The sequence below is a fragment of the Pseudoliparis swirei genome, chromosome 8, assembly GCF_029220125.1.
Source record: "Pseudoliparis swirei isolate HS2019 ecotype Mariana Trench chromosome 8, NWPU_hadal_v1, whole genome shotgun sequence".
NCBI classification, from domain to species: Eukaryota; Metazoa; Chordata; class Actinopteri; order Perciformes; family Liparidae; genus Pseudoliparis; species Pseudoliparis swirei.
This window is the reverse complement of record NC_079395.1, coordinates 16881064-17025242: the sequence shown is the minus strand read 5'-3', so window position 1 is coordinate 17025242 and position 144179 is coordinate 16881064. Positions and strand designations below refer to the sequence as shown.

Sequence of the window (144179 nt, the reverse complement as noted above, 5' to 3'; positions counted from 1 at the left end):
ATCAAACACGCAGTCAAACAAGCCTGTCTGTGGCAAGCCATTAGGCCCAGGTGAAGTGGCTGATGGGTAACAACTCTGTCTGCCTCGCATCCCTCACATGCAGCTCAGTGCGGAGCGGGACTGGATGAGGCCTCGGAGAAAAACTTCTTAAAGTCATCGAGCGAGCCGAGCGTCTCGACTAGCTCACCTCCGAGCCCGGTGACCGCGCTGTGGCTTCTTATTCCTTGAAGTTTCTGCTTAGCGTAACACTACTGCTTGAATTGTACATATCAATCACATTCGAGGGGTGAAGAAAAGGATTGGAGTAATGTGGCATGTGCGCGTGAAGGCAAGTCTCCTGCAGTATCGCCCACGCCTCGTCTTAGAGACGCCCCCCCCCGATGGCCACGCGGATATCGCACCGGTACGGACTTAAACAGCCGGACTGGGTATCGTGACAATGGGTATTGGAGACCGATATTTGAATAAAAGAGAGTTCAGTATAATTAAGCAATGTATTTATTTGTTACATTTACCACCAGATAGCCCAGAACACAGTTATCGCTACGGGGGCTGAAGAAGTCAAGTCAGTGCATCAGTAGCCACAGTCAACAATATGATCCAATTATGACTTGAGTAACTAGGAGTGTGGTGGATGGACATCGTAGAACTACATTTGGACAATCAGCTTTCTCCATAAAGGTCTCTCAACTCGAACCAACTGTAATCAAATTAACTTTACACCAACGGTTAATTGCTGGCTTAAAGCTGACCGTAGACGTATACATTTAGAGAACATTGTCCAGTAAATAACTGGATTTAATGGCTATATGTGCAGTGTATTGTGATTGTGTGACCATAGAAAGCTGTTTATTTTAATGAAAACTGTAATTAACAACATATTTATACCCCCTGTGCAGCACTTCAGTTTCGTGCCCAGTTTTAGAAGGACGTTGAAGTCCATCGTCTCGATCGCATGGGATGAAAAGAAATCTGTTCAAATAAATGTAAAAAGGCAAACTGAAGGACAAAGTACTGGCGTGAAACAATTTTAATGCCATAAGGCTATTTACCTGAGGTATCTATCAGCAGGCAAAAAGGAAAACCTTGTCACTCACATTAAAAAGCAGGCTAACATTACCCCCCGTCGCCGTGCGCATCAAGGAAAGATGATGCATGACTGATGAAACTCTTGCAAAATGACTTTCAAGAGCACGACGGCGAGCCGACGGAGAGCAGCTCTAACTCGGCCGAGCAGAGGGCCCTTCACTGCAGACGAGCTCACTCTTTGCTTTCAGGGCAACTCCACTTAAAAACTCAATTATTCAGTCGGTTTTTGAAGAAGAAAAAAGAGAAGCGTTCGCTTTTTAAGTTCGAGACGGGACAGGCCGTTCAAAAGAGGCCACAAAACATGGCGTCCGTAACAATCAAAGAACGGTTACAGGGTTGCCCGTTACTGGACCAAGAAGTTTGCCAAAGGAGTGCAGCTTCAAAGAGTCGTGGCACAACGGAACAATCCCCTGGTGGTCTGGACTCAGAGCCCACGGGAATCACTTCGAAAGGTATATCTATTATCCTCGAGCTCCAAAACTGTTTTTACTGAAGGAATATTCAGATCTTCTTGTTTTCTTGGCGACCATGTGACACTCGAGTGTATGGCGGATCCCTTTGAAACATGGCGGCAGTGTACCAGCATTTCAGGATCCTTTCTAGGATAGGCATGCTGATGAAAAGGGTCTGAGAAAGCCCTCTCCTACTCACTGAGCATTGTGGGTTGTTTGAACGTCTTCGACCAATGGAAATCATCAAAGGCAGTTCTTGACCTCCCTCTATATTTCATCTGATCAATAGCACGCAACACATTGCATTGAAATCTATTCTCTCTGCTATAGTTGACTAGCCTGAAAAAAGAAAGCAAACAGAAAACAGTTTTTTTCTGTAAACAGGAATTGAGCACAATGTATTCTCTTAGGTTAAACACTGTCGGCATCTGTCAATGTGCATCAATACAATAATAATACATTTAACCGACTAGTATTTCCGGTAAAGACGAGTGAGGGTAGCAATGTATGACGAATGTATGTAATGCAATTGAGCACGTCCCTACAAAATTAAATGTAACTAGTGGATAGAAAAGCATGTAGCCTACGGCACATATTTGGTCATTTCATCATTTTGCCTCAGCATATCATATAAATAAAAAAATAGCACATATGTGAAGATTTTAAAAAAAAAATATATATATATATGCTATCCTCAAAAGTACATTCGCCCCGAGTACATATCAGATTCTATAAACCTCACGGCTATTCGATTCAAACGCAGTCCTCTTTAATAATTCACCGGTGAATATAGTCCATGTTGTGTTTCTCCACTGTGGTGGTACACAGCGCTGTGAGAAATGTACTTGCGATGCATCAGCTTAACGCCGCTCGGTTGCATCATAGCAGTGTTTACAGCTTGTCTGGCCGTGTGGCCCCAGATAAGTGGGGAGAGGAGTATTTCTACTTTTCCCCCTCGCTGCGACAGAAATCCCCGCTCAGGGAGAGAAAAGAAGCTCCGCTTAGGACGAATCGATAACCAGCTCGCACCAAAGTAAAATGGATGGCGCGTGTGACCCGCTGAACCTGTTGGAACAAAAAGTCATCGGACCATTACCGGAGCATTCGTGCGAGATGCTCGCAACGGCAGGGAGAGCGAGGACGGACCTCGGAGAGCAGTCGGCTGGGCACGCCGCGGACTCAAATGCCAAGAAGACGTTGCAGGTTGCACTGTTCATCGCGCCAGTTGGTCGTGTGCAAAGATAAATACACTTTCAATTATAAGGCAATTGGATTGAAAAAGCCATCTCAATAACCTCGGGGCAAATGTTGTTTTATTACGCGACTTTCCTTCCGTCATATCTGGTTAATGTAATTGCATCGCTGCCAGTCTGAATAACTGAGTCTTAATTGATTCGTTGAAGCCTGTTCATGTTCCTCTTATTAAACATCCTCATTGTATTGATCGGGTGAAAATGTAGAATTGCCTCGCTCCTCCATAAGAGAGGAATCACTCAGGGGAAACTGTCCGATAATTAAGAACCTGCCCAAAACCATTAAACTGCTCAGTAGCTCAAGCCTCTTTAGTTTGGAGAGTGCAGCCTCCGATAGTCCATTACTTTGATCTACGGGTCACGGAGGAACAGAACTCAATACGTGGGCTCAGGTGGTGTTATGAGCTTTATCAAGTTCGGTTGGGCTTCAGTTGGAGAAAAAAAAAAACATGACTTTTCTCCAGTTTATCAGCTGTAATTTCTCAGTACGATGGTGAAAAGGAGATCAGACATTGCTTAAGACTGTCACAGTGCATCAAGTCAGTTAGAGCCGAGAGCAGGCCCGTGCACAGATAGACCCCTAGTGGGGCTCAAGCCCCGGCCCCTTTGGATGAGAAAAGTGCCCCTTCTGCTGGATTTTTTTTCTTCATTCATCAGTATTTAAGAATGAAAGTTACTCTCTCTGTCATCAATTCCCCCCAAATGTGTTTTGATATCCGACAGGGAATTTATTTGAGTTCTTGTTAGAATTTCGCCCCGATATGCTCCACGGCGCTCACGAGCCCCCTCTCTCCTCCTCCTCCTCCTCCTCGCGCCCCCCCCCCCTCCTCCTCCACTTGGTGCTCGCGCAGTGCTCCTCGCGCCACTCCAAACGGGTGCGCCTCCTTCTCCTCTGGCCCGCAGCATCAGACAAACAATTACTGACGGTGTTTGTCCCCTGACGTTGTTTGGTGATAAATGAACCACAACGTTAGCGCTGCTGAAAACATGACGTCGCAACTGGTCCGACGTTTCCTAAAAAAATAAACAAACAAAAAACTCTCGAAATCCATGATTTCGAAGCCTTGTCCAGCTGTTTACTGATGTCATGTTTAATGAAAAGAGAGAGGGAGAGATATACAGGCTGGCATCTACTAAAAACATGTGTCAAAACATTTAGACAGGACATTTAAAACAACACATGTTTGTGTATTTTGGCCCCCCAGCAGCACTGGGTGGGGTGCTGGGTGTGGGGATGATGGAGGAAACCGCTCTGGGGAAGAAAAGCTGTTCCTCAGCCTGTTCGTCCGGGTTTTAATCGTCCTGAATCTTCTTCCTGGTGGCAGTGGAACAAACAGAGAGTGCCTAAAGTGACCGCTCTTGTTGTCGTGTTCAAACTGCACTCCAGTCCTGAGTCCTGGGTGTGACCGGCTCTCAGTCTTAGTGCTGTTTGAAGTGTGCACGGTGGCGCTGATACTCAGAGGGGATGCTGCTCCGATCCAGTGGGTGAAGCTGCAGAGTTTTTTCTGACCCTCCTTATCTTGTGATTGGTCAACTGTTAGTTGTTAGAGTCGTCGCAATCAGCCATCTTTTTCTTTTGACGCTTGGTGATGCGCAACTGCTGCTGCTTGAGGTGCAAGGAGCTGCAGAGTTTTTTCTAACCCTTTTTATCTTACGATCGGACAACTGGTGGTTGTCAGAGTCGTCATCATCAGCCATCTTTCTCACAAAGCTTGGTGAGAAGCAATTGCTGCTGCTTGAGGTGGACGGTGCTGGAAGGTCTCTCCGGATCCTGTTGCTGTCATCATCTTGATGACAAACACAGTGTGCTCTATACATTAATGAAAAAGAGGTTAACATTAAATATTTTTGAAAATATACTGACTGATTGATAATGATGCGAGTGATCCACACACAGCTTTTCCACTGTCAGTATTCCGGATCTCACAGAGGTCCTTTGTCTCAAAATAGGACCGTACACTGCAAACAAATGACGAATTACATGAATAAACTTCCACATTCAGATCGTAAGATAGATGAAGTGTTCTCTTCTACACACACCAATACAAGTTTAATAACTGGAATCTCAACATCGACTTACTAGGGGCTGACATGGTATCTGCTGGACATGTGGTGCATGCTGGTGAATTGATGCTGGAGCACCTGACGGGGTGTAAGTCTCTTGGCCGCATCGAGCTCGAGCTTCCCACATAGATGTCCCCAAAGAGAAGCCTGTCATTCGACGCTAAAAACTGTGTCAGCAATCTCAATGAGCTGCATCTGTAAAAATAAAGAAGCAATAACAGCGGTCAGGAGTCTCTTAACTCACCTCCAGAAGTGAATAGTAGAAAAACAACAACACTTGCATGCAAGAGATCATACAGCGAGCTGAATTTCTTGCACCTGGTCTCCAACGACCGAATGTCAGTCTCACGATAGAACTGTTCCGGTGTCTGAAGAGATTGTGTTATTGTTAGCGATGACATTGTGAGTGCAGTAAACGTGGACACACAGACAGACAGACCCACATATTCGACAGTATGTTAGAAAGGCGACAGTGTTAAGTTGTAATAGGTCATTTTGACTTTGCACATGTACATAGGAGACGTTTGTGCTTTAAATTAATACATATAGCAAGATATTATCATAGGAAATATTCGGGAGAATATTGATATTGTTGTTGATGTATTATGAAGCATAGGGGTAATGTCTACTCTATGTATATGTCAATGGCAGAAGTAATGTTTATAATTGTATGTGTGTTTATGATTATATGTATGCCGCATGGAAAGGGTGAGTTCGTTCTCTAGACGGTCGGAAGGTTAAGAGACAGTTCCCTATCAGCTACTTTTCTGTTAGTCTATGGCGTAATATTCCGGTCGGCCCTACGATCGTAGCTTCAATTTACTGCTTAGACTTCTTGCCATTAAATATTGTTAAACGTATCTATCGCATTCAGATTCTCATTTTATATCGAGCACAGGACCTCCAGTTTGATACACCATAATAATAGACAGAATTTACCAGACAACGAGAAAGTCAGCGAGGTCAGAGAAGTGGTGAAGGTACTTTCAAGTTCCAGGAAATGTACTTGGATTTGCCGTCTTGTTGAAAAAAACGGGCAGTTTTTTCTCCAGGGGATGACCTTGAGTCTCCACTAATGTACCTCATCTGAAGATACAACACAACGTCAAGTCACAAAGGGGTCAGCGAGTTTCAACCCGTTCATTTCTATAGACATTTTCATGACCGCCAGAGCAATTGCTCCAATTAAAACAACCTAACCTTTAGCAACAACAGGAGTCATACAAAAGAGGTTCACACACACACACACCCAAGTAAATCCGATGATTACGCTTCTCGTAGTACTTACCATGTCATATTCACTCGAGCCGGGGTCGAGCAGGAATCAGAGGTAGAGGGCAGCACCGACGCAACCCACAGACCACATATCTGTGGCCTCGGTATATGGCAGACCCAAAATAACCTCTGGAGACCTGAGAGAGGAAAAAACTACCATGATCACACTCGCCATGATGACAATGTCGACTAATTTGAAGCATATGACCTCTACTACGACCCCGACAGATCCAACACGGTTTCAGTTACTCACCTGTACGGAAGGGTCTGAATGTAAGCGCCCTGGGTGGCAGCTGACACCTCAAGGGCCAGGCCGAAGTCGATGACTTTAAGCCTGTAAGGCTCCTGTGCATGGTTCACCAACATCATATTTTCTAACTTGATGTCTGTGTGTATTAGTCCAGCAGTCTTCAAGTGACCAAGTGCATTGGCGAGCTGCAAAAGGTTATTAAAGTCGGCCATTTTCTAATACTAGCAATATGCTTATTAGTTAAGGACCGCAGTAGAACCTTACCTGCTTGACAATGGGTCCGATTTCCCTCAGAAGGAGACGTTGGGAGAATCTTTCCTCCATGAAGTCGTAAAAACTTGTGTGCTCAAACTCCAGACAGATGTGTTGTTTGCAGGTGAACACCTGGTACTATTGCACCAGGTTGCCCTTGTCAGAGTCCAGCAGTTGGAGTTGAAACAGGACATCCACCTGGTGATACACAACAGGCCACAGATAGATGTTATATCGACTTGAGCCACAGTAACAAACCATCATATTGTTTGTCGTATTGTGTCGTAGGCATTTCTTCTCCTTCCTCTGCTCTGGCCTGCTTGACTAAAGAGCCGTGGTTTTGCATCATTTTGATGGCTACCGCCTTGTTGTCGGCGATATTCCTGCACTTAGCAACCGTGCCGAAGTTACCCTGCCCGAGGGCGGACTCCACCAGGTAGCTGGAGGTACCCGAACTGAGCAAGTCTCCAATGAACACCCGGTTCTGATTGGATGGGGCTTCAGCCATGGTTAAAGCCACCAGAGTCGACACCTGGTGCCAGGAACTCAAAGCTTAGAGGAGTGCAGATGTGGACACGACATTTAGTCACAATGTAACGCAACAACGGTAACATTTCGATGAAGGTTATGAGGCGAGAACAACCAGCAAAGTAAAAGGTACTCACCTAGTTTGGTCGATGTCGTCACTTGGATTTGTTGGGATCTGTTGGGATTTTCTCCGGCAAATGTTGGAAATAGATAGATAGATAGATAGATATATACTTTATTAATCCCCAAGGGGAAATTTGTGGAGCCAGTAGCAGCACCACACAAGAATAAAAAAAAACACAAAATATAAGAAGGGATCTGGCAAGAGGTGAACTGTTGTAGAGCCTCATAGCCGTCGGCAGGAATGTTCTCCTGTATCTCTCCTTGTGGCAGCGGAGCGTGAGGAGACGTCTGGAGAAAGTGTGTGTATCACAAGTTCGGGCGGATGTGAGTTGGTTAAAGATTGAAAGTTCAAAAGTGAAGGTTTGGAGGTTCAGGTAAAAGGTTGCTGCTCTCTCTGGGTCTCTGAAGGGTCTGATCACCAACATTGGGTCACTCCAGCTTGGGCGTTCTACATTCCGGTCTATGGTTCCATTCCACAGTTCCACATTCTAAACTCACCTCTGATAATAATTCGGTTCTGATTGAACCAAAATGGTTAAATAATAGGTTATTATGATGTTTATTGTATCATAAACCAGACTTGGTGGATTCAACCCTTTACTTGTACAGAACACACACATTTTAGTCCCATATTTGACTCAATTCTTTGACAAAAACAATAATACTTGTTTGCATTTTGGACACAATCAACACATGTTTAACAGACAATTCAGATCTACACATAGTATACATATATGTAATATATTAAAAGGCCTCTAATGTACCACAATTATCAATGGGGCCTCGAATTTAACATTGTTGTAAGCACTAACCTGAGATTTAATCTCAAGTGCACTGGAAGCAGCAGACACATCACTTGAAGTTTTCACTTAGCGGTAGCAGAATTTGTGAAACCTATATTAACATATCTCTCCACCTTTTAAGTTGTTACAGTGATCTTGTAAACAGACAATTGGCTCTTTATACATCCAGCAGTGAGGGACATTTTCATTTTTTGTATATTATAAATATGATAATATGATGCTAGAAGTTACACATTTGGCTTATTTCAATTACTAAGAAAGCACACTGTTATTACTATGCTAGATTACTTTGTAAACTGCATACTATTGTTGATTAAAATATTATAAATGTATTACCATCTAGTTGCATTATATTGGAGAAAAGACATACACCTCTATGGACAATATCTACGACACACAACTCACACCAAAACAATCTAGATTGATAAATATTGCCTACAGGTAAAATGGAAAAATATATATTTTTTATTTTGGGCTCCCGAAATCCATGATTTCAAAGCCTTGTCCAGCTGTTTACTGACGTCATGTTTAATGAAGAGAGAGAGGGATGTACAGGCATCTTCTTTGTGTTGTATGAATGCTGTTTGGACAATTTCGAAAGTATGTTGAAAGTATGTTTATAAATGTCACAAGAATTCACAGCAGAAAATAGCAGCTAAACTATGCTAACAATGGTATCTCTGGGTGTCACGCTATTCTTGTGCCTCATTGTTTTATGTGTTATCTCTTTGTTATGTCTGTTCCAGTCTTACAACAATCAATCTTGTAGAAAACGGACAACATGGCTCAGCTAAAATACTTTTAATTTACAGTAAAGTAACAACACATGTGATTAAAACTATAGTTTCTATTCTTCATCACTTTCAATAACACATTTTCGCCGCTTCTGAATTTCCTCTTGGCTGGCATGACGACCCATTAGCCAATCAGAATGCTTGTGCTGTCATTGCCATATAATTATGTGTCCTTATTCATAAAGATGCAAGTTAGCTGTCTAATCCTTCCCAGAGGAAACGCAGGTCGAGGACAGCATCATTAGTGTATTGCTACTTATGCTTCAACTCTGTCACAAAACATTTTGGGCAATGGGTGCCCTTTTTTTGGTTTGAGCACCTGCCCCCCAAAATGTTTGTGCACGTGCCTGGCCGAGAGGCTCGGTGGCGACAGAATTAATGAATAGGGATACCCCTCCCTCCCTCTCCAAACGGCTCCATCTAATCCCCCATGAAAACTGCATTTCGCCACATTTGAATCTCAGTGAGGCGTTTGCTGATGCTCTCCATACGAAAGCTCCGTCGTCAGCTTGGACCGCGAGTGTGCAGCCCGGAGCCAAGAACCACAGTACTGCAGCGGGGAAGATCAAACATACCAACACATTCCTACAAGGACCATCCCGGGATGCCTTTTACAACACGAGATGCAGTGGTTTACGACGCCTCATTTAAGCCAGCGTCTGAGGAAGTATTTAATTTTGTGAATTGAAATAAAAACCTTTTCAGTCAAACTCACAAGGATGCTTTCCACACAAATTCAATGAGCTCTTTTTTATGTATTTGATTTCAAATTTAAAAGACTACAGTATTTCTATGGAGCATTCAGTAAAAGAAATGCATCTGGAGGTTTCAGCGTAATGCATTTAGCGAGGAGCCTGGAAATGCTGATCCTTCTCCCTGGACAGAACTGCAGCGGTGAAAATAGTATTCAGATCTTTTACTCAACTAAAAGTCGCAGTACAGTATAAAAAGTGTTGCCATAAACGTGTTTTCACAACTGCTTCAATGTAAACATGCTGTAGGTACCTGCCATGTTGTGTTGTAACTTGCTAACGGGGTTCCGTCAGCATCTTTGCTTACAAATGGAAGACGTGCCACCGGTGTTGTCATTACACAGATGATTACGGTCCAAAAAAATGCTGAATATCCATTTTTTTTTGCATTTATTTGGATGTAGTAAGACATCTAAGATGTTATACAACCATAATTGTAGTTCTGTACTTTGGTAGGTCCAACACCGCACATGACCTGAAATGCAAAATGGCACCAAGTCATATTCAGTGAAATTCTTTAATCGCTAAGGTACAATCATTCTGAGTCTCGGGTTAATTAGTCAGTGTACTATTCTGTCATAGAAAAGGGAAAGAGCTTAGAAACTGCAAGGATTTCAAATATATTTTTAGACTTTTAATCCCTACTAAATATTCAGCTTGCCTTATATCCTTGACTTAGCCTGCACATTAATTGATTTGATGAGGTAAAAAGCTTACAATAATACATAAAAGACACCTCAGACAAAGGATTGTTTGGTCTACATCTTGGGACTGGCTGTTACAATGACTTGTACTTTCACAATCAGTGAGATTGCGAGTGTTGCAAACTCACGCTCCTACTCAATGTTCTGTATATTCAGAAATAATTACGACAAAAAGCTCTCAAAGCTTTGTTGTTCAAGGCTGCAGGACGAACAAAACGGATTTCAATAAAAGAAAATTCACAAAATGTCAATGTAATCTGTTTATACATATTTTTTTATATGGTGCAAACAATCAAACAAAGAGACAAAAGGAAATGAGTTGAAAACACTACGTCCTTGGTGGGGAGAAAACAAGGAAAGGATGAAGGCAGAATGGGGCGTCTCTGCAGATTCACAAGCTGACAGTGCAAGGGAGCCATAAGTAATGATTGAGTAGTATAATTTAGGCTAATGCTGATTGAAGGGGGATGCCTGCACAGCCTTGTGAGTTTCCTTGAGCACCGAGGTTTACACTAACCTGCCTCTCTGAAATTGTTCGAGATTTAACCAAAAACACTCGAAAAGATCGGGTTCAAGAACCTTTGTCTTAACGTGTTTCTGCTCACGGTGCCAACGGGAATGATGTAGCGCTTCAATCTCAGAGCATACGAGGGCCGCAGTGTGGCTGCTCTCTAACCTGGTCACGCAATTGGCGAAAAGAAAAAGTCGTAAATAGCACAGTTGGCTGTACGCAACCGTGGACAGTGTACACGTTGTGGGAGTGACGTAGTTCATCTAATTTTTTTGTGGGTGCAGTATTTTTTTATCTCCATTGTCGTGACACGGAGGAATCCTTTAAACCAGAAAAGATCAGAGCGATGCATCCCTAACAATTACTGTAGTACTACAAGACGGAGTCATACACCTATCAGAGAAACTAACTATTATATTTGTTAATGTCTGCAATGTTCGATAATAAAACTGAATATCCTCCATCCGCATCTCATCTGGCTGAGATATCACCATGCAGCGTGTGAACTGAAACTCCTATAATGTGTGTTCTTAAATTGGTTTAAAACTTTTTCCAACAGTTGTGGATAAGCTCAAGTGATTTGTCTCCGTAATTACCACCATAATTCTGCACCAGCAGTCTTAAAAACCTTCTCGGCCTCCTGCACAGCAGCACCATTATAATATCTGATTACAGTGGTTTTTAAAACGCAGGTACAGTAAGTGGTAAATGATGCACAGCTATAGTCTCCCAACAGAGCGGAGCTCCCCGACTACGGCAATGGATGTGCGTGGAAACCAAAAAAAGACAGTGTGAGCTAATTATGTTATATTTCAGGGTACATTTATGTAAATCAATCAGAACAAAAACAATAGCATCTAGGGAACAATTTTCCTCTTTTGTTCTCATTGGATAACGAAAAATGGAAGAAAAAAAACAAGATAAATGCCTGCAATCCTTTTAGTGTTATCACATTTCTTTGCAGAAAAATAGAGGAGGCCAGAAAGACGCCCCTTTATCCCTTCTCTCGTGAATGTTAAATACCTGTAAAATGCTGCTCCATCTTTTTTGAAGTGACAGAAAACGGCTTTATTGTTGAAGAAAGGTGGGAACCTTTATTTCCTAGGAAATGCAAGTCCTGATTGAATGCGTCTTCTTTGAGGATATTTAATCATTTCAGTTATTAGGTGAGTTAGATTTCCCATGTCAGGTGAACAGCAATATCTTTTTCATGATGGCATACTTCAGATCCCAACTGTCATTGCATGTGACAACAGCAGCGGTGTCCACATCTTAAGTCTGAGAATGCAGGTTTTTTCACACCTTAATCAGCACTGTTCGGTGACAGTTTGACATCAAAAGATGCTTTGATTTTCCTTTCAAAAAGTCTCTCTTCTACAATATGCCTCCTGCTTTGTCCCACGCATCAGAATGGCTTTGAAGATGATCATGCTCGACTAAAATTAGGCATCAAAAAATCTTTGCTGCTCCTTTGAATTAGCCACTGTTAGGTTGTAATAGTTAATTTTGATATTGCACATGTACAGAGAGGTCTTATGCTTTAAATTAATACGTATAGAAAGATATTGTAATAGGAAATATTAGGGAGAATATTGATATTGTTGTAAATGTGTTATGAAGCTTAGGGGTAATGTCTACTCTATGTATATGTCAATGGCAAGAAGTAATGTTATGTATGGAGTGAATGTTAGTTTAGTATTTCAGAACTGTTGGAGCCGGTTGAAGCCCGTGAAAGTGACTTTAATGCAGACAATAATAGACGGGACTTTTATTGTGAAGGTGACTTTAATGCAGACAATAATAGACGGGACTCTTATTGTGAAAATACTTGTTTAGCGACTTGACCGGAAATGACGTTTTGACCGGGGGATTATGACATTCGACCCCTCATTGTTCTAGCGGGACTTTGAACCAACGAGAAGGTGTTAAGGGTTTGACTAACCTTTGAGAATTGTTGTGCACCGACAGATATGCTAGAGAGGTTCATGTCATTTATGTTCGCTTTCTCTCATTCCAGGCTTCCTGATTGTTTTCACCTGTCATCACACCTGTCTCCTATGCTCATCAGTGTCAGCCCCGCCCCTGATTGGTCCCACCTGTGTCTTGTTACCATGTGCTTAAATTCCCCTGTCTCCCAGTGTTCCTTGTCAGTTCGTCTGGTCTTTTGCCATGATCAGGTCGGGTTATGTTGGGCTCTTGAAAAGCTTTGATCCTCACCACGTGAGCGCTTTCATTTGTTCACTGCAGAACCGAAAAATAAAGTACTTACAAATACTTTATCTCTGTCTCCGGTCGTGCAATTGGGTCCTACTTCCTAAGTGTCTGAGTTCGTAACAGAACGAACTGACCACATTATGGACCCAGCCGACCCAAGAACGCTTCACGCCGCTCTGTCGGTACAGGGCGTGACGATTTTTCATCACGAGGAAAAGCTGGACAAAGTCAGCCAGGAAATACAAGAGCTGAGAGGACGCCAGGCCGGGGTTCAGGAAGAATTATCTACACAGATGCAACAACTGGTTGCCCAAATGAATAATTTTTTCACTCATCAACAGACTGCTCCTCCGGTGACGTCATCCACAGCTGAGAATTTGCCTGTCAATACTCCAGCTGACGACCCAGGTCAGGCTGTTTCCTTCCCATTACGGCTGGCTCTTCCGGAGAGATTTTCCGGAGACTCTTCAATTGCAGAGCCTTTCTGGTACAGTGTGATCTGCATTTTCAACACAACCCAGCAGCTTTTTATCTGAGCATGGTAAAGTGGCGTTTATTGTGTCTCATTTAACGGGAAGAGCTGCAGCCTGGGCTACTGCAGAATGGTCTAGAGACACCGAACTATGTTACTCATTGGCCGATTTCATAGAGACTATGAGGCGCATTTTTGACCACTCATCGCCTGCTACGGAGGCCAGCAGAAGACTGTTTCAAATACGTCAGCTCAACCGTCAGGTGGTTGACTATGCCATCGAGTTTCGTACAGCAGCAGCGGACAGCGGATGGAATGTTCCGGCTCTTCGTGACGCCTTCATGACAGGACTTTCGGAACCGATAAAGGACCAGCTGGCTCCACTGGAGACACCCGGGATCTGGAATCCTCATCGCTGTGGCCATCCGGATCGATAACCGTCTTCGAAAGAGAGAGGAGCGTCGACGCAACCGAGATGTTATTCCCAGCTTCCAGAATTCGCCTCGGAGGGTCGCGCCGCCAGCGGAGGATTTCCAGCTCATGTTACCGGACCATCAGAGGACTACACTTCCGAATGACTCCGGTGAACCCATGCAGCTTGGAAGAACCAGGCTTTCTCTGGAGGAGAGGCAGCGCCGTCTACGGAGGGTTGCTGTTTCTACTGCGGCCAGCCGGGTCATCAACTCGCTTCATGCCCGGGAAAGATCGTGCTCACCAGTCAAAAGGAGGGCGCTGGTGAGCAAGTTTCCGCAGACTTCCCTCCTCGACCTGTTACTCAGGTAGACATTTGTATTAACAATCAGACCATTGACCAGGGTGTGTTAATAGACTCAGGGCTGACGAAAGCCTTATAGACTGGGGCCTAGTCAAACAGCTAAAAATAAAACTGTCCCGCTATCTCATCCTGTTAGTGCCAGTGCCTTAGACGGCCGCTTGTTGTTCACAGTTACCCATTGCACTGAGCCCATACGGATTACTATAAATAAGGACCATACCGAGAGCATGCAATTTCATATTTTGAGTCGACTCAGCACCCGATTATTTTGGGGTTTCCTTGGCTGAAGATCCACAATCCTCACATAGACTGGCCGTCAGGAAAGTTAAGGAATGGGGAGAGGATTGTAAGGGCAGGTGTAAACTTCGCAACCTGTTAATGCACCAACAGACTCTAGTAGGATCATTATAGATCACCCTGACTATCCTGATCTACACAAGGTACCTTCCTGTTACCATGATTTAAAAGAAGCGTTTAACAAGTCTAAAGCCTTGTCGCTACCTCCTCACCGAGATTTTGACTGTCCCATTGATCTCTTACCGTTAGCCCCCATTCCCAAGGGGAGACTTTACTCGATTTCGAGACCTGAGAGAACAGCAATGGATGAATACATCTCCTCTTCACTCAAATCAGGGATTATCCGTCCTTCATCGTCTCCAGCCGGAGCGGGATTCTTTTTTGTGGAAAAGAAAGACGGGTCTCTGAGACCTTGCATAGACTACAGTCCACTAAATGACATTACGGTGAAGAACCGCTATCCTCTGCCACTCATGTCATCTGCTTTTGAACTGCTTCAAACGGCCAAGATATTCACCAAGTTGGATTTAAGAAATGCATATCACTTGGTTAGAATAAAACAAGGGGATGAGTGGAAGACTGGATTCAACACTACCAATGGTCACTATGAGTACTTGGTAATGCCTTTTGGACTGTGCAATGCACCGGCTGTTTTTCAAGCTTTTGTGAATGAGGTTTTGCGGGAATTCTTGAATATTTCAGTGTTTGTGTATCTGGATGACATACTGATTTTCTCCCCAGACGCTAAATCTCATGTTAACCATGTCCGCCAAGTTTTGCAGAAACTACTGGATAATCAGCTATATGTCAAGGCAGAGAAGTGCGAGTTCCACACAGAAGAGGTGTTTTTCTTAGGATACATAGTCTCACCTAATCATATCCAAATGGATCCTGCGAAAGTCAGTGCAGTATCCCAGTGGCCCACACCAGACTCCAGGAAAAGGTTCAGCAGTTCCTAGGATTTGCTAACTTCTATAGGAAGTTTATTAGAATTTCAGTTCTGTTGCTGCTCCTCTGCATGTTCTGACTTCTCCTAAGGTTCCCTTCAAGTGGACCCCCCAGGCGGATCTTGCTTTCAAACTTCTCAGAGATAGATTCACCTCAGCTCCCATACTCACCATTCCAGATCCCCAGCGCCAGTTTATGGTCGAGGTGGATGCTTCCAATGAGGGAATTGGAGGAGTACTGTCTCAACGTTCTGCAGAAGACAACAAGATGCATCCATGTGCTTACCTGTCGCGGAAGTTGACAACGGCAGAGCGGAATTATGACGTGGGAAACAAGGAATTGTTAGCTGTAAAAGCTGCCCTCGAGGAATGGAGACACTGGCTAGAGGGTGCAGAGCAACCGTATTAGTCTGGACAGATCACAAGAATCTAGAATATATAAGAAAGGCTAAGCGTCTCAACTCCCGTCAGGCCAGGTGGACACTTTTCTTTAGTAGATTCAACTTCACACTCTCTTTTCGTCCCGGGTCTCAGAATCAAAACCCGATGCTTTGTCTCGTCTTTACGATCCCGAACCACTTGCGGTAGAGCCCAAGACCATCCTTCCACTTAACCGGGTGATCGGAGCCTTTTCCTGGCAAGTGGAGTCAGACGTTAAAGAGGCAAATGTCATGAATCCAGCGCCTAGCGAGTGTCCCAACAATCTGCTGTTTGTTCCTGAGGCTCTTCACTCCAAGGTCATCCACTGGGCTCACTCATCTGTGCTTTCGTGCCATCCGGGAGTAACAAGAACAATGTTCAGGATTCAACAACGTTTCTGGTGGCCATCCATGAAGAAAAATGTGGCCGAGTATGTAGCGGCTTGTCCGGTGTGTGCGTGTAATAAGACCTCATCTCAAGTTAAGATGGGCTTGCTCCAGCCGCTGCCGATTCCCCATCGTCCTTGGTCACACATTTCGATGGATTTTGTGACAGGATTTCCCTCATCCAGAGGCAAGACTACGGTTCTAACAGTGGTTGATCGATTTTCAAAGATGGCTCACTTCATCCCATTGACCAAGCTTCCTCTGCCAAAGTCACCGCAGAGGTCATGATGAATCACGTATTCAGGATCCATGGATTCCCTAATGACATTGTTTCCGACAGGGGTCCACAATTCATTTCCGCCTTCTGGAAAGAGTTTTGTCGACTCATAGGTGCCACCGTCAGCCTGTCATCAGGATATCACCCTCAGTCAAATGGACAGTCGGAGCGTCTGAACCAAGAACTAGAGACTACGCCACGTTGTCTCGTCTCCCGGAACCAGACCACCTGAGTGACCACCTCACATGGGTCGAGGTTGCCCACAATACCCTTCCCACGGCGGCCACAGGTCTCTCTCCATTCCATTGTGTCAATGGTTTCCAGCCTCCACTTTTCCCTAACAACGAGGAAGAGGTGATGGTTCCATCGGCACATGCCATGATCAGACGTTGTCGCAGAGTTTGGGCTGGTGCTCGCCAGTCTCTTCTCCGGTTCAGCTCGGATGAAGGCTGTTGCGGACGTTCATCGCAGGGTCGCTCCTCCTACAGTCCAGGCCAAAAGGTTTGGCTCTCTACCAAAGACTTACCACTCCATGTCGCCTCAAAGAAACTGGCTCCGAGATTTGTGGGTCCGTTTCCAGTGTCCAGAGTCATCAACCCGGCCGGCACGCTTGCAACTCCCAGGACCTTGAGAGTGCACCCAACGTTTCACGTTAGTAAAATCAAGCGGTGTGTGAGAGCACACTTGTTCCCGCCTCAAGCCCCTCCACCGCCCCAGTTCTTTGAAGGGGTGACGTTTACAAGGTCCGTAAGCTACTGGAGGTCCGTAATAGGGAGGGCAAGCAATTCCTGGTAGACTGGAAGGGTTACGGTCCTGAGGCTAGAAGCTGGATAGCTGCTTCATTTATCGTAGACAAGACTCTTATCCACGACTTTTACAATCAGCCTGGGCCATCAGGAGTTGGCCCTAGAGGGGTACTGTTGTGCACCGACAGATATGCTAGAGAGGTTCATGTCATTTATGTTCGCTTTCTCTCATTCCAGGCTTCCTGATTGTTTTCACCTGTCATCACACCTGTCTCCTATGCTCATCAGTGTCAGCCCCGCCCCTGATTGGTCCCACCTGTGTCTTGTTACCATGTGCTTAAATTCCCCTGTCTCCCAGTGTTCCTTGTCAGTTCGTCTGGTCTTTGCCATGATCAGGTCGGGTTATGTTGGGCTCTTGAAAAGTTTTGATCCTCACTACGTGAGCGCTTTCATTTTGTTCACTGCAGAACCGAAAAATAAAGTACTTACAAATACTTTATCTCTGTCTCCCGGGTCGTGCAATTGGGTCCTACTTCCTAAGTGTCTGAGATCGTAACAAGAATAGGTGATTGGCTGATATGCAACTAACACACAATGTATTCGGGGACTCGTCCCTTTTCGTCTTGATGCTGGTTAGGCAGCAACACTTGTTTCTCCTTGGAACTTGTCCCTGCGGAGTCCTGCATCACCACGGAAACCACGATCGTGAGCTTTTGATTATTTGTTAAACTTTCATTTATACTCCTTGCCATTAAATACTGTTAAATTTGATTCATTGCATCCTAGTCCTAATTTCCATCGAGCGCGAGGGGCCCCATCACAACACTCACTCTTTACCACACATACCCATTAACTGCAATAAGTATCCGAGGTGTAGACTGCAGTGTACCTCTTGTATCCAACTGTGACCATGCTTTTTCATTTTTAATCTCATCCGTTCAAAGTACTGTGACATTTTACTAACCCTGGTCAACTCCTTGTAAAAACTGCATTTTAAACAGTATCTTCACTCGGAGAAATAAACGGGGCATGATTCCCAGTGCAGAATAAAAATGGAAACCAGGGATCAAATGCAAAACTCTCCAGATATGTTAATTGGCTTCTTCTAGACGTCTATGTCGTCTTTGGGGTGTAATGGGGATACTGATCCATGTGAAGCATTTTCAGATCATCCTTAAATGCATCAAAATACCACCGCTCTAATGTCTTCTTATAAGCTGCCCTTTGGTGTCATTTTATGCCGGCCACATTTTCTTTTCTTCCACCATTTACTCTTGATTTGTTTTTGCAGTTTTTAATGGCATAATATTGATGCTTTATTATACACTAGATAAATAACGTGCTTACATTTTAGTGTTTTAAAAGCCTCCATTGTTTTAAGACGTGGTCGATAGGCAGCGGGAGCCTTCAGTGGCGTCATAACCAGCAATTAGGAGCAACAACACAAACCCGAGCTCCGACGCTTCCCAGGAAGCGAGACGGTGACAATGTTGACAAAGCATAGCAGAAATAATAGCGAGCATGAGAGAGACAGTGTGTGATGCACTAATTTACCAACAGAAAAGCAGCAGGAGAGTCACTGGGGAAAAATATAATAATACAACTATAACAATAAACAGGATAACTTTCCTTCAGGTCATTAGTCCTTTCGGTCGCATGGCAGCGGCTTCCCAGCGGGAAGTAACACACACAACACAACAATATTCCTTTTAACAATGTCCTCCGGTGTAAAATAATTGTTGACATGTGTTTTCACCTGTTGCACTTTCTTTTGGTCGCAACTTATTGCTTCCTCCGGTTTCCCTAAAACCGGTTTACTCTCTTTACCGCGAGCTAATTACATTTTCGCTCACGCTAGCTAAATGCTGTAACATGAATTATTGCCCAAACTTTAGTTTCAGTTTCAGTTTACACTTTGTTAAGTTCCGCTCTGTCATTACTATAACCAAATTAATGTGTGGACTATTTGATGATTACTTCTGCATCACTATTTTGAATCAAGTAATATTTAATTTGAGTTTACTTCAAAAAAAAATGTTTACGTGGTTTGTTTATTTAATTAAACTGTCGCTTTCTGTCCACTGTGTAAAAAACCATCGCTTGTATGAATTCAACATGTAAAGACGAGGCAGACTCCCTGTCCACTGAAGACTGAATTCTGGGATGTAATACCGTACTTACTTTGACTGCCATCTTGTTTGCGCTCCCCTCGCGTCATCACGTGTGACTGTTGGCAGAGTTAGTGCCGGGTCAGAGAGGATGCGTCACCGACGGTTCACGGCAGGCACGTGCACAGATAGACCCCTAGTGGTTCTCAAGCACCAGCCCTTTTGCCCTGGATGAGAAAAGTGCCCTTTCTGCTGGAGACCCTTTTTTTCTTCATTCATCAGCATTTAAGAATAAAAATTGCTCTCTGTCATCAAGTCCCCCCAAATGTGTTTTGATATCCGACGGGGCATTTATTTGAGTTGTGAGAATTTCGCCCCGACATTCTTGTACCACATTGTTTTATGTGGTATGATTCTCTTTGTTTTGTCTGTTCCAGTTTTACAAAGATCAATCTTGTTTGAGCATTGCAGAGGGTGAAAAGAGTAAACGCAAGAAAAAACAACACTTGTAATAACTAACCCAGAGTGAGGTCATGCCGGGAAATATCAGACTGAGGCTCTCTAACTTTTTTACAGAGGTTTGATATTTCACGGCATGACCGAGCGGTCGAGGTTAGTAAGTTGTTTATTTTATGGCATTTTTCGCTCCTATCATTTTGTAAATAAAAACTAATTGTAATTGTTAATAGAAAACATTTCATTTGGTTTAGCTCTCATGTCTTCTCACGACACAATGTGTTTCAATTACTTGCTAACTTCAAGTTACAGCAATCAATATAAAAAACATTTTGCCGATGGGTGCCCTTTTTTTTGGTCTGAGCACCTGCCCCCCAAAATGTCTGTGCACGTGCCTGGTTCACGGTATACTAGAAGAGAAAGAAGCTGCCAGGCCTTTATCTATGGAGGACTTAAAATGACTTAAGTATAAATAAATAAATGAATAAATGCATGAATAAATACAAGAATAAATGAATAAATGCTTAAATAAATGTATAAATAAATAAATCAATACGGGAATAAATAAATAAATGCGTAAATAAATGTATAAATAAATAAATAAATACAAGAATAAATGTATAAATACAGAAATAAATACAGAAATTAATAAATATAAGTTATAACTCTACAGGACATCATAAAATAAATGTATTTCTACATTTCTGTATTTCTTCATTTATGTATATCTCTATTTATGTGTCCACATGTATTTCTTCATTTATTTATGTGTGACATTTATGTGTCCGTATATTCAAATGAGCTGGGCGGTCCGAACCTCATTGTTGAACAGGATTGGTCAAGTCAGGGAGCAAGACAGAAGCAATCGATCCCTAGCACTTGGACCTGTAGACGAACAGCGTGTATTATGCATTCTTGTCTGTACATTCTAAATACTACTGTTGTTGAGTCACGGAATGTAATTTAAGGATGTTTTCAGCCGAGAAGTTAGGAGTTTAAGCATCAAATCTGTGGTCGGTTTATCGAGATTCAGCCTAATAAGGATATGCGACGGAGATTTGAGGTTCTGCTCGCGGGACCAGTGAGCTCCGGGCGCTCAGTGCGCTGTGTGGCCGCCGAGAGAAGCCTGATCTCGGCAGGACTTTTTGAAATGCTCCGCTGGCTCTGACGTCTCCGTAGCGGCTAAACATGAGATATAATTAGGTTTTGGAGGATCTAAAGAGCACAACGAGTTCATTATTTACTAAAAGATAACGTTACGTCAATTTGACTGAGGGTTAAGATTCATGAATTCATATTGTAGCGACCCTGGGTCAGGAAAGCTACGAGACGTTGTATATTTATTACCGTTTATTCGTAACCTACGCCAAACAACAGTGAAAACCGCAACACATTCTACTCCACTGTAAAGTATTTTACAGTGAATAATTGGAGTAAATTCATGAGCAATAACAGTTGATGTGGTGACGTCACAAGACCAGAAAGACCGTCCTGCGTCCTCGAGAGTCTGGACTCCCAAGACCAGACTCCAAAAGAACACGAGTCTGTACTCAGTGTACTTGGAATTGATAAACGGCTGAAGTCAAAAAGCTGTCTAGGCTAAGTTCTGCTAACGGTGAGCTGAGCGAGTCAACTTCAGCATCATGTGCCAGGCAGAAGTAGTAGAGCATAACACACCAGGTGCATCACGCTCCTGTGACCAATCATGCTTTAGACAGAGGTTCGGACCGCCCAGCTCATTTGAAAATACGGACACGTAAATGTCACACATAAATAAATGAAGAAATACGTGTGGACACATAAATAGAGAAATAAATAAATGAAGAAATACAGAAATGTAGAAATATATGTATTTAATGATGTCCTGTTGATTTATAACTTATTCATTCCTGTATTTATTTATTTATTCATTTATTTAAGCATTTATACATTTATTTATACATTTATTTAAACATTTATTTATTTATTCCTATATTTATTCATGCATTTATTTATTTATTTATACTTAAGTCATTTTGAGTCCTCCATATTTATCACTTTGGGTGAAACTGCATTGCTGCCAACACTTCAGCAAAGTCTCACAATCACTAAAGCGGTTTCAGCCGGAACTTGAGTGAATAACCGGTAAGTTATTCATTCGGTGTGTTAAGTATTTGATCAGCCTATCTGACTAAGATTACGTCTCACCTTTTTAGTTTTTATTCCATATCCTCCAAAAGCTCCTCCATTTCTCAGACGGAAGACTGATATCAACTATTGACATCTGGGTCTTGTGAGTATCAGAAATGTGAAAAGGTAAATACATGCTGCAAAGGAATGCGCCGGCAGTAGTTCTCTTCATAGTATTTCCAGCAGAGCTTCCAAGTAGTCGATTCAACTTTCCATCCGAACAAAGGTGAATGGGAAATGTTGCTATACCCTTGCAATGTCAGATTATTTGATTTCATATAGGCCTGAAGTAAAGTCTTGAGTCCAACTGTTATTATTCCATCGACTGGACCTTAATCACCTGGAAGTTTGCAGTGCAGTTAACTGCAGTGCTCCATCTCAGGGCAGTCCTGCAGGCTAAAAGAGGCCAGACGTGGAGCCACCCACTTTCTCTATTTGTGGCATGTTTTACCAAAAGAGGGTGCAGAAAAGAGATTAAGCACTCTCATTTAAAGCAAACGTTTGTGCTATTTCTCACGTTCCGCTAAAACTATATTAAAGGCGACATGAATGTGAAAGTCACCGTTTCATCAAATAAATGGGAAGCAAATTGCTCGGGCGTCTTTTTGATCGGGCTCGATGACCATATGTAGTTGCACAAATGTGCGGACGGACATGCTATAATAGAGGCCCATTAGCAAATCAGGGGTGATTATTTGAAGCAAATATCCGAGCTGCAACAACACTATGCAAATGCTCCAGGTGATTTGTTATCGTGCCGCCATTAGAGAAATCCCATTTAACAAAGTGGAGCGGAAACGGTAAACAACCGCGGACCGTTGCATGCGCTGACCGGACCCGATCATCAACAGATCAGCATGGTGTTGATAGCCCCTCCGCCGCGAGGACGCATTCATTTGTTGTGTTTGTTGAAACCTTGTTAATCTTGCCGTGTTACGCCGCAGACCCTGAAAAACATTAATTTCGCCTCGCATGTTAAGAGAAAGTGCTACGAATTGGCCGTGCTCGGGTCGATTATTCCAGAGATGTTGACAAATGAATAATGCTGACAACTTATTTTTCAATTTGCCTTATATGTCCCGCGCTCAGCGGTGTGGATTTAGTGGCGATATGGAAGATTTATTGTGTGATGAAAAACGGTGGATAATGGAGATTAGTAGCAGGATTTGAGCACGCGTCGATATGCAAGAAAGGAAGACTTTAAAACAAGTAAGATATCGTGTTGATCAAGATCATATCATAAGGAAGTAGCGTTTAGGGTTAACCCTAAACCTATACGCAACTGGAGTTAGCCTTTGTTTTCATATATTTTTTGGCATCGGCAGATGTTATGGATATATATATATATTTTTTTTTTTTAGTTGAGTTTATCAGCAAAATATACAACCATCAGTAATAGACAAAAGAAGAAAGTGGCTGACCGAAAGGGTTAAGGCTAAAGCTATCTAGCTTATAAGTGCCCTAACCTATGATTGCTTAAAAAAAAATATTCCAAGGAACCATATGTATATACTGTATATATACAGTATATACATACATACACTACCGTTCAAGTTTGGGGTCACTTAGAAATGTCTTTATTTTTCAAAGAAAAGCACTGTTTTTTCAATAAAGATAACATTAATCAAAAATACACACTATACATTGTTAATGTGGTAAATGACTATTCTAGGTGGAAACATCTGGTTTCTAATGAAATATCTCCATAGGTGTATAGAGGCCCATTTCCATCAACTATCACTCCAGTGTTCTAATGGTACATTGTGTTTGCTAATCGCCTTAGAAGACTAATGTCTGATTAGAAAACCCTTGTGCAATTATGCTAGCACAGCTGAAAACAGTTATGCTGGTGATATAAGCTATACAACTGGCCTTCCTTTGAGCTTGAAGTTTGAAGAACAAAATTAATACTTCAAATATTAATCATTATTTCTAACCTTGTCAATGACTTGACTATATTTTCTATTCAATTTTCAATTCATTTGATAAATAAAAGTGAGTTTTCATGGAAGACACAAAATTGTCTGGATGACCCCAAACTTTTGAACGGTAGTGTATATATATACATATATATATATATATACATATAAAAACAAAACAAACAAACCAGAAATTCAAGAACTTGTCCCCATTAACCGTTACTTCATTGATACTGTTAAGTCTATACTTCATGTTTAAAAAAAAATTCTTGAATAGCACCAGATTTTTACATTGTTTGATGTCATCAGTTAAAATATTCCACTGTTTCACCCCACAGATAGATATGCACATGTCTAAACCCGACTAGTTTACCCAACAGCTTTGTGGTAAAAAAGGAAATCAGTCCTCACTGAGAATTAACTTCAGCCCAAACATCAAGACACACATTTTTTAAATCTTTTTGACAAGATTGAGGAGCCCTGTGAGACGCAGGCAGCCAGATGTTTCCACTCCCTTGGCAGCATTACCGGTCGGCCCAATCACAAACAAGTGTGCGCTCCATGAAGGACACTGGTAGGAGAAGCCTGTTAAACATGCCACTGTACACATAATAAATCTAATTAGCCGTTATAAGATAACACGTTTCCCCCCTGCTCTGCATACAGGGAGACGCCACGTTGTCCCTTCAAATTGCAAAGTGGGAGTACAAATTGAATTAACATTATAATATTGCAAGGACGATTTTCATCATCCTATTGATAGCATTCGTTATATTCACCCAGCGGGCTGAATGGATCTCAGATGTCTGATGAGACCCAGAAGAACTAATGCACGACACAGATTACAAGGGGTTCCCACGCATGTGCGGACACATATATGACCTCTTTTTTTCCTGCACTCCCAGCAAAGGTTGGGAGAGGACAGAACATGCCCAGCTCAAAGCTTTTGCTGGAGCCGGATGAGGACGTCACAAAGTTGCTTCCTGCCCTGTGTGACCAAGAGGCAGCATCTCATCAGTCTTCAGTATCTCATAAAATAAATGAAATAAGAATGATATCTTAAAGGGATTAAGCATCAGGAATAACACACCTTTGAAATGAATAATTGTAATCCTAAAAGTAATCATACAGGTTGTCACAAGGTGATTCACTGCATTTACAGTAGGACTTAAAAAAAATATGCAACCGAATAGCTTAAAACACGTTATAAATAGAATTCTATTAACTGTTGTTAATTAAACTCTGAATTTAAATTGCAGCATAAGAGCAAAGCCGTCCACAAAGAAACCGTGAGTCGGGACAGTTAGAGAGAGAGAGAGAGAGAGAAAGAGAGAGAAAAAGAGAGTGACTGCAAGAAGAACAATGAGAAGCGAAGCGAGATCAAAAGAGCTCAGATGTTGCCGTGCATGGAGGTTTTCTTCTAAGTTTCCTAAAAGCTGGCACTAAATGTCGACCACAGGTTTCCTCATAGCGGGGGAAGGAATAAGAAGGTACAGTCACCGTAAGCTGCTTTATAGTCCCAGAATTTGCTCAAGAAATTGCGAAAGAAAAGAAACTCAGGCAACGGGGGGGGGGGGGTACATCTCAGCTGGGTTCCCTCGCTTCCAACGCCGCGTTCTTGTGATTCCAACATGATGCCGTGGGGAGGCTGAATGTTCCACTTGTGCCAAGTTGATACTGTGGATGGGGAGGTTTGATAAGCACAGGAGCTTTTAGCTTTCATGTGACGGAAATAAAAAGGCTCTCCGGGGTTGGCTCTAAAAATGTGTTCTTAAATTTCAAAAGCATATGGCACTTATATGTGCGTCTGCTCAAAAGAAAAGGTGCCGGGGAAATGAGAAATCATGCGGCTCACAGCGAGCGATGCGGAAACCGGAGAACTTAAAAATCGCTTGGCAACGCCGGCTCTTCCCTCTCGGCGCTTGAACGGCTCTCGGCGAGCTCGTCGGGAGGGGAGCCGTCTCACGCGCTGACTACCTCGCTGCCACCTTGTTTGGCCCGATGCGCCAATCTACAGCGAGCTAATGCAAGATGACACTCTGTCAACTGGAATCCTAAACTCTGCTCACAATACAATTTGTCACCGCACTCAGGAGGCCGTGACATTCATAAGAGCTCCTCCGTCAGGATCCATTCCACTCTTATTTCAAGGGGCGTGAGCCCTGGCGAGCTCGCCAACAGACGCTGCGACAGAGTCCCCGAGATCCAGCGCCGTTGGGTAAGCCAAGACTGCCCGCAGCCCCCGACTGACAGCTGGTGATACCTATAGCATAAAAAAGAAGAAAAGAAATCGGAATTTCCTCTCGGTCGGTCCTTGATTGAAATAATAATTGTGCAATATACAAACGAGACACACAAAAAACAACCTTTGTGGGTTTCTTTTGCACCATGAGAGTGGTGCCTTTGGAGAATATACACATCAACACATGACCTGACATGACCTCTGAAGCTCCAACAGCAAAGTCCCAATTAACCCTCCTGTTACCTTTACTAGCATATTTTACCCTTGGGGTCAATTTGACCCCAGCAATTAAAACCTCCAGAAAATTATTAGAATTAATATTGTTTTCCAAGTTTAAGTGTGAGGTAAGTTGATATTTCTTATATGTTTGACACAGTGAAAAACAGCCTGGGGTCAAATTGACCACAAAGAACACCGACATTAAACATTGAATGAGGCAAATTGACCCTAAAGGTAACAGGAGGGTTAAGGTGACGCCTATCTATCGTGAAAAAGTAAGAAAAAATAGATCATTAATATTTCAGTTCCTGACCTGGCCACCATCATATCGTGAAGAGGGTTTTTAATTGAAGGTTGATGTAACCTTTTCATGTGTGAGGCTGGGCAATCAGTCTTAATGTCGTGTTTAATGCTCAGTTAGCCGCTAAGGTTACATCACATCGAATATATCTAACGTTTTGGAAATTCTGCCTGCGTTAGAAAAGCTAAGTAAATGAAGTGAAAACGGACGCTAATTAAAAGTTGACTGTGACTGTGTCAAAAGGTCGACAATCCGTCTCACTGTACACGGGACCCCGCCGCATTAACCCTGTCAAACCGGATTAGGTTGTGAAATACCGGCGTTAAAATACAGAAACGTAAATAGAAGCGACTCCTCGGTTGAAATCCACGCGGCTTCAGAAGGTGAAGTCGCGACCCGCTGTAAATTTCCCACAGCGAAGTGATTAATATTTCTATTTTGAGATCAGATTCTCTTCTTCTTTTCTTTATATATTTCTTTTAATGGCAAACGGCTGCTCTGCCAACAGAAACACTTTGTCAGCAACTTGATTGCATTTACATGGTAGAGTGAAGCCAAAGCTGGAGCAAATTACAGCGTTAAGCCGTGGGCTCTGCTGAAATAACAGGCGCTTCATGAAATGCCATGAGAGGCGACTTGTCAAGATCAACACCTCAGGAATGTCCTTTTCTTTTCTTAACATGCCCCGTAATTCCTACCTCTCACCACACGGCATGTTCACACCGTCTTTCCTGTTGATTTACAAGCCAATTTGTATCCTAAAAAATACTTACAACTACAGAAGGTCAGTTCCCCCCACCTAGTTTATTACAGTGGATAGTCGATTGGTTTGTAATTTAGTGGGACTGTAAATACAGTGAAGCTTTGACAACGTCCTGACTTTCTGATTTGGAAGGGCAGACCATAAAATGTTTGTCATTGACGTTTTTAATGATGCAGTTGCTCTATGGTGCTTTTCCATTATTAAAAATAACAAGGTTTACAGCAGTGCCCCACAATAACATCATACCCCACCGAGCAACTGGCTCCCGAGACTTTGTATCTTGCCAATAACTGTTTGACCGGGTTTTATGTTGTTGGGCCACTTAAATGCAACAAGACAAGCTCTAAACCTACCATTGACGTATATTAACCTAATAAATTGCTGGAGACTAACTTGTTAGCAAACATTGCTTATTTACACATCCAGCAGAGACTTATATTCTGTCTCCGTTTCGCTTAGCCTTAGTCTTTTCCGACTCCTGGGGGAAATAAGCAGCTCTTTAGCTGCTAAATGCTCCATTGGGCCTTTATTTGACAGTGTGGAGACATAAAATGGGGGTTGAAAGAGCAACATGTCATGTCGAGACCTCTCTGGCTGTCATCGAACCGGAGGCGTTCAGGTAACGTGGCGTGCACTGCAACCCCCAAAGTGGGTTGATCAGATTTGTTATATTTTTTTATATAATAATTGATTACCTTCGCATTGAAAATGCGGAAGGTTATGGTTTGATCGCCATTTATTTATTTATTTATTTGTATGCGTGTTCCTCGCATAACACAAAAAGTATTAAACCGAATCGCATGAAATTTGGTGGGATGATTGGTTATTATCCGGGGACCATTTGATTAGATTTTGGGATCGATCGGGTCAAAGTCAAGGTCATGAAAAGGTCAAAATCTTCTTTTTCCCATAGCACGGTAAATTTGTATCCAATTGGCATGCAACTAATGCCAAAATGTTAATAATTCAATGCCCAATCTTGTGATATGCGAAGGTATGCTCTCTACCGAGTGCCCGTTCTAGTTCATGCTGTTTTAAAGCAGTAGCTGTATTTACAGACGATCTTAGGAGTGTAATGTGCTGATTTGAAGGTGCTACATCTAAAGACAGTGACAACCAGTGCTGACTGGGAGAGAACAGCGTTGACCAGAAGGTGGGATGGCTCGCCACGGGGTCATCAGCTGAACCCCTGAGCGCGGTGCGGGGCGGCGGCCGTAAGCTCGCCTCATGTTGCCCGCCAACAAAAGCCCAGAAAAGCTCAGAGGAAGGGCAACTTCATCGGAGACATTACTGCACTATACATAGCTAATAGTGGTGAGCTGCTATATTCATACTTTGAATATTGTACAGAGAACATTAAAGTCCTGCTGGGGTGTAATTTGTGTCATCATTATTGCTCTCATGGATAGAAACTCCATTTTAAGATCTGGCTTCAGGTTGTTTTTTAAGATGTGCTGCGGGGGTATGCAAGTCGGCTCATTTTGTCCACTAAAATGTAATAAAATATCCAAAATTAAACAAACCAGAGTTCATGAAACCCACCAGTGGCCCATGTAAAGCAAAGTCAAACAATAAAAGCACAATTTAAATTGTGATTTTGGATCATAGCGCTGTGAATATGCCGGTTGAGTGAGGCTGATTCATGTAATATCCCCCCCTCCTTCTCCGGCTCCAGAGTCCCGCTGACACAGCAGCTGTGAGCAATACGTCCACGCGTGGGTGTGTGTCTGTTTGTGTATGCACTTCTGCTCGTGTGCGTATGTATGCGTGTGTGTGTGTGTGTGTGTGCCCGTGCAGGTGGTAAGAGCGAGGGACAGCAATGCCTGCGAGCTGTACAACAAATCTAAAATGCTGCACACCTGAGGAGCTGTCACTGTCATTATAAGCCGTTTATAATGCATGGCAGAAGGGGGACAGCAATGGAGAGGAGGAAATGAGGACACAGTTGGTCTCAAAGCTCTCTCCGTGGTACGTCCTTTTCTTCTTATCCTTCTTTATGGGTGGATGTGGAATTGAAAAGGTGAACGTTTTCTTGATTTATTTTTTTCATTTTCACTCTGCTTGAATTTTCTTCAAGTTATGACCCTCCCTCTCTCTCTTTCTCGCTCATACTAGTCATAATTATGGCGTACGGAAAGTTGGATTCCTAGCTCTGCTTCCTCCTCCTCTTCCTTCCTCCTTCACACTCCGCCTGGCCCAGCAGGTTGAAGTCCGGACACCTCCTCCAGAGAGCTCAAGGTGACACATGGTTGCTCAGCCACATATGAGTGGCTGTTCTCCCCCCCCCCAGGCCTCCTGATGGCCGCCAGTTGGCCCCCCTCACCCCCTTACTCGAGCCCAGAGCAGTGGGCACAACCCCCCCCCCCCTCCCCCTCTCGCCGGAGCCTTTTGTTGTGACGCAAATCTCTGGTTTCTGCTGTGAGGGCCACAGGAGCGTCAGGTTGACTCACTTCCAGCTCACTGACACAATCATTCACTGCTTGTATTGGGGGTTGCTGTGTGTGTGTGTGTGTGTGTGTGTGCGTGCGTGTGCGTACGCGTGCGTGTGTGTCGCCGGAATAGTGCCTGTTAGACAGCCAGGCTGCTATTTTTCTGCAGGGTCAGCAGAGACTTGGCCAAGCCAGCATCATGGGGGAGTAAATCAATGAAACTCAATTAGGCACCAAGAAAGGTGAGTGAGGAATTGAGTGACTGGATCGAGTCGGAAAAGTGATCCCCGTGAATTTCTTTTCGAAAAAACAAACATCTCTGCCGTGCCCCGACGCACCCTCAACCTAATGTTGAAAACGACAGTTTCACTCACACCTCGTCAGTGTTTCAAAAGTACTGTTTGAGGGTACTGCTCTGTGTGTTGGGGGGTCACGGCCTTTACCTTTGACCAAATTAAGTGCCGCCATGACTCCAAGGGGCTTTGGATATCACGATTGCCACCAACAAACACCGGGAGAAACCTGGAATACCTCGACCGGTTCACTTCAGATGTTGCGCGGCGTCCTGCTGACCCTTTGATATTTGCATCGCCAAATTCCCCAGCGGGTAGCGGGGGAAGGGAGCCGTCGTGAGTGTGTGTGTGTGTGTGTGTGTGTGGAGGGTGTGAGTAAAGGCAATATGTCTCATGATCACCTCCTGAGCGAGCCAAATGAGGCACCCTTCGCTCCGAGCAGCCTGCCTCTAACATCTGCTGCTTTGGCCGTGGAATGCCCTTCTGAGCGAGCCTATATATAAATCGCGTTCTGCTCTTTGGTTTGACCCAGCGTCAACGCTACCACGATGGAAACCTCAAATAAAACCCATGCAATACTTTTCAATCTTTTCTTGATTATTTAGTTATTATCATAATGGCTGGCGGGAGTTTTTCCTAATTAAAGTGAAGTCAAGTCAACAGTGGAACGTCGATCAGCGGTTGCAAGGCAGACAGGGTCCCTAAGAGGCCGCAATGCAATTTTAAATGTTCCATAATGTTGGTATGTCGGTGTTTTATTTTGGAGCAGTTTTCTGAATCAATGAAAAACCAAACAAGACACCTTGATCTGCCGACTGCTCGTGAGCTGTGGAGATGTGGCATTATCCACCAGAAAAGAATCCTCTTCACATTAAATGGGAGAAAGAAAAAAATAGACACTAATACCCACAGGCAAGTGTGTTGGAACACGTACTATGGCAATTATTGTGATTAGGATATTTTTTCATCGTGAGATTAATCTCATTAAAACATTGTATGTTGTGTCAAATAAAAGATGGTGCCAGCTGTAAAAGAAAGAAACGTAAATAACCATAATGTTCTTAAGTATGTTGCTGTTTGTGTTTGGTCCGTAACATATAAATGTACATTATGTATTATGTTTTTAAAAAACATGGCTAGATATGCCACTATGATAAAGGCAACTGCAACACGAATAACAATAATAATAGTTATGCATGATTTATTTATTATGTGTGAATATTAACTTCTTTTTTCTTCATCGTGATTTTAATTCTTTAAATGAACACACCGCACCTCTTTATGCAGCCGAGCCAGGCGGCCCTTTGCCACCTTCCTGAGCACACAGTGATTATTTTAACATTTTGGTAATCAGGCTTCTGTGCATTTTGCATGAAAGCAATATTACAAATGTGAAAACTAAACTCCCCGCTGAACACATTAAGATAACCAAAACATTCAAGAAAGAAATAAAGCATTTATTTAAGTAACCTAATAATCTCATTACCTCTGTGATTATATATTTAAGAAAAGAAAACAATGGCTCATTCCCCTCCAAAGCGAAGCTTGAGGAAGGCCCTCGGGTGGATCAGCAGCGCCTCATATGAATCCATCCCGGCCCCTCAGACAGGCTGTTGGTCCGCCCCTAAATCAGACAAACTGTTGGTCCGCCCCTAAATCAGACATGCTGTTGGTCCGCCCCTAAATTACACAGGCTGTTGGTCCGCCCCTAAATTACACAGGCTGTTGGTCCGCCCCTAAATTACACAGGCTTTTGATCCGCCCCTAAATCAGACAGGCTGTTGGTCCGCCCCTAAATTACAGGCTGTTGGTCCGCCCCTAAATTACACAGGCTTTTGATCCGCCCTTAAATCAGACAGGCTGTTGGTCCGCCCCTAAATCAGACAGGATGGCACAACCAGAGACCTTGTCGTCTTCTCGCAGATCAATAGTGATTAGGGGGGAAGACAGTTCGAGCCTCAAACAATGAAGAAACCAAAGAGGCTCTCCGGAGGCCAAGGGGCCCCACAGGCACTTTGTTTTACAATGTTATGCCGGGAATATCGAACAGTGGAAGATGATGATTTGGTCATCTTTGCTCGTGTGGATGACATGATGCTGAGCACAAGGAGATGTTGCTGTACTTGTTTGATGCAGTGAGGAAAACGGCTGTGATTCAAACCGTGTGACTAAAAACGAATAAAGACATATTTTAGAGGTTATTTGTTGACGGTTCTCTCGACAACGTTTATTATTTTCATTAATATCTCGGCAAATAACTATTTTCTGTGTGTGCTGTAATCTTAGTGGGTTTAGTGCATGTGATCGTGCCCCAAGTCACTGCCGCTGATCTGCACTGCGCTCGCGTGGCGGTTACAGACGATTTAGGGCCTTTAACTCTAGTTTTCCCGTAGGTGCGAATGTTATTGCATCAATTCAGAGCAGATCATCGCTGTTGTCATTGAAAGTTATGTGGTATAGTAACGGGTACATACAAAGAGAGAGGGAGGATGGGAGGATGGGTGGCCGAGTCAAACAAACAGGCATTAACCTGGGACACCGCTGTTCATGTCTAGTGTGAAATTAACAGTAAATGTGACCTTGTTACGTAAGAAAGTCCACTATGGGTAGTATTATGGTGTACAAACTGGAGGTCCCGTGCTCGATATAAAATGAGAATCTGAATCCGATAGATACGTTTAACAATATTTAATGGCAAGAAGTCTAAGTAGTAAATTGAAGCTACGATCGTAGGGCCGACCGGAATATTACGCCACAGACTAACAGCAAAGTAGCTGATAGGGAACTGTCTTGTAACCTTCCGACATCTAGAGAACGAACTCACCCTTTCCACCAGTATTTATTAGTAACGGCATCCACACCTCTTAATCCTAAAAGTTAGTTCCATTGGTCAGTTCAGCATGCTATACTTCTGTTGGCTTACAGCCAGGTCATAAACAGGTAATAAAACAGGTAATAAAATAGCCGGGTCAAACATCATGATCCCGCGACCAACATTACTTCGTCAGCTATGTGACGAAAGTTCCTTTTCACAATAAAAGTCCCACATGTCACGGACTTCAACCGGCTTCCAACTCATGTCAACATTGAAACAATAAACTAACTTTCATTCTCATGCGGCATACATATAATCATAAACACATACAATTATAAACATTACTTCTGCCATTGACATATACATAGAGTAGACATTACCCCTATGCTTCATAACACATCAATATTCTCCCTATGTACATGTGCAAAGTCAAAATGACCTAATACAACTTAACAGTAGTAATAATAGTTGCGCTGTTACATTGTTGAGCTGTTACCTTGTTTCATTGTTGCGCTGTTACATGGGTGCGCCGTTACCTTGTTGCACTGTTACTGTCATGGTGAGTCCGGGTTGTCGCAGCAAGAGAGGACCCAAATGCCGACATTACTGCACAAAACAATCTTTACTCCAAGAAACCAGAACAGGACGACAAACACGCGGACCAAACAGTACGAAGCCACACTGGGAATGAGACGAACAGGGTTTACATACACAGGCAAGGTGAGAGGATTGGACAACGGGGAACGAGACACAGGTGGACACAATGAGGGCGGGGCCAGCAATCACACAGAAGGAAACAATCAGGACCAGGGCAGACAATCACAGGGAGACAGACGACACAAGGACTTCAAAACAACACAAACTCCAGATCATGACAGTAACCCCCCCCTCAAGGGACGAATTCCAGACGGCCAAGTGTTCCACAAGGGTGGGTGGAGGGGAGCCGGAGGAGGGTCCAAGGCTGCAGAAGCAGTCCGGGGGGCGGGCCGCAGGACAATAACCAGGCTGAGGGGCGCGCTCTGGAGGGCGGGCCGGAGGACAGGAGCGGGGAGCTAGGGGACCGGGCTCAGGAAAGGAAGTCACAGGGGTACCGGGGTCTGGGGATGGGGGCCCTGTGGGACCAGGCGACGAGACATGGGGAACCGGGGCTGGACGGGACGGGACACGGGGAACCGGGGATGGCCGGGATGGGAGGCGGGGAACTGCGACTGACCGGGACGGAGGCGGGATGGGGAGAACCGGGGCCGGGTGGGACGGAGGCGGAACACCGGGGACATGAACATCGGGGGCTGGAGCCGGCGGCGGAACACCGGGGACTGGAACCGGTGATGGAAACCCAGGGACTGGAGCCGGCGGCAGAACACCGGGGACTGGAGCCAGTGACGGAACACCGGTGACAGGAGCCAGTGACGGAACACCGGGGACTGGAACTGGAACATCGGGGACTGGAACCGGTGATGGAACACCGGGGACAGGAGCCGGTGACGGAACACCGGGGACTGGAACCAGAACATCGTGGACTGGAACCGGTGATGGAACACCGGGGACTGGAACATCGGGGGCTGGAGGCGGCGGCGGAACACCGGGGACAGGAGCCGGTGACGGAAAACCGGGGACTGGAACCAGAACATCGTGGATGGAGCCGGTGACGGAACACCGGGGACTGGAACCAGAACATCGTGGACTGGAGCCGGAACACCAGGGACTGGAACCAGAACATCGGGGGCTGGAACCGGCGTCATTGACTCCAGGGCCCGGAGGGACTCCCACATCTCCTCCAGAAGAACATGAGCGTCAGCTGGCCAGGCAGGAACCGTGCAGCGGAAACTGAAGGCTGGGTCCATTATTGGTGGCTTCGTTCTGTCATGGTGAGTCCGGGCTGTCGCAGCAAGAGAGGACCCAAACGCCGACATTACTGCACAAAACAATCTTTACTCCAAGAAACCAGAACAGGACGACAAACACGCGGACCAAACAGTACGAAGCCACACTGGGAATGAGACGAACAGGGTTTACATACACAGGCAAGGTGAGAGGATTGGACAACGGGGAACGAGACACAGGTGGACACAATGAGGGCGGGGCCAGCAATCACACAGAAGGAAACAATCAGGACCAGGGCAGACAAGCACAGGGAGACAGACGACACAAGGACTTCAAAACAACACAAACTCCAGATCATGACAGTTACCTTGTTTCATTGTTACCTTGTTGCATTGTTACCTTGTTTCATTGTTACCTTGTTGCATTGTTACCTTGTTGCATTGTTACCTTGTTTCATTGTTGCACTGTTACCTTGTTTCATTGTTACCTTGCTGCATTGTTACCTTGTTGCACTGTTACCTTGTTTCATTGTTACCTTGTTGCACTGTTACCTTGTTTCATTGTTACCTTGCTTCATTGTTACCTTGTTGCATTGTTACCTTGTTGCATTGTTACCTTGTTTCATTGTTACCTTGTTGCACTGTTACCTTGTTTCATTGTTTCATTGTTACTTTGTTGCACTGTTACCTTGTTTCATTGTTACCTTATTGCATTGTTACCTTGTTTCATTGTTACCTTGTTGCACTGTTACCTTGTTGCACTGTTACCTTGTTTCATTGTTACCTTATTGCATTGTTACCTTGTTTCATTGTTACCTTGTTGCATTGTTACCTTGTTTCATTGTTACCTTGTTTCATTGTTACCTTGTTGCACTGTTACCTTGTTTCATTGTTACCTTGTTGCATTGTTACCTTGTTTCATTGTTACCTTATTGCATTGTTACCTTGTTTCATTGTTACCTTGCTTCATTGTTACCTTATTGCATTGTTACCTTGTTGCACTGTTACCTTGTTTCATTGTTACCTTATTGCATTGTTACCTTGTTTCATTGTTACCTTGTTGCACTGTTACCTTGTTTCATTGTTACCTTGTTGCACTGTTACCTTGTTTCACTGTTAGCTTGTTACGTTATTGTTGTAAAACACATCACAATGTTATTTCTAATGCTTTTAAGCCAAGTAGTTTTGCTGCTAAAATCCAGTCAATAGTTTCGCGTTAATATGAAACATATTTTTGGTACAGAAATGTCGACGTATGCCGTAGTTTACAGAAATGTTGAGATTTCTTGATTCAGACAACTCTTAACAATTGTTGGATGAACAGCTTGTAGAAGTTTGAATTTGTTGAGTTTGGTTTATGAAACAACCTGCTGAGCCTCAGCATGTGAGCATGTTAGCATGCTAATATTAGGATTGAGTTGTGCCTCAGTACAGCCTCACAGAACCACAGCCTCAACCACTTCTCATGTATCAAAGAAAGAAAAAATGACTAATTCAATTTCTCCTGTTCTACACGGCCGTCTCTTGTATATTAGAATCATAAGTACAGTAGGCTACATACTTCATACGATGCTGAACAAATAAACAAGAAACAATTTGCATGCAAAGCGAGCTTCTTAGGCGTGATTGGTTCGAAAGGAAATACAGGATAACGAGAGAGCGATGAATAATTGAGACGACCGGCTTTTTGCACGCACTCTCCGTTACAAATCAATAGCCTCACTTTTATTGCATCACTAGCTGAGGATGCTCTCTTCTCTCTTGGGTTGCTCCGGAGTTCAACACAATTTCCTTTAATCAGGCAATCAATCACTATTAGATCTGTGTGCCACACCAGCACACAGCAGGCAGATGTGGCCTCCGAGCGAAAAACTACAGTCCGTAAATTGGGACCGACGCACACTCGTGTGAGCCCCGTGACTCCGTCGGCGTTGCGAGGGCTGCCGCCTGAGCTCGCAACGCAGCATTCTGCCTTTTTTCTTCGTTGACAAGGGGGTGGCGGCACGCGTCTTCCCCGACACGTCCTTTCATGAGAAATTACAGAGGGGGAAAGAACGCTCAGCGGAAATTGCTCATCTCTGTCACTGTCACTTTGCGTATAATACAATATAATCAGATCCTCTTTAAGGTTACACATGTTCCGCAAAGTGATTGCGCAATGCTGTCTCAAACACGCCAGGCTTCGTGTTTCGCTGTGAACATTTTGAGAAAAAGCCAGACACAACGTCAAGCACCATACATTTACACAAATGTGTGTGTGTGCACCCTGTTACACGCACAGCTCTATTTGGCTCCATTGTTTGAATGGCATAAAAGATTGAATGAGACAATCTGGCACAAGAGTAGAATAATCAGAGCAATACTGTGGTCCTCAGAGATCTGTTATTGAATGCGTGACAATGGCGCCTGATTGGAATTGACGATGTCTTTGAGGACGAGGTCGCCCCTTTCTAGTCACTAATTTGCTGCAAAGCAACCTTTGACTTGTCACGGGTGATACGGCCGTGTTTGAAAGGGGGGGTCAACATATGTGTGTTCACAGCAAAAGAGAATACACTCAGAAAACTCTGGCCCCACACGTCAATTTACATAAGCAGCCGACAAAATTCACGAGCAGGAGGCTGCGTGCGCGTCGCCATCTATATTTGGCTTTCGGCAGCAACGCCTGAGCTCTGTATTGCAGTATGTGGGAGCAGAGTGTGAACCGTGTGATATTCCTGTATCAACACAAAGTCAGCATGAAGAAGTGCCGCGGATGTAAAAGCGCTGCTGACCTCGCCCGTTTTTCTTCTTCTCTCCTCTCAGTGCCATCATGGCCACGCCAGCATCCAATTGTGCGGAGCAGGAGGTGTTGAATGGAGGTCCCCCTCCAGCCCTTTGGACACGGACGCTTAGAAGGGAGTCAACAGCGGCGTCAGCAGCGGGACCGACATGCATCACGCGGCTGACTCGCACATTGCCCCGCGACGCAGCGCTATCTGTGTAGCCCGGAGAATGTGTTCACCGCCGACCTCGAATTGCACATTTCTCCTCATGGTTACCTTCGCATTGAAAATGCGGAAGGTTATGTTTTGATCGCCATGTATTTATTTGTATGCGTGTTATTCGCATAAGTCCAAAAGTATTAAACCGAATCGCATGAAATTTGGTGGGATGATTGGTTATTATCCAGGGACCATTTGATTAGATTTTGGGATCGATCGGGTCAAAGGTCAAGGTCATGTAAAGGTCAACATCTTCTTTAAAACGCATGAAATTTGGTGGGATGATTGGTTATTATCCGGGGACCATTTGATTAGATTTTGGGATCGATCGGGTCAATGTCAAGGTCATGAAAAGTTCAAAATCTTCTTCTTACCATAGCACGGTCAATTTGTATCCAATTGGCATGCAACAAATTCCAACATGTTCATAATTCAATGCCCAATCTTGTGATAGCGAAGGTATGCGCTCTACCGAGTGCCCATTCTAGTTGCACATTTTTTGGAGCGTGCCAACTTCAGGTGTATGCTGCACGTGGAGAAGGGGAGCGGGCGTGGGGGGCGGGTCGCTCAGATTGGACGTATGAATCACGCAACATGATATTGTTTGATTGAAAGCACCAGGTCCAAATTGAATTCCCACCAATGCCCCCCGCCCCTCGCCCCTCCCCCTCTTTTCTAGACAAGTGCCGATGAAAGATAACCGCCTCCGCAGCATTTTGATCCCACTTTCAATTAGATTAGATTACATACATTTAAACAAAACACGCTGTCAATTATCATCAGGTCATTTGGTTTGATCTCTCGCCCAATGCTGCCAACGTGCACTTTGGAGCTGACTGCGATGGGCCAAACAAGTTTCTGAATAGCTGTGGGGGAAAGTGGACATGAGACAGGCTTTGTTTGATGCTATCTTAATTATGTTTACGTCCTAATGTTCTTCTCTTTTGATTGCATTCATTAGTGCCATAGAGAGTTTGATTATTAACATAGGAAAGTGGATGATCGGGCTTGCTGATCAATGGCATAAGTGTTAAGTGACAGGAGGGCCTTGAGATGCAAATGCCTGTGTGTTTGTGTGTGTGTGTGTGTGTGTGTGTGTGTGTGCACTGACTGTAAGCGGGATGTGATAGTGCTCACTGTTTGTTTAGGATGACAAGACACTCTCAGGACCGGATGGTTTGATTTGTCGGAGGAGGGGAGCAGCATAAATCCCATCACATACACGCATGGGCCACAAAACGCCAATAACTTGGAAAACAACACTTTGCCCAGGAGGAGGTGAACAAAAACTCAGCCCTTGTTTATTATTTGTAAATGGAATAAGTATATATATATATATTTTTTAAAAACATTTTTGTTTTCTTTTTCTTGTCTGCCAAACTGAAATATCTCGGTGTCACAGATGTAATCTCTTCCACGGGACCGTCTTCTCGGTAATTATATGTCAGCAGCACAACCAGGGTAATTTAACCTTCATCAGCCTGTATCACATCAGAAGATAATGTTGGGGAATTATTCATTGCATATTTTAGTGCGACATGAGAAAAGCTTTTCTCACGGATTCGAGGATTAAGTGAAGATGAATGCACAATTCCACAGTGATAGTGTGTGAAACAGCGAGCTTCTTCTGTAGCAATGTGGTGTGTGTGTGCGTGTGTGTGTGTGCATGGGAGAGAATTATACATACACACAGATCTAGCACCAACATATTGACTATTATTAGTCCTTAAAAACAGCAATTATCTCAGGGCAATGTGATCAAAATCTCCCACCTTATGATCAATAGCAGCTACTCGTTATGCAGGCCGAGAGACAACTGATTGAATCCTGAGTTGCTCATGCCTGTGACATTCAGAGAGTCAGCCGCTAATAACCACAGAATTTAAATGAAAAACAAACACGGAAATAGATTACAACCCGGTGTATCAGAAATAATGCTAACTATTTTATACGTTAATTTCCGAATGAGACGCTTTTAAACGCGGGCAGCCAGAGTAGAGCACGTGACGAGGTGCAAACACTGCAAAGTTGTGTCTGGCTTTTTTCGTTTGGTCTTTCCATGCCAGCCCCGTTCCAACATGAGAGTAAGTGAAACCGGACCGTGAGCAAATAAACGGTGACCTCAAACTGACCTTAACGTGCTGAGAAACTACTGCAGGGTGTTGTGATCCGAAACGGGGAGAAGATGATTTCATCTGCACTGGGACAGGACAGCTCGGTCCCGTCGACGAGTCGTATTACGATCGGTTGTTATTGATACGGTGTCATTAAAATCGGGGACACACCAAAGGCTGTGTCAGTAGTTTTGCATTTTATATACAAAATAGCCCATGATGACCATAACAATTTTTTAAAAAATGAATACGTATGAATTAATTAATTCAAATCGATAAAAATTTCTTTTACGAATCTCTTTAGGGCAAAATAAATAAAAATAAATGAATATATATAAATGCCATAAATATATGCCAAGACCACCGTGAACTTTTACCACTGACGGCCACACACTGTGAGTGAACATGACTATTATGTGTGAACGTTATAATACTGTGTCATTTGGGATGAAGGTTTAACAAAGGGGAGGAGGCTGCTGCTGCTGCGTCCCTGCAGTGAAATTGGCTGTGTGACCAGTAGGGAGAGACAGTGAGATGGGCGGTTCATAGACTCGGTTTTTTCTTCTTCTTCCCTCTCTCTCGCTCCCTCTTCGTGTTGTGTGCAGGTTTGAGTGGGAGGGAGCTGCAGCCTCAGTACCAGGCACCGCGCTGCTGCCTCAGTACCGACTGGATAAGAGACGGAGGAGGAGGCTGCCACATGCTGCCGCCGCCGCCGCCACCACCACCACCACCTCTCCTCCTGCTGCCTTTGTCGTAGAGGGACCTGTGGTTTTTGTTTCCTCTCTCTCTCTCCCCACCGCGGCCACGCTTTGACGGATATTGTTTTGATTTTTTTTTTTCTTCCATACCCTTGTGTTTCCCCTTTTATTTTTTGAGGGGGTTACACGGATTCCGTAAAGCGAGCAGAGGGGGACGTTAAGCAGTCGCGGGCGCACCAATGTACTCACTACACGAGGGCAGCGCTCTGTTTCTGCTGCTGGTCTTGGCAGGACTGCAGGTAACGTGTCTTTTTTATGTATATTTTAATATTTTATTTTGTTATGTTCCGCGCAGGAGTTGCACTGGACAGTGTTTGGGGGGGGCGGGGGCGCTTGTTTTGTTGTTCCGAGGCGGCGGCGGCGGCGACATGTTGAGTTACAGCCCGGGCCGCTAGCTTCCCGACGGGCACTTCACTTCACATCGCCTGCAGCTTTTAAAAATAATATTTTTTAAAACATTTTTTATTCACGATAAAGTAGGTCAGGCACGTGCTGTATTATCTGGATAACGGTTCCCTTTAAAAAAAAATTTGTATTCTATGCGCACGCGCTGGATGTTGCTGCTACGCTCGGTTCACTGAATTAATTCCAGCTCCCCAAAAAAAGAAAAGTGTTTAAATTGTCGATGGCGTAGCCTGGCTCCAGAGGTGAATCCACTGCATGTTTTATTGTCGGGGATAGTTGTGGCGACACGGGGCCCCACGCTAACCCAGTTCTCACGTGGTTATATTTAGTGTAGGTTTAATATTCATGTAGATTTCTGCAGCGTGTCCCCGGCCCCTAATTGCCTCTGCTAAATAAATAAAAAGACGAAGAAGAAGAAACGATGAAAAGTAGCCCAGTGCAAAACACGGGCACGAGAACATACACCATCACTGGTGGAGAGATACATAACGAAATAAAGTGTGCCTTGTTACTGTATTTTTGTTTGTTTTGTTTGTGGGAAATTATTGTGAGTGATAATTTCCTCGGTGGTGAAGGACCTGTGTCTGTGTGACACTTCTGTACATCCTGGTTGGTGAAACTAGAATCCAGTTATTGTGCTCCCCCCCTCTGCAAGCATTTTTCCATTTAAATTCCTGTGATTATAAAAGGCAAGTGGCACGGATACCCACAATGCTCTTTCCCCCCCCTGCAGGACTCCTCAGTTTCTTTTTTCTTTCTTTCTGGAGATGTGCATGCAAAGAGGAAAAACAGGGCTGTGCCTCTGAATCAATGCTGAGGTTGTGTGATGGGAGTATATTGGAACATAAACATATTGTTCGTGGTTTTGTTTATCTTCGCCAAAAATTCATACTTTAAGGGAAACACCCGCCCCAGTGATTCAGATACTTTTTTCCCCTGCTTTGCTTTGCAACATCCCCGTTATTCTCCAAACCCTTTGTGTTGACACCCGAAGCAGAGTTTCTTTTCAAGACGAGGCAAAGAAAAAGAAGAAAAAGCACTATATTGATCACGGCGATCGCCTTGCAGTCTCGTTCGACATCAGCAGTTGTTCTTTCTTGTTTATTCAGACTTTTACACTTAACATGTTTATTCCCACGACAGTGGATCGTTAGCGTTTACTTTTTTTTATTGCTTTTTTCCTGTACTTTAGAGTGGGAGTGTTTGTCCAGAGTAAAGAGTGTGTTGATCAGAGGGAGTTGGTCACGGCCCCCTCCCTCTGTCCAGGCCTCTCCGGGGGTACAAATGGAGCTTGTTCTTGCCTAGCCGTGCTTTTGGGCTAATGCTTAACCCTTTTGGCCTCATTATCCTAATTGCGGTCCCTGCTGCAAAAACAACAGATGCTTTTGTGCGACTGTTGGGTACTTTCGGAACGTGACCAAGAGGTTTTTTTCGGAGGGCAACAGAGTGCTTTTCTTTTTCCAAGGTTGATTTACGACTCATTGTTGGCCCCTTCTCTCTCCCCCCCCCCCTCCCCCCCACCGTTTACAGATTGCAGCAGAGGGCAGGGGCGCCCCGCCATGCAGACCAGGCTTCTCTGACGATGTATACAAGGTTGTGGTGCCAGATATCACGGAGGAGGGACGTCCCCTTTTCAACGGTGAGTGTCGAAATATTCCCACTGCTGGATCCTTGTTATGTCTCTGTTTGTGTGTGTGTGTGTGTGTGTGCATATGCTCGCCATCATGTGCTACATTTCTGGGAGGATCAGAACAAGCCTGACATATTTAAACAATTGGCTTCGGTGTAGCCGCCCTGCACTGCGAGTGGTGTAGTGCGCCTTGTAAACCAGATGCAATGTGGTCCAACTTAACCATGGCGCTCCTGTCAGTTTTGCTTGCATGCTGTTTTATTACTTTTCTTTTCTGTCTTTCTTTCTTTCCAGCTGACTCAAACATGTGTACCTTGTGTCCCAGTGCTCGATCATACATTGCGGCTAAACGGTCTGTGTTTTGCAGAATGCATTTTGTTTGCGGGGAGTATTAACCGCTGTGTCGTTAAATATGTGTCGGGGGGGGGGGGGGGGGGGGAAGTCGATTACAGACCTTGAGGTTTGAATACTTTTGACGTACAACTTTCATCTAGCAAGTAACCTAGCTGTGTAAATGCCCTGTGTGCCTCGAATGCTGGTGCTGTTCATTGTTCCTCTCACCATACGGCATTATTGTGCATTCGCCTTGTTTTCATGTATCATCTCTTCAGTCCATATTCAAACCATCCGCGGGGACGTGTTTCGGTTCCTTTCTTCCTTAAAAATAAAAAAAACGGTATAAGCCTCAAAGGTTCCTGCTCCAATCACAAACGGTAACGTATCCATTCGTAGTGTTGCACAGCTACGCCCGCTCCGTGGCAGTAATAAAGGCAATTAAATTATCTTTCACAAATGTTTGATACGCCAGTGTGAAACCCAAACGCGAGAGCTTTATGAAGAAAACCCGTAAAACCTGGTGCGAGGAAGAAAGTGAAAAATAATGACTTTTCTTTATTTATTTTTTGTACATTTATTTTCCGCAGTAGCCTATTACACTGCAGCGGGCATGACCAATACTGCCTCTTTGGAATTTAATATTGGCAAAATGAGGATGCAGCGACCATGAAAGAGTACGCGCGGCAATAATAAAAAAAGAACCGGGGAATATATCACCGGCGTGCTATCGGGGAGGTTGGAGCCGTGAGATGATTTGGACCTGAAGACATTCTCACTTGTGTTGGATTTCACAGGGTGTGCCTAAAACTTGCACGCTGTCGTTAGTTGTGAGTCAGATAGGAGGAGGGGGGGGGGATGAGTGCTTGCCATGGGTACAGCTTTCACTGGGCTTCACCTTGTGCACGAGTCCCCTCCGTTTGATCCTGCAGGTGATTCATTTCCCTCTGTCGGCTTGTGGATGAGCCGTGACCTGGGGTAATCGGGTTCCCTTTTGTTTGCCCCCCCCCCCAGCGAGCCGTTGCTCTGTGGGGACTTCCTTGACAGAGAGGGGCACTCACTCCTGTGTCATTGTAATGCGAGCGAGGCTCAGCAGCAGCGTGGGATGATGTTAATGAAACGGCATTCTCTGATGAAAAAGCTCCCGTGGCATGTTTTTGGAAGACAAAGCCCCCCCCCCCCCACACACAGTGTGCAGGGCATGCACAAAAGTTTCTCAACTTTGCCTCCACCATGCTGGTCGGGGATATTGTGTTTTTGGACCAGGAGCTGACGGTTGTTTGTATTTCTTCTCATTCCTATTGATGCTGCCGCATGTAGTCGGCTTTTAGTTTCCTTGCACTTTTATTAGCTTTGTGAATGGTGCCCCCCCCCCCCGAAAGGTCTCGGAACCATGAGTGGAGAGAAGTGAGTGAATCGTGTTGCGGTTGTTTTATCAACCACACCCGAAGGCTTCAATTCAACAGAATATTCTAGTCGGCTAATTCCAGTCTGCCCAGACTACTGGCTGGTAGTTTAGCGAAGTTAAAGTGGGCCTCGCTCGCATATCCGTGTAACACTATCTGTGCATTGTGTGAGGTGTCCGTAATGGGAGCCCGTCTCTCACATTGCTTTTGCGCCCGGTATAGATGCATGAGAGGCAGCAGGGGGGTAGCACATGCATATCTTTGTCCCATCTAATTGCAGTTTCTCCGTTTTGTTACTGATAAAGAGAATACACATCATGCAGTTTGTGAAAAAACTGGAAATGGGGGCGGCGAAGGGGGGGGGGGCATTCTTATGTAAACGGCTGACATTGTATGTGCTAAACTAAAGGCATCCTGTGGATTTGACAGAGGCAATTGTGGTCAAGCAGTTAACGTAGCTATTTGACTGTAAGATTTTAATCACATTCCCCGGGGGATAGAGAGGGGGGGGGGGCTTAGACTAGACTAGACTTTAACTGTCGGCCAAGTGATGCCCCATTGGTTCTCAATAGATTTGTTAAAAATGCATTTCCTAAAAGTTGCTTGGCAGAGCAGCACGGGGGAGAAGCCAGGAAAGGACAATTATTCCTGTTATGCGAACTCCTCTCCGGTGATCCATTAGAGGGAGGTTACGCTCATTGTTTGCAGATGCAAAACCGCGTCAGGATTAGGGGGTTACCCACTGTCTGCCCTCTGGGGCCCCGTATGACCTTGCTTTTAATCTTTGAAATATTTGCTCTGGCCCGACTCAGCAGAGGGGGAGACGACTCAAGTTAATCATTATCAGACCGGCGAGCGGATGAAAGTCTCGCCGCGTTGTGTGCGGCGTTTCCTCTTATCTCGTTTCGTCGCTTGATAAAGCGACTTGTTTTACCCAATTGCATTTAATTTCAGGTCGTATTGCGGCTGTTTTGCTTCTGGGTGTCTAATGGGATTCCAGTGGCTTCGGAGAGCCGACACACATCGCATGTTGAGCGAGTCGGTCTGAGCGTTATTCAGCAGAGGTTTCCCCTCCCGAAAAAGTGGGTTAATGAAAAGCCCACAAGCCTAATTAAGGCCAATACACTTATGTTGCTGCGCTGCCACCACCCCTCCCCCACCCGCCAACCATGTATTCTGCTTTAATTAGTCATACCTCCTCCCCTCCCACAGCCCCGTGTTTTGCCTCTTTATTTGTGTACTGTTATGGTAGCACCGGTGATGAAAAAGAAGTATGGTAATTGTCTGTTTGGTTGAAGTGCTTCAAAAGGGTTTTGCGAGGGTCCAGGGAGCAGAATTAGTCGGGGGGGGGGTTCACAGTTGACCAGTTTAATCATGTGATTGTAGCAATTAGTGTCAACGTCAGCGGCGAGAACATAACCTCGAATGTCGGGCTGTAACTTTCAGTTCATCTATCAGTACCTCTCTTTGCTGTGTTTGTTAAGGCGACCGTTATAAACAAACCCAATGTCACCCGTTTGACAAGAAAGACAGTGTTCGCGAAATCCGGGATTTTTTTGCGTAAGCCGGAACCGTTTCTGCTGTCGTTCTGGTTCTCTGCCCCCCCCCCCCCCCTCGTTCCAGGCTCCGACGTCCCTGGGTGCAGCTGGGGCCACTCAGATGTGTTTAAGGGGCCCCAGTGTTTGGGGAGCCGTGACCCCGCTCGACCCTCTCCTGTAAACTGGGCCGAGTGCTCGGTAACAAACGTGGTCCTTTCCCCCCCCCCCTGCTCCTGGGTTTGGGATGAGGCCGGTGGGTGGGGTTTTTTCCTGGTGAGGTCCTGACCCGTCACCGGGGGAGGCACCGCCACCTCCTGTTGTTCTGACCTGCGTCGTCCATCGTTCATCTCCTGGAGAAACGAGACAAAGGAAAATGAAACGAAACACATCGTCACATCACTATTATTACGGCCCTTGTAATACGGACCAACGGCTATAAAACAACCGTCTCTGGAACGTCTCAGCGTTTCCATTTTTATGGCGCTCTGTCGCCGTTTGAAATGTTCAGCGTCGATTGATAACACTGACACCGTCTGCTGAAGTCAGGCCTCGTAAAGAAGGGAGTGGCGGCCTTTTGAGATTGTTTGTTTGTGTTTGAGGTGTAGGAGGTCTTCATCGACATCTGTGCTGATGCTGAATAATTCAGCAGTCAGACATGACTTGATATTCAAATCCCCCCCCCCCCCCCCCCATTCAAGATGAGATCCATGAAGAGCAGTCATACAGCAGATGAAGCGAAATGACGCTCACCTTTTTATTCTTTCTTTCTGGAGGTGGATCAATGAATCCAGGGTCCTCGTCCGCAGTGATCGATATATATTGTAATGAATTGCAGCTCTCCAATTGCCTCGCCGGCGAAGGCTTGGTGTTGAATTTGCTTGATTCTTTATTGTTATCCACCTGCAAACATTTATCTTCATTTCCTGTCACGGCGCCTGTTTTTCTTCTTCTTCTTGGGAGCACCGTGGCCTAGATAACCACCACATATTGTGACAGCAGATTGGATCTTGCCAGCGCGGGATTTTGGGAAGTAACCTCTTGATGCAGTTTGCCTCCAGTGTGACGGCGGGGGGAGGGGGAGGAGACTGGGCCCGAGCGCTCACGCCGGGGCCACCGCGGCCATTTGTCAGAGAATAGCGGCTCCTCAAGCCAACTGAAAAAGTGATGTTAGCGCATTAAAGCGTGGGCAGCCATCTGTGGATAATGTGTGTGTGTGAAGTTTTTCTCGGCCTGCTGGGTGCCATGACGGAATGAGACATAGTTTACGCATGTCTGACTTTTTTTGTAAATTTTTTTTTTTGGCACTTCAGTTCTAAGTCTGATAATACTGCCTCCACATGCGGAGGCAGGTACTTGAGCAAAGGCTCCATTTAGATGCAGTAGGACTGACGCTAACCCGACGGCTTCTCGTCGCCTCTGCTCACGCCTCTCATCGGCTGCAGGCTCTGACCCCCGGCACCTGGCGCTGTGCAGCTCTGACATTGGGCTGGAGTTTAGGCGTCCCTCTCTCATGCCTGCAGTAGATGCGTGGGGGGTTGTCCTTGGCATATAATTAGCTCGTTCAATCCAGACGGCTTTTGCTGCTGGTGCTGGTGGTGGGGGTGGTGGTTGGGGTGGTGTTGTCCTGGTAACCAGAGACTGCTATAACTAGCTGGACCTCGATCACTTTATGGAAAAATCAGCATACGTGTAATCTGACTGCGACTGGTTAAATGCAGATTATAATTTGTCTTTTGCAAAGGTTGCATCAGAGAACGCTTCTCCTCCCCCCCCCCCCTTCCCCTCTTCCCCCCTGTGAAAAAGCCAGACCGTCCGCTGCATTGCGCCGTCGCACGGTCGCCTGAAGGTTGGAGGGCTTTTATCGGTTCTTTGGTTCTAGATCACACCTGGAGCCCTGATGCCATATTGCCGTGGAGTTTTTTTATTATTATCTTTTCACAAATTGATGAGTGCGCTAACGTTTTATGAGACTGTCTGGAGAGAAGAGATTTATATATTCGGTTAAATCGATCGCTTCCTGTTCGCAGTTTGGCCTCGACGCAACAGAGGGAGCTGGGATCCTTCTCGCCGAGTGTTGTGACGCCGTTTCTTTTCGTCTTCTTCTTTTATTTAATGTAAAAGACGCGCAGGAAGTGCATAAGACCGACTATGTAAAGAGGCCGTGTGGGTGTCGCCGTATTGACCTGGCCTCCGTAGCACGAGGCCGATGGATATTTTATCCAACGCGAGAACAAACGCGGGGAAGGAAATGCCGGCGTGCGCCGAGAAGACCGTACATCAGCGCTACGGAGTGAATTGTTTCCTTTACCTGGGACTGATTTGTGGATTTCAGGGCCATTTCTCTTCCGTGAGACAGCCCTTTTTTTAGGGGGGGGGGGGGCGGGTGAGCAAACTGCTCCATATCTCTTTCCCAGATCCCGTCTCCACAAAGAGAGATCTGTTTGCCGTGTTGCCCCAGCTGTTTATTGTGCCATGCCCCCTGTTGGATGAATTTTTTGCCCACGGTTTCTCCCTCTGCCCGGCTTGTTTTTCTTTTTCCTTGTTACGTTTGGCGTCACCGTTTACACCGGCCGACCTGTGAAGTGAAGCCACTCCCAGTCCCCTCCCCTCTCTCTCTCTCTCATATCACCTCTTTTGTTGTAAAGGCGGTGCGTTTGGCTTCTGCTTTTGTTGCTTTCAGGGAAGAATGCATTCACTGGTTGCCCAGATGTAAATGCACCAGCGCTGAACCGCAGACACAAGGTCTTTTTGTGCAGGGTCAAACCGGGAAGCCAATACCCCGGATGAATATATTAATGAGGGTCTGAGCGTAGAAAATAGACACAGGACCGGCCTTGTGTTTAGCCGCCTCCTTAAATGCGAGTGACAAACATAAAAAAAACAACTCACGCTGCGTTTGCAGTGGGGGGGGGGGGTACATGAATCGGCACGCCATTAGTCCTCCTGCCAACAACAGGGAACAACAATTTCAACTCTCCAGCGCCTCGCTGGACACTGGCCCTCTGAGGAGTCGCCGGGTCGTATTTCGTGACAGTCTCCATTCGTCCTCCTTTCCCCCCCTCCCCCCCCGCCGCCACGTGAGCTATAAGATGGAGCGGCTCCCTCGGCTCCGTACAGTGATTGATGTGACTTAATTGAGTAATGCAAGGACGGTGCTGCAGCATTTGGTGCCGTATTCTTTAACCGAGGTTGTCTCCCGGTGACCTTGTGAGGCGGGATGGGTGAAGTGTTCGAACGGACGCACGGCTCCCAGTTTCACGTTTTGCATTTGTGTTTGTCCGCGTTTGGGATGTAAAGGATAGCGTTCCTTTCCTTCCAGTAAAAATCCCTCCTTTTGATTGGATTGATTCCCCCCCCCCCCCTCTCCTCCCAAGCCGCCGACTCATCAGATAAGCATCTGCAGTCCGTCACGTCACTCGTCTGGAGTGATCTACTGTTACCGTGTCTTGCTGACACCAGTGTCTGCCATCACGCGCGCGGATATTATGATTGACCCGCGGCAATATCTCGTCTCCATTTGAGCGTGCCCGCCGTGGCGGCGAGCGGCACATCGCTCTGCGGCCCGCCTCGGCGTCCGGGTTTGTATTATCTCGGCCTCTGTCGATATTTACCGAGGCGTTAAAGAGCGTGCGGCGCGTCGCCACTTTATCTCCCGTAGCGCTGCCCGCTCGGCAGGACGGCCGCTACGAGGGGGCGTCGGGCCGTCGGTTCCTCCTGAAGGGTGTAACTGCTGCTGCTCCACGAAGGGCCCGCTAACAACTACAACATGTCGAGTCGGACCGAGTGTGCACAAACGAGCTGGCGGAGACAAAAGGCACGTGGCGTAACGGTCTAATTGCGTTTTTAGGGAAATTCCTCCACTCGTAAACGACTTCCTGCCTCTCAAAGTTGAGAGCACAATGAACGGTATTGTGGAGCCGCTCGGTGTTCGTAATAAAGACTTCGTCGCTCGCTACAATTTACATTTCAGTCTCCAGCCGCTGGTTTCCCTTCGTTTTTTTCCGGGCCCCGGCCGGGCGGGGACGCGTCCTGCTCGTGTGAGCCGGGAGAGGCCGTCCATTCAGAGCTGCGCGATTACCTGGGGTGAAAAAAAATTAGGGCTGTCAATCGATTAAAAAAAAGTAACTAATTAATCGCACATTTTGAAATTCATTAATCGCGATTAAAAGTATTTTTTTCTTCTAAAGACTAAATCTTCTAAATGAACGACTAATCCCTTCAGACAGCGTGTATTTTAGACACTTGTTTCATTGTATTCTTTTTTTAAAGACAAAACTTCACACAGAGCTGTGTTTTCAAAGAGGCTCCTACATATAAAGTGCCAGCGAGGTATTTAATATCGTGGATGATAAATAGTTTCTTCAGTGAAACATCCAGATTAGTAAGAAAAGGTGTATTAGAGACCCCATTGGTCCTGTCATCTTTAACATTGAACAACAGCAGAACCAGTGGCCTTGGTAAACTGACAAATATGTCATGTTAACTCTCTGGAGGCTGGGCTCATTTTCTCGATTTTTAAATTCACCTTTTAAAGGCTTTTGCATGTGACACATCCCAGTGTTTCCCCCACCATTCTATCAGGGTGAGGCCCCGCCCCCCTGTCATGTTCTCTATAGCACCAGATTACAGCAGAAGTAATGTAAGGTTCTTTCCTTAAAGACGTCTTTGTTCTTTTATTAAACTAAACGTCTGTTGTTGGTCGTCTCTACAGCAGCATGTCATTCTGTCTCGACGTGTCGGTCACTCTTCTCGGCTCTCCGTCTCGCCGCAGAGCTCCATGCCGGCGTGTGTGCACGCGCATCGGGGCGGAGCAACAAAAAGTCCCCTGCACCTGCCGCCCCGCGTCACCGACACGTCGCCCTCTGCTTCTCTGTGAATATGGAGGAGCAGACGGGAGGAAGGAGGCGGACTGCCGCGGCTTGACACTCAGAGGAGTGCAACAACTTCAACGACACCGGAAGTAAACAAAATTGCGTTAAAATATATTCGTGCGTTAATCGTGGCCAAATTAATCGCATAGATTAACGCGTTAACGCTGACAGCCCTAAAAAAAATACATCAATATTTACGCTCAAATCTCATTCGCACACGACAATGATTCTGCTTGTGTTTTGGATTAGCGGGAGATTATCGTTTTCTAAATCGCACTGAGGGACAAACTAGTGGGCGAGGACGTAAACGCATCCAATCCAGCATGTCCGGAGGCCAGACATCCAGTACGGCAATGTACGGGTTACATCTGCACGAAAACAAGTTTTAGATCATGAGATGATTGCTGTTAGCTGCTAATATGATGACGCGTTCAAGGTCACAGATACGACCAGAAACTCCTGGGCGGATCTAATCTGGACTCGTTTCGAGGAGGGGAAGAAGAAGAAGAAGAAATAGTCAAATGCATTACGGTGTGACGCCGTTGCTATTTTCCTCCCGGAGACATTCGTTGTGCTCGGCGTCGGGCAACGCGCGTTTCCAGATGTTTACCAGCCGCCCGTCCAACCGTGCCTCCGATTGCACCAAAGTGCAACGCACTCGGTCTGGTACAGATCGTGTGTCAGCCCTTCACTCCCACACTCAGTGTTCTGAGCACCGCGACCTTTGTAGAAGATAAGCTTCCCTTCGGCCGACTTGAGGAGTTCCGAATAACGCCCTCCGCCATTAATTTATGGCATTGCTAACCATGTGAGGGCTATGAGCCAAGGTTATTGACCTTTCACGCCCGTCACTGGTGATAGAGGGAGCGAGACCCAGCAGGGAAATGAATTGGGCTTATTAGGGAGCCGGGCTTTCAATCAAATCGGGGGGCGGGGGCAACTTTATGCTCCAGTTTTCTCTTTCATTGAAATAATTACTTTTTTTTTAATACACCGTTTGACCGATTGCCAGCAGGAGTTCCACTGAATCATAACGCTTCCTTGACCGTGTCTGGGAGAGATGTGGGCGCAGTGCGTGAAATGCCTGAAGGTTTAACACTCGGAGCACAAAACGTATTACAGAGGACCGTCTTCAACTGAGCTCATTATTATCAGATGAGGGATCTTGTGGACTCTGAATCACTAACCAAAGCTTGGACGCTGAGGCGATTATGCAAGAATAGACTTTCCATTTTTTTTTGCCAATGTGGCTTTTGTGCTTGTGATTTACCTTATGTTTGCAGCTGTACGACAAAGGGAGGGGGGGGGAGGGGGTGTAGAGAGAGCTGCACAGGCAGAAAAAACAACAACAACATCATTTGAAATTTAAACATTAAAAAGAAGCATGTAGAGAATCCCGTGCGAGCCGCGGACAGCGAGCCGAGCGCATGTTATTTCAGCCTCGTCCTCCCCTCTGAGCTCCCCTGTCTGTAAAACCCTGGTGGGAGGCGAGGGAGGCACGCATTTATATTGGATCAACATGCTATGATGTTGTTTTTTCCAGCTCCACTTGTGTTTCGAATCGTAACCTGCTCCCTTGTGTGTGTGTGTGTGTGGGGGAGAGGGGGGTTAAACTAAAAACCCTCTTTTATTGACTGGAGTAGCTCTGATGCATTGTTTGTACATAAGACGCGATTTTAAAGGACATTCTTAATATTGCACATTGTGTAACGTGAGGCTTGTTTGTGTATTTTATGTGGACGGTAGGGGTATTTGCATGCCGAGGTGGATTACTTATCAAAATAGACAGTAAGTAAGTAAGTAATTTATTTTCCATAGGTACATACATAACGTGTACATGCTGACAGACATTAACAACAGAAAAAATGTACGAATGGGGGACCGTCCAAAGACCGAGGTCTGTAGACTCCTCTGAGATGAGGAGTTGGACGGCCCCTCCCCTAACCCTTTAGCCCCTCCCCTAACCCTTTCACCCCCCCTCCCAACTACTACAGGTACACAGACAGTACACACACATATGGATCAAAACATAAAATGTCGTACAACGAAAAAGAAAAAGAAAACCAAAAGAAAAAGAGACACAGTAAAAATAATAATAAAAGGCAAATGTGAACTACTGATAACTTAGAGAAAAAATAATAATATCACGAACATCAAATTATGTATATACATTTTATTTTAAATATCTTTCCTCTATTGTACTGTGCCGCCAGGCTGTATATCAATATTAATAACTTTCAAAATGAAGTGAGATGGCGTTTAAGGCGAGAACCAGCGTGTGCAACCGAGAAATAAATCAAGTTGTCTTTGCCTGTGGGGTGTGAGTGAGTGGGAGGGCCATTCTGGACCAGGAAAGCTCCATATCGCTCCAAACCGTGGAGCTCGAGTGTGGACTGTGGACCAGTGGGTGCCAGCTGATTGGGGGAAACATGCACTCAGGGTATCATCACACCGCAGCCAAATATAGCCGTCACTCGGAAGCTGAAGAAGTTCACACACAGTTCAGTTACAAATGAGGGAGGGAGGGGATGAAAGCATTTTTTAACTTGAAGTCGAGAAGTATTTTTAAAATGTATTTTGTCCACTACCTTTAAAAAAAAAAAAAAAGTTTCCTTCTTCCGTGCGGGTTGCTCCCTAGAGATTGAGACGAGGTTTCACCCCGGCACATTTTCAATCCCGCTCGGCGTTCCTCCTCAGCTGGTCTTTGTGGTCCGGGACCAAATGCGGCACTTTAACACGGAGCACTTTCCTCAAAGTCACCGTTGGTTTGTCACAAGCTGTTGTGATGAAATCGCACCACGTTGTTGTTTAGTTTGTTTGAGAAACACCGAAACTTCAGAGAGCGTAGCAACATTCTTCGGTGAGTGCAAATGTTGCTGTGGTTACGGGAGTTGGTAATGGAAAAACACATTTATTGCCTTCGCTCTGATGTAGTGGGTGATTTCAAACCCCTGTAAGTGGTTGATGGAGCTGTCCATCACCGGCTCTGTGTGAACATCAGCTCTGCTCCCCAGTCGGCCGGGAGTCATTTATTCAACTTTTTCCCGTCAGATTCGGGTTTTCTTGGGAATGAGCCATTATCCGTTAATCATCCCGGGAAACCTTTCAGGCAACAACCGGGGAGAAGCGACATATCAACATCATATTGATCCTGATATGAGACTGGATACCACCTCCGGATGTGGATCTCGTGCTCTGGCACGTGGGTTGTCTCTTCCTGGTTTTAAAGGCCGCATTACAGTAAAGCGATGTCATTTCCTGAGCTCACCAAACTCCTCTCGCACTTCTGTTACTCGCCTTCACACACAAAGTCGATTTCTATACATCCGTATTCCTGATCATCTGTCAAAGATAAATATTTTGTAAAAGCACCAGCGGCCCTTCGTCCTACGTCGATATCAAAGTACGTGATCAAAAACAGCGTGTGTTGTTTTTCTCCATATGGCCCATACCCGAGTCCGTTAATTGAGTTGAAAGCAGGGTTTTTCCTGCATAGAGAAAATTTGGGCGCGCGCCTAAGCCGTTTTCCCGAACGCCTATGACAAATCCCGAGCGCCTAAGGCAAAAAAAAGTCCGCGATGGAAAAAAACAAACTGTGTTCATCACGTGCATGTCAGCGAATATGTTCTCAATAGTATGTTTCAAGGAGGCTACAGCCGAACCCTCGTTCTGTTTTGATCAATAGTAATCGAGTTGATAAGCGTGTCTTCTTGTCTGATCAATACGCAACTGTGAGGTGCTGAATGGACAGAGCGGCCAGCTGCTGGTCACTCAACAGCCCGACGTACACGAATACACCTGGACTATTGTCAATAGGGATGCACCGATCTGATTGGCGCCGATCCATATCGGCCGATATTCCCATTATCGGTTTTGATCGGCGTTCTCAAACGGCCGTTCAGATGACATAAAATCTGCGAGAACTATCAGAGACTTTTCAATCGCAGCGCACCGCAACGGAGACGATGCGCCCGGCGAGGGCCGACAGAGGTCAGAGGTCCACGAGGGGATCCTCACGCACCGAGCGGCGTCCCCGTCCCCCGAGTTGAATCTCTGGGTCGACTCAGCCGACTCTCACATGTCTGCCCCTAGAGATGCTCACGGTAAACGCATTCGATCGGGAGCGCGCGAGGGTTTTGATAAAGTTAGCGGAAGAATTTACGTGAAAACATCCGGTTTTGCAAAGTTAGCGGAAAGAACCACGTGAAACAACATCCGTTTTTTATAATAAGATTTCGACAAATCATACACGAACATATAAAAGTAAACAATGAACTGATTTTGTGTCTTTATAGATCGTTTCTGAGATTTAGCTTAAATTATGCTAACATTAAAACATTTTTACTGTACCAAGGAAGAGTTTATAAAAATAAGTCAGACTTTTGTATGTTAAGAAAAGTCCTGTAAATAGATTTCCCCAAGAGTTCCAGGAAATGAATGATGCAGATGTGTACCATACATATCTGAAATCCCCATCACTGGCAATCAATCAATTTTAATGTATCAATTAGGACATTTTTCAAAGTAAAAGTCCTAAATGTTTAAAGAAATCGTTAATTTCTTTAATGTTTGAGGTGCTTTATATATGTATTTCCTCATATTCCTAGGCAATAATGCTACACAATAAATAGAATGCTTCAATTGACACCGTGATCGGTATTATCGGATCTGCAGATACTGATTTTAGTGATCGGTGATCGGCACCCAAAAACCTGATCGGTGCATCTCTAATTGTCAATCTATTAGCCTATCTATTTTAATCTAAAGTGGAAGCAAAATGATTTCCTCAAGCATTGCCTCCATTATTTATGTGAAAAAAAGAAATACATAGATGTCTGCTAATTACGGTGATATGGTAATATAGACCGGTGCTTTTTGGGAGCACCGAAGACCCATTTTGACCCAGGAAAAACCCTGGAAAGATGAACTTGTTGTGGTGGAGGAAGAGAACGAAGCACCTTCATCAAGTCAACTAGTAAACTAAGGCCAGAAACATAAACCAGCAGGTTGACATGGCATTATTACCTCAGTATTTAGCGTTGGCTTAAAGCAGCTCCCCCAGCCTTGTGCGCACACACACACACACACACACACACACGTGCACACAGTTGGTATTTTAAAGGGGATCTTACTCGATAAATAGCAGAAAAACAACTGTCGTGAACCCGTCTGAATGTCCCCCCCCTCTGTCCGACCAAGAATGTGTTGTCTAGGAGAGCCGAGGTCAGGAGACACAAGCGGGGCTTTGTTCCGCCTCCAGCCGGCTTATTCTGCACCCGAGCGTCCGTGGCGGGCAACACTGGCACACATTGTTCCTCCGTGCGTCCGCCGCGAGATTGGTTAGCTGATCGCCGGGGGAATATTTATTCATGAGATTTTATTCGCTATCATTTATTCATTTAGCCACGCAGTCTTGTCTTTCCAAATTGGAATAAACTGAAATGTGTGCATTTAAATAAAACCAAAAAACGATCACCATCCCAGTAGAACTCCCGGCCCGCAGCCGCTGCATATTCATGTGTGGAAGAAGAGATCCGTGGCTTTTTTTTTTTTAACGCATCGTAGACATTTGATGATGCGAGACGGAGAACAATAAAATCCACTTGTGTTTGACACACTATGGGCACAGTGCATGCCAGGACGACCGCAGACTCGAATAGTAACAGTGATTCAGAGTCTTGAATCCGAGATCGGTACGAAAGCACGACCGCGTGAATGAAAAAGGCCGTCGGGGTCATCCCGCTTTTCTCGAAGGTGATCGGTCCGACGGCTTCCGGTGCGATCGGTTCAATCTCGCCGGGAAACATTGAGGCCGATGTTGCTCTCCCCGCCAGACGACCTAACGACCCGCGCTGCCTGCAGGGCTGCTGCAGGCATTAAGGGGGGGGGGGGGGGGGGCGAGTGTGTGGCAGTAGGTGTTGGTCCCTGCTGGGGGGGGGGGCTTATTGCCCCGTCTGCGGTGCGCTCGGAGAAGATACAATTGCACCAACATTGATTTGTCTCCGGCGATGCAGACACTGCACATGCTTTAATGGGAGTTTTTTTTTCTTTTCATTCCCCATATCATCCCCCCAAATCCATCCTCAGTGCGCCGCACAGGCGAGACGGCGGTGCCTCAGCCGCTTATCGTGCCTTTCCACCAGACCACCAGAGGGGTCTGAGCATGTGCACGCCGGCAGCTGTGCACCGCTGTCGAGGTCCACTCTGTGGGATAAGTGGGGATTGGCGTGCGCTCTGCCCGTCAGTGCAGGTTTCATCTGCTCCGAAATGCGACAGCTGGGCAAAGCTCCTTTTTTATTTTTTATTATGGCTCCTCCCACATTGGAAAGACGGACTGATAAGCGAGACGTAGAGAGACGGAGTGAGACGTAGAGAGAGAGAGACGGAGTGAGACGTAGAGAGAGAGACGGAGTGAGACGTAGAGAGACGGAGTGAGACGTAGAAAGAGACGGAGTGAGACGTAGAGAGAGTGAGATGGAGTGAGACGTAGAGAGAGAGAGAGATGGAGTGAGACGTAGAGAGAGAGACGGAGTGAGACGTAGAGAGAGAGACGGAGTGAGACGTAGAGAGAGAGAGACGGAGTGAGACGTAGAGAGAGAGAGACGGAGTGAGACGTAGAGAGAGAGAGAGACGGAGTGAGACGTAGAGAGAGAGAGAGACAGAGTGAGACGTAGAGAGAGAGAGAGACAGAGTGAGACGTAGAGAGCCGGGCAGCCACAAGCTTCCTGGCTGTGGCTCGGGGCAAAGCAAATGTTGGCACATGTGTTATGAGTTAGCGCTGACATAAGTGTTTTTGAGAGCGGCCTAGCACATTAAGGATGTGTGGCTGGCGACGTTGCGTTCTTCCTCTTCACGCCGTAAACCCTGAGCAGTAATGGGAGGAAGGGCATAGGAGGAGTAATTTATGTGCGGAGAAGCCTTAGATGAGTCCTCCCTCCGGGATTAATGGGAGTCTCTGTTCACAGGAAATATGAAAGGCCCTTTGTTGGTAAAGGGCTTGCTGCTGCCAGCAAATAACTACCCCCCGACATATCGAAAGCCCCCCCCCGCACCCCAACCTTTAAATTCATTGAATCCTCTGCTGCTCATCCTTCACCCCCCCCTTTATTTTCTCCTCTCTTTTTTTCGATACGCCTGTGTTTTCTGTCAAAGTCGCTCATTTCTGATTCCACGCTGCGCCTGCCGTACAGACGCCCAGGAGACACGCGCTCACGTCGTTGGTATTCACCGTCACTCCTCGAGTTTCGGCCAATGGGTGAGCAGAAGGAAGAGTGGAGGAAGGAGGTGCGGTACAGGTGGCGATTCATACATTTCACCGTGTAAAGTATATTTAGTCTTTCTTCTAATTTTTCCTCTGTCTGATGTGTGTTTTAATTCCGAGGCCGGTTATCATATCGGGCGTGGGAATAACGTGTGTGTGTGTGTGTGTGTGTGTGTGTGTGTGTGTGTGTGTGTGTGTGTGTGTGTGTGTGTGTGTGTGTGTGTGTGTGTGTGTGTGTGTGTGTGTGTGTGTGTGTGTGTGTGTGTGTGTGTGTGTGTGTGTGTGTGTGTGTGTGTGTGTGTGTGTGTGTGGCTCCTTGGGCTCTGCTAAATAAAGCATGGCCTATCAGTGAGGGGAAATGACTGTTTGGCACTACTCTGGCAGTGTGTCTTTCATCAGGTCACACAAAGGTCTCCTCACACCTGCGGCTCAGGACAGGAGGTCGGAAAGCTGTTGGCAGGTGTTAATTGCTATAAAAAAAAAAAAGCCAGGCTTGAGAACACTCTTATCTCCGGAGCTGATATTTGAAGCTGCTCAGAATGATTTCTGAAGTGTTCTGAAACTCAAATGGGAGGACCGAAGCATTTCACAATCACTCTGTCCTTGGCCCGTCTTTTCTTTTGAATTCTCTCGCACTAAAATAAAGAACACAGAATAATGTTGTTTGGACAAAGGAAGAAAACCTTTGTCCGCCTTTTCATTTTAGCACAAGGCCTTTTACTGGAGAATCTCTGTCACACATGAATACATCTCTTTCCTCTTATTCTTTTAAGTACCAACACCCCCCCCCCCCAAAAAGAAATTTATAAAAATAAATAAATATATATATGCTTGCCTTGGAATACAAATAAATAGAAAAAGCTGCACAGTGACAGTTGTTTGGAGCTGTCCGTGATGGGTTCGGCTGTGTCTGCCTCGGGAGCTCCACAGTGAAGAGCCCAATCTATTCGCTCCATATTGACTTCCCCAGGCTGTCGCCAATGGATTTGACATGGATAACGCGGTTGTGTTTGTACCAAAGGGGGGGGGGGGGGATTGAGAAAAGCAGGAGACTCCCAACTATTTAAAAACGGAACAAAAAGAGGGGGGGGTTGGAGTGGAATGAAGAAGAGAGGGGAACTTAAATGAAGAGGGCTCAACTTGGCAAAGGCCATGGGGTTGTCAGGGGCAACTGAAGTGGCTCTCGCCCTCCCCTTTTAAGAGCGCTCTGATGGAGGCGGAGAGAGGAGGACTGAACATGAGCCCCGTCACTGAGAGGGTGAAACTAAATACACATGTTGGATGGCTGCCTTTACATTTTTTTTATTATAAATGATTTATAATTGAGTTTCTCCTGAGCTCTGCTTGGAGAATATGGAGTCGGGCTTTAATGAGCGTCATGTTATTCTAGGCTTTGATTGCAATACTGGAGATGCCATTCATTTGGTTAATCCACCGATGGCTGGTCTGGATTGGGGGGAGGGGAGGGGGGGTAATGGCCATTCCTCTGGAAAGGATAAGGCTTATGAGCTCTGATGGTCCTGCTGTCTCATATAACCAAATGTGTCCGTGATGGACAGCGGATTCTGGGTTTGGCTACATTGGAACTAATAAATCGAAAGCCTTTTCCCAGGCCCTGGACTTTATAATGGCCAATTATGAGCCATGTTTGTAGATGGAGGGGCCAGATGTCCAAGGTGGGCTTTGAGCCAGCGTGCCGTTAAAAGAGAGAGGGAGCACGGACTGGACGTCGGCCCTCATTAAAGCCTGCTCCCTGCAAAGAGACTCATTGAAATTTTTTTATTTTTATGTTCTTAACGGGGAACATCCGCAATTTGCCCACGATACCGCCGCCGTCAAGGAAGGGAATTGAATTCCGTCCGATCTCTCTGCAGTCGTCGCTCACGGCTCCAGCTGTCCGTCCGCGTTCCGCTCTAACCCCTGGGCGCCACTCCCTCCCAGTTTGGTGTGCTCCATATGTCGCATTGATCCAGAGTGCTGGGCTCCCACTGGTCCACTTGAGCGGAGGACTTTAGCCTGATGGAGTGGGACGTGTGCAACATCAAACATGTCACTGTCTGGTGTGAGATCACACGGCCCCGGTGATGTCGTTGTGATTGATTTATGATGGAAACGGTCTTTCTCACGTTACCACGCGCCTCCTCTTCTCATCCCCATCCCCTCTTTCTTTATGTGTGTGTGTGTGTGTATATATATATATTCTTAAAAGTGCTCTTGATTCCATTCAACTGGCTGTCATGAAGGGGCAATTAAATTCAACTGATGGATCGTGTGTCGGCGTCCTACTGTAGATGGAAGGCAGCACCCGTCCATCTCTGGGCACCCTATCTCTTGTTTGTGTTTGGGCTGTGAACCCCCCCGAGCACAGCTGCCACCGGGGGCATGTCCGGGGGGGGGGGGGTTGTTGATGCCGGTGACCTCCTAATGTAGATTCCGGTCAGGCAGAAAGGCAAATGTTTGTGCTTCCAGGTCTTCCTGGTGTCCTGGGTCGCTACAGCTGTCATGTAATCCCCGATCTGGCCCAGACCTTCCAGCTCGGGATGCAACACAATATCTGCTCGCGCGTCCCAGCTGCTGGCCAGTTCAGATATCTGCGGTTATTTTGGCAGGCGCCCGCATACTCCATCAGCGGGCTTCCTGCTCGGTTCCCCCACCCCACCCCACCCCTCTCTTTAAGCATCAAGTCCCAGCCGGAAACCAACGACTGTACTCTTCAGGGTCGGAGTCGTAAAGACGCGCTCTTTCTCCTGAAGCCCGGCGAGCAACACACGTTGAACAATGTCATTCAGGGCAGAAGGCAGTAAACTCTCTGCTTGGATACGCTCGGTGAGTGTGCAGACCCACCTCCTTCCCCCCCGTGTCTTTAATTTGATTGTTTTCTGCTCTGTGGAATGTTATGGCCTTGTTTGTATGCCAATGGAAATCCCATTTACACTCGATGGGTTTCGGAGCGCTGGCCAGCGCGGGGGAAAGTGTCCCCTCTCTCCGCCGGTCTGCGGGGACCACACTGAACCCGGTTCCTGACGGATGGGTCGTTTTAATGTGACAACTGAAAGAAGCCCCGCCGTTTTCCCGCCATGGTCCGGGGCTCAATAAAAAGAGTGGAGCTCTGGTTCTAACCTCCTCCTCTTTCTCTTTGTTTCACCGGGGCTCTTTTTCTCCCCCTTCCCTTTTCTTTCTCCCATCGCCTTGGATCCTTCCCTCTCCTCCACGGCTCTCCTGACTCTGGTTGGGAAAACTGATATGCTTCAGGTTACAGTGCAGGCTGCGAGAACCTTTTCAGACGGGTAAACTCTGAGAGTCTGATGGTGCGGGGTGGAGGGATGGAGGGAGGCGGCACCGAGGGAGGAGCCGCTCTCCCCTTTTTGCCGCCAGGCTGAAAGCATTCAGCTCCTGCCCATTGTGAGTGCTCACTCTAAAGGATTCGAGATGGGGCTGATCTTTGACCCCGCTACGCCCACAGTATGTAAATGAACGTTGCACAAGAGGGGGATGATGCCATTATTTTCCTACACACACACAATGTATTTAAAGTACCTGTGCGTCCATTTTTTGCAGCACTGTGAACCGATGTGACGCGTGACTTCGTGAACTAGCAACCGTTCAACACTCTGCTCTAAAGAAAGGAGAGGAGATGAACCTGTTGTCATGTTCTAGGCTTCCTCCATATGTTGTTATGGCAGTGGTTGGGAAGGTAACCGGATCTCTCCCCCCCCCCTCTTTCTCTCTTCCACCCAATCGCTGTCATTGTCCCTGTGCACAAAAGGATGGGGGGTGGATGTGTAACACAAGATGGAGCGACACGCTGAGGTTCATGGACAACGCCCTTTCCCAGACGTCATCTCAGCGCATCAACTGGCCATCTTTTGGGGTCGTAGAAGCTTCACATTTCAGTTTTCTGACCCCGGTCCTCTGCCGGATTTTGGTCCGAAGGGGGTGAACACTGGTTATCGTGCAACTGCAACCGGTTGTATACGGGTTGTGATACGACGCCTCGAGGCGAGATAGAACCTGACCTCGTAGATCACGGTGAAAGCTTGTATGGTGGCCACCAAGCGGGGGAGTGACCCTCAGCTACCAACCGCTCCCTTTCATTGACGTGGAGACCGGAAAAAAAAGCACCTAATACAAGGTGACTGATATGGAATATGTGTGGCTTGAACCTGTGTACAGTGTCTGCTTCCAATCAGGGTTCAGAGTATCAACGGGACGGCGGCCTCCACTCACTGAGTGACTCGTTAGTTTTCTAACATTCCCGAGATGAGAACCTGTGTTGGTCGTTACTCCCCCTGGCCTCTGTGTGCAGAGTTAATGAGGACAACAGCACCCTGCTTCACACTTCAGAAATGGAAAGTACACAGCTGGCTCCACGTATACAGTATTGTCTTTTATTGTGACTGTTTTTATTTGGTCACACCTTTTCTCTGCTTTTATATCGTGATGTTCTTTAGAATAATGCATCGAAAGAAAGGATGGCCGGACTCGATGGATATAAAGCAGCGGTAGAAGCGCTGTGTGAGCGGCGATGTGCGCTCTCATAAACCGTTTCCCGAGCTCATGAAAAGTGGCTGTGATGGCTGTATTCAATTCAAACCACTCTGATTTTCTTGAATATTTCCCACCTGAACAAAAGATGTCTCCCGATGCCACCGGCACGCCGGCGTGGAGCCATTGATTTTAAAATGCACTTCCAGTTCCACCTCACCGTCGCATGCTGTTGGGGCTCAAAACTAGTTTACACTGAAATAGTTTGAAAAGTGGATTTCTTTCTTTCTTTTTTTCCCTCCCCGCTTTTGAATGATGTCACATAAGTGACACCGTCAGCATTTCTACACGTCAAGATGCATTTTATGACGTGTTGTTCAGTATTTTAATGGAGCCAACATTACCCATCGCTTGTTTTTGTAAAGCGGTGTGACTGATGTTCTTGAGTGGAAGCACATGTGGGAGGGGCTTGAAAGGCTTCCGCAGCATCGACGGACACAGCTGGCTCCATCTCCTAGCGTGCCGCGCTCGCCATTTCCCCCCCGTCGCTGCGCCCATCAGCCTCGCCAAATGCCCCTGACCTCCGCCTGCTCAACGTCTGCCCTCGGACGCCTGGATCTCGCGCCGCGGAATAACCTTCGCACGTCATCGGGAACTCCTCCTGGTGTGGGGGTGTGGGTGTGGTTACATCTTTGCTGTTTATGGGCGCTGTGGAGGAACGTCCTTTTCCATGTCCACAAATAGTGTTAACATGAGAAGTAAAGTGTGCATCGACGGTGAGTTACGGCCCGACTGCTCTCAGCGCGGATCATTACCAGTTGTAACACACTGGGATATTAAAGTTTGTTTTACCGCGCCCATCAACCACCAGTGCACGGCTACAGACGCGTGTTATTGAATTCATATAATGTGAGTTATTAGGCCCTGCATCTTGTGTCCGTGTATATTGCCGGATCTGTCCGGCGGGGTCCTCGAGGACATAGAGTAACGGAGGAGATGCGGCTGGTTAATACGCAGCTGTGCCATACCCTGATCACACAAGGTATGAACAAAGAAAAGCTCTGGTTGTTGTGATCATTATCATCACCCCTGGACTGCTTGTTTAAATCCCTGCATCCATCTGAGCATGCTCGGACGCCCGGTGCAGATCGACTTTGTGCACAACAATAAATAATAAGGCTTACTTTTAGTGTCTGGTTTCATCAGCCAATGAAAGTAATGAGATTAAGCTAGAAAAAAAAAAGAAGAAACACAATTCCTGTGGCCACTCCAGTGAATCCGAGGCATGTGGATAAGTGGGGAGAACAACCCAAGATGAGAAGCGGTGCAAGTCAGAGAAGCGAGCCGCCGACCTCGTTGGTCTGTCGGTGCGCTTTAAACACACGGGATCAATCCCAGCCCCGCGGGGCGCACGCCGCAGGCCAGTTTCACCCACACTCTAGGCATAGTCCAACTTTCAGTTGTAACTGTTAAAGTGTGTGTGTGTATATGTCCTATAGTCAGCCTTGTACCGAAGTTTGGAAGCATAAAGCCTTTTTTGTGAGTGAAGAAACGGCTTCTCGGCGTCCTAAAAACCCAAATAGCGTTTCATCATAAAGTTGTCTGTAGCTTTTCTTGTTTCTTGAGAGCATTTCTTTTATCGTGAGATTAATTCTAAGTCGTGTTGGGAAATCGGTTCGTCTCCACTTGTGTGTGCGTGTGTGTGTGTCGGAAGAAAGCGTGGTTTGATGTCTGGACTCTCTTTTATGCGAAAGCTCTTCTGAGGCGATGGAGGCTTTTCAGCGAGCGCTAATGGTGGAGCGACGGCGTCCGCGTGAGGGCCACTCGGGCGGAGGCACTGGGTTTGCGGTTTTTGAAGTGTGTGTGTGTGTGTGGGGGGGTGTGGGGTGTGAGTGAGAAACCGCCCACTTCACAACGCCGTGGCAGCACCGTCAGGCTTGGCCCGAAAGCATTGCGTAATTGGAGGACAATTACACAATGCTCAATGGCGGAGCAGGCTGCTTTGAAAGCACATGAATGGCGCGTCATTCGCTATTAACCATCAATACAGTACTGATTGTTTCCTTAACACACACCCACGCCCACACACACACACACACACAGTGGCCGCACCAGACGCTGATTTGCGTTTGTGCCACCTTCCTGTTTGTGCCGATGCCAGCGCGGCCCTCGTTGAACATCGCTATCACTGCGAGGCGACAGACTATTCCCTGGAGTCTCTCCCCCTCTCCCCAAAAGTCTGGAAAACGTTTCCGCGGGCGGCCTTTCCGAGCGGAGACAGATTTGTACACGGCCGTGCGTGTGGTTTGGTGTTATAGCTGCAGACAAACCGGGGACAGATGTGTTTGGAGTTGTTTTTTCCCCTCCCCCCCCCACCCCTCGCGATGCCTCTCTCTCCCCCCTCCTCTCTCTCTCTCTCCTCCCTCCTCTCTCTCCCTCTCTCTCTCCCCCCTCCTCTATCTCTCTCTCTCTCCCTCTCTCTCTCTCCTCTCTCCCTCTCTCTCTCCTCCCTCCTCTCTCTCTCTCTCTCTCCCCCTCCTCCCTCTTCAGGCCCAGTTCCCCTAATCTGGGACTCATTGTGTCTGTAATAAAGCCCAGCTGCACCGAGCCTTCTCTGAACCCACTCAGTTAAGCTGATTCCGTGGGATTGAGCGGGCTCTCCTCTCGGAGTCCAGTCACAAGGCCGAGGTCCCCACGTGGCAACGCTCCGCCGTTCCCCGAACGCGGCTTCGGCTCGTGAGAGGAGGCGCTTCCTCCCGCTGGACTCGTGCCAAGGCTAATTGTTCACACCTGATGTTTTATGCGCACCGGGCAACTGTTACATGCGTTTGTATTTTGGAATGTGCAAAGCACATGTCGCTCACATGAAGGGGACCGTGTTCGCTCTGTGGGAAAACGATATGAAATGCATATTTCATTGTCACTGTCACAGCGTATTTATTTAGCTTCAGTCGAGGCATTTTCTCGAACGAGTTATCGTGGTTGTAATGCCGCGCGGCGCCGATGCAGTTTGTCGGCTCGGAGTTTGTTAAACAAAAGCCGTGCATGTGAAAGTGAGCAGCCCGACTAGAAAGATGAGTTTCTTAGGAATCGATTGCCGCATTAAGCGTCAGAGGCTGAACTTCTGCATGAAACAACAAAAGAAAACTGCTTCTGCTGATCAATAGAAGCGTTGGATGGCGCTCGAGACGTCTGTATGACGTAACGTACCGACTCGCGATCCAACTCAGGACGACTCTAGTCTTCGGTCTTCGCATTTGAAAAATGAAGTGAAAGAAAAGCATTAGAATGGATTTGTCTACTGGAAGTATACGTGTCTGCTATCAATTTAAAAATATGACTCATTCAACCTTGAGAGGGTCATGGTTTGCTTTGCACGGATGGGTTTTATACCACCGTCCATCCACGGAAGAACCTCAGCTACGTGTGTGTGTGGGAGGGGTCGGGGGGTCAAAGAGGTCAAAGTAGGTTAGCAGCGCGTAGCCTCGGCCGCAGCTACATCTCCAGAACCGGCGCGGTACAAAGGGGAGGCGTTGAGACGGCGGCGTGCACACGTTCCCGGAGCGGCGCACGACGAGTCGCCGCTGGGTCTGAGGAAAAGCGACGTATACGTCGACTGCGTTTCGCCTCCGTGTGTTTCCCGTCTTCCCTTTTAAGCTGCGGGCTGATTGTGTTTCAGGCGGAATTTGAACCGTATCGATTGAAACGCGCAGTGGCAAATGCGCACCGCCCGTTTATTGGCAGCTGCCCTAATCCCTCTCTTTGAAGAAGCCGCTGCTTTTCCTTTTTCTCTCTGCTTCTCGCAGTCGTTGTTTTGCGGATGGATTTTTCTTTTCCGCTTTTTTTCTCTTCTTTTTTTACATTTTCCGTTGCTCCTCAACCTTTTCAGAGGAGGCGTGTTTTCTAAATCCAATGACGCTACGGGGTTTGTTTTGGTCGTATGATGGAGTTTAGAGCGAGATCTTTGAAACAAATGTTTTATCTTGATGTGTGGCAGAGGGCGTGTGTGTGTGTGTGTGTGTAACATTCTGCCCACCACATGACTCAAAAAGAAGCGTTCACATATCCGTGGGCAGGCCTCTTCAGACATGTACTTCTTGTTTTCCCTCTTTCTTTAATCTAGGAATATTGGAATTAATCATCAAAACATGTCCATGTTGTACAATCTACAGGGGTTTCTGTAAGCAGTGAGAATGCTTTGTTTATTTCATGCGCGTACAAAAGACTCTGTACATCATTTCTTTACTCATGCAGAAACAACCCCCCTCTTACAGTAGAACGGTCCTCTCCAGAGGTCGTCAGCCTCGTCTTCCTTTGTCTGCCTGCTTTGTTTCCCAGCCAAAGAGGATTCACATGCCATCTCCTCCCCCCCGCACCCCACCTCCTCCGATGGAAAAATGCAAGGAAGCAGGAATTCCATTAGCTTTGTTATCAAAAACTCTGCGTGAACCCGTGGCTGTGCTACACATGACATGACGGCCCCCAGAACTGGTCCCAGAGCCCCCCCGCTATTTTCTTCTTCCTCTACTACTTTCTTCCGGCAGCTTTAATTTAACATCTCATGCTCGAGGTGAGTGCATCTCATCGCGCCGTGTCTTTCCTTGTTACAGCCACTCCCGGTGTCGTATAAAAATCCCTCACTTTTTGAACGTGGCTCGAATTGCGGCGCCTTTTTCTGCTTCGAGTACCGCGGACGGATAAAGAGAAGCTGTACGTGTGAACCTGTGTTTGTGCTGAATCGGAGAGGGGGAGGGAGTGGACATCAATTGTGCATCTGTGTGTGTGCGTGGTTGGGTTTGTAATTGGATTCAGTGGACCGTATCTGTCTTTACCTGGGCTCGTCATTTGCATGGGTTTGATTGACAACACAGCTATGCAAAGAAGGCGCGAGTATTATTCCCTCTGCAGGTGAAGAGGAAGCACAGGCCACGTCTTCCTCATCGCGTTCTCCCTCTCGCTAATTGGTATCAGTGGAGTCATTATGCTTAGGAAATGGCGGAAATTGAATTTGCTCAAAGGCATAACCAGCCACGCAGTGCGTGTTTTGGCAGCTGAGATCTCGTCTCCGGTGGAACGCAGTGGGAGGAGTCTAGAAATGCGCCTTTGTCATCAAACGTTACTAAACCCGGAACGGGGTTCGTACGGTCATGGAAAACCTGGAAAAGTCATGGAATTTTAAAATGGTCATTTCCAGGCCTGGAAAAGTCATGGGAAAAACTTAAATCATAAAAGTTTTGGAAAAGTCACGGAAATGTGTTATATTCACATGTTCATTTACGCCGAGTTTGAAATAATTAATAAGTTTTTTAAGGAAAGATGCTCAAAATATAAGCCGGCGTACGCTCTCGATACACAAAATGTTCTAAATTTTTCATGTTTTTACCGAGATTTCAGTTTGGTCATGGACATTTGGTTTAAAGTCCTGGAAAAGTCCTGGAAATCCATCGGTCAAAATGTGTAAGAGCCCTGCCGGAAGAATCGGAGACGTTTGAGAGCACTTTGTTTTTGCCTCTGAGGCCGCGTTCACGTTTCCTGTTAAACACGCACATCGTGTGCTACATTTACACTGAGACATTTTAGAGCATTTGAAAAAACGGGTGTAAACCGATACGTCGTCGGTCCGAGCGAAGAGATCTCTGATCTCTCTTTTCGCCGCGGCCGTTCTTCCTGTTCTTCCTCCCCCTGCAGGGTGAAGCAAACGTGCATCCCGTGCATCTGTACTTGGATGGTAATGCGATTCAAAGGCTGTTTTAGAACAAGTTCTTGCCTGTTAGCCGGCAGGCTTGCTGCTAACGGCGGCGCTCGGGGGAGGTGCGTCGGCTGCAACCCGCCTAGCAGTGAGCTCGCCACTGCGGCGCTCTCTCATTCATGAACGTGCTCTCGGGGCCGGCTCCACGATACAGTTACATAGATAATAGTTATTTGCGTCTATATTAATGTTCAGATTGTTAAATCCTGCGTAACCTTAAAGTCAAGCAAACACTTCATTTCGTTTCCTTTTCTGAAAACCGTTCCAATACTCAGGATGTTGTTTTACGCCCGTGTCAATGAGCAGCCTTGACCTCAGGCTCCGGGCTCATGTGTGAACACGACTAACGGAAACTGATCACGCAAACTGGAATATTGCTCATTATTGACGGCGGCTGAACCTGCCTCCCGTCGGAATTAAATGAACTCCGTGTCACGTAATCACACAACCGGTGAGACAATGTGCCAGAATTTCATCACGCCCCCACCACACGCATCTGTTTTTTAATTTTTATCGCGACCGATAACGTACAAATAGCTTCCTCGGCGATCCATCTCCCGGGAAATGTCTTTTGTCTTCTTGCACATTCGTTTGCTCGACCTTTGCCCCGTTCCAAGCAACGTTTTAATGAACCGTCGAGTTAACCTCGCTTTGTTTTCTCCCAGCGGAGGTCCTCCTGCCCGTCGCCTCGAAATGTGATCACACTTTTGTTTCTTTATTCAGTTTTCACAGCCATTAGTTTCAAATTTAAACAAAAACAGCTTTATTACCTTCGCATTGAAAATGCAGAAGGTTATGTTTTGATCGCCCTTTATTTATTTATTTGTATGCGTGTTCCTCGCATAACACAAAAAGTATTAAACCGAATCGCATGAAATTTGGTGGGATGATTGGTTATTATCCGGGGACCATTTGATTCGATTTTGGGATCGGTCATGAAAAGGTCAAAATCTTCTTTCTACCATAGCACGGTAAATTTATATCCAATTGGAATGCAACTAATGCCAAAATGTTCATAATTCAATGCCCAATCTTGTGATATGCGAAGGTATGCGCTCTACCGAGTGCCCATTCTAGTTTATTTAGATATACAGTGGGTACGGAAAGTATTCAGACCCGTTTAAATGTTTCACTCTTTGCAGCCATTTGCTAACATGAAAAAAGTTCATTTTATTTCTCATTAATTTTCACGCGGCACCTTATCTTGACAGAAAAAAAACAGAAATGTAGACATTTTTGCAAATTTATTAAAAAAGAAAAACTGAAATATCCCACAGTCTACGGACCCACAGTCGCCCAAGAAGCCTCTCCAACCCCTCCGGGAGTGTAGTCCATTCCTCAGCGTTGGAAACACGGCTTCTATTTGCCACTCGTCGATTGCACCAATGACGAATGCGCCAGTGGTCTGGATTTGATTGGCGTAACCCTAACCCTGTTTCCAACCCTTTTTACTGAAACGTTGGTTTTTTTTCACACAAACTGGCATTTCTGTCTGGCACCAGGCGTCTTCGGCCGCAGAGCCACCGGCAGTGTTCCCTCTGAGTGATAACAGTTTACTCTCCTTCTGGAATGAGTGAGTATCGTCCATGGTTTGTTGATGCAATTTCCATAAACAGGCACTTCTGCCCGAGTCGGAGCGTTAGCGCTGCTGCCGTAGCATTGCTGTGTGACGGACCGTATTCACTAAAGTTGGAGACGGTGAAGCCTATGCCATAACAATGTGTGGTTTTAACACTATTACTTTTCCACTTGGTGAAAGCGTAAGTCACCTCTTCAGTTCTCCCCCCCAACAAGAGCCCCGGATAATGATCATCCCTGCGGAACAATGATTGGTACAGTTCTGGGCAGAGAGATATATTTGTGTCTCTTCTGTCTGCAACAAATCCAATACGAGACGGTCTCTGCTGCTGTAATTTAAAGAAAGGAGGAGGAAAGAAAAGAAAAAGAGTCTTACAAGGCCCAGCGAACATGCCAGCAGAGATTACCTCACTGCTGGTCACTGCCTACTTCTTTGTCTCTTTGATTTTTATGAGGGTATTTTGATGGGAATGATCAAGGGGAAGAACTAAATAGCTCTGAGGCCGAGGTTTCAAGATCAAAGGGAACTAATAATGTCACATTACAGGTTGCACTGAGGCCGTCTTAGTGCCCAGCCCTCGTCACAGGCCTCTTCAGAAAGTATCAGCTCAGCGAAGAACCAGAGGCACTGTGGGGGGGGGGGGGAGGGGGGGGGGTCATAATGATCAGCTCAGGTATCCATTGGGCCCTTTGCTGCCCTTTTTAAACTTACTTTGAACATTAACGGCCACATATATACCTCTAATTCAAGCAAATCCTTCACTGCATCTACAGAGACGAGTGATGAAATGGCTCGCGGGTTTCACGCATTGAAATTAATCCACGTTTCCGGGGGATCCAACTGTGCCACAAGCTTTTTTTTGGTGTGTTTTAAGTAGCATCTTTGTTTGCATCTCAGCCGATGCATAATAAATGGAGGTGATTTATGTCTGATGTTTTAATACTCATGCTTATTCATCTCACCCAACGCGAGCCTCGGGCACCAGTTCGCTTCCCGTCCGGTTCCAAGTGCCCGCCGACTGAGCGCCGCATCATCAGCACTGAGGCGGAGATGGAGCTCCAGCCTCCGGCCTCCAGCCTCACTCACATCCCTGTATTTACAACCCCGACCTGCTTTTGCTCTCCATCCCGTCCTCCGTCCCCCCTGTTAATCATAAAAGCCTTTTGTAGATTGGACAAAGTGACCAATGCCAGCCCTTTTCAGGTGAATTAGGGAATACAGAGAGCAATTAAAAAACCCTGACCTTTCTCTGAGAACAGAAGGCGGTCAGAGAATGGCTCGCTGTGGTCATGAAGTTCAACGGCTCATTTTAATAGAACTCTGATTTACTTCTGAGTGGTTTTGCCAACCGGGCGTTGTGGACAGGAAGGCTCCGGTGATTTAGAGAGAGGAGGCGACGTCATTATATATATGATCACATTTACCGAACACTTAGCCCCATCACAGTCCTCAGTAATTAGAAGTCTCACTCTACACCAGTATCAATTATTGTCCTTTGAACTTGAGGGAGAGAAAGGACTTCGGGAGGACGGCGCTGTATCTTTACGGCGCCGGCTTTCGTTATTTCAGCAGTTCATGTGCCGCGTCGCGTAACGAGCCGCAAGCGTTCCGCAGAGCTCGCCCGAAAAGGCGCCTCGAAGAGCGAGCGGGGTTCGACTTCCGTCTAAAGCCCGCGCGTCGAGCCGCTCGTCTCGATAACTCTCGGAGCTCAATCCTGGTCACCGTGCGCTGATAAGTGCAGAAGGATGTAGCTTAGCCTTATCAGCTCCAGTGACACAGTAATCCACGCGATGCTCGGCTGTCATTGTGCTGGGAAAACACAGATTTAATTTACACAACAAAGGCCGGGGAATAATTGTGCTGTGCCCCCCTCCCCCCACGACAAACCCATCCAGATTGGTAATTTTTCAAAAGGGCAAATATTACTTATTCAAAAGTGCCACGCATGTTATCACCTTTATGAAACCGGGTTCTGCAACAGGAATTAGACGCTCTAACTGAATGTCACAGCTAGCTTTTTATTTGATTTTTTATCGCATTTAGCGGACGTGTAGCCAGGAAAAACAGCAAGTAGAGAAGGTCGTGGTTGGTCGAGAGACGTGCTGCCTCTCTTAACCCTCCTGTTACCTTTACATTTACTAACATATTTTACCCTCGGGGTCAATTTGACCCCAGCAATTAAAACCTCCAGAAAATTATTAGAATTAATATTGTTTCCCAAGTTTAAGTGTGAGGTACTTTGTTTGTTTGTTGACTACCTAAATAGCCCTTTAAATATATAAAAAAGTTGATATTTCTTATATGTTTGACACAGTGAAAAACAGCCTGGGGTAAAATTGACCCGAAAGAACACCGACGTTAAACATTGAATGGGGTCAAATTGACCCTAAAGGTAACAGGAGGTTTAAAGTAGTATCGGCACGTCGTTTTGAGGGCGTATTCAAACTTCTCGAATTGGTGCATCGGTTTTAAGGGAGGAAAACTATCTCCGGCGATATGCAGAAACCACACAAACAAAGTGTCGGAGGGGATTGGTCACTGCAATCACGCTAGGAAAGCGAGCCAGCCGCTTATTAAATGTGTTTACGCTCCGGTGCAAACCCTCTTTAGTTTTCTTAATTGCGAGAGACAGTGAACAGAGTACAAACACTGGATGTTGTTGTTTTTTTCTTTTGATTTTTTTTTTCTCATGCAAAATCCTTTTACATATTTTAGGCCGGCTCTAAACGCGTGGAACGCTCTGCGCGTTTGAAGTGCGGCGCGTTGTAAAACGCCTTCGAGGGCTTAGTCTGGCAAAAGGCAGTATCGTCGATCCAAGCGTCAGCTAGAGACGGTTCACTTTCTCTGACTTATTTTCTGAACACGGACAAAGTATCTGTGCCTCTGCGTCTCCTCTCCGTGGACCGCGTGGATATTTTGGACGCGTCACGAGTCATCAGTGCAACGTGGCGTCACCTCGAGCACCAAGGTTGCCCCTCTACCGGCGCCGGCTGTTTTATTAAAAAAGAGATTGATGATGTCTTCACGGCCCAACGTTTATTGTCTTTATTCTTGACACAATAGCGCGCTGCTGGAATGAGTCCCAAAACCAGGGCACTTTTCTTTTTCTTTTTTTTAGCTCTTGCGCTTCCCTCTTCTCGAAGTCGTGTTTATCGATTCGGTTTTTCAATTAGATGCCTGGAAAAAGGTACGCGGGGCGAACACAAGAGGAAGATAATTTCACGTTTGTTCAATCAAATACATCAGCGAAGCCCGCTCGTATTCATTTTGACGCCGCACACTTTGTAGCCCAACACCGGCCCTTTACTTTCGCTGATTGTATTAAAAACCGTAACGCCAGGGGTTCATTTTTGAAGATTATCTTGCGGGAGCAAACCGTGTCGGTATCAGACTCTTGTGTTTGTCACAGAGCTTAGTTTATGCAAAAAGATATCGAATGGAAACATCCCATTTTGTGGAGGGAAGCCGTGCCACGCTAACCTCCAGGGTTGTCCTCCAAAATTACATTATCCCTGCAGCACTTTATTGGTAATGTTTTTAATTATTATTAATTTACGAGTGTAGTTTGTACATAAATCCATCTTTATCATGACATCAGATCAGAGGGCAACAATACAGTCATTGTCCGGGGGGGAGAAGACTTACTTTGAAAGTCTTTTTTTTAAGCATCCACATGGAAATATCCCTAATTGTGAAGAATTGGATGTAATAAGTTGCTTACCAGCCTTGAAGCTGTAGAATAGACATCTATAATAATAGCAAAATAAAAAGTACAGTTCCAGAGAGAATAATATATGCATGCACAATTAGGCCTAGTAAAGCAGTCATTTTTTATGAAAAAACATGCGTATCATGCTTTTAGCAATTTGTTCAATAATTGGGCAGTTACAGAATACGCTGGGAAGGATGTTTTTTTCTTCTTCTTTTTACAAAAAGTCTGTACACTGTAAAAACAATGCTGACCTTAATTTGGCATTTTGGCCTCAGATGGTGGACTCCATCATCACACCACAGCAGTCACTGAGCGACCCGAGCTCCACCGGGGCGCAACCGGATCCTTTAAACGCCGGCCTCGGCCTCAGTGTCACATTCAGCCGGAGCCTCTCGTCGAGTTGTCTCGTCGCCAGCGCAGGCCGCCGCGCTCAACCCGGTCACATTCATTTGGGAATAATGCATTTTGGTCGGGGGGGGGTGTATTTGCCTGGGTCTGCATTCATCCTCGGCCGCTGATGAATCACCTATGTCGAGTATTTCTCGGCTGCCGGTCACACCCACTTCCCGGCAATGAGCGGCGGTTTATTGGGATGACCTCACGCGAGGCGTTTGTGTCTCGTCACATTCGCAGGACATCAGAGAGACCTGCAGCCGCTCGCTTGCGGCCGGCGTGTATATTTGTCGGGCAGGCGTAAAAAGCTGAGATTGTGGAACGTCTAATTTTTACCTCCGTGTTGGAAATTAAAATGTCTCTCTGTCTCTATATTTATCTCTCTCTCTGACTATCTTTCTCTACATCACTCTCTCTCTGACTCTATCTCTCTCTGACTCTCTCTCTCTACATCTCTCTCTGACTCTCTCTCTCTCTACATTTCTCTCTCGTTCTCTCTCTCTCTCTGACTATCTCTCTCTACATCTCTTTCTGACTCTATCTCTCTATACATCTCTCTCTCGTTCTCTACATCTCTCTCTGACTCTATCTACATCTCTTTCTGACTCTATCTCTCTATACATCTCTCTCGTTCTCTACATCTCTCTCTGACTCTCTCTCTCTACATCTCTCTGACTCTCTCTCTCTCTACATTTCTCTCTCGTTCTCTACATCTCTCTCTGACTATCTCTCTCTACATCTCTCTCTCTCACTCTCTCTGACTATCTCTCTCTGACTCTATCTCTCTCTACATCTCTCTCTGACTATCTTTCTCTACATCTCTCTCTGACTCTATCTCTCTCTCTCTCTCTACATCTCTCTCTCTCTCTCTCTCTCTCTCTCTCTCTCTCTCTCTCTCTCTATTTGTGTCTGTCTGAGTTAGAGTTATCACGTGACGGGGCAGACAATGGAGGCGCTCTGGCACTACGGAGAGGTTAGCCGTGGGTTTTGTGTTGCTCGTCAGTGGGGGGGGGGGGGGATCTAAGCTGTGAATAGAACCATTGAGTCGGAGGTAATTTTGGGCCCCGGTGCAGGGTATTAGTTGGACAGGCCTTTCTGCTGACAGGCCTGTTTTTTTCTTCTCTGTCCCCCTCCTCTTTTTTTTTTTTTAAACCCCCAACCCCGAGGCCCCCGCTGCTGCATCGGCGTTTCTGTCCAAACCAAAGGCCATTACGGCCGCGCCCACGACGCCGTGTCCGTCGGGGCGTGGCAGCCGAGCGCTCCGCTCGCCCGGCACCCCGGGGGGCCGCTGCGTCCGGATACACGGAGAAGTTGCAGCGGCCGGGCCGTAGCCGGCGCCGCGCTCTTCACATTCCTGTGGTTTTTATAAGCCACCAGAGCGTGTCTGATAAATGAATAGACACATGCTGGACACGTTCATTTATTATCATTTGGAACCGCCGGGCCTGCTGGGAGTTTGTGCAGCGCTTGCCGGCCGCGGGGGGCCCGGGGCCGCCGAAGAGACCAAGATTTCCGACGATGTTAAAGAGCCGGAGCTCGGCTCTCGGGCTAAAATGAGTCGCGAGGGGGGAGCGCTGCTGTCGAGTTCACCGCGACACACGTTTCTCACGGGAAAAGTGCCGCGAGGACAGAAAATGGAAGCCGCGGCTTCAGGGAAGCCCACAGTGTGTCGGGCACTCCAACTCGTTTAGCGATGGTTGTGCCGATACGTCTCGGGTTGAAAACATAAATGTTTTGTCTGAAAGACTTCAAATCAAACTATCTGAGCCAGATGGCCGTCTGTGGTCTGTACATTACGGTTAGCAGGATAAGACGAGTCGGTGTTGCACCACGGGAGGCCTCTGCGTAGTTAGTGAGGAACGGATGACGGCCCACAACATCAAGCGCTTCCTTTTTCATCATCAGCAAATTCAAACCCGCAGGCAACTCATTTAAATACATGTATTTAAATTATATGTACTATCCGACCAACAGTCCATGATCCGAATATCTTTAATTTATTTAATTATGGATGAATCGACTAATTGTTTTTGGCTCTACTTCCTGCTGCTGTATACCCCCCCCCCCCCCCCCCCTCTCTGTCTGAGGATCTGCTGGTGATTGTCTGAAGGCTTTGAGTTTACAGGCGGCTGGCTTTTGGGAGGGGGGGCGATGTCATCATCTGATGTAAGCTGTCGGGTTCAAAGAGAAGGGGGGGGGGAGAAAATAAATGCTAATGGGTCATGCGTAATTGAGCAAAAGCAACCAGGAAGGAGGAGGTCAATATCAAGTGTATTCCAATGTGGAGGAAAGATCTCGTCAAGATCTTGTTTCTAATCGTCTTTATCGAAACCGCCGGCTCCCCGCCGCCGCCGCTTCACCTCGACGACACCTCCCCGACGAGTCGGTGCCGCTTGCGAACTTTTGCACCGAGTGTTCTCGTTTCCTCAGCGTTTTAAATCCTCCAGCAGAAGCTGAACGGGAGTGCAGCTCATGTGCCCCGCAGACATATTTGTTCTCCTGGTTTTGATTTTGACGAAGCGTAACCAGAAGGCACTTCCATTCACGTTGCCGCGGCGCCGCGTGACAACGTTCACTCCCTCTCGTTGCTACTCGCGTTCTATTCCCCCGCGTTCAACGTCTTTTATTTTTTTTCAACCTGCTTTTTTAAGAGAACACTGTCCTGTTTCCGTCCGCACCGTTGGCTTCAGCCATTGAGCCTTTTGGACGCTCACCGAGAAGAACACCGGCACACCTGGGACCGGTGTATCGACCCGGAAACATTTGCCGTGACTTCCGTTACGAGCTAAAGACACGGAATTCAGCCGCCTATCGCCGGCATGGCGTTGAGGCGTCAATCTCCCGATTCGATTTCAAATCACCTGTCGGCGAATACCTATGTATCGCATCCTCCGTCGTTATTTAGAAAGTGCTTTAAACAGGGTTCGTACGGTCATGGAAAACCTGGAAAAGTCATGGAATTTTAATATGGTCATTTCCAGGCCTGGAGAAGTCATGGAATAAACGTAAATCATAAAAGTTTTGGAAAAGTCATGGAAATGTTGTTATAATCACATGTTCATTTACACAGAGTTTGAAATAATTGATATGTTTTTTTTAAAGAAAGACGCTCAAAATATAAGCCGGCGTACGCTCTCAATATGCACAATGTTCTAAATTGTTCATGTTTATACCGAGATTTCAGTTTGGTCATGGAAATTTGGTTTTAAAGTCCTGGAAATCCATGGGTCCAAATGTGTAAGAACCCTGTTTAAACTAGTATAGAGGATAAGATATGGATAATATAATAATATAATATAATACATTCACAATGTAGCGTCCGCCTGTCCGCTGTGCATTACAAGCCCCGCCCCCTCAAGAGGAACAAGTGCAGCGGACGGTGAACTAAAGACTCCCGCCGAACTGACGGCAAACTCCACGCGGCGCTCCGTCGCCGCTCCGTCGTCGATGTCCTCCTCAAAGCGAGCGCCACGCTTCAGGACAATTGATTGTCGCGTGTTTACGTGGCGAAATTAAATTCGGTCCGGGGGCTAAACGCACGACTTCCTTTGGACCCCGAATGCCCGGAGGAACTCCGAGTGCACACGATACTCTGGAGATATCTGTGGATCTCCAAGGTAGCAGCACAAAGGAAGATTAGGCCCCCCCCCCCCCCCCCCTTCAAGGCTTTTGTGAAGTAATTCCACGGCTCCTTTTTAATAATTCAAAGCGGAGCAGAGCCTCCGCCAGCGGGAGAGTCACGTTGTGGTCTTTGGCCGGAAGGGATTTCTTCCTTTTATGTCGTTTTGTGGGCCCTAAACATCAAGGGGTGTGTGGGGGGGGGGGCGGTTTCAGGGTAACATATCCACACAAAAGGATCAGACAATGGCGAGTGTGTGTGTGTGTGTACACATAGGAGCCACGTAGGCTGAACTGTCACTCACTTGAAACATGAACCGGTGTTGTGCCGGTGGGACTCCGGCCCCCACGAGTCACCTGTCTTTGCAGTGTGTGTGTGTTTGTGTGTGTTTGCATGCGCCAGTTTTTGTGTTTTTATTTATTTATTTATATACTTTTTATATATTTTCCTGTGTGAAACACGCTGATGAAATAAACATCACACACGCCTCCTCCTGCCTCTGGAGGAGCGGCAGTCATGCGCGGCAGGCAGCCCGGTGTGTCATGGGGGGACAAAGCGAGCATGCGATGGCGATGGCCTCCGCTGGAAATGAAGCGGGACTCGACCGGCGGAGTCCCGGAAACGCGTTTATGCGCCGGACGTGTTTCCTCAAGCGCAGACGCAGCGGGGGCTTTAGACTGATTCCAATTTACACTTTGGGGTTTTAATGTAATGCTTTACTTTTCTTTTTTTTTCAGGATCTCATTTAACAGACCTTAAGGGCCACAATTCTCCTTTTTTTTTCCTCCTACCTCTTTTACTTTTCTCCCCCCCAACTCTCGCCTCCACTGCACCTGTTTTGAGCATTACCTTTGGGGCACAGCTCGCAGTGAATAATGCATGAGCGCGAAGGAGAATCAGAAAACCTTTGGTTGACCCTCTGTGTCTGGCTGTCTGTCTCCCGCCTCCTTTGTCTCCAGCGCTAGTTTTACCTCCAGGTTTCTCTCCCACTTTGGGGCTAATTTATTTTTTGTATTTCTCCGTCTCCCGCAGTGACGTTTGTCGACTGTGGCCGGCGGGGCCCGGTGCGCTTCGAATGCAGCAACCCGACCGACTTCCGGATAGAGGCCGACGGAGCGGTTTACGCTGCCAGGACCGTTCAGCACGCCGCCGCCGCCACCTCGCCGCTGCTGATCAAGGCCAGTGACGCCGCCACGCTGCAGCAATGGGTGACCCGAGTCATCCTGACGGCCTCCGCGGACTCCGGCCAGCAGGTGAATATACACGCGCAGCCGCCTCCATGACATCTGTGACTTGTTTGTCGACTGATGTTACCGCTGCCGGAAAGGTGGAATGATCAATTCTCCCCTCGCATCCAATAACTTACGCGTATTAGGCACACTGCGCATTCACACATGACTAGTTCCCTAAATTGCAGCAGATGTTCCGGGAGACTGGATGGATGCCCGCTAATTAAAACTTAATGTGTCAATTTACCAGGAGCACAAACATACACTCCACACGGTCAATGGGTAGCAAGAGCAGATGCAAATGGCTCCTCGTAACGTTGCGATCGTGGGGTTATCGCCTCGTCATCCAAAAGGGGGGGACGCACCTCTCAGCGCCGTGGAAGACGGGGAGCATCTTTTCCGGGCCGCGCAAAAAAAAAGCGCTCCGCTGGACGCGCGGCGCAGTCGGCCGTGGATCAGAGGACGTGTCTGTCCACCGTGTAACCAGGAAATGAAAAGAAGCTCCAAAGACTCGGTTATTGTGGTGGTTTCTGACTTCAGTGGATTATGTGAGGCTGCAGAATTAGATCATATCTGCTGCTTTAAACCTGCACACACACACGCACACACACACAAACACATTCAATTCAATTCAGTTTATTTGTATAGCCCAATTTCACAAATTACAAATTTGTCTCGGAGTGCTTTACAATCTGTACACATAGACATCCCTGCCCCAAAACCTCACATCGGATCAGGAAAAACTCCCAGATAACCCTTCAGGGGGAAAAAAAGGGAAGAAACCTGCAGGAGAGCAACAGAGGAGGATCCCTCTCCAGGATGGACAGGTGCAATAGATGTAATGTGTACAGAAGGACAGATTTAGAGTTTAAATACATTCAATGAATATGACAGTGTATGACTAGTTCATAGTAGGCATATTCCACGATGGAGACCTCCACGATCCATCAGGCAGATTGCGGTGGGGAGGAGTGGGCGGAGTCTCAACAGTGGGCGGAGTCTCAACAGGACAGTGGCGTAGTCAGGAGCAGGAATTCCACGACCCAGACCTCGATGATCCATCAGCAGATAGGATCTACAGGACTGTCTCTTTTATTTTAATATTGCTGATTATGGCTTACAGCTTAAGAAAACTCTAAAATCCTATCTCATAAAATTTGAATATTTCCTCAGACCAAGTTAAAAAGATTTATAACAGCAAACAAAATCAAACATTTGAAAATGTGTTTCAGGTGTTTCGAGTTAATTAATTCAAGTGATTTGTTTAATACCCTACTAGTATACTTTTTCATGATATTCTAATATTTAGAAATAGCATACTTGAGTTTTAAGCCATAATCAGCAATATTAAAAGAATAAAAGGCTTGCAATATTTCAGTTGATTTGTAATGAATCCAGAATGCATGACATTTTGTTTTACAGAAAATAAAGAACTTTATCACAATATTCTAATTTTCTGAGACAGTCCTGTATGCCGTCTCATAGGGTCCGATGACCCCATGAGACGTGAAGTCAAAAGGACTCCGGGGAGAAAGCAGAGTTAGTAACGTGTGATTGAGAGATGAAAATTAATCCCAAAGGAGAGAAAAGAGGAGATAGGTGCTCAGTGCATCCTAACACGTCCCCCGACAGCTATAAGCCTATAGCAGCATATCAAGGGGCTGGACCAGGGCAAACCTGATTCAGCCCTAACTATAAGCTCTGTCAAAGAGGAAGGTCTTAAGTCTACTCTTAAACGAGGTGACTGTGTCTGCCTCCCGGACTGAAGGTGGAAGCTGGTTCCATAAAAGAGGAGCTTGATAACTAAAGGCTCTGGCTCCCATTCTACTTTTTAAGACTCTAGGAACTACAAGTAGTCCCGCATTTAGTGAGCGCAGCTCTCTAGTGGGGCAATATGGTACTACAAGCTCCTTAAGATATGATGGTGCATCACCAATCAAGGCTTTGTAGGTTAAGAGAAGAATTTTAAAAGTGATTCTTGATTTTATGGGTAGCCAGTGCAGAGCAGCTAGTGCAGGAGTGATGTGATCTCTTTTCTTAGTTTTAGTGAGAATACGAGCTGCAGCATTCTGGATCAACTGGAGGGACCTAAGAGATTTATTAGAGCAGCCTGATAATAAGGAGTTGCAGTAATCCAGTCTCAAGTAACGAACGCGTGAACCAATTTTTCTGCATCTTTTCGAGACAAGATGTGCCTGATTTTTGAAATATTACGTAGATGAAAGAATGCAGTCCTTGAGATTTGCTTTACGTGGGAGTCAAAGGACAAGTCCCGATCCAAGATAACGCCAAGATTCTTTACAGTGGTGTTGGATGCTAGGGCAATGCCGTCTACAGAAACCACATCACCAGATAATTGATCTCTGAGGTGCTCAGGACCGATTAAAATTACTTCGGTTTTGTCTGAGTTTAACATCAAGAAGTTGCAGGTCATCCATGTTTTTATGTCTTTAAGACATGCTTGAATTTTACTTAGTTGGTTGGTTTCCTCTGGTTTTATCGATAGATATAGTTGAGTATCATCTGCATAGCAATGAAAGTTTATGGAGTGTTTCCTGATAATATTGCCCAGAGGAAGCATGTATAAGGTAAATAAATTTGGTCCAAGCACAAAACCTTGTGGAACTCCGTGACTAACGTTGGTGGTTATCGAGGCGTCATCGTTTACAAATACAAACTGAGATCGATCTGATAAATAGGATTTAAACCAACTTAGTGCCGTGCCTGAAATGCCAATCGACTGCTCCAGTCTCTGTAACAGGATGTCATGGTCAATGGTGTTGAATGCAGCACTAAGGTCTAACAAGACCAGTACAGAGAGGAGTCCTTTATCTGCTGCCATTAAGAGGTCATTTGTAATTTTCACCAGTGCTGTCTCGGTGCTGTGGTGTTTTCTAAATCCTGACTGGAACTCCTCAAATAAACTATTATGATGTAGAAAGTCACACAACTGATTTGCGACCACTTTCTCAAGGATCTTGGAGAGGAAGGGGAGGTTAGAGATCGGTCTGTAGTTAGCCAATACCTCTGGATCCAGAGTGGGCTTCTTCAGGAGAGGTTTAATAACAGCCACCTTGAAGGAGTGTGGTACGTGGCCTGTTAGCAGAGACACATTGATAATATCTAATAGAGAGCCGCCAATTAAAGGCAAAACGTCTTTAAGCAGCCTCGTCGGGATGGGGTCCAAGAGTCAGGTAGACGTGTTCGAAGTAGAAACCGTTGCAGATAATTGGTCACGGTTGATGGTAGAAAAGCCATCCAAATATACACCAGGGCATACAGCGGTTTCCAAGGCCATTCCACTTGAGGACAGATTGGCACTGGTTAAGGGCAAGAGATTATTAATCTTGTCCCTAATAGTTACAATCTTTTCATTAAAGAAGTTCATAAAGTCATTACCACTGAGGTCTATAGGAATGCTCGGCTCCACAGAGCTGTGACTCTCTGTCAGCCTGGCTACAGTGCTGAAGAGAAACCTGGGGTTGTTCTTATTTTTCTCTATTATTGATGAGTAATAGGCTGCTCTGGCATTACAGAGGGCCTTCTGATAAGTTTTAAGACTCTCGCCAAACTAAGCGGGATTCTTCCAGATGAGTTGAACGCCATATGCTTTCAAGCTTTCGTGACGTTTGCTTTAGTTTGTGGGTCTGAGGGTTATACCAGGGAGCAAACCTCCTCTTCCTCACTGTCTTCTTCTTCAGAGGGGCGATCGAGTCCAGTGTCATTCTCAGTGAGCCTGTGGCACTATCAACAAGATGATCAATCTGGGACGGACTAAAGTTAGACCAGGAGTCCTCTGTTATATTGAGACGTGGTATCGAATCAAATGCAGAAGGAATCGCTTTAAATTTAGCTACAGCACTGTCAGTTAGACATCTGGTGTAGAAACTTTTGACTAACGGAGTACACTCCGGTAGTATAAATTCAAAAGTTATGAGGTTGTGGTCTGACAGAAGAGGATTCTGTGGGAAGACCTTCAAATGCTCAATGTCAACGCCATAAGTCAGAACAAGATCAAGCATGTGGCCAAAGCTGTGAGTGGGTTTCTGTACTCTGACAGAAGCCAATCGAGTCCAACAATGAGATGAATGCAGCACTAAGGCAATCATTATCAACATCCACATGGATATTAAAATCTCCTACAATAATAACTATCAGTTTTAAGAACCAGACTTGATAAATTCTGAAAATTCATATATAAACTCTTAATATGGACCTGGTGGCCGGTACAGAATCACAAATAGAATTGGCTGTAGTGTTTTCCAGGTTGGATGTGAAAGACTAAGAACAAGGCTTTCAAATGAGGTGTAGTTTAATTTAGGTTTAGGATTTATTAATAGGCTCGATTCAAAGATGGCTGCTACTCCACCTCCTCGACCGGTGCCTCGAGGAATGTGAGTATTAATATGACTTGGAGGAGTCGATTCATTCAGGCAGACATATTCTTCATGGCTCAGCCAGGTTTCAGTTAGACAACTTAAATCAATGTGATTATCTGATATTAAATCATTTAGTAACACAGCTTTAGATGACAGAGATCGAATATTTAGGAGACCACATTTAATAGTCCTGTTTTGTGCACACGCACACACACACGAACACATGCACGCACACGAACACATGCACGCACACACACACAAACACATGCACACACACAAACACATGCACACACACACACACACATGCACAGACACACACACACACAGTCTGACCTGCCGATTTCCATTTTTCTTTCTTCTGAAGAGCTGCAGTTGACGGCACGCAAACATTTTTCTAGCTTCTCTTTAATGGAAAATGATATTGTCTGTGCGTAAACTGGGAACATGATACGTAAATAGTATTTACGTATCGGAGAAGGAATCTAAGAAAATATTCCATACTGTGTATGTATGCCTTTTTACTTTACACAGGACTATTTCTGCGTGTGTGTGTAGAATGTCTCGTGGCTGTGGCCATCGCCGGGTTCCTGCTAATCCTCGCCTGGCTCATGCATATAAATGCCACCGGCGGGGAATCGGCTATATCAGAGCGATCGGTCGATCATCGGTGATGTCGGATCCAAACGAGCTGATCGATCGGTGCGTCTCTACGATCCTCCGCTCTGCATCCGGACCCCCCTCCGTGGCGTATGCGTGAGCCTGTATGCGCATACGTTGATGATCATCGCCGGGAGATCTCGGACCATTAGCCTCGTGGCGTCTCTTAACCCTTGTGTTGCCTTAGGGTCATTTTGACCCGAATCAATATTACACCCTCCCCCCGCCTCTGGGTCATTTTGACCCGATTCAATGTTTCACCCTCCTGTTACCTTTATATTTACTAACATATTTTACCCTTTGGGTTCAATTTGACGCCAGCAATTAAAACCTCCAGAAAATTATTAGAATTAATATTGTTTTCCAAGTTTAAGTGTGAGGCACTTTATGTTTGTTTGTTGACTACCGAAAGAACACCGACATTAAACATTGAATGGGGTCAAATTAATCCTAAAGCGGGGGGAGGGTGTAATATTGATACGGGTTAATAAACGAAAAGCAACACCAGTATTTGTTTTATAAAGAGCAATGTGTGTCTCTTTATTTAAAACCTTTTTTTTATATCCCTGTCATACACTTACAGCGGCCATTTGTAAATGGGCAGCAAAGCAGACGATCCCAGGACAGGCTGGTGTTTTATTGGGTGTGGGTGCAGATGAGAAGTTAACACCACCAGGTGTGTGTAGTTACTGTCTGCTGGGCCCAAATTAAACCTGTGGCCGTTAATGATTTCATGGCTTTACAAAACCGCGTCGTTAGCCACCGACACTCATCGACTATAGGGACTCCTGCAGGTATGTGCCTTTAATGGTGCCATTACTCACCGGTGTCGGCGGGTCAAAGGCAAATACACAGGCCGAAATACACTTTCACGAATTTCACTCTTTTTTTTTTGCCGTTTACAATCAGAAGCCCACAATGGCTGTACATGTTTTATACAAATGATCGTCTGCATCAGCAGCAGTCCTCTGACCTGTGGAGAGCGGTGGCGTTTGCCCCCGATTGGTCCGTAATGAAATCAGGGATTGACTTTCCTGTATCTCCCCCGTTTATGAGGCAATGAGCGGTTATCTGCCTCCTCGACGCACTTATTGTCATGAATCATCACGCATCTCTTCATCACATCAGCCATTTTCTCTTTTTTTCTTTTTCGTTGCATTGGTCCCATGGTTGCGCCAGCCGTGGGGAAACATTTGAATCAATGACGAACCAAACAAGATCCTCATTACCGCGAGGGTCCTCGCCCGCCGTCTCCACCTCTAGTGCGACGACCTCCGTCCGCGAGGAGAAAACATGCCGATATCTGAAAGAGAGAATTTTTCTAAAAAAGGACAAATACACTCGTCTAATTCCCCTCCGCACACACGCAGGTCATCACTCAGCCGAACACTCTCCTGGACTCTCAAGTAGACTCCTGGTGAGAAGATGGAGGAGGAGGGGGGCGGGGTTCGGAGAGCGTAGATGGGCGCGGGACCTCCAGCAGATGGCCGAGCGATCCCGCCGTGCCGTTCATCGTTCCAGAGGCAGGTTGCAAATAATTACTGCTCTCACTCGCGCCCGTTCTAATGGGGTAATAGATATTTTCTGAGGCACGCTCCGTCGCTGTCCGTCCGCTTGCCTCTCGGCATCGCCAACGTGCGAAGGCGGCGCGATCCGATTTCAAACGTGATTAGTGGACGCCCTGCGACAGCTCCCCAGATGTCGGGAGGGCAGGGAGCCGGGGAGATGTGGGTCACGCTACAAGGTGACACGGAGGTAATTAATTTCTGTATTTTTACGTGGGACACTTTATGGAATTATGTAGGACTTGACTACCTCGCAACCAATCAACATCCCAATAATTGCGGGCAGCAGTAAGGAGGATGCATCAAGCGTTGAAATCCCAGCTTTTATTCATTGACATTGACGGATACGACACATTGTTTTCCTTCCTGCCTCATTGTGTTCAAGGTTATTTCAACGCTCCCTGCCACTACTTCAGTCTCTGTGGCGGCATCGGCAATTTGAGCCATCTGTGTGTTTTAGTGTCTGGCTTGCAGGTACCATCCTCCCTTGTTTCAGATCTCATTCATTACAGCCGAGGGAGGATGGCAGATCCATTATGGAAGCCGGTCTGTGTGTGGGCGCGTTTCATCAGGACACGAGACGGGCTCTGCCGTTTAACGCAAAGCATTTCATCACATCATGTACTGTAGATATTTTACGGCACAAAGAAAGTCTCACAAAATGGATAGCGTGCTATTAAATTACATTTGGAAGAGTTTATTAGTTTTGCGGGAAATTGCAGCCCGCTTCCTTTTATCACCACATCCATTTCCTTTTTGATAAAAACCAAGATGGAAGTCGGCCCGCAGCAGCAGGATAAACACAATGACGAGATGTGAGGCTGACTTTAGGCCCGGGGACAATGCCAGTGTTTTGTCCTCGGGTTATTGGATGTATAGAGTATTTTGACCCGATTCTGGCACGAGATTAACCGATGAGGATCGCTTGAGGAGATCACTGACGCCATAGGGTTCATCCTCTGGGGGCCTCGAACGCCCGTCTGACATTTCATAACGACCCATCCGACGGTCGCCTGCAGGCGGCCCATGGAGCCGTGCCGCCGGCGACTGAAGATGAATCTGATGCAGTGTGATTTTTTTATTTTTTATTTTCCTGCAAATGCTGCGATCATCGTCCAGCCCTTGAACTTAATCATTTTTTCTTTCTCACAGGTCCAGCAAGTTGCCGCCCCGCCAGTCGTGTCCGAGGATTTGAAGGAAATAGTGTTTCCATCACGAAACGTGGACAGCCAACTCAAACGCACAAAGAGAGACTGGGTCATCCCCCCAATCAATGTCCCGGAGAACTCACGAGGCCCATTCCCACTAGAGCTTGTCCGGGTATGTACACACACACACACACACACACACACACACACACACACACACACACACACAGCATGAAAATAAATTCCTTTTGCTAGATACGGCAAAGCTGAAGGTGCCCGTTGCCCTGAGCTCCGACTCAGAGGGTCACAGACATTAGACTAATGCCTCCACCAAAGGCTTCGTAGTTGCAGCACTTCACTAAAGGTCATAGCTCATTTTTTTCTCCCCCCCCCCCCCCGCTGTATTATTACCTTCGCATTGAAAATGCGGAAGGTTATGTTTTGATCGCCGTGTATTTATTTATTTGTATGCGTGTTATTCGCATAACAAAAACAGTTTAAAACCGAATCGCATGAAATTTGGTGGGATGATTGGTTATTATCCGGGGACCATTTGATTAGACTTTGGGATCGATCGGGTCAAGGTCATGAAAAGGTCAAACTCTTCTTTTTACCATAGCTCGGTCAATTTATATCCAATTGGCATGCAACTAATGCCAAAATGTTCATAATTCAATGCCCAATCTTGTGATATGCGAAGGTATGCGCTCTACCGAGTGCCCATTCTAGTTTACCTTCTGTTTCAGGGGGAATGGTTGCCGGGTGGTTATTAATGTAACCTGGCATTACTTGGCGGCAGAGAGAAATCTGAAGTGGCCACCAGCACGATTGTTCCTCGGTTGCCTGTTGTCATACTCTATTTATCGTGACTCAAGGAGACACACGGCCAAATTAATTTGCTGCTATTCTCTGGTCAGCGGCGGGTGTCGAGGGCTCCCAGAGGACAAGCGATGCTCCCAGGGACGGCCAAGAAGTAGATCCTGTTTTCAGCATGTTAACCGGTCTTCCGAACATGCTATTTGTGTACTTTTATCTTTAATCCGGTCATATTAGAAGGATGTTTTTGGGCTGTAATGGATGGTAGCAGGATGAGGAAATACTCCGTTTGCTCAGCACGGATCCAGGTTGTCGACGCGGAGCGTCTCGGCTTACATGGCAAACGGGATAGACGGCCCAGAACACCAGGACACACACTCTCTCTTCATATGCCCTCTTTTGCTGACACAGCAATCTATCTGGATACCAATACAGTGATCGGTGCCGAAATAATTAATCCCATGAACACATAGACTTCGGTACAAGTGTTTGTATATGCCCATGTGGTTATCGGATATGAAATCGGCTTAAAACAACAAATGAAGTCGTACGGCCGTCATTGCTTTGCAGCTGTCATTAAAACGTCTTTCCACCCACAGATCCGGTCGGACCATGACAAAAACCGGTCCCTCAGATACAGTGTGACGGGTCCTGGGGCTGACCAGCCCCCCACCGGCATCTTCATCATTGAACCGATCTCCGGAGAGCTGTCTGTCAGCAAGCCCCTGGACCGAGAGCACATCTCCAACTTCCATGTACGTCACACACGAAACCAAAGAAGTCTTTATAATGTCGTCAGAAATGGAATATGAGGTTCTCTGTGTCCGCGCTGTACATGTCATGCGCTCGAGGGTCCATGCGTAGCCTACACGGGCCTCCTCGGACCCTATAAAGACCCAGGAAGTCCGACTTATCCGTCTGAGAATGTCGAGGATGGAGCGTGAACCTCCAGCTCCTTCAGCGCTGCTTTATCCATCAGTGGTTCTCCCATTACATCCCAGTGGTCTCTGAATTATATAGCTTAGCTTTCAACGCTATTGAAGCATGTGCTTTAACACAACAGGGTAGTGGAAATGTACTCGCGTGAGGTTTGAAGGTCACGAAAGACTTTCACAGCAAGAAACCTTCACAGGCGTCCATTCTCTGCACAGTGTAGATCAATACAGGAGGACTCGTGTGAGTCATTCGCATTTTACGCCGTTCAACATTGTTCTATTTCATCCTTCCTGACCGCCAGAGGCGGTGCTTAGCACTGGATATCTTCCGTCTTGCGCATAGCAGGTCGAGTATTAATAACGACAGTCACCTGTGACCTCGGATGACCCGCCCACCGGGTATAAGTTCCGGTGTCATCCCGAGACCAGTCCTTTTTCATCTTCTCGCAAACGCAAGCTAACGGAATTACTACGTTAGCATCAGCTAAAGGCTGAAGTTTAACTGAAGCTCGTCGCGGGGAGCCTTGTGACCAAATGGTCGGAGTTGCGATCCGTCGCCCTCCAGAGGCTGCGACGAGCTCTCCTCCTCCGAGGAGGACGTTGCGTTTCTCTACGGCGGACCGTCGAGGCGGACCGGAGAACGCACAGGTTTTTCTCGGTCTCCACCAGAGCACCTTCACCGCGAAGCTTCAATCGGGTGAGATCGAATACAATTGTTGTCTTTGACTGCATATCCCACAGTAGCAGAGCTCTCGCCCCTGCTAACTGTGTGCTAACGAGAGCGCGTCCGCTCGGTGTCGCCAGGCTGCTACACTGGCGCGACCGGCTCTCTGTAGCGATTGGGATAGCGTGTGTGTTGACCTTGGTAGCATTGCCGCCGTGCATAGCTAGCAGAGTGTGTCCACTCAGGCTAAAGGAGCCTACGCTAAATCCGACAGCTAGTGAGGCCAGCGGTGGCTCTACCCTCACTAGACGGGCTGTCTCCGTCCTGCTCCACAGGACCTGGGCTGCAGTAGCGGAGTGCGCTCACTCTGGCTACTGCTAGGACCACAACAGACAGGTCAGGTCAGCTCCAGGCCAGCCGACCAGTTACAAGCGCCGGCTAGGAGCCGCAGGGGCTCCCCTAGCAGAGTTCAATCGGGTATGCTAGCTTATAGAGTAGGTCTGCTGACCGCAGAACTAGCTCAGATAAATCGCCACCCTAGTGCAGGGAGGACTGAAGCATCAGATCCACCCACGGCTGATCCATTCCCAAGGGAGGACATCTCAGTGGCAGTGTCCACCAATCTCCTTACTGGAGGACGGGGACAAGCGGCCCACCCACGCTTCTGGGCCTGGTTCCCATTCCTCAGGCCATAGCCCCTTGTAGGGGGCAGTCGACGGCCCCATCGTGTTCGTCATTCGCAGGGCACAGGAACTGCTGGATATACAGCAGCCGGAACCCCACGCACGCTAGTGCATTCTTCAGGGGCATTCCCGGCCCTGCCACCTTTTCAGTCTCCCCTCCAGAGACTGAGGGGTTACCATCTTACGACAGATCACCGAACCCCGGCGTCCATGCAGGACACGGCCAAATGTGGCCTTCGTCCCATGCCTTCCATTGAGCTGACTATCGCATCCATCGTTTTTCCCCAAGGGGACTCCGAGGCCGGATGACCGGTGCCCTCGAGCCCAGTCGGTTCACAGGCGACCATTTACCGTGCTTACTACACGGCAACTCCCCCCCCCCCCCTGACTACAGCCTCAGTGATGCTTCACTGCAGGCATTTGCACTTACGTCAAGAGAACCTGGGCGCCTAATGCTCTCCAGGGTTCAGACCAGCTGTTTGGCCGGCGCAGGCACCCTCGTCGGAGACATGTAGGAACAACCTCCCTACTGTCCCAGTGAAATCAGGGGACCTGCTCTACAGGCGCAGCAGCGCACGGTGCAAGCCGGTTAGACCAGGCAGCAGTTATCTGGTCTTCGCAGGACCGTGTCCACACCCCGCAGACTCAGGGGCGCCACGTCTTGACTTTCTCATGCTGAGCACAGCAGACATCCTTTGTGTGGTCTCCAGAGGAGATCGGCTCAGGTCTGTCGACTTAAGGGAGGCCTTTTGTCAGGTTCCTAGAATGCTTCACAGACTGTTGCTCTGTTTCGCTTTCCAAAGCCGTTATTCTCAGGCTTCTTCCATTTGGACTTCCCCAGGAGTTTTTACAATAGGCGTTACTGCCGCCCTGCAATCACCAGGGCGTGAGGATACTGCCATCCTGGACGATCTGGCTATGTGCGCCATACCCATTTAAGGCCACACAGTGCATTGCTTGCACTCTCTCACGCCGCCCGGTTGGGCCTTCGTGAACAAACAACTGTCTGAGCCATTCTCAGAGCATAACCTTTATTGGTGTAGCTCTAGATGCAGCCACTAAGCGGGCCTGGCCATCACTCAGACAGGTGGACGGCATCCTCCGCAGCCTTCCCCTCTCTGAGGGGGCAGGTGGCTGTCTTTTATCCTCTAAATTGACAGCTGCATCAGCTGTCTTACACTCTTTCTCACGCTGCCCGGTTGGGCCTTCGTGAACATAAAGAGCTTTCTGAGCCATTCTCGGAGCATAACCTTCATTGGTGTAGCTCTAGATGCAGCCACTAAGCGGGCCTGCCCGTCACTCAAGCAGGTGGACGGCATCCCCCGCAGCCTTCCCCTCTCTGAGGGGGCAGGCAGTGGTCTTTTATCCTCTTTTCCTTGCCTATCGGGCAAATGCTTGGGCTGCTGTCACGGCGCCCTTCACATGGAGGGCCTAACAGCCTTCGCCAGGGGCCACAGGCACAAGACGGGTGTCACAGTGGTGCCTTCGGCTCTATCCCTGTAGAGGGTGAGAGCATACCCGTCAGAGGGTATCCCCAGGGAAGGGGTCCGCCCCGCCGGGAGGTCGCCACAGCAGACTCCCGCTTCTCAAGGTGGGGCGCAGTCTGGCGGTACAGGACTTCCAGAGGACAGTCTATTCGCAATACTTGGGTCTGGAGCCACAGGCCATGCACCTAGCGCTCAAACAGTTCCTGCCATACTAGGGAATAGGTACTTGTTGGGCGAGACATCGCCTCAACCACGTGTTGGCTTGAACCTCCAGGGGTCTCTAGGGCTGCAGAGCTGCTACGGAGCTCCCGTGCCCTCCTGACTTTTCTTACTCCGGTAACCCTTCACCTGACCAATTGTCGGGCGAGGTATCGACCAGGAGAACGGAACCAGGGCGTTCCCCACATTTCCACTGATCTTGCCAACTACTCGGGGTCTTCAACAGCGCCACCGAATTTTGCTGGTGGCCCCCTTGCGTCCAGCCAGGACTTGGTTCCCCTGGCTGCACAGACTTCGCTGTGAGACGCCACGGCGCCTCGCTGACATGTGGGACCTGCCATCCCAATCCCGGCCGTGCCCAACAAAGGGCTTGGCCGCAGGAGAGCAGAAGCAGCTGAACAGAATCAGTCCAAAGGACTATTCTAAACGCCAGAGTGCTATCCGTCTACAAGACATGTGCAGACCGAAGCCGTTTCCCAACTGGCGGACTGAGGGACCCAGTACGGTGCCTCGTGCCTACGGTACTCACGCCTCCGTCATCCCTTCTAGTTAAGGGCATGTCTGCCTCTATCCTGAGGGCCTACATAACTGCCTCTTCATGGCAGCATGCTAAAGCCGACAATTATGCGGAACAGCCACAAGCTGGTGTCCCTCTTCATAAGGAGGGCCTCAGTGACTATCCCCTGAGCCCCCCGAGGGCTCCTCCAGGGGACTTGCCCGTGGTTCTGGAGACCCTATGCTCGCCTCCCTTCAAACCCTTGGCAGAGGCAGAGCTGTGGTTGCTGTCGGCAAAGACCTTTCATCCTTGCCATAACTGCGGCAGAGCAAGTAGGCAAGCTACACGCCCTGTCGGTCAATGAGCCTTGTCTGAGGGGAACTCAGATGGCTCGGGTGTTACACTGCGGCCTAAGGCAGTGGCTTCCCCCAGGGGTGCTGGCACGCTCGGGTCTCAACCAGCCTGTCCAGCCTGCACAGCTTGACCACCATGACTAGTCAGTTAGGGTGGATCTAAGAAGGGCTATGCCATTGCAAAACAGTGCCTGTACATAGGTGGTGAACGTCTGTGCTCTGCCATCCAGAGCAGGGGGTTGTTCTACCGACAGCGTTCCTACATCACGGGCGACCTTGAGAGGTATGCCCGTAGGGAATATAGATGCATATATGTGCAACAGCCTCAGGGGCATCGTTGAGCACATTCACCAGAAACTACAGAGTGAACGGGAACACCCTCCATGCATTGCAGGTGGTTCTCCGTCCAAATCCTCTGCTTGAGTCATACGAGGTAGTTTCCTTGGGATTCCTCGTGACTCTGTTGATATAAGTGCTAAGCACCGCCTCTGGCGGTCAGGAAGGATGAAATAGAACGCAAGTTAAAACTATGGTTCTATGAATCCTGGATGACCGCCAGAGTTCTTGGTCACTCGGAATCTCGTGAGTTCGCGAGAAGATTCCGTAGGACTGATCTCGGGATGACACCGGAACTTATACCCGGTGGGCGGGTCATCCGAGGTCACGGGTGACTTTGTCGTTATTAATACTCGACCTGCTATGCGCAAGACGGAAGATATCCAGTGCTAAGCACCGCCTCTGGCGGTCATCCAGGATTCATAGAACCATAGTTACATACGTAACTTGTGATTTATTTACACTTTAACATGTCTTTAAGGTATTGCATATCAAGGAGTATGTCCATAGCCTTGTTTTTTCATTTAGTACTAACCAATTAAACTTCTGTGTAAGGCACCAACCTGGTCGCCGTGTGTAGGAGAGATGTACTTGAAGTACGCAAACTAATTAATAAACGCAGATTGTTTTCCTCATTCCGATGTGAACCTGTGCTGAACTCGTCGGCAACGGTACCGAACACGGTAGAATCGGTTAGTGTAAACGCGGCTGAAGGGCTTGTGCTGTCGACTGGTGTTATCACCAGAGTGAAATAAATGCAGAGTTCACCTGGTGACATTGAGCGAGCAGCCCCCCCCCCCCCCCCGACTCGTTGTTTGCTCAGTTGAGTCGTCCCCGCTCCAGCGGTCCTACAGCCCACATGTGTTTGTGTTTCCTCCAGCTGAGAGCTCATGCAGTGGACCTCAACGGCAGCCAGGTAGAAAACCCTATTGACATTGTCATCAATGTGATCGACATGAACGACAACAGACCCGAGTTCACCCATCAGATCTGGAACGGCACTGTTCCAGAGGGCTCCAAGCCAGGTAAAGAGCCGCCACACTGTAACGCAACCCGTGGAACAGAACATTGGATTTCTCTCCTCCTTTAGATGGTGCAGCCTTCAGTATGGCACCATTTGCTCAACTCGTGTTGTATGAATGAGCTTAAAGTATTTGCTTTTTTTGTGTGCGTCTCCCTCTCCCCTTAGGAACTTTTGTAATGACGGTGACATCTGTTGACAAAGACGACCCGAAAACCGCCAACGGGATGCTGCGCTACGAGATCCTGTCTCAGAATCCAGAGAGCCCGACCTCCAACATGTTCACCATCAACAATAAGACGGGAGGCATCATCACGGTGGCCGCCGGCCTGGACAGAGAGGTGCTTGACGTCTTTCCTACACGGCTTTTTGTTTTTTTCCTAGTCTGTGGATTTCTGGAAACTGGAAACGTGGCTGTTTGTTAGAGCGCTGTGGACGGTCTAATCTTTCTTTCTCCTCATTTACATATGCACTGATAATTAAGTGGGATTCTCCAAAGCATGGCTACAGGATGAGTTATATGGTTGAAAGGTCAAAGAATTGTGCTTTAATCCTCGCCGTTGCCTCTCTTCCCCTTTCCCTTCAGAAAGTGCCCCAGTACACGCTGATCATCCAGGCCACCGACATGGAGGGCAACCCCATGTACGGCCTCTCCAACACGGCCACGGCGGTCATCAGAGTCACCGACGTCAACCCGCCGGAGTTCACGGCTGAGACGGTAAGAAAGTCACATTGTGAGACTTCAACGAGGCGGGAAAACACCACAAGGACCCCCGTAACGCCCCCCCCCCCCCCGTGTGTGTGTGTTTGCGCGTGTGTATATGTATATATGTGTGTGTATGTATGTATATATATTATATATAATATATAAAATATGTATATATAAAATATATATATATGTATATTATATATGTGTATAATATATATATTTGTATATTGTATATTATATATATAGGATATATATAATATAAATGTGTATATTTATATATTTGTGTGTATATATATATTTATGTGTATGTGTATATATATTTATGTGTGTATGTATATATATATATGTGTGTGTGTGTACATGGATGTATAGATGAAAGATGGCTACACAGACGATGTGTCCCTGTAAGTAATAATGATGTAAACAGTGTGTATGTTTACATACAGACACTGAACCCAGTTCTGCTCGACCAGCGTTTCTGAAGCCGTACAGACACACACACACACACACACACACACACACACACACACACACACACAGCCAGCCACGCGTAAAGAGTTACACGCCCCTCCTCCTCTGAATGTTGACACGGGCAACTACCAGGATGCATGCTTATTATTAGTTTTGCGGGAAATTGCAGCCCGCTTCCTTTTATCACCACATCCATTTCCTTTTTGATAAAAACCAAGATGGAAGTCGGCCCGCAGCAGCAGGATAAACACAATGACGAGATGTGAGGCTGACTTTAGGCCCGGGGACAATGCCAGTGTTTTGTCCTCGGGTTATTGGATGTATGGAGTATTTTGACCCGATTCTGGCACTAGATTAACCGATGAGGATTGCTTGAGGAGATCACTGACGCCATAGGGTTCATCCTCTGGGGGCCTCGAACGCCCGTCTGACATTTCATAACGACCCATCCGACGGTCGCCTGCAGGCGGCCCATGGAGCCGTGCCGCCGGCGACTGAAGATGAATCTGATGCAGTGTGATTTTTTTTGGTGGATTTTTTCAGGCAAATGCTGCGATCATCGTCCAGCCCTTGAACTTAATCATTTTTTCTTTCTCACAGGTCCAGCAAGTTGCCGCCCCGCCAGTCGTGTCCGAGGATTTGAAGGAAATAGTGTTTCCATCACGAAACGTGGACAGCCAACTCAAACGCACAAAGAGAGACTGGGTCATCCCCCCAATCAATGTCCCGGAGAACTCACGAGGCCCATTCCCACTAGAGCTTGTCCGGGTATGTACCACACCCACACACACACACACACACACACACACACACACACACAGCATGAAAATAAATTCCTTTTGCTAGATACGGCAAAGCTGAAGGTGCCCGTTGCCCTGAGCTCCCACTCAGAGGGTCACAGACATTAGACTTATGCCTCCACCAAAGGCTTCGTAGTTGCAGCACTTCACTAAAGGTCACAGCTCTTTTTTTTCTCCCCCCCCCCCCCCCCGCTGTATTATTACCTTCGCATTGAAAATGCGGAAGGTTATGTTTTGATCGCTGTGTATTTATTTATTTATTTGTATCCGTGTTATTCGCATAACAAAAAAAGTTTTAAACCGAATCGCATGAAATTTGGTGGGATGATTGGTTATTATCCGGGGACCATTTGATTAGACTTTGGGATCGATCGGGTCAAGGTCAAGGTCATGAAAAGGTCAAACTCTTCTTTTTACCATAGCTCGGTCAATTTATATCCAATTGGCATGCAACTAATGCCAAAATGTTCATAATTCAATGCCCAATCTTGTGATATGCGAAGGTATGCGCTCTACCGAGTGCCCATTCTAGTTTACCTTCTGTTTCAGGGGGAATGGTTGCCGGGTGGTTATTCATGTAACCTGGCATTACTTGGCGGCAGAGAGAAATCTGAAGTGGCCACCAGCACGATTGTTCCTCGGTTGCCTGTTGTCATACTCTATTTATCGTGACTCAAGGAGACACACGGCCAAATTAATTTGCTGCTATTCTCTGGTCAGCGGCGGGTGTCGAGGGCTCCCAGAGGACAAGCGATGCTCCCAGGGACGGCCAAGAAGTAGATCCTGTTTTCAGCATGTTAACCGGTCTTCCGAACATGCTATTTGTGTACTTTTATCTTTAATCCGGTCATATTAGAAGGATGTTTTTGGGCTGTAATGGATGGTAGCAGGATGAGGAAATACTCCGTTTGCTCAGCACGGATCCAGGTTGTCGACACGGAGCGTCTCGGCTTACATGGCAAACGGGATAGACGGCCCAGAACACCAGGACACACACTCTCTCTTCATATGCCCTCTTTTGCTGACACAGCAATCTATCTGGATACCAATACAGTGATCGGTGACGAAATAATTAATCCCATGAACACATAGACTTCGGTACAAGTGTTTGTATATGCCCATGTTGTTATCGGATATGAGATCGGCTTAAAACAACAAAAGAAGTCGTACGGCCGTCATTGCTTTGCAGCTGTCATTAAAACGTCTTTCCACCCACAGATCCGGTCGGACCATGACAAAAACCGGTCCCTCAGATACAGTGTGACGGGTCCTGGAGCTGACCAGCCCCCCACCGGCATCTTCATCATTGAACCGATCTCCGGAGAGCTGTCTGTCAGCAAGCCCCTGGACCGAGAGCACATCTCCAACTTCCATGTACGTCACACACAAAACCAAAGAAGTCTTTATAATGTCCTCAGAAATGGAATATGAGGTTCTCTGTGTCCGCGCTGTACATGTCATGCGCTCGAGGGTCCATGCGTAGCCTACACAGGCCTCCTCGGACCCTATAAAGACCCAGGAAGTCCGACTTATCTGTCTGAGAATGTCGAGGATGTAGCGTGAACCTCCAGCTCCTTCAGCGCTGCTTTATCCATCAGTGGTTCTCCCATTACATCCCAGTGGTCTCTGAATTATATAGCTTAGCTTTCAACGCTATTGAAGCATGTGCTTTAACACAACAGGGTAGTGGAAATGTACTCGCGTGAGGTTTGAAGGTCACGAAAGACTTTCACAGCAAGAAACCTTCACAGGCGTCCATTCTCTGCACAGTGTAGATCAATACAGGAGGACTCGTGTGAGTCATTCGCACTTTACGCCGTTCAACATTGATTTATTTACACTTCAACATGTCTTTAAGGTATTGCATATCAAGGAGTATGTCCATAGCCTTGTTTTTTCATTCATTACTAATAATAATAATGCATTTCATTTTTATCGCACTCTTCCTTCAAAGTATCTCAGAGTGCCAAACATATAGTGAAAACAAATAAAACCGATTAAAACATGGTTAAAGCAACCCATAAAAAATAAGAATGTAATAGTTGACAATAAATTAACTCGAGGTAAAAAATGCCTTCCTGAATAAAAAGGTTTTTCGGCCAGTCTTAAAAGAGTTCAGTGTCTGAGTTGCCCTCAGCCGTACTAACCAATTAAACTTCTGTGTAGGGCACCAACCTGGTCGCCGTGTGTAGGAGAGATGTACTTGAAGTACGCAAACTCATTAATAAACGCAGATTGTTTTCCTCATTCCGATGTGAACCAGTGCTGAATTTGTGTCGGCAACGGTACCGAACACGGTAGAATCGGTTAGTTTCCTTCAGAGGCGGCCATGTAAACGCGGCTGAAGGGCTTGTGCTGTCGACAGGTGTTATCACCAGAGTGAAATGCAGAGTTCACCTGGTGACATTGAGCGAGCAGCCCCCCCCAGTTGAGTCGTCCCCGCTCCAGCGGTCCTACAGCCCAGATGTGTTTGTGTTTCCTCCAGCTGAGAGCTCATGCAGTGGACCTCAACGGCAACCAGGTAGAAAACCCTATTGACATTGTGATCAATGTGATCGACATGAACGACAACAGACCCGAGTTCACCCATCAGATCTGGAACGGCACTGTTCCAGAGGGCTCCAAGCCAGGTAAAGAGCCGCCACACTGTAACGCAACCCGTGGAACAGAACTTTGGATTTCTCTCCTCCTTTCGATGGTGCAGCCTTCAGTATGGCACCATTTGCTCAACTCGTGTTGTTTGATTGCCAATTCAAAAGAATGAGCTTAAAGTATTTGCTTTTTTTGTGTGCGTCTCCCTCTCCCCTTAGGAACTTTTGTAATGACGGTGACATCTGTTGACAAAGACGACCCGAGAACCGCCAACGGGATGCTGCGCTACAAGATCCTGTCTCAGAATCCAGAGAGCCCGACCTCCAACATGTTCACCATCAACAATAAGACGGGAGGCATCATCACGGTGGCCGCCGGCCTCGACAGAGAGGTGCTTGACGTCTTTCCTACACGGCTTTTTGTTTTTTTCCTAGTCTGTGGATTTCTGGAAACTCGATGTTCTTTTTTATTAATGTCGACTTTATTATTTCAGCTTTTAAGTGAGACTTTCATCAGCAAGGCCAACGTTTATTTTGATTGATTTTCATCTTGTATTTGTGTTGTAGATTTTATACCAACGCATCCATTTTTCATGTTTACATAAATGGGCTGGAATTGTTTTTCTTATATTTTTGGAAAATGTGATGGCAAAACACAGCTTGAATATATTCTCTAATATCCAGACTGTCTGAGGACTAATGAGCCAAAGTGAATTGAGTTGATTGCTTACTAAATGAGAAGTAGAAATGGACTTGGCTGTTTCACACTTATTTACTCTTACAAGGTGGCAGCGTGCATCACTGAGCAGCTAAATGTTTCCTTTCCTTCATTCTCAGCCTCTCCGTCTTTCTCCAGAAGCAGACGCTCTAATTGGATTGCATGGCTGTTTGAGAAAACACATAAAAAAATATATATATAGAGAGAGAAAGCTGGAGACAGTTGGTGCAATTCTACTGAGGGCAATCTGGCTAGGTGGCTGCTCAATCACTTCCACCCTGGGGCCGCCGCTTTATGTCTGCCAGTCGCCACCATGGAAGTAATTTGCCCCGACTCTCATTACCTAGCAACTGGTCCGTCACCTGAGTGGCTTTTAATGTGAAAAGAGTCATTTGTTGGCTTCGCGTTGGCCTGTGTAGCAACGGTGCATGTTTCACACGTGCACTCTCAAACCCACAGCGAGTGAATGGGATTAGAAAGCCACCATTAGTCATGATAGTTGGGTAGTGGGCCATCTTTGTTCATACTGATGTGCATTGAGTTGCCAGTTTATTAGGTACACACATAAAGTCATTTGCATTCTGAGCCATCAGTACAGAAAACAACAAAAATCTGAACATGGCTGTTTGTTAGAGCGCTGTGGACGGTCTAATCTTTCTTTCTCCTCATTTACATATGCACTGATAATTAAGTGGGATTCTCCAAAGCATGGCTACAGGATGAGTTACATGGTTGAAAGGTCAAAGAATTGTGCTTTAATCCTCGCCGTTGCCTCTCTTCCCCTTTCCCTTCAGAAAGTGCCCCAGTACACGCTGATCATCCAGGCCACCGACATGGAGGGTAACCCCATGTACGGCCTCTCCAACACGGCCACGGCGGTCATCAGAGTCACCGACGTCAACGACAACCCGCCGGAGTTCACGGCTGAGACGGTAAGAAAGTCACATTGTGAGACTTCAACGAGGCGGGAAAACACCACAAGGACCCCATGTGTGTGTGTTTGCACGTGTGTATACAGGGCTCTCAAGTTTTGAAGACAGGCAAGCGTGACATTTCCATCAGCACCGAGCCGAGAAGAGTTGTTGACGGGGGGGGAGGGCTGCTAGTGACTTTATCTTTTACTCCGAGAAGAGTTGTTGACGGGGGGGGGGGGGGGGGGGGTGGTGCTAGTGACTTTTTCTTTGCTCCGTCCCGATGCGCGCAGACCGGCGTCGGAGCTCTGCGGCGACCGCGATCGACCAATCTTTCACGATCAACGTATTGAGCACCCCTGCATTCAAACATTAAATAGCCGAGAGTTTTTTTCAGCGTGAGAAATACGATGTGTGGCGGGAGTGCGTGAGTTAAGACCGAAATGCGTGAGTCTCACGCTCAATGCGTGAGACTTGAGAGCCCTGGTATATGTATATATGTGTGTGTATGTATGTATATATATATAATATATGTATTCATACCTGCAAACTTGTCACCTTTCGGTGAAATTCACCGTTTTGAACTCAAAATAGGTCATCCACGTGAATCGTGGAGATCCGAAGAGTTTTTGTTTGGGGGGGGGGGGTGTCACCTGGCCCGCTGCCGTTGAGATTGCAGTGAGACGCGGAGAAAAATGTGAAGTGGTGCTCTTCACAAGAAAACATCTTTGATGGGACGTGTCTTGGCCAATCAGCGTTCAGATGTCCACAGCGTTTGGGAAGTTAGGTTAGCTTGAATGTCAGCCCGCTACATCTGCTGCTGTCACGCTGCACGGTGTAGCGATGCTAACAAAGTACCCGTACGTTAAACACGATGTGATTTTGCATATTTTTAGGATCGATACTTCATTAAGAGAGCGATCAGAGCGACGCTGCTGTGTCGAGCTGTCTGCGCACACTGCCTGCAGCGCTCACAGCGAGAGAAGAGGCGCAGCTTTAGAGACCGACTTCGGCTTAAAAAATAAAAAGATGCCAGAAGTGAAATGTTTCAGTCTGTAAAGTTCTGTAACTCTCCAGCTGCTCATCCTGATGAACTCTGTATCATCTGGTCAGAGACTAACGGCCTCATAGTGTATAATCAATGCTATGATGGAACCATGTAGTTTCATTCATATCTGGCTGTATTAATACTAATATTACTGACATTTGTTAAGTGTTGAACAAGTTGGTAAAAAGTGAACCATACAGATGGTTTATTTATTACTATTATAGATAAATATACCAGTCTCGTATTTATGGGACCATATTGTTTTTATGGTGTTGTATTGAATTCTGGTATCGAGTATCATGATATTTATGGCAGGTATGTAATATGTATAGAAGTTATAATATGAGTATCGTGACAAACAGGTTGAGACAGAACAGATTCAGGGAGAAGTCCATGAGGACTGTTCAGGCAAAAAAATAGGAAGTTGGTTCATGAATGACTTTAACCATATTATATATAATGACAATGTATATTTGTTATTACTATCATTATCGGGCTGAGTCAGAGCGGAGGACCTTTTGTTCTTAAACTGTTTATTATCATTATTTAGATTTGTGGTCAGAACAATAAAATGACTAGTTGTGGTTCTAAAAGCTTTGAGGCTTCAAACAACGTGGATGTGGTGACAAAAAAAGAAAGTCACCTGCACCCCCCCCCCCCCCCCGTTGCGTTGTCACCTTTTTCACCCCTCATGAGTTTGCAGGTATGATGTATATATACAGGACTGTCTCAGAAAATTAGAATATTGTGATAAAGTTCTTTCTTTTCTGTAATGCAATTAAAAAAACAAAAATGTCATGCATTCTGGATTCATTACAAATCAACTGAAATATTGCAAGCCTTTTATTCTTTTAATATTGCTGATTATGGCTTACAGTTTAAGAAAACTCTAAAATCCTATCTCATAAAATTTTAATATTTCCTCAGACCAAGTAAAAAAAGATTTATAACAGCTGAGTGTTTGTCAAGGCTCAGGAAACCCTTGCAGGTGTTTTGAGTTAATTAGACAATTCAAGTGATTTGTTTAATACCCTACTAGTATACTTTTTCATGATATTCTAATATTTAGAGATAGGATATTTGAGTTTTCTTAAGCTGTAAGCCATAATCAGCAATAAATCAGAATAAAAGGCTTGCAATATTTCAGTTGATTTGTAATGAATCCAGAATGCATGACATTTTTGTTTTTTTAATTGCATTACAGAAAATAAAGAACTTCATCACAATATTCTAATTTTCTGAGACAGTCCTGTATATATATATAGTATATGTAAATATGTATATATAAAATATATATATTTATGTATATTATATATATAATATATGTGTATAATATATATATATATTTGTATATTATATATAATGTATATGTATATTATAATATATGTGTGTGTATGTATATTGTATATATAATATGTGTATATATATTTATGTATGTATATATATATGTGTGTATATATTTGTGTGTGTGTATATATATATATATATATATGTGTGTGTGTACATGGATGTATCGATGAAAGATGGCTACACAGACGATGTGTCCCTGTAAGTAATAATGATGTAAACAGTGTGTATGTTTACATACAGACACTGAACCCAGTTCTGCTCGACCAGCGTTTCTGAAGCCGTACAGACACACACACACACACACACACAGCCAGCCACGCGTAAAGAGTTACACGCTCCTCCTCCGAATGTTGACACGGGCAACTACCAGGATGCATGCCTGAGTGAGAGAGGCACTTACTGTGGCCGCGAGTCACTGACATTTGTAATGCCACTGTTGCTCCGTCAGGGGAAGGCGGGGAATGAGATGACCATGACGGCGTGATGAGTTACCTGTTTGAGATGTCTTGTGTGCGAGCCTCGGGGAATATGTTCCGCCGCCTCAGCAGTACCGCTAATGCCCGCGCCGCTCCCTGTGCTCATGCTTTATTCATTATTATTTCAGTTTTTCGGCGAGGTGCCTGAAAACCGCGTCAACGTCATCGTGGCCAACCTGACGGTGACCGACAAGGACCAGCCCAACACGCCGGCCTGGAACGCCGTCTACAAAATCACCGGCGGCGACCCCACCGGCAGGTTCTCGGTGCCCACTGATCCGACCACTAACGAGGGCCTGGTGACCGTCGTCAAGGTGAGTTCTCCTCAGATGCAGAGGAAATGTGGCCACGCTTGCATTGTTGTGTGACAACTGCAAAAAGTGTCATGCAGAGTCACTTCCTGTGTAATACCCGATAATTTTTTTTTTTTTAAAAGACAAATTTTCTGAATTATTAGATAATGCGTTACATGCTGTCTCTCTATTAATATCCTGTACTGATCACATTGAAGGTCACTGCAGCGGAGTTGTCAGATTCATCATTAGGTGTATTTCTGTTTCAATCGATTTTCTGACCATAATTAGTGCAGTGTAATTGTTCTGGTGAATTCTAATTTTGAAGTGGATAATTAACACTCGGACCGTGCAGTGGTCGGTGTGCAGCTCCGGTGCTCTTGCTGTTGCGTCTGCACCACTAATGGATTCAGTCTCCTTATTGCGTCACGTTGTCTATTGTCAGCTTTCACGACACCATTGTTCAAGCAAGGGGAAGACGAAGCTGGAGTTGTCTTGGTGTTTTCTCTCACCAGTTTTCCCATTACAGGGTTCGTACGGTCATGGAAAACCTGGAAAAGTCATGCAATTTTAAAATGGTCATTTCCAGGCCTGGAAAAGTCATGGAAAAAAACTTAAATCATAAAAGTTTTGAAAAAGTCATGGAAATTTGTTATATTCACATGTTCATTTACGCCGAGTTTGAAATAATTAATAAGTTTTTTTAAAGAAAGACTCTCAAAATATAAGCCGGCGTACGCTCTCAATACGCAACATTTTCTAAATTGTTCATCTTTATACCGAGATTTCAGTTTGGTCATGGAAAATTGGTTTAAAGTCATTGAAAAGTCATGGAAATCCATGGGTCACAATGTGTAAGAACCCTGCATTACCAACAATGTAGTCCCTGTTGGTTTACTTAACCCCCCCCTCTCTCTCTCTCTGTTTCGCAGCCCATCGACTATGAAATCAGTCGGACGTATGTGCTGACGGTGGAAGCGAGGAACGACGTCCCCCTGGCCAGAGGCATCCACTCCCCCCGCCAGTCCACCGCCTCCGTCTCCATCCGAGTGTTGGACGTGAACGAGAGTCCCTACTTCGAGCCCAACCCCAAACTCATCAAGCTGGACGAGGGAATCGTGGCCGAGTCGACGCTGACCACCTTCACGGCTCAGGACCCCGATCGCTATATGCATCAAAGCATCAGGTAGGTTTTATAGAAGGAAGAAGGAAAAGAGGAGAAGTCGAGTCCCTTTAAAAAAAAATTGTATTTAAGCTGCCCTTTCCTGGAATGTTTGTTTTCCTTTAAACATCCAGCGCAGATGTTTCATCTCACGCTCAGCTGACATATTTTGCAACAACTGAAAGGAAGATGCCGGCAGGTTCACTGACTACATCGTGCTCTCAGGAGCCGCATGATGTTTGAGATGGCTGGCTCCTTTCTGCTTCGCTCCTGCTCAAATAACTCTGCTTCTCCCCCCCCTCCCCATGTTCATCATAAAACGCCTTGCCTCGCAGCTGTTTGGCCGCGATAGAGTTTATCAGCCTGAAAACAGTCCGTGTGAAATAAGCTCGCTTTGTAATGCCTCGGTTTGTCCTACAAATTAGTTTGAGCTACTGATAACGAGCCAAGTTTGGTCTCCCGCGTGAGGCTGCTCTCAAAAAGTTTGAATCGTGTCAAATGCTTGATGTCTGAAATATTTAGTCTGTGTCAACAAATGAAAAAACAAAAGACTTTCTTAAGACGACGCCCGCACTGGGAATGGAGACTAAATTCTCCGGCAAGATTTCCTTCTGCAGAAAAGACAATTGAACCTTCTCCCGAGTTAAAAAAACAAACTTGCAGATTAACTCCTGACTGGATATTCAGCCTAAAGTACGGATTATAAATCACTGCGTTAATCCGTTTGCTTTTCTTCTCCTCTTTTCTCCCTCAGATACTCCAAACTCTCAGATCCAGCCAACTGGCTGAGGATTGACCCGAACACCGGGCGCATCACAACAATTGCTGTGTTGGACCGAGAGTCTCCCTTTGTGAAGAACAGCCTGTACAACGCCACATTCCTGGCTACTGATAGCGGTATGTAACCATTCAAGTGCTGCCGCATTTACCCAAAATACCTCACTGAGCTCCCGTGACGCACCGGTCGCGCCAGCGAGGCGTTTGAGTTCACACGGTTACATGAGCACTCTGTTCCCAGCCTGCTGTCGTTGGAGCACTCGGGAGGAGATAATGTGGCTTTTTTTTTTCTTGCTTTTTTAAGCGATAACCTAGCAGATGTTTTACAGTAGCCGACCTCTCGAAGGTCAATCTTCCACCTAGCATCACTTTGACACATTTAAAGCCACCGACACACACGATCTGTTAAAAAAAAAACCCCACGCGATGACAACAACAACTCCGTCTCAGCCACAAATGCGTCCTCTATTCTTGACGGTCAACCTTGGATCTCTTGGCGTGTCTGGAACGCCGACCACCTTGGTTGAAGGTCGATGTGCTCGCCGTCTGGCGTGTGGATGCGTTCACCTCTTCCGGGGTTTACCTCTGCTCAGGTTTAGCCTGTTCTGCGGAGCATCGCTTCGGGCCAATGGGCTTAAAGCCTCCACCACTAAAGAGGTTCCTCAGCATTAATGGGTCGGGATTGGATGACTAGCTCCTTTGAGCGTGGCCTGAATGGTTAAAAAAAAAAAGAAGCCTCTTAGCTGAACGAGTACATAGAGACCGCCTGAGAGGAGCGACAGTGGGCTCTGTTTGTCTGCCTTAGTATTCCCTTCCCGTGTCCTTCGTCAGGAAGACGGTCTTCGTGCACACACACACACACACACACAACTACCCAAATGTTCTGATATCTCCCTCTTTCTGTCTGCCTCCTCACTGGAGATTAGATCCTCAGATCAGTATGCAGTTTGGATGGGCCTCCTCCCACTAGATTAAATAGCTGTTTAGAGTGTCTTATTAAAGCACGAGGCCTGAAGCATAAACTCCATACTTTACTTTCTCTGTCGACTGCATAATGACCGCACAAATGAGAAGCTGCATTCTAATGGTAGTTATCCACCCCCCCCCCCCTTTATAAATATGTATGTGCTGAGTGTGTGTGTGTGTGTGTTTGTCTCTCCACGGCCATCGCAGGTAAGCCTCAAGCGAGCGGCACAGGTACTCTGCAGATCCACCTTCTGGATATCAACGACAACGCTCCCAAGGTGTTCCCTCAGGAGACGGAGGTGTGCCAGAAGCCCGAGCCGAACGCCATCAACATCACGGCGCTGGACGGGGACCTGAACCCCAACGCGGGGCCCTTTGCCTTCGAGTTGGCCCACCGGCCCTCTGACGTCCGGAGGAACTGGACCATCCACAGAGTCAGCGGTGAGGCCCAGAGCCCTCGGGTGGAAACTAGTCTTCATCGGATGTCTTCATTCAAATGCGTTGCTGGAAAATGGAGGGGAGGAAAGAGAAGCTCGTTTCAGCATTTTCTTTGTTTTCAATTAATCGCGATGAATAATTGGAAATAAATCTGGCGTCAGCATTTAGCAGTCGTTGTTTCGTAATTAAACGGAGCGCAGTTGTTGACTTGACTTGTGTAAACGGCAGAGGGGTCAGGTAGAGACAACAAAATAAATGAACATTACCATGCTGTCATTAATTGTTTATGCTAATTTGAAGGGTGGAAAAAAGACAACACGACACAACAGCGAATATATCTTAATAGGATGATGGCATTTGGATTTATTGCAGCTGGGAATTCAGCCTAAGCAGCATTATCAAAAAGGTATTCAGTTGATTCATAAGCTCCAAATCTAAACCCCGACCATGTTTTGGATTAGATATGCTGATGCAACTTCCAGGTAGGAATGTACGCTGCACATTTGCGGTAAAAGGAGTGTAATCTTCCTGCGTCACACGGCCCGTACAAAAAACCACGATTCAGAGTTTCGCTTTAATCCACCCTGAAAGCAGCTGAAGAGACGTCGTTGTTTTATATTTTCATACACACTGAGCACCTTAATCTCTCGCTCACGCTCCCCTTTATGCCCTCCGCTCCGTCTCCCAGGTGACTACGCCCAGGTGAGCCTGAGGATCGGCTTCCTCGAAAGCGGCATCTACGAGATCCCCATCATCATCACGGACTCGGGCAACCTGCCCATGTCCAACACCTCCTACCTGCGCATCAAAGTGTGCCAGTGCGACGTGAATGGGGACTGCACCGACCAGCAGCACATCATGGCGGCCGGCCTGGGCACCGGGGCCATCATCGCCATCCTCCTCTGCATCATCATCCTCCTCAGTGAGTGTCTCACGCAAACGCACAGGGGGAGGAAGGGGGGATTACAAAGACAGCTAAACGTTATCCGAGATGCGGCTAGATTACTGCAGGATCACAACAACAGAAAAATACAGCCCTGTCCGGGCGCCCATCCAGGCTCTAAAACATCGGATCAGATTACACTTGTCTGAAAACATGTAATTTATTCTGTTTTCTAATATGACACATCCCCCCCCCCCTCTCTCCCCGTCCGTCCGTCAGTCCTCGTGCTGATGTTCGTGGTGTGGATGAAGCGGCGCGACAAGGAGCGCCAGGCCAAGCAGCTCCTCATCGACCCCGAGGACGACGTGCGAGACAACATCCTCAAGTACGACGAGGAAGGCGGCGGAGAGGAGGACCAGGTGAGCGCGAGGCGGTGACCCCCGAGGGCGGACTGCTTCCGTTGTCTCCGTCTGCTCGCCGCGACAAGCGCTCGCGTCTCGCATTTATTGACATCATTTCCCCAAATTCTCCGTGAGACGACGCATCCGCACGACGATATCGGGGGAATGTTCTTTTCTCGTTCTGGATTCTGCAAAATGGGTACCAGCGTCTAAAAATGTCGAACAACACCCGAGCCAAATGCAGCATGAAGCGGCGCAGTGTTGCTGAAAGGGTGACATGAGACGAGAGCGTTGGGGAGGAAACATTCAGGTCACATCTCCAGTGTGCAGCAGAGGAGCCGGCTCGCGTGCGGACAAAGGGGGCCACCTAGACACTCACACACACACACACACTCACACACACTCACATGCACTCACAATGCATTCCTTCTAGTCCTGCTCGTTATGCTGCTCCCAGATGCATTTTGTCGTCGCGGCGCCGTGAAGGGGAGGAGCCGGGAGGTGTTGGCCGCGTGCTGAGAGGACAGAGGACAGAGGAATCAATAAGACAAACACATTTTCAATCGGTTCTGGAAATATTGGAAGCGCATCCTCATCTGGAACTGGCGCTCACACACACACACACACACACACACACACACACACTCGAAATGCAGTGCCACAGGCGTCAATAGAGTCCCTTCTCTTCATCCCCTTCTGCTGAGCATGCATACACAGACACAAGCTCAATTGTCCTAATGACCCCTTGTTAGCAGAACAAAATCATTTAATGGAAAAACATAAATGCGGCATTACACCAAACGGGCTGTTTTTCTCGCCGCCGGCTGACGCGCTCCGGTGGAGCGGATGCGAGCGGGAGACCCCGGTCTGACCCCGCACGGTGACAAATTAGCCTCGGAGACTTGTAATTGGTGAGCCGATGTCACTCGGAGAGAGACATCTGCCGCGGCACAATAATGACGCTCCGGCTAAGGCGCCGATATGACTGCACGACCACTAAACGTCAGCCGGCGAACGGGCGCGTGGGAGTGCGCCCACGCGCCCGTTCGCGTCCTCGCTTTTTCACGAGCGATGGTGGAACCTACGGAGCGTCTGAGGGATGTAAACAAAAAAACAATAAAAAAAACTAACTTTTGTAGAGGGAGAGCAAGCTTCAATTCTTTGAGTGCGAAAATGGTCTCGTCTGTGGAATCGGGAGAGTCGACGTGGGGCGGGGGAGGGGCGGGCTGGTCTGGCTCTCCCAGCGATGTGGTTTTTATAATGCCCACCTCTGTGCTCCCTATCTCCCACTGGGGAGGAAATTAAAGTGTCAGACCAGTGGGTGCTTTCAGAGGAGATGATTGTGGTCGCCGCGGCTTGTTTTGGTTTGTGAAGCACTCTTTTCATCAAAGGCAGACAGCTGAACATGCTCGGAGGGGGGGGGGAGGGGGCGGGGGCGGGGCATGTACACATACGATGAGGGAGAAATGATAGCCAATCAAGTTGTCGCGCACAGGTTTTGCAGGTGAAGAAAGAAAAATAACCTAAGAGCTGAGTCACCGTGCTTCTGACCTCCGGATGATTTGCCGCGCATTAACCTCGGAGACGGCGGAACGTTTTAAATAAAAGGTTTATTGTTCTATCCCAAAGTGGAACAAAGCAAATCGGAGCCGTTTATGCAGATCGTATAAGTGCTCCGTGTTTTCTTGTCACCGGAGACGAGTTTATCGTGTCAGAGGAACTGTATCATCTCCAGCATCAACAAGATAATTCCGGTTTATTCCAATCTGGGGCTTATTTTTGCACCCCTGGTCATTAGATGCTGTGCGGTTATTATTCAAGAAGCTTAACTCGGGCCTCCCACTCTTTTTTTCTCGATCGTTTTCCAGGACCTTTTTTTTGGGTTGAGAGCTGGTGACAGACGTGGATCACGCCACGCGCTAACACGTTCCTCTCCGTGGCCGTCTGCTTAAAAAGACCAATCTGATCCGGTTCACATGTACCAGGACATTTATTTATTCTTCATCCTGGGAAACGGTAAAAGAAATGTCTCGTAGCGCCTCCGTTCCTCGATGTCGAGGCGTAACTGTGTCTTGTTGACGTGCCAAAAGTTCCGTCGGCAGGTTATTTGGCCTCGCCCCGCCGTAGCGTAACGATGTTGTAAGAGACGACGGTGACCATTTGAGTTGTCTGAAACTCTTTCACCCTGGCCGGTAGTTTACAAAAGCCTGGAACAAGCAAAAAAAATCGGTGTGGATGAGGTCAGACCCACGAGGCCATCTCTGATCATCTCTCGTGAGCGTGGAGAATTCCGAAAAAACAAGCGCGTCAGCTGCTCTGCATGGCGTCGCCGTGGTTCCCCCTCCCCGTGGCGCCGCCGGTTCCCTCCGCTTCGAGGCCCGACCCGGGGGGGCGCCGATGTCTGCCGGGATCGGCTCCTGGAACTCGGCGGTCTGGGAGAAGACGGAGACGACGCGTCTGCTGCCAGAGCCGGTGCCGCGCGGAGCGGCTGCTGGCTGCGGTCGCCTGGCGAACAGACGGGCGGCAGAGCGCCGTACATTCTGTCTTCCGAGCCTCCGCGAGACGGCACGCGTCCCAAAACGACCGTCGATTTCATTTAACGCGCTTAATGCCAAATGATATAAACTGTCATATTCTGGTAGGCACTGCCAAAAGTGAGCATGCAGGGAAACTTTTTGTAAGAAGGCGACCCTGCTCAGGAAACTGTCTGATGGTCATGTGACTCAGTCTTGCCCCATTGCTCCATTTATGAAACACACTTAACTCTCCTGTTACCTTCACATTTACTCACATATTTTACCCTCTGGGTCAATTTGACCCCAGCAATTAAAACCTCCAGAAAATTATTAGAATTAATATTGTTTCCCAAGTTTAAGTGTGAGGTACTTTATGTTTGTTTGTTGACTACCTAAATAGCCCTTTAAATTTATAAAAAAAGTTGATATTTCTTATATGTTTGACACAGTGAAAAACAGCCTGGGGTCAATTCAATTCAATTCAGTTTATTTGTATAGCCCAATTTCACAAATTACAAATTTGTCTGAGTGCTTTACAATCTGTACACATAGACATCCCTGCCCCAAAACCTCACATCGGACCAGGAAAACTCCCAAATAACCCTTCAGGGGGAAAAAGGAAGAAACCTGCAGGAGAGCAACAGAGGAGGATCCCTCTCCTAGGATGGACAGATGCAATAGATGTAATGTGTACAGAAGGACAGATTTAGAGTTAAAATACATTCAATGAATATGACAGTGTATGAATAGTTCATAGTAGGCATATTCCACGATGGAGACTCCACGATCCATCAGGCAGATGGCGGTGGAGGAGGAGGGGCGGAGTCTCAACAGGACAGTGGCGTAGTCATGAGCAGGAATTCACCACCCAGACGATCCATCAGGCAGATAGGATCTATGCTATCTCATAGGGTCCGATGACCCCATGAGACGAAAGTCAAAAGGACTTCCGGGAGAAAGCAGAGTTAGTAACGTGTGATTGAGAGATGAAAATTCATCCTTAAGGAGAGAAAAAGAGGAGATAGGTACTCAGTGCATCCTAAACGCCCCGGCAGCTATAAGCCTATAGCAGCATATCAAGGGGCTGGACCAGGGCAAACCTGATTCAGCCCTAACTATAAGCTCTGTCAAAGAGGAAGGTCTTAAGTCTACTCTTAAACGAGGTGACTGTGTCTGCCTCCCGGACTGAAATTGGAAGCTGGTTCCATAAAAGAGGAGCTTGATAACTAAAGGCTCTGGCTCCCATTCTACTTTTTAAGACTCTAGGAACTACAAGTAGTCCCGCATTTAGTGAGCGAGCTCTAGTGGGCAATATGGTACGACAAGCTCCTTAAGATATGATGGAGCATCACCAATCAAGGCTTTGTAGGTTAAGAGAAGAATTTTAAAAGTGATTCTTGATTTTACTGGGAGCCAGTGCAGAGCAGCTAGTGCAGGAGTGATGTGATCTCTTTCTTAGTTTTAGTGAGAACACGAGCTGCAGCATTCTGGATCAACTGAGGGACCTAAGAGATTTATTAGAGCAGCCTGCTAATAAGGAGTTGCAGTAATCCAGTCTCAAGTAACAACGCGTGAACCAATTTTTCTGCATCTTTTGAGACAAGATGTGCCTGATTTTTGAAATATTACGAGATGAAAGAATGCAGTCCTTGAGATTTGCTTTACGTGGGAGTTAAAGGACAAGTCCCGATCAAAGATAACGCCAAGATTCTTTACAGTGGTGTTGGATGCCAGGGCAATGCCGTCTACAGAATCCACATCACCAGATAATTGATCTCTGAGGTGCTCAGGGCCGATTAAAATTACTTCGGTTTTGTCTGAGTTTAACATCAAGAAGTTGCAGGTCATCCATATTTTTATGTCTTTAAGACATGCTTGAATTTTACAGAGTTGGTTGCTCTCCTCTGGTTTTATCGATAAATATAGTTGAGTGTCATCTGCATAACAATGAAAGTTTATGGAGTGTTTCCTGATAATATTGCCCAAAGGAAGCATGTATAAGGTAAATAAAATTGGTCCAAGCACAGAACCTTGTGGAACTCCGTGATTAACGTTGGTGGTTATCGAGGCCATCACAAATACAAACTGAGATCGATCTGATAAATAGGATTTAAACCAAATTAGTGCCGTGCCTGAAATGCCAATCGACTGCTCCAGTCTCTGTAACAGGATGTCATGGTCAATGGTGTCGAATGCAGCACTAAGGTCTAACAAGACCAGGACAGAGAGGAGTCCTTTATCTGCTGCCATTAAGAGGTCATTTGTAATTTTCACCAGTGCCGTCTCGGTGCTGTGGTGTTTTCTAAATCCTGATTGAAATTTCTCAAATAAACTATTATGATGTAGAAAGTCGACAACTGATTTGCGACCACTTTCTCAAGGATCTTGGAGAGGAAGGGAGGTTAGAGATCGGTCTGTTAGCCAATACCTCTGGAGACAGAGTGGGCTTCTTCAGGAGAGGTTTAATAACAGCCACCTTGAAGGAGTGTGGCACGTGGCCTGTTAGCAGAGACACATTGATAATATCTAATAGAGAGCGCCAATTAAGGGCACAACGCCTTTAAGCAGCCTCGTCGGGATGGGGTCCAAGAGACAGGTAGACGTGTTCAAGTAGAAACCGTTGAAAATAATTGGTCACGGTTGATAGGAGAAAATCCTCCAAATATACACCAGAGCAGCGGTTTCCCAAGGCCATTCCACTTGAGGACAGATTGGCACTGGTTATGGGCAAGAGATTATTAATCTTGTCCCTAATAGTTAAAATCTTTTCATTAAAGAAGTTCATAAAGTCATTACCACTAAGGTTTATAGGAATGCTCGGCTCCACAGAGCTGTGACTCTGTCAGCCTGGCTACAGTGCTGAAGAGAAACCTGGGGTTGTTTTTATTTTTTTCTATTATTGATGAGTAATAGGCTGCTCTGGCATTACGGAGGGCCTTCTTATATGTTTTAAGACTATCTCGCCAAACTAAGCGGGATTCTTCGAGATTAGTTGAGATGCTTGCTTCAGTTTGCGGGTCTGAGGGTTATACCAGGAGCAAACCTCCTCTTCCTCACTGTCTTCTTCTTCAGAGGCCATCGAGTCCAGTGTCATTCTCAGAGAGCCTATGGCACTGTCAACAAGATGATCAATCTGGGACGGACTAAAGTTAGACCAGGAGTCCTCTGTTATATTGAGAAATCAAATACAGAAGGAATCGCTTATTTAAATTCAGCACTATCAGTTAGACATCTAGTGTAGAAACTTTTGACTAACGGGTATAAATTCAAAAGTTATGAGGTTGTGGTCTGACAGAAGAGGATTCTGTGGGAAGACGTTCAAATGCTCAATGTCAACGCCATAAGTAAGAACAAGATCACGGGCCAAAGCTGTGAGTGGGTTTCTGTACCTCTGACAGAAGCCAATCGAGTCCAACAAGGAGATGAATGCAGCACTAAGGCAATCATTATCAACATCCACATGGATATTAAAATCTCCAACAATAATAACTTTATCGGTTTTAAGAACCAAACTTGATATGAATTCAGATATAAACTCTGAATATGGACCTGGGCCGGTACAGAATCACAAATCGAATTGTCTGTAGTGTTTTCCAGGTTGGATGAAAGACTAAGAACAAGGCTTTCAAATGAGGTGTAGTGTAATTTTGGTTGAGGATTAATTACAAAGATGTCCACCTCCTCGACCGGTGCCTCGAGGAATGTGAGTATTAATATGACTTGGAGCATTCAGGCAGACATATTCTTCATGGCTCAGCCAGGTTTCAGTTAGGCAACATAAATCAATGTGATTATCTGATATTAAATCATTCAGTAACACAGCTTTAGATGACAGAGATCGAATATTTAGGAGACCACATTTAATAGACCTATTTTGTTGCACTGCTGAAATAATTGTGTTAACTTGTATAAGGTTATTCTTCTGCTTACTTTTGATTTATTTAATTGAAGTGGCCGTGGGACAGACACAGTCTCTACTCTAAAGTCAAGGGTGGGTAACTGCTCGAATGGAAGAGCAGACCTGATCTGAACCCTGGGTTGTCATAGATTAAGTCCGTGATCAACTTGGTCATATTCGCAGAAATGAGTCCAACGTGGGATGAATGCCGCCTCCTCATCAGATCAGGTTTTCCCAGAAAGTCTTCCAGTTGTCTACGTAGCCCACATTATTCGCTGGGCACCACCGACAGCCAGCGGTTGAAAGATTGATATCCGCCACAATCTCGCCTGTCTGCAAATTTGGGAGAGGGCCAGAGAAAATTACGGTGTCCGACAACGATTCCACATTAATTTTAGTGAGTTCCGACCGACGGGCCTGGGCGTCATTACCACCATTACAATCTGACTGTATCTCCGCTTCCTTAGCCAGCAGCTTCAAACAAGACTCCGACTCTGGTCCGTGGCTTCGCTATTTTCACCGCCCTGACTATAGAGCCCCGATAACCAGGGTGTGTTCCTCAGCGGTGTGTCGCTGAGCAGGTTCGAAGCGTGAAGTGGTTGGTGCACAGCGGGCTTCTGTGTAGACTTACGACCCTGCGAACAGTTACCCAACCATCCGGCTAACAGCTGACTGTAGCTCTACCGACCACGGGAGAGGGCGGGCTAACTAGCATAGCTGTCTGAGCTCGATAGCGCGGGGCCGTGCATCTAACCCACTTAGACCTGCCTCCAACCTAGCAAATAAACTACACTTGTTGCATGTATCGTTATCATTAAGGGAGGCAGGGGGATAACTATACATGAGACACACTGAGCAAGAGGGAGCGGGAGGGAGAGAAGAAGAAGTCATGCTGTTGAGCTGGCAAAGAGTGAGATGATGCGTTCAGGAGCAGCTGGGAAAATCAGACTCACTGATACAATGATTCCCGACCAGGGGTACATGGAAAAACTGATTGACCCTAAAGATAACAGGAGGGTTAAAGAAATGAAAAAAAAGAAAAGAAGTGCATATAATGTTATTATCCGTCGTGGTAACAGTTATGGTAAAAGCGATGAGCTCCATAAACTCAGTCGGGTTATTTTTTTAATCGCTCAGCTTGTGGCTCGCGGCGGGTCAAGTGTGCGAGGCTCAGTGTTACCATGTGGGTCATGAGGGCCAGAGTCCATGTGGGGGGGGCGGTGTGTCATTAGACCTTCCTGCTGAGTCCGGCCATGATACGCCCTGTCCCTGACTGACCCTCACACAGCACACCGAGAGAAGGTCAACAAAGAAATGAAATGGTTGGGAGATGATGGATGGCCGCCGCCGTGATGTGTTGTGTTCTTTCGCCCTCCGCGAGCTCCCTGACCCGGCCCCTGACTGACCCACGGAGGAAAGGTCAAACAGTAGTTGGAATGAAATGGACCGGAGATGATGGATGGCGTCGCCGCGCGATGTTTGTCGCCCATTGTTCGTTCTCCGGCGAGCCTCGGGAGGGGTCCCTGCTGCCGCCATTCCCCCACGAAAATCAAATTACACATGAATAATCCATGTGTTTGTTTTGGAATGTGCCGCCATGCATTATTACCGTGGACTCCGGGTCGGTGTTTGTCAAGTGGCCACATGCGTTGTCGTGTTTGTCCGTCTGGGCGCCGGCAGAGGGTTCATGGTTATTCTCATGTTTCATTTTTACATTGGAGCGTTGCAACATTTTCCTTTTTTTTTCACCCCCACCCCCCCCCATGGGTGTGAGCGTCTTTGTGTGTAGGTGCGTGTCCAACTGAGCAAAGGCAATTTCGAAGGGGGATATTAGAGATGGATGGATTACCGAAACTCCTCTAAAGAGGCACAATCCATCATGCACGCTTATTAGGCACACGCCCCGATTCTCAGATGGCGTTTTCTCCATCATCTCTGCTGTCACCGGGACACCGTCCCCGCTCTGCTCCTCCTCCTCCTCCTGCCCATGACTTTGCACAAACTGCGCGTCATTCAGGTTGCCGTGGTGATGTTAATAGGATTAGCGTCGGCTTATGCATCTCCACCATCCCGTGTCCGGGCTTTGATGAGAGCAAAGCAGTCGCCGGCACGTCCTTCCTGCGGCACAACGCACAAGTACAAACAGTCAGCCCGGACCCCCCCGGTGCACTCGTTGGGTTCAAACTTTCAAATCTCTTTCTCCTCTCCACTCGGTTGAACTTCCTCGCCGTCTGTGCGGAGCGGGATGCGTTTTACCTCTTTAGATGATCACGCTCGAGTTCGTGGTGGCGCTTGGCTAACTCCCATCTGTCCCTCTGCCCCTCCCCAGGATTACGACCTGAGTCAGCTCCAGCAGCCGGACACGATAGAGCCCGACGCCATCAAGCCGGTGGGAATCCGCCGTCTAGACGAGAGGCCCCTCCACCCCGAGCCACAGTACCCCATCCGATCAGCAGCACCCCACCCTGGAGACATCGGAGACTTCATCAATGAGGTAAGACCGGGAGAGAAACAAATGCGCCACACGCGGCCCTCGTAAGAACGGAGATTGCTTCGTCGTGCGGCGAAATGAAATCCCAGGATGAGGTGCAAGAATCTGTGCGGCTCCAACGCCCACATTTCATTTTCAAGCTGGATGACTTTTATCATCACGAACTTGTATCTAGATAAACAATTTGGTTCATAGGACTCATCAGGCGGCCGTGCGCTCATCGGCCTCGGGAAAACTGAATCAATTCTTCTTCTTATTGGACTTCCCCCCCCCCCCCCCCCCCCCCCCAGCAGCAGAGAGCAGCGCGCACAAAAGGCCCGACGAGTCCACGACGCTAACGCGCTTCGACTTAATCGTTTTTCTCCTCGCTTTCCGGCAAAGTCGAGCTCGAGAAGCGTCGGAATCGGAGATGGGAGAAGCGATGCGTCGGCCTTCTATCGGAGCGCGGCATTCCTCTCGCCCGAGGCCGTCGTCGACTCCAGCATGAAGGGAGAATGTCAAATGAAGAGAGCAGTCACGCATTGTTCACAAGCTCCGACACACGAGAGTTTCACGGCATTGCAAATGGAGTTCTCTCCCGAAGTGTTTGGATGGCGCCCGCGTCTTTTAATTGGAGCTCGGCGCTTTTCGGCTCGGCTCCTCCCCGGCGATCCGTCTTCCCGGATCCCTTCTGCCCCGGACGTGTCGCCAACGCGCTGTGTCGCGGTCGCACCATCCTCCATCGGGCGTGTTATTTTATCGCCCGTCGCCACATTCCCAGTCTGAGCGTCCTGACCCAGAAAGAAAGGAGAAAAAAAAAAGGGCTCGCTGCGGCCAGACGGCGCTGATCTTGTTTTACAGTCCCGGATTTCAGCTGGCGCTCGGTCCCGGTGGCTCCGGCGCTCACACGCCGCTGGAATCTGACCTCGCTGATAAGGGCTCGCCGCCAGAGGAGAGGGGGGGGACGGGGGAGGGGAGGCGTCTGATCTCCGTCCTGAGGCGTGCACACGCCCCGGGAGCTCGTGGCTCGTAATTAAATTAAGAGGGACAAATGCATTCGGCAGAGGTTTAGCATAAGGACTCTAACCTCACAGTCGGACCATCGAAAGGGCTCGGGGACGACTCCTGTGGGGGGGGGGGGGCTTGTCGTGACCTCGGTTGGTCCCAGGTGGACATGGTGCCAAACAGAGGGAGACGAAGCTGAAGTGATTGCGTTCATCGTCGTTGTTGTTTTTTGCAGCCCTGGCGAGGTCGTTCTCCGACTAGAAACACCGGTGGAGTTTCAGGCTCACCACACCCCCCCCCCACCCCCCCGGTGCCTCGGTTATTATGAAATTAAGAGGCGGAGCTCTGTGATTGACTAACCTTATGAAACTGCCAGTGTTTTTTTTTTTGTTTTTTTTTGGGGGTTGGAGATGGAGGGCCATAACCAGCGGAGTGATTATGGTTGTAATTGTAACGCACGATCCATCTGTCATCTTTCCCACCAAATTACCAGCATCGCAGCCCTGAGCAAATACTTAACGGAAGCTTACAAGTGGAAAATAATCGCTAAGTGCCCCGGCACTTTAATTCAATCCGTCATTTTATCTGAGAGCATTACAGCGCCGTAATGGCAGCACAGAGGAAGCTATGAATCCTTGACAAGTTTCCAACAGGCCGAGGTCTCAATTCCAATTTCTTTTTTTGTTCTGTGTGTTGCGTCGCTCCACTTCTGTTAATTAATTTCTTATTTGTTGGGTTACCTGGCAGAAACCAGGCTCGGATCCAAAGTGGTGCATGGCCAAAGATTAGCAATCCATCAAGCCTCGTGAGTAATAACGGGAACGAGGCTGCGAATCAATAACGCGGCGAGCTCCTCCCCTCCACGGAGAGCCCGGAGATAACGCAGAGCTCGTCGACAGCTGTTTAGGCGAGGATATAAAATAAAAAATAAATAAATATACACTTTTATTAATCCCCAAGGGGAAATTAGTTCTCTGCATTTAACCCATCCTTAGTTATTAAGGAGCAGTGGGCTGCGGTGAAGCGCCCGGGAAGCAACTGGGGGTTCAGTGCCTTGCTCAAGGACACTTCGACTTGCAACTAATGGGGAGAGCGGGGATCGAACCCACAACCTTGCGGTTGCAGGACGGCCCTCTTACCCCACTGAGCTACAGCCGCCCCAAAATATCATATATTATAGATGCTGCCAGCCAGATTAGAAGACGGCGCTGGAATTGTTCTGCCACTCTTGAAGAGGACCGGGGGGGGGGAGATTATTCCAGTCATCTGAGGCCGCCGGACAAATCAATCTTGGCGTTTGTTGAAGCGGCAGATAATCCGAAAATCCCAGAAAATCGGGAGAGTTCCGAGCCGAAGACGGCGTAACCTCCCAGGACCACTAGAGCCGGATTCATCCGGGGCCAGCGGAGGTGGAGCCGTTCGCTCGCGTGCCGCCGCGTCGCCACGCAGACTCGATTCAATCGTCTGATCTCACCGCGGTTTTTCTTTTCCTTTCCGTCCAGGGACTCAAGGCGGCCGACAACGACCCCACCGCCCCGCCCTACGACTCCCTGCTGGTGTTCGACTACGAGGGCAGCGGCTCCACGGCCGGCTCCCTCAGCTCCCTCAACTCCTCCAGCAGCGGGGGCGACCAGGACTACGACTACCTCAACGACTGGGGCCCGCGCTTCAGGAAACTGGCGGACATGTACGGCGGAAGTGACGACTAGGTGCGCAGCCCTCCGCTCCCGTGAAAAAATAACAAGAAAAGGAAGAAGAGATGTGGAAGAGAAGAAGGAGAGGGGAAAAAAAAGAAAACAAAAAGGAAAAGTTTCCCGTTGATGGACACGGACGGCTTCTGATATCCCCCCCCCGAGCGACGGAACTGTGGCAGAAAAGATACAAAAAACACAAATAAACAAACATTGATTCAGAATTTTTTTCTAAAACAACCAACCTAGGCTTGTCGTTGTAGTCTACGCATACATATGCTTGTTGAAAGCTTCGGCATAGGCTGGGGTCCGGCTCTGGAGGAGGTGGGGAGGGAACACTGGGGGGCCGTCGCCGCTCGGATTGTCGGTATTGAATGCGCTCAGTTACACTTGAATTTCACAGTACAGAAGCACTGGGATATAATGTGCCTTTTTGTACATTTTTTGGATCTAAATGATTAGTTTTATGTTGAAGGCTTTAATGGTACTGACTTTTGGAGTGATTTCAAATCAAGTATGCTACACTCTTGTATGCTTCTACATGCTTTTTCTTTCTTTCTTTCTTTGGTTACACAACGCTCCTGTTTGTTACAAATTATTTAAATATACTACAAAGACGAAGAAATGAAGGATCTTCTGTTAGCTCGGACGGAAAGAAAACCAATTAAGAACGGCACTGTACATTACGCTAAGACTTCGAGACTTTTTTCACACAACAAAAAAATCTAATTATGCAGCTGGTTGCAAATAAAGGGAGTTATGAATCATACTTTTGTAGCAGGTTGTTTTTCCATTTGTTTCTGAGGTGATGTAGTATTTTGCAAAAACAACAAAAACTGTTTTGGTCTAATCTATGTACACTTCATTTGCCTTAGTCATCATCTAATATTTTCAACTTTACTTCACTGTAAAAAGATGTGTGTACATAATGTTTCTTTTTTCTCCTTGATCTTTTTCTTTTATTGTAGAATATGAAAAAGTTCCAAACTTGTAAATGTATAATTTGGACTACAAATTCAAGTTTTTTTGCATGTTTTTATCTTTTCATGACAACAAAAATTGAAGTGTTGTTTCCCCAAATGAATTTACAAAGTGGAAACAAAAAAAAAATGTGAAAAAAAATCTGGGTGACATTAAATGTGTAGAAGTTAAGTTTTTTTTTTTGTATAAAACGTTTGAAAAATGCATTGATTAAAAATGGAAAAGTAGTGATCGTGTCAGCACAACTGTTGAATTTGTACCAAAAAGGGGGTGGGGGTGTTGGTGGGGGGGGGGGGGGGGCACTAATTACTGAATCAGCTTTAAGACTGGAATGGGTTTTGGACTTAAGCCTTGAGGATAACTGTGTAGTGGAAAAGCAAATTATACATCTCTGACCCCGACCATCCAAATAAAATGTTAATTTTGGAGCTAAAACCTAAACTGCCTCTTTATTTATTTGGTTTTTCCCTCAAACTCAGCATTGTTGCAGAGGCGTAATTAGATTGCAAATTGCGCAATCGATCTCTCAGGACAATAAGCTTTAAACCGAAGAAGGAATAAAAAGGTCGCTCTACAATATTTCACCAGAGGGGAGAATAAATCATTTAAACGCTTATTTGTTTGCACACGTACACAATCCCAACCCTTTAAGGCCAAGTGGTTGGATGATAAGTTGTGCGGCTTGCAGGCTAAGAAGTAAACAAACTCCTTGTGTAACGCACTCGGTGTCAAGTCAAGGGCGAAAGCTCGTGGAAATGCTAAATCCACTGTGCAGCCGTCTGCTATCCGCTGTTTGCACTCTGAAGTACGAAAGGTCAGATTGGACTTGACCTCGAGATAAAGCCTGCCTCCAAAAACGGCGTAAAAGACTCTTGCTTGCTTCACCCCTTGGTGTGTGTGTGTGTGTGCGCATGCGTGGTTGTGTCCTCCGTCACCCTGAGGACCTTTTCTCATTCGCACAGCCGCCGCTTACATCCAGTCGGATATCAATGTGAACAAGGCTTATTAATTCAACCAAATTAGACGGAAGCAAGCGTGGTCTTGTCGGCCTCACACAAAACCGGCCATGCAGGTCCATTAGAGAGACCAGTGGAGCTTGCCTGGCTTTTGTTTCCGCCGGTGTAATCAGTGGTGTTCCACACCTGATACCCGTTTCAGAAACGTCGGTGCATTAGATTTTTTTTACACACTTGTTTTGAGGTGACCTCGTGTGGCGGATTTCACTTATCTCCCAAGTATGCCAGAAGCAACATTTTCGTTCTCTCTCTTTGTCTAAGGGGTTAAAAAAAGAGAAACAACAAACTTGTCGGACCACGAGTTGCCAATTTAACTTCGAGTTGCTGTTGCGACTGCGGCTGAGTCAATTTAACTTCCGTGAGCTCTGGGATTTACGAACCAGGCGGCCGACTTGAACGCATCACACCACTTAAAGTAAACCTCTTGCCTTTACCTGCTTTGATCCCCTGTCGGCACAGATGTGGCGGACTCAACATCTCAAAAGAAGCTTAAAATATATACAGGACTGTCTCAGAAAATTAGAATATTGTGATAAAGTTCTTTATTTTCTGTAATGCAATTAAAAAAACAAAAATGTCATGCATTCTGGATTCATTACAAATCAACTGAAATATTGCAAGCCTTTTATTATTTTAATATTGCTGATTATGGCTTACAGCTTAAGAAAACTCTAAAATCCTATCTCATAAAATTTTAATATTTCCTCAGACCAAGTAAAAAAAAAAGATTTATAACAGCTGAGTGTTTGTCAAGGCTCAGGAAACCCTTGCAGGTGCTTGAGTTAATTAGACAATTCAAGTGATTTGTTTAATACCCTACTAGTATACTTTTTCATGATATTCTAATATTTAGAGATAGGATATTTGAGTTTTCTTAAACTGTAAGCCATAATCAGCAATAAATCAGAATAAAAGGCTTGCAATATTTCAGTTGATTTGTAATGAATCCAGAATGCATGACATTTTTGTTTTTTTAATTGCATTACAGAAAATAAAGAACTTCATCACAATATTCTAATTTTCTGAGACAGTCCTGTATATAAATGTATATATATTTATTTATATATATATATTTAAAACATATATATATATATATATTTAAAACATATAAATGTATATATTTATATATATATATAATTTTTCATGGCTTCCAAGTTAACGACTGTGCAATCCGGCGGGACGTATCTTTTTCCAGAGGCGGTTCTTCACGGCATTAAACGGCGCAGTTAGACATTTTGTACATTTAACGGGCGGATTTTAGAGCCGCATCGATCTTCCCATCAAACTCTCAGCGAGACGATCCCAACTACTCAAACTCCTCTCAACTTTAAATGACACGCGCAACGGCGAGCGGCGGTGCGGCTTTGCATCGCGGGGCTCCTTCGAGCCGCCTCGTCCCCGGGCGTCAACGCCTCCTCTCCCGCCGCATTGTTATCTCCATGCTCACAATTTCCTCCAACGGGAAAGTCTTGTCTCTTTTCTTTCCTTTTTTTCAGGGGGAGAAGGAGAAAAAAAAAAAATTTGATATTCCAGCAATGTACTTCAATTTCACAACATGGATTATCCCCGAAGGAAAGCTGGCAGTGCACGAGAGCTGAAGGCTCCCTCACGACCCGCGCCCAGAACACACAGCTGTGACGTCATGCACGCTGCAGAGTGATGCTGGGGCCTATTTAATGAGAAATTAAAGGACAATGTGGTTTAAGGATTATGGTCATCGACTGAGTGAGAGGTAATTGGATGGTGTGAGCGGCACATCTCCATCACTTATTTGCCATATGGTCCGGTAAGGATGGCTGAAATAATTGCTCGAAATACTATCTTGTTTGCATATTTGAGCATGCTGACAAATGAATAAAAATAGTAATGCAAGGGCATGCAAATAGGCGATGAATTATTTGCAAAGCTAATTAAGTTGGCTGGGGGAAAACACGCTGGTTTCATCTGCCAGTCTTTGACATTCCAAATGCACATTTTCAAAAATAAATAAATAACAACCAAAAAAGCAGCAAACACCTCAGGAATACAACGATAAATAATAAATGAAGTATCATTTGTTGGCTCGGGTCGTGGGCTTTGTTGTGCATCCTTCTGTCTCCCGTCTGCACATTGCATTCCAGTGACTCCGTGTTTTTCCCCCCTCTCCATTAGATGCTGCAATATGTGCTTGGCAAATTATTCTTTTAATTTTTATTTCGAAATATTCACTCCAAATGCGAGTAGAAACTCAACTTCCAGCCCCCAGAGTACTCCCAAGATGTTCTCTTTGCAAAATGGCTGCAGATATCTGTTCTCACAAGCACCCCGGGGCCCCTTTTATTGACTGAAGCAATGCTTCCACCGACGCCCCCTCACCGCCGCAGGTTTACGAGACAGCCATCCTCAGCATGCGCGTGTGTGTGTTTGTGTGTGTGTGGATGGCTGAGCAAAGTGTCACATATCAAACCCGGTCTCCTGGGGAGGGAGGGGGTCAGTAAACATGCAGAATACGGGCCGAGATGTAAACCCGGCTTCTAAGTTATGCCGCTCCTGACCTTTGGTGGACTTTGGGAAGATGGATGCTACCCCGGCTATCGATAGAAAGTTCTTCGCCCGCAGCAGCGAGACCATATTTCTTCCGGTTTCCCCGGTCCCGGCATGCTACCTTCGAATGAATAAGTAAGTAGGCTGGAAGGCAGCGAGTGCACTCGCGGGGCAGGTGCAGTCTTTAATGTATTTGTGTAGAGACCTACACTCGCTGGTGGAGAATCAATCAATTTCATTTTTCGACGCCGTTGCCCTCTGAGCGTAATATTGGATCGATTCGTTTGGATTGCTTCACCCACAGAGGCGTGGAGCCTGCTCTCGGGTCCCGGGCCTCAGCGCGGCCATCGCGCCGACCCCCCCGGCCTTGACCGACGGCGCCCTGGGCGGCGGATACCTCTGGAAGCGGCTCTCCCTCTGCTCCGCCAGATGTTGGTCTGCCTCTGCTGGCGCCGCCGATGGACCGGGCCTCATTTATCAGGCGCCGTCCTGCCGTTACTGCCGGGTCCACGCGCGGCGGCCCTGACACCGTGGTCAAGGGACCGAGAGGGGAGGGGGGGGGGGGGGGGTAGCGCACTGAGACAAAACATGATGAACGCAGCTCCTCTCATGAGATGCATGTCGGCTGAGCGTGAGATGTCCTGCTTCTCTACGAGCGCTCAATGTCACTTTCCGCCCGTCGGCTGTGAGCGGAGGACATTTTTTAAATCTCCCCGGGGTTTCTCTTGCATGGATGGTTGACGTGCTCCACAAAAGAACATGTCATCATACACACACACACACACACACACACACATCCATTCCCTTCCAGGCCCTTCCATCTCTCTCTCTCTCTACACACACACACACACACACACACAGACACACACAGACACTTCCATCCTCTTCCAGGCCCTTCCATCTCTCTCTCTCTAGACAGACACACACAGACACACACACACACACACACACACATCCATCCCCTTCCAGGCCCTTCCATCTCTCTCTCTCTCTACACACACACACACACACACACACACACAGACACTTCCATCCCCTTCCAGGCCCTTCCATCTCTCTCTCTCTACACACACACACACACACTTCCATTCTCTTCCATCTCTCTCTCTCTACACACACACACACACACACAGACACTTCCATCCCCTTCCATCTCTCTCTCTCTCTCTCTCTACACCCCCTCCCCCCACACACAGACACTCTTTGCAAACACCCAGGCCCTTCCAACTCCCCCCCCCCCCCCCCCCCCACACACAGACATACACACGCGCTTACCTTCTTTATCACAACCTGGAAAAAAATGGGGGGAAAAATTACATTAAGCAAAGCCAAAACGGCAACCGGGCACTCTAGAGAAATACTTTTTATTCTCCTTTGAAATAAGATATGCAAAAGTGGAGCGAGGAGCAGAGAACGGCAGGCAAAACAAAGACTCCCTCGAGAGCCTTTAGATTTATTCATGCATTTAAACGCTTGACATTCCATCACCCTCTTGTCATTAAGGCGCCGTGTCCCCTGGCCACATCCACACAATAACCAGATCATTTCTTCCCAATGAGAACAAATAAGTTGCCGTTGTTTGCTGCCGACGAGTGAGGGGCCCCCATGATCGGTGGCTAATAAATGTGCCGAGGGCGACGCGGCCCCGAGATCAATGTGCGGCTGATTGGACAACCGGGTCGTTACATTGCGGTCCACCCGGAGGAGAAAGGAGGCCAGCGGGCCGGCCAGTGTCTCCTCACTCGGTTGTCGTCACCCACTCGTGCAGACGGGTGGCCCCCGGGGGCCAGACTGAACCATCGGCCGGATCACGGTCCGCCTGAAGAACATCAGCTCACACACACACACACACACACGCACACAAAAATGAGCGTCAAGCCCAGTGTGTTTCAATCGGCCTGTTATTTGCAAGGCATCTGTAAAAGCGGGTGACATGACATCACATTTCACGACTGGAACACGAAGATGAATTGGCGGCTGGAAAAAAAATCATTCGTCAACACTGACGTGCAGATAGACCCCTAGTGGTGCTCAAGCTCCTCCCCTTTTGCCCTGGATGAGAAGACTGCCCCTTTTTTCTGGAGACCAATTTTTTCTTCATTCGTCAGTATTTAATAATAAATAATACCTTCTCTGTCATCAATTCCCTCCAAATGTGTTTATATATCCGACGGGGCATTTTTTTTTTTTTTTTTACATGACGACCCATTAGCCAATCAGAACGCTTGTACTGTCGTTGCCATGTAATAATTCATATTTATTCATAAGGTAAATGTAAGCTAGCTGTCTAATCCTGCAAAGAGGCGACGCAGGTCGAGGACCGCATCATTGGTGTAATGCTACTTCACATTGTAGGCGATGGGTGCCCTTTTTGGGGGGGTTTGAGCCCCTGCCCCCCAAAATGTCTGTGCACGTGCCTGCTGACGTGGACGTCAAACCGTCCTCTGTGATGGGGACGAACGAAAAGAAAAGAAAGCGGCGATTAGAGGATCCTTTTAATCCTTAAATTCAATTGCCGAAACTTCCGTGATATGATAAACAGCTCCGACGGGTCATGTGACGTCTCTCAGAACTCTCAGAAAGGAGTCAAACTGATTCGCGCTGCGACCGGAGGATGTCAAATGAGCTCTCAGCCGACGCCGACTAATCTCTCTTCGGGCCATCTTTCTTTTTTACAAATGCCTTCTTCTCTTGATTTGACCCTTTACCCTCAATTGGAAATGGAGAGGAGCTTCAAAAGCACTCTGAACGTCTCCTCTCTCTGTCGCTGAAAGTTTCTACAAGCTCTGTCCTTTAGATTGGACACTTTCCTCGAGGGAGACTTTCCGAAGTGTCGCATTGGGGCCTTATTGCCGTGGAGTCGCTGCTCATTTGCATGTCTCTTCTGGGTGGAAATCATATCCAGCTATTGCTGCACTAGATGAAATCTGCACAGGTTGAGTTTTGGGATAGAAAAAGATACGTGTTTTGGGTGTATCCATATATGAACCTTCTTTTTTTTTTTACAGCTATAATAACACCTTAATAACTTCCACTCTGAAGGGGAGCCTGAGAGTGGAAATGAAATAGTTGTGAATATTTCAAAACAAACATTTCTTGGATGCTTAATGTGCCGCAACAGAATATGAATTTCCCTCTCCCTTTCTTATTGTTTTACGTTTGTCCACACAAGTATTTTTAACACACCAAAAAAAAACCAATGCAGGCAAAAAAACTGAACAGAAGCACAAAGAAAGGATCCTCAAGAGGACCACCTTCATCTTCACCGTGCCTTCGTCTTCGTTTTTGTCTTGCCTTCGCCTCGCCTTCACCTTTGCCTCGCTTTCGCCTTCGCCTTCGCCTCGTCATGCCCTTGTCTTCGCCTCGTCTTCGCCTTTGCCTCGCCTTGCCATCGCCTGACCTTCTCCTTCTCCTTTGTTTTCTCCTTCGTCTTCGCCTCGTCTTCGCCTTCGCCTCGTCTTCGCCTTCGCCTCGTCTTTGCCTTTGCCTTGCCTTTGCCTCGTCTTCGCCTCGCCTTCGCCTTGCCATCGCCTCGCCTTCTCCTTCGTCTTCACCTTCATCTTCGCCTTGCCTTCGCCTTTGCCTCACCTCGCCTTCTCCTTTGTCTTCGCCTTGCCTTCGCCTTTGCCTCGCCTTCTCCTTCCCCATCGTCTTCGCCTTGCCTTCATCTTCCCCTTGCCTTCGCCTGGCCTGCTCCTTCTCCTTCGCCTTTGTCTTCACCTTTGTCTTCGCCTTGTTTACTGGGATGAAGAACTGTATGATGGCCATACAGATACACAGACAGACAGGAAGCTGCCCAGTCCCACGATGCAGAGGCAGGTGTGCAGCACGAGGCCCAAACTGGAATTATTACCAAACAGTTTACTGTCTCCATTAACCTTTACACTTGTATCTCCTCTCATTGGTCAAACTGTTGTTGTTTTTTGGTGCTGCATTGTCCACAACTGCTGCCGGCTCAGTCATGATGTATCATTAATCGCCTATACTCACCGGCTTTAAAAAACAATGTTAAAATGTTTAATTTTCTCCTGCAGCGTAGAGATTATTCCATAAAGAAAAGAAAAGAAGAAAATCAAAAAGAGACAGATGAAGACAGCAGTGCCGGAGCTAAGAACCCCATAAAGTGTTCATTTTATAAACAAGCATAAATGCATGCCTGCCAAGATGGATAAATCATCTTCATGGCTTCAGAGTCGCGGAACCCAGAATCCAGAACTACTATTTTCAGCATGGAGAATATAGTGGAAGTGGTTTTGGTCGGGCACACAAACAAAAGTCACGACGACACAAGACAAATGTGCAACGATGCGAGCGTGCTGTTTGAATACTGCTGTCTGGCACCAGGATGCGGCGTGAGACAGCAAATCTACACAAATATTTACACGCACAATATAGCTGCAGTACGTGAACACAGCTACAGAGAAAGATGCCAAAGCATCGATGGTGTGTTTAAATGGACTCAAATAAAGAAGTGAAGGCATTTATGAATTCCTTCAACTGCCTCTTTCGTTTACGAATTCAGTGTATTTATGACGTTGTATAAAACATCGTCTTACGCCTTCCTTCACATCCGCGATTCCCTGTTTTAATTAGAGAGTAGCTGTAACAATACGGCAAATTCATTCTAATTACGTGTGGAAATATGGCGGAGATGACGCCCACCATTAAAGCCAAACATGAGAATACCAGCTCATTATACTCATGCGTCGACGCCGAAGCCGATGGGTAGGCTTCGTGGATTTCATGCCAATTTGTGTCAATATGGACCACGACTAATTGCACCGTTGCAGCTGAAGCCGTGTGTACACGTATACTGTGTCCGCCGATTTGCGGTTGGGCCTCGGACATGCTTTACGACCTCAGTGAAAATAATCAATAACAAGGTATCCATGAGCTAAGACATTGATTGCATATGAGGCGGATGTTCAATACTTAATTTAATATAACACACCACAGTTTGAGATCCGTTACTGTCCATTAGTGTCTTAAATAGCAACCATAGAGATATCATTAAGACACATTAGCGTTGAAATGACTATGCAAAGCCAATAATTCCTTGGCTGTGGTTGTGGATGGGAGCTGGTCATCAAACATTCATATGCAAAACAGCCTTTCAAAAGAGTCTTAACCCCGTTTTTATCTGCGGTTGGTAAGGAATCCACATTTGTAATAATGGTCCATCTCAAAGGAAAGATTTGGAAGTGAGTCAGAGGCGGCGGATATTGCCACCCTGACAATGTGGTAGCATGACCTTGTTATCATGGCTTCTCCACGTGAGCTCCAACACCATGAAGTGCCCTATTTCTTTCTTTCTTTTTTACCTAACAGAAAAATATAATGATAACTAGAACGGGCACTCGGTAGAGCGCATACATTCGCATATCACAAGATTGGGCATTGAATTATGAAAATGTTGGCATTAGTTGCATGCCAATTGGATAGAAATTGACCGCGCTATGGTAAAAATAAGATGTTGACCTTTTCATGAACTTGACCTTTGACCCGATCGATCCTAAAATCTAAGCAAATGGTCCCCGGATAATAACCAATCATCCCACCAAATTTCATGCGATTCGGTTTAATACTTTGTGACTTATGCGAATAACACGCACGCACGCATACAAATACACGGCGATCAAAACATTAGCTTCCGCATTTTCAATGCGAAGGTAATAACGGAATATGTAAGGGAGGCAAGAAGCCTAAATCAGCCTATCAAAGTCACACACAAATAAGATAAACCTTGATGTAGCATTCTGGAGGATCTTCAACCACACAAACAAGTCGCCATCCATCACCGACCTATGACGCGACATAATGGCGACCGCGCCCGCGACACGTCGATGAAAGCACCGCACATTTATATACTTGGAGCCCTAAATGATACTGGGATCGAGCGCATCTCATAATACATTAGAGGTGAAGCTCATCTGTCCTTCAGCTGATTCCCTCTCCTCCCTTCATCTCTGCTGTGTTCCCTCTCTCTGCTTCAATGCACCGCAGTGGGTTTTTCCGCAATATGTCATCAGTTTATTGTCGATTTTTTCCTCTCAGGCAGATGTCATTCTGAGACCTGGAGCCACCTGTCATAATGTAACTCCTCAGATCTACTGTGGCCTCCAGCGGCAGGTCACCTTGAATTATCACTAATGAGAGATTGGAAGGGAGGAGGACGCTCTGCAGAAGTGAATGTTAAAGACGTGGTTATTCAGAAGGTAAGACAGAAAGAGTGATGTTCAAATTATTTATGAAACATCAACACATCTTTGTGATTTACATGTGCAGTCAAGTGCAAAGGCATTGCAGCAAACTCGAAAAAATTCCAATTAGAGTATCTAACTTGGGAACATCTTCTCTGGGGAACTGATCCGGCATGTGCTGTGTCTTCATCACACCAACACACGTGTGTGTGCGTTGGGTATATTTAATGCATTTCACAAACGAGGAGAGAAGGGAAAGGGATTACCCGTACAATCATGGAATCTTTTTTGACAACATTCCCACCAGCTTTGAAATGAACCATTGTACAACACCAGAGATAATCTGATCTCCAACCGAATGCACACAGAGAAATGGCTTTAAGTACACCGCAGGAATCCCATTCAATAAAATGCACTGTATGCATGAGTGATTCTGAAATCATTACGGAGCGACATCCAACAGGTAGGCCTGAATATTTCTCTTTATTTATTCAATTTGCCTGCTTGCTTGTTTGCGTATTTATTTAATATTTTTGTAGAGCCGCTGCTTTCTGGCCCCGGTTCACAGAAGGAAGAAGAAGAAGGACCCGAGCAGAATGATAATCTGTGCAGCTGATGAGCACGTTCGGAGGAGCATTGAATAACACACGGGTGGATTACTGGCCATCTATCATCATTGCGTGACTCTTGGGCGCAACCTCATCAAGGACAACATTCATGTTTACACATTGGAAATTACCTCAGATTAATATCTGATATGGTTTTATCTTGTGTAATACACTAGCTTCATTGACAATAAAGTGCAGAAGAAGATAACCTCAGAGAAAACCTTTTCTTAAAGTACACTATGTATCATGGAAAGTGCTTTTAGTTATGGTTGCACGTAAAAACTGCTCTCATTTTGATGCAGATGTATGCAAGGATTAAGTGATTACCCCCCCTCCCTCTCCCCTCCAATAGTTGCCGAGGTGCGAGTGTCAGGGTTAAAGTATCTCCGTATGGTTTAGAGCTAACCATATGGAGGCACACACTTCCCATTGCATCATGACAGGTCACTTAGATTGTTAATGCTAATGAAGATATTGCAAGAGCAAAGTAGAAATGCTCACATATTATGCCTACAGCTTGTATTCAATGGTGATGAATTGGGACTTTATGATTCAAATCATCTGTGAATCTGTGTTGCTGCCGCTATATTCAGTCTGATACTCAGGGGATAACAGATACATCTGTTACATTACCTTCCTCCACTAGCAAGGCTATGCTACCAACCTCCACTAGCAAGACTATGCTACCTTCCTCCAGTAGCAAGGCTATGCTACCTACCTCCAGTAGCAAGACTATGCTACCTTCCTCCAGTAGCAAGGCTATGCTACCAACCTCCAGTAGCAAGACTATGCTACCTTCCTCCAGCAGCAAGGCTATGCTACCTTCCTCCAGCAGCAAGGCTATGCTACCTTCCTCCACTAGCAAGGCTATGCTACCTTCCTCCAGCAGCAAGGCTATGCTACCTTCCTCCACTAGCAAGGCTATGCTACCTTCCTCCAGCAGCAAGGCTATGCTACCTTCCTCCACTAGCAAGGCTATGCTACCTTCCTCCAGCAGCAAGGCTATGCTACCTTCCTCCAGTAGCAAGGCTATGCTACCTTCCTCCACTAGCAAGGCTATGCTACCTTCCTCCAGTAGCAAGGCTATGCTACCTTCCTCCACTAGCAAGACTATGCTACCTTCCTCCAGTAGCAAGGCTATGCTACCAACCTCCAGTAGCAAGGCTATGCTACCTTCCTCCAGTAGCAAGGCTATGCTACCTTCCTCCACTAGCAAGGCTATGCTACCAACCTCCACTAGCAAGGCTATGCTACCAACCTCCACTAGCAAGACTATGCTACCTTCCTCCAGTAGCAAGGCTATGCTACCTTCCTCCAGTAGCAAGGCTATGCTACCAACATCCACTAGCAAGACTATGCTACCTTCCTCCAGTAGCAAGGCTATGCTACCAACCTCCACTAGCAAGACTATGCTACCTTCCTCCAGTAGCAAGGCTATGCTACCAACCTCCACTAGCAAGACTATGCTACCTTCCTCCAGTAGCAAGGCTATGCTGCCAACCTCCACTAGCAAGACTATGCTACCTTCCTCCAGTAGCAAGGCTATGCTACCAACCTCCACTAGCAAGACTATGCTACCTTCCTCCAGTAGCAAGGCTATGCTACCAACCTCCACTAGCAAGACCATGCTACCTTCCTCCAGTAGCAAGGCTATGCTACCAACCTCGACTAGCAAGACTATGCTACCTTCCTCCAGTAGCAAGGCTATGCTACCAACCTCCACTAGCAAGACTATGCTACCTTCCTCCAGTAGCAAGGCTATGCTACCAACCTCCACTAGCAAGACCATGCTACCTTCCTCCAGTAGCAAGGCTATGCTACCAACCTCCACTAGCAAGACTATGCTACCTACCTCCAGTGGAAAGGCTATGCTACCAACCTCCACTAGCAAGGCTATGCTACTTACCTCCACGAGTAAGGCTATGCTACCTACCTCCACTAGTAAGGCTATGCTACCCTCTAGTAAGGCTATGCTACCTACCTCCACTAGCAAGACTATGCTACCTACCTCGACGAGCAAGGCTATGCTACCTACCTCCACTAGTAAGGCTATGCTACCTACCTCCAGTGGCAATGATATGCTACCAACCTCCACCAGCAAGGCTATGCTACTTACCTCCACTAGTAAGGCTATGCTACCCACTAGTAAGGCTATGCTACCTACCTCCAGTGGAAAGGCTATGCTACCTACCTCCACTAGTAAGGCTATGCTACCCACTAGTAAGGCTATGCTACCTACCTCCAGTGGAAAGGCTATGCTACCTACCTCCACTAGTAAGGCTATGCTACCCACTAGTAAGGCTATGCTACCTACCTCCACTAGTAAGGCTATGCTACCTACCTCCACTAGTAAGGCTATGCTACCTACCTCCACTAGTAAGGCTATGCTACCTACCTCCACTAGTAAGGCTATGCTACCTACCTCCAGTAGCAAGGCTATTAGGCTACCTATCTACAGTAGCTAATTAGCTAAGCTGGGCCGGAAGCTTGTTACGCTCAACTCACGCAGCGTGTCGTCCCTGTGTCAGTGCACTGTGTGTATTTGTAGCAGCTGTGTCTAGTTGGTTGATTCAGAATTACTTTTGAATTATTGACGCTAACAGGAGCTAACTGGCTACGTCTAGCTTGTTCGCTTGGTTGCTCAGATTGTTTGAAGTGGTGTTGTACGAGGTAGCCTGCTTTTGACGGTCGGCTCACCCCCACTTTGGAGAGTATTAAAACAGTATGGATCAGTTTCACTTTCCGTTTCGTTCCCTGCTGAGAGTAATCTAAATATAACGTGCACTTAAAGTGATACTGATTTAATTTAGCTCCGCTTTTCTTTGAGTTGGCTACAATATGTTTTACTGCAGTGCCCCTCCACAGCAGAGTGTTGCTTGGCCCCCGTGCTCGTCCCACTTCTTTAAGCTGGAGGCGTGCCAGCTGCTATCTGCTGTACATAATGCACTGACTACATGGATAATGCCCTCATACAAACTCCTCCACAAATAAGGGTTGTATAAAGAGGCCACAAATACCATCGCCTCATTGGGTTCTCACTTGTGTCTCCTGATAAATCCGAGGCACAGGAGCTCTTTTTCATCATCCGAGTGTTCAAAGATTGTTTTTTTCCGAGCCGTGGGTGTTCTTGTCTTGGACCAAACTTATATGGAACTATTGAATCACACCTATCTAAGAAATCCGGCTGACAAAGGATTTGAAAACCGCAGGTCCATAACAAAAATAAATTACATGCCGTGCACTATATCTGCCTGGCGCTCGCAAGAGCTGCCCGAAAGCAACCTGCAGAGAATGTACAGGTGCACAGCCGCAGAAGTATAAATAAGACATAAGGGGACATGAAAAGGAAATGTGACAAAATAAAACTGTCAAAGGGGGAAATGCTTTTATGAAACAACAAAAAGACCATTTGTTTTTTGTAAAGCAAATAAATGCAATGAATGAATTATGTCATGTTATTTCATTAAAGACGGCCTATATCAATATTTTGTTTTCTTTTTTCTCAAATTATTGATTAATGTGTGTATTTTACAAAAGTATTTCTCAAATATTGGACACTTTTGGGCTTCATGTGTAAATACCACGATTGGACATCGGGCAGTGTGCAAAGTCCATTATCTAAATGGTTTAATTGATGTGAGAATATGACTATATTCTACCAGTATGTCCAATATGGCTATATTCCACCAGTAACCCTTCAGCGTTTGGCAGGGGGAAAAAACATTGTCGTCTCGGCACTTGACTCGAATCTTCCTCTGAGGTTTGATCAACCTCCATATGAAGGAGAGAGGGGAACTGAGGGCTTTCAAGCCAAGACACTCTTCTCTTTTTGCCAATACCGGCATGCACCCCCCTGCACCCAGGGACAGTATTAAGGTGGACACGTACCTTTGTGTTCCAGACACTGTGATGGCTGCCAGGACTTACAGGGACTGATTGGCAAAGAGAGGGGAACCTTTTGATGTGTGAGGCTGGGATGCAGTAGGAGAGCCAATCGGAGGTCCTTTTTACTTGAGAGGACACTTGCAGACTGTGGCGGGAGACGCTCTGACTGAGCTGCCTACAAAGCTGGAGGTGGAAACAGAAGAAGAAGAAGAAAAAAAGTTGATTATTTGACAAATCTCTAGAGGACAAAGAGTGGTATACCAGGTGTGAAAGAATCTTCTCATATCCTGCTTAGCTTTCCCAATAGAACCCAATTTAGACGATGGTATACAGGAATCAGCCTCTTCCAGGCAAATTAGAAGGACACTTGTACCTGCATGGCAATGCTTACAGGGATGCTGCTCAGCAAGGAAACACACTGAACACATTAACGTGTGACTTTGGTACCAATGCCAGTTTTAACACTGACACAGCTTTCTTATTACCGTGTGAAAGAGAGAGCGAGGAGCATTTATTAAAAGCACAATTTTCTCATATTTCCAAATTCCTACTACAAACAGGATGTTTTATTATTCAGTCTGGTGATGATTAGCAGCAATCATCATGCAATTTAAATATTATCTTTTATTCATATTATTTCTTGAAAACAGACAAGGACTAAATAATATGAACAAAAACAAATCAATAAATAAATTTGAATGAAATTGAAAACAATGCATTGTTTCCCTGAAGAAAAAGCACTTACGCTTCTCCCACTCTGCTGTGTGCAGAGTTTGAGATGCTGGGATAAATTAGTCATGCTTTTACTTCTAGTTGCCTAGACTTTAGACAAAACGTTGGAGCGTTACTGTGTTTTTTGCTTAAGGTTGCAGAGGAGACGGTGCCTTTTTTAGGAGAGAACAGCACACTTTAATTAGCGGGCTGCCATGTTGATTTCTTACCTGTGTCTGAAGAGAACTCCTGGAGCAAAGGGAAGCGGCGGCTGTTCTGTACCGTTATTAACAAAGGTAAAGTGAAAACAATTCACTTTTAAACATCGTACCTAACTATGAATTCCAGTAAATATTTAGAATCCTTGAATTTCCCAGATCTATGATTACATCACCATGGCGTTCAGAAGACTTCACATTGAAGCAGTATTGTCTCGAGAACCTCTTCGACAAGCACAGCAGAACAAGTGAGAAGCTTCACGGTTTATGGAGCTGATTTCCTGCACAGGAACAACACATGATCCTATATTTATGGCAGCACATGAGTGCGGAAAGGGTCCTGCCTTCTTTATGGGGACATTAATATTGCAGGTCTCTCTAAAGCCATATGTTTTGCTACAGGTGAGCAGGGAGGTGAAGAGGCGCTGACCTACTTCAATAATGAGGTAAAATGAAATCCGTTCGAAAGTCAGCGAGCGAAGGGGGTTTGACCAGTCTATATTTTATTCATATGGATATGAACACTGTGCCGGAGTGAGGATGAAGACAATGATCAGCATCAACGTCTTGACAAAGGAAAACGGTTGGATATTTTGTGCTCTACAGAAACACTTTTATGCAAAAAGACAAACAACCCAGGTGATTAGTTCGGGTCCATTGGTCTCGGAGCTTGAATACAAACAAGTAATGCTTTATTCACCCAGTCCCCTCGTAAGGCCCCAACCCCCACTACACACACACACACACACACACACACACACACACAGACACCACTTCGTCCCACCCCAAAAGTGGTACCGCCGTTTAGAGCTCCATTAGCCGAGCACAGGGGAGGTTTAGTTCTGGACCGCACCATGATGTAGGGCGGCGGGGGCCCACGCACCGGTGACCCTCTTCAAGCTGGCCCTTTGTGAGGTTCCCGCCATAGATAGAGTTAATGGAGGCACACAAAGAGCCTCGATGGCCCCGCGGTGATGGAACTGGGTCATTGTGTAGAAAGCTCTACAGATAATCCAGGTATTTCAGATGCCTGTCACCCCAAACCTAGACGTGGGAGGAGAGGGAGAAGAGAGCACACTGCAGAAGTGATGCCGGGAACATTTCGAGAACTATAGTTGGGGCACGGTGCAGTATTCCTGAGCGGTGTTTTAATTGTACAGAGAGAGAAGAGATTGGATGAGAATCTTGCAGAGGAACCGACCCAGAAGTGTCCGCTTAAAATTAGCTCGTATGCATTTATGTCAACAGCGCGATACACAATGTATAAACAGGTATGGGATGAAATGAAAAATACATTTTCACCATTTTCCAGGCCAAAATAATTTAGATTTACAATATTATCCCCGATAAAAACATCACTTTACCTGACTTATTGTTAAGAAACTAATATTTTAAATGCATCACAGTGCATTCTTAGTAGTGTGTAAACAAAACAAAAATCATGAATCCATAATCACAAATCATAAGGTCATAAGGATAAAACATTCTTTTTTAAACAGCATTGTTTTCCCATGGCATTTCCTTTCTTTTTAATAAAACTCTATGAGCTTCCCAGTTCCTTCAAGTCACCCATGTGGCAATAATAGAATTATCCTGATAATGGTAATTCCCCACGATCAATTTATGAAAAGTGTTTTTTTCCGCAACCTGCAATACAATCCGATATTGTTCCATCTCTAATACGCATGTATTTACACAAAATAGATGAAGAAAGAGAACACAAGAACAAACATGCTTAATATTGATTTCGTAGACATAGTTCTGTTCTAAAAATCAAACGTCATATTTATTCAGTGAATAATCAAATTCCTCCTTGATGTGAAGACATGATGTTATTTCTTGATTGTCAATATTTACTGCATAACAGTGAGCACGCGTTCATGTTTTCCCTATATTATTTCATGTTTTAATGCAGTATTAAATAATAAATAAATAAGTAAGAACCCAAAATATAGCCCTAAAGGTCAAATCCATAATTTATTGCCCTTGGAATTGTAGGTGTTTTCACACAAAGATTTATCATAGATTGAAACTTTTGAGTTTCTCAGCACTCCTTTTTGGTCCAACAAATATTTGGCAACACATATTGCCTTTCACTAAACCATATAGTAAAACCCTAATTGAGGTGATTTAAATCCACACCTCAAGCTGCGCTGTATTAAGAGGAAAGGGGATGACATCATACGCTCGGATTCAAATAAATACAAGTTATTTACAGCTTCACATGCTCTGACGCCAGATGTCTCTCTGTAAATCCCACCCAGTGAATAATGAACCCCCCCATTACCGGCTTTTCACTTGGCCTGCTCCTCATCCCGAGGTGCCACCATTAGGCCCGACGCTGGAGCCGCCCGCTGAACTTTGCCTCCGCTCTACCGGCAAAGCTCACTGCGGGTTGGGAAACGCCGTGATTATATGCTCGAGCGGGCAGATTGCAAACGGGACTCCCAACGTCGGTGGCTGCAATGTCGGGTTGGATTGCAATGCACGGTGGTGGCGATGGCCGCGACCTCTGACATCCTTCCTGTTGTCACACCTCAGGTGATGCGTGCAGTTACAGCCGCCATCGCTCGGCATTATAGTCTGCTGGTTACGATTAATGGTATGTAACTGCACCCCCCCCCCCCCCCACACACACACACACACATCCCGCCCACCCATTCCGTCCAGTGAACTGCAGAGGAGGACGTTTGCGTTCTTCCCGCCCCTCTCCGATAATGGCACACAGTGTTCTCTTCCACTCAGCAGCTTTGATCACGCTGAGATTGTTTGCTTGGCCCAGTTAATCTTCTCCCCTCTTCTCTTTCCTTTTCTTTTTTTCTCCCTCCAATCATTCTGGAAAGCCAACAGTGTTGCCCTGAACTCTGATGACATGGAGAAAAAAGGGGTATTCGACAATGGGCTTCATTCGCCACACAAAAGACACACAGATGTGCACTTAGAGCGTCGCTGATGATGTGCGATTACAAAATAGTTAAACTGCCAGCTAGACTGTGGCTAATCTTTACAAACATTTGGCAATAGGGGTTTGTATTTTGCGCTATGAATCTGTTTTGGCTTCGGATCGTGACGCCTGTCAAAGCGCTGAGCACATGTTTAGTCTTTTTCAGCGTCCTATCATGGATACCATGATACTACCTTGGGGATTGTCGATTATCATTTGTTTTCTTTTTTCGTTTTAATGCGCGGGGCTGTGAGACCTTCCAGGGAACCATCCATCTCATATTTTCTTATCTGTTCTATATTCATTATATTTTGAGATGACAGGCTAAAGCAAACAAACACCACGAGAGCCACATTCCCGTTTTCCAAATCATAACTGGTCCCACATGCCCGTGCAGTGATAAGTGTGTGTGTGTGTGTGTGTTTTTAATCAGGTTAAGTAAACACCAGCAGCAATCAGCTCCTTCCCCGAGTCGTTCTCCTTCACTTTGTCATCGTACAGGAACGCCGCTGCTGCCGAGGACCTCTTTAAACCGAGTTCACGGTCTCACTCGCTTCCGCGACGCATACCAGAGACAGTGATAATGAAACGGCAACGACGGAAACAAAAGGTCACATTGACTCCACGGCTAATCTCCAACACCTCCAGTCAAGCACACCAAGTGACGGACAAATGAGCTCCTCTCTGATACATTAACACCACAAATAAGTGGCCTTCCATTTCGTGCAACAATATCTCTCCTTTGTACCCCACAGGGCGATCTCTCCATTAGCCTGGTGATTTGGAGTCTGACGAGTCCATCACAGGTGACGGTGACAAGGAGGCCCCTCACCTGTGAGGGGCCTCCTGAGGCAGACATCACCTCGTTTAGAGTAGACTTAAGACCTTCCTCTCTGAATCAGGTATAGGCTTATAGCTGTTTTTCTCTCTTACTAACTCTGCTTTCTCCCGGAAGTCCTGCCTGATGGATCGTCTGCCGCCATCTGCCTGATGGATCGTGGAGTCTCCATCGTGAATATGCTTTAACTCTAAATCTGTCCTTCTGACATTACATCTATTGTTCTGTCCATCCTGGAGAGGATCCTCCTCTGTTGCTCTCACAGATTGTAAGACAAATTTGTAATTTGTGAAATTGGGCTATACAAATAAACTGAATTGAATTGAATTGAATTCCACTTCATATACAACTGATATGAGCACAGCTGTGCATTTCAGAAGAATTCCTGCATGTCCTTTTCGCTGCTTTAAGTCAATTTATCATATAGACACAATGACGCCAGGTGGGTATAAGACGGGTAAACAGGAGAAATTGTTATTATTCTCTTCTTATCTTAAGGGCCAAGGGAACCACCCCCGCCAGAACCCAAAAAACTAATTGCAATTAACCCTTCGCTGGGCCCCGTCCCCTGCTGCTAGTCCGCCAAGCTGTTAGAGCCGCCATGGGGCCCACACATTTACAACTACACTCTTTGAATAAATATCCTTTATTTGAGGGAAATACCAAAAATGTGATTTTAGAGAGAAGCGAGAAGGGTCTCCAATATTCAGGGTTTACGGCGTTCGAACTGATTCAGCAGCAACAACCAGTTAAAAAGATAAATATAGAAGCTTGAAGCCCACAGCGCCCCACCACACCTTCAGCGGCGTTAATGCTGTGCGACATGGATCTGGCATTTGTCATGCTACGATTGGCCAGGCTGCATTGAAGGGGCGGGACTTAGCGAAGGGTCAATTTGACAATGTAACAGCAATTAAACACCTGAAGCTGAAGTAAAGATTTGCGAGCTTCTCAACCCTAAATAACCTTGGTATTGATATTTTTCCATTATAACCGTAAAAAAAGCCACTTTCATGTTCTCCTTCCATGTCTGCAGCTTTAAACCGACATTACAACTAGAGGGCAGATATAAAAACATGACAGGAAATCAATCATATTTCTCCCCTAAATAATATGTGTGTGTTTGTGCATGTGTGTGTGTGCGCATGTGTGTGTGTGCGTGTAGTTGTGTGTGTAGTTTTGTATGTGTGTGTGCGCGTGCGTGTCTCCTCTGTGTGTGTATGTGTGTGCGTGTGTTTGTGTGTAGTTTTGTATGTGTGTGTGTCCGATGTGTGTTTGTGTATAGTTTTGTATGTGTGCGTGTGTGCGTGTGTTTGTGTGTAGTTCTGTGTGTGTGTGCGTGTGCATGTGTGTGCCTGTGTCTGAGAGGATCCGGCCCGCAGCATATGGCTGCTCCTCCAGTCCTCCTTCCCGGCGTGGGAGGAGCCAGACAGTCAAACTGATTTCCGACCATGCCATGAGGAGCGCGCGGCCAGCACGTTGCTCTGTTGCTCGGTCTTCGCTCCGGCCGGACTTGTCCAGCTAAGCTGCTCAAACTGCACAACGGGACCGGGCGTCCTCCACTGTGAGCGCTCTGGTACCGAGCGGTTCTGACAGTCCATCCGTCTGCGTTGTGCTGACCTGATGCTTCTCCCTGCCGCATAGAGACCCGCTGCAGATCCAGCAATTATCCCCCAGTTCACCGGAGCCACACAAACAGCTGATGCTTCAAACAACTCAATGGAGCTTCTGTCCCCCCCCCCCCCCCAAACCCCTCGAGACACTTGCATGCCCGAGGCCTATTCTGTCAGGGGCTATACGTTTGACTTTTTTTTCATGGATTGATTTTTGTTCCGGAGAGACACGGCTTGCCCCTATACGATGTGTTTAGTCGTGTTTGTGAGTCGTGTAGTGTGTAGTGTGTGTGTATGAGTGGTGCAACGGATCATGAAACTCACGGTTCGGATTGGGATCACGGATCAGAGTCACGGATGGGATCACAGATCGGATCAGCACAAAAGATAAAAGGGAGAGAATATAACTTTTAGAGATTCCTCATGCAGTTTTCTTGCTGCGATATTATTTAGTTGTTTGGTTCTAGCAGCTGGCCGACGAGGCTCCACACGTCTTTATTCGCAAAATCCATGACGTCTGTGAATCATCAACACATCTACATGTTGTCCTTTTACTCTGCTAAGTAATGGTGTATTTATTTTCATAAATACATAATAAAAATGCTAAGGAAAAAACCAGGTTGTATTTTTATTGATGAAAATAAGTCTTGTAACTTGTAGTTTACATGATGCATCATAATCTGCTCTGAGCTAGTGTTGGGAAGTTTAACGGGACACAATTCATCTCGAATATGTATTTTGTATTAATGCAAGAAAACAATCTGCAGTTATTAAAATGTGTCATCACAACAAAATCTTGCAAGATTACATGTGAACACATCATGATAATGTTTAATAATTTACCTGCGCTCAACACTCACAGAGCCTGAAATGTAGCCCAACGCATAATTGACGGAATATTGATGGATAACGATCGTCAGTAAAACTTTATTGAACTGTGTGATGGTTTACGTAAAAATGTGTAATTAATCCACACAGTACACACCAGTGGCGTCCCTAGGCTAAAAAACCCGGGGCTAAAGCCCCGAATGTTTTTTCATTAGCCCCGAATGTTTTCAACCAAAAAAAAAAAAAAGATTTGGTACACAAGTGGTTAACACCACCAGGTCGCACGTGACGTCATTCACCCAAAACATGTCTACAAATTTCGCTGCTTCACTCTTCTGGGCTAAGCCCAGCGCCGCCGCTCCCATAACGCTCTGCCCCTTTGTCGACAACGCTCGCACTGGCTAAGCCCCGGATATATCCAAATCCTAGAGACGCGCCTGGTACACACACGTGCCGAACTGTGAGGAGAGTGTGTGTGTGTGTGTGTGTGTGGGGGGGGCATCAAGACATGTCACAATAGCAATCAGTGCATTGATACCATATTCTTTACACCCTAGTTCTCGTCCAGCGATACTTAGGAAAATTATTGTTGCATAATCTGTAGATATCCCTCGACATTTTTTGTGATGTTACCCATGTAACTTTAAACAAGGAGCATAAAGGCCATGAAGGGCACACACACGGAGGTCAGAGTTCAATAAACGACTATCTTCCCGTGTGAAACGAGAAGTTAACGTTGAGGTTTTGCCACGTAACTTCAGCAACGCAGTTTCTGGGGTTATGAACCCGAGGTTTCTGTTCCTAAAACTAACAAAGGGATTTTGTCGCCTCAACCTAACTGAGTTCCCTGCAAAGACGAACGGATGTGTAGCGAGTGGAAATCGACAGTTGTTGCCATTGAAAAGTAAGAGAACCTTGATGAGGATACATATGCACTCACATCATGTGTTCATGTAGCTTTCTGACAAAATCTTGCAATGAGAAATACTGAGAGAGAAATAAATGCAAAGATTCAATTCAATTCAGTTTATTTTGCATAGCCCATTATTACAAAATACTAATTTGCCTCAGTGGGCTTTACAATCTGTACACATACAACATCCCTGACCTTTGACCTCACATTGGATCAGGAAAAACTCCCAAGAAATAGAAAAAAAACCTTTCACAGGGAAAAGAAAAGGAAAGAAAGCTTCAGGAGAGCAACAGAGGAGGATCCCTCTGCAACACCACCTCCAGCTCTGTTGTCGAGCTTTCTGCAGATTTGTTCATTTTAAACGACAATATAGGCGTCAATGTTTGACGGCACGCCTGTTGGCATTAACCGGAACTTGTGTTGATTCTTTCAGACTACGTCGTGACCCTGAAATAATGATCTGGTCCAGTGAATGGTCTGTCCCTGTCACGATCCGGAGTTTTTGTGTCTTATTTTGAAGTCCCTGTCTCTCGTGTCCTCTGTTTCCCTGCACTTCCCGTCCCTGTGCTTGTCTGTCCTGTTCCTGATTGTTTCCTTCTGTGTGATTGCTAGCCCCGCCCTCATTGTGTCCACCTGTGTCTCGTTCCTCGGTGTCCAATCACATGTGTCTTTAAACCCTGTTTGTCTCATTCCCTGTGTTCGAACCGTTTCATTCGTGTTTGTGTTATTGTTTAGTTTGTGGTTGTCCTTGACCTGTTTTGAGTAAAGGATTAAATCTTCAGTGGAAACGTTGTTGGCGTTTGGGTCCACTCTCTCTCACTGCGACATCCTGACCGTCCCACTCCTTTCCAGATGTTGGCCGTGATGCCAACAGAGAAGAAGACGGAGATGAGATTTAGCCTTTTTGGTGGTGTTCAGGTGTCGCTACTGTTAGGTTGTAATAGTTTATTTTGATAACATGTGCAGAGGTCTTATGCTTTAAATTAATACATTTATAAATATATTATAATAGGAAATATTAGGGAGAATATTGATATTGTTATTAATGTATTATGAAGCATAGGGGTAATGTTTACTCTATGCAAATGTAAATGGCAGGAATTAATGTATGTTGCATGAGAGTGACTGTGTTAGTATTATAGATTGTCGAAGCCGGTTGAATTCCGTGAAGTGACTTACAATAATAGACGGGACTTTTATTGTGAAAGTGACTTTAATACGGACAATAACAAGACGGGACTTTTATTGTGAAAATACTTGTTTAGCGACTTGACCGGAAATGACGTTTTGACCCGGGGCCAGTGACATTCGACCCCTCCATTGTTCTAGCGGGACTTTGAACCAATCACAAGGTGTTAAAGGCTGGACTCAACCTTGAGAGTGAGGATTGGCTGATTTTGAGTCTAAGACTTTGTGGATTAGGGATAGCGCTCTCTTTCGCAGGTACCCCGACACCGAAAGGCTGAGGAGCCGGATGATGAAGACCACGATCGTGAGGCCTTGAATGTTTGTTTTACACTTCCTGCCATTAAATGTTGATAACTTAATTCACGCGCGTCCGGAAGCCTGTTTTCCATCATT

At 46.4% G+C, this 144179-nt stretch overlaps 1 protein-coding gene across 2 annotated transcripts; it reads left to right on the top strand.

Annotated features, from left to right (window-relative positions):
• The first annotated feature begins 38108 nt into the window (after positions 1–38108).
• Positions 38109–120528, top strand: LOC130198549 (cadherin-2-like). Of its 2 annotated transcripts, XM_056421744.1 has the most exons (22): positions 38109–39183; positions 40625–41016; positions 42713–42821; positions 78791–79011; positions 86741–86908; positions 88152–88307; positions 93606–93750; positions 93915–94087; positions 94333–94464; positions 95527–95694; positions 96945–97100; positions 98212–98356; positions 98537–98709; positions 99830–99967; positions 102949–103134; positions 104046–104299; positions 105030–105172; positions 106226–106459; positions 107145–107378; positions 107619–107758; positions 116484–116648; positions 119132–120528. In XM_056421744.1, exons 2-22 carry the CDS (start codon positions 40957–40959, stop codon positions 119336–119338), a joined length of 3507 nt encoding a protein of 1168 aa, XP_056277719.1. In that variant the 5' UTR covers positions 38109–39183; positions 40625–40956; the 3' UTR covers positions 119339–120528. The 2 variants fall into 2 exon arrangements, with proteins under 2 accessions (XP_056277719.1, XP_056277720.1); XM_056421745.1 differs by lacking the exon at positions 38109–39183 and having other exon boundaries at positions 40570–41016.
• The last annotated feature ends 23651 nt before the right edge of the window (positions 120529–144179 follow it).

Excerpts from the sequence above, each read along its gene's own strand:
- LOC130198549 (XM_056421744.1), top strand. The coding sequence starts at position 40,957 with ATGTACTCACTACACGAGGGCAGCGCTCTGTTTCTGCTGCTGGTCTTG. Across the intron at positions 98,710-99,829 it reads CCGCCGGCCTCGACAGAGAG|AAAGTGCCCCAGTACACGCT; the intron begins GTGCTTGACGTC and ends CTTTCCCTTCAG. Across the intron at positions 105,173-106,225 it reads ATTCCTGGCTACTGATAGCG|GTAAGCCTCAAGCGAGCGGC; the intron begins GTATGTAACCAT and ends CGGCCATCGCAG.